This window comes from Loxodonta africana, chromosome 3 (genome assembly GCF_030014295.1).
Source record: "Loxodonta africana isolate mLoxAfr1 chromosome 3, mLoxAfr1.hap2, whole genome shotgun sequence".
Taxonomy (NCBI): domain Eukaryota; kingdom Metazoa; phylum Chordata; class Mammalia; order Proboscidea; family Elephantidae; genus Loxodonta; species Loxodonta africana.
The window spans coordinates 8,478,834-8,614,879 of record NC_087344.1 but is presented as its reverse complement, the minus strand read 5'-3'; the positions used below and the strand labels follow the sequence as shown (position 1 = coordinate 8,614,879).

The 136,046-nt window shown below is 52.3% G+C and overlaps 4 protein-coding genes across 17 annotated transcripts; 2 read left to right on the top strand and 2 right to left on the bottom strand.

Annotated features, from left to right (window-relative positions):
- The first annotated feature begins 14,525 nt into the window (after positions 1-14,525).
- RANBP3 (RAN binding protein 3) lies at positions 14,526-97,189 on the top strand. Of its 13 annotated transcripts, XM_064280361.1 has the most exons (20): positions 14,573-14,644; positions 15,447-15,659; positions 48,849-48,904; positions 50,429-50,470; positions 57,112-57,315; positions 64,825-64,861; positions 64,943-65,029; positions 67,005-67,076; positions 76,502-76,567; positions 77,436-77,528; positions 78,778-78,905; positions 85,125-85,244; positions 86,646-86,749; positions 88,001-88,079; positions 89,152-89,254; positions 89,815-89,939; positions 91,356-91,476; positions 94,548-94,690; positions 95,376-95,559; positions 95,766-97,189. In XM_064280361.1, exons 2-20 carry the CDS (start codon positions 15,611-15,613, stop codon positions 95,807-95,809), a joined length of 1,857 nt encoding a protein of 618 aa, XP_064136431.1. In that variant the 5' UTR covers positions 14,573-14,644; positions 15,447-15,610; the 3' UTR covers positions 95,810-97,189. The 13 variants fall into 13 exon arrangements, with proteins under 13 accessions (XP_064136433.1, XP_064136435.1, XP_064136441.1 ...); XM_064280363.1 differs by lacking the exon at positions 15,447-15,659 and having other exon boundaries at positions 14,526-14,644; XM_064280362.1 differs by lacking the exon at positions 14,573-14,644 and having other exon boundaries at positions 15,320-15,659; positions 89,830-89,939.
- A 72-nt stretch (positions 97,190-97,261) lies between these two features.
- CAPS (calcyphosine) lies at positions 97,262-99,619 on the bottom strand. Of its 2 annotated transcripts, none has more exons than XM_023540695.2 (5): positions 99,520-99,619; positions 98,430-98,513; positions 98,169-98,346; positions 97,818-98,024; positions 97,262-97,742 (listed from the first exon to the last, which is right to left on the bottom strand). In XM_023540695.2, exons 2-5 carry the CDS (start codon positions 98,510-98,512, stop codon positions 97,641-97,643), a joined length of 570 nt encoding a protein of 189 aa, XP_023396463.1. In that variant the 5' UTR covers position 98,513; positions 99,520-99,619; the 3' UTR covers positions 97,262-97,640. The 2 variants fall into 2 exon arrangements, with proteins under 2 accessions (XP_023396463.1, XP_064136444.1); XM_064280374.1 differs by lacking the exon at positions 99,520-99,619 and adding an exon at positions 98,605-98,690.
- Positions 99,620-102,006: 2,387 nt separating this feature from the next.
- Positions 102,007-103,691, bottom strand: VMAC (vimentin type intermediate filament associated coiled-coil protein). Its single transcript, XM_003421651.3, has 2 exons — positions 103,501-103,691; positions 102,007-102,311 (listed from the first exon to the last, which is right to left on the bottom strand). Exons 1-2 carry the CDS (start codon positions 103,689-103,691, stop codon positions 102,008-102,010), a joined length of 495 nt encoding a protein of 164 aa, XP_003421699.1. The 3' UTR covers position 102,007.
- An 886-nt stretch (positions 103,692-104,577) lies between these two features.
- On the top strand, positions 104,578-112,049 carry NDUFA11 (NADH:ubiquinone oxidoreductase subunit A11). The gene is made up of 4 exons (XM_003421652.4): positions 104,578-104,948; positions 109,806-109,898; positions 110,281-110,403; positions 111,883-112,049. Exons 1-4 carry the CDS (start codon positions 104,852-104,854, stop codon positions 111,993-111,995), a joined length of 426 nt encoding a protein of 141 aa, XP_003421700.1. The 5' UTR covers positions 104,578-104,851; the 3' UTR covers positions 111,996-112,049.
- The last annotated feature ends 23,997 nt before the right edge of the window (positions 112,050-136,046 follow it).

The following is a 136,046-nucleotide window of genomic DNA, read 5'->3' as shown; positions in this document are numbered from 1 at the left end:
ATATCTTTGGCTTAAGCTTTAAAGATTATCTCGGGGCAACGGTTTCATTCAGCCACCATGGCTCCAGAAAGCCTGGGTTCCATGATAATTTGGAATTATGTTCTGCATTCCCTCCCCCTTTTGATCAGGATTCTTCTATAGAACTTTTGACCAAAATGGTCCATAATGGTACTGGGCACCATTCTTCTGTCCTCATTCACCCCACCTTTTTGACAATCGAAGGTAGGTGCCGTTCCCATTGTACATATAGGAAAACAGAGGCCAGAGAAGGGGGCCCGGGGTCCCTCAGCTTGTGAGAACCACAGTTCAGGCCCAACCCCAGGCTGTCTGTTTCCAGAGCTTCCACTGCACCCCGCTCTCTGCCTGTGCGACTTGGCTGAGGGCTGAGGGGGAAGAGTCAGAGCGAGGGCCGTGACTAACAGAACTCAAAAGATGGACAGAAGGCAGCAGCCTCAGGAGGAAGAGCGTGTCCCCAGACAGGTGTAGGTGGGGCCCGAGGACAACCAAACATCTTAGTCCGGGGGGGTCACCTTGGGAACAGGCCCTTCCCCAGCCAGTCGTTAATCCAGTTATTACAAGAGCGGCATCTGGACAGAGTTGGAGTCGGGCACATCTGGGTGCAAGTTCAGTATCAGCCTCCGGGTCTACAGAATGGCCATCAGATCTACTCTGGAGGAGCAGGTAAGGGTTCTTTTTACCAGTAAAACTTGTTGAGTGTTTAGCTAAAGCATCTTGGAGGCATTAACTCGTTTATAATATGTTGTGGTTGTTTGCTGCTGTCAAGTAGGCCCCCAATTCATGGCAATGATACCCGGTCCTGCACCATCCCCACGACTGGTTGCAGATCAGACTCCTGGGAACCATAGGGTTTCCATTGGCTAGTTTTCGGAAGTCCTTCTAATCCATCTTAGTCTGGAAGCCCTGCTGAAACCCGCTGAGCATCGTAGCAACACGCAAGTCCCCGCTGACAGACAGGTGGTAGCTGCACATGAGGTGCGTTGGCCTGGAATCGAACCCAGGTCTCCCACATGGAAGGATTGTACCACTGAGCCTCTGCTGCCCTTGCGATACTTTCAGGGGCTCACAAAGGTGTCTTAATTTATTTTAAAATCAGGTAACAAGTGAATATAATAGTGAATATATAATTATGAACCCAGCCTGGACTGTATTTGTCTTTATGCCAATGCATTGTAAAATCTAATTTTTTATATTTTTTATTAAAAGTTTCTGCTAGTGGCATTCCAAGAGTGGGGTGGAGAGAGCTGTCCACTCCATGTACAGGTGCTAAAGAAATAAAGGGGTGCATTAGTAGTAGAGAATTTTTTTTTAGATTTTAGTTTTATTTTTTATTATTGTACTTTAGATGAAGGTTTACAGAACAAACTAGCTTCTCATTAAACAATTAGTACACATATTGTTTTGTGACATTAGTTGCCAACCCCACAACACGTTAACACTCTCCCTTCTTGACCTTGGCTTCCCTCTTACCAGCTTTCCTGTCTCGTGCTGCCTTTTTGTCCTTGCCCCAGGGCTGGTATGGCCCTTTACTCTCGTTTTGTTTTATGGGCCTGTCTAATCTTTGGCTGAAGGGTGAACCTCAGGAGTGACTTCATTACTGAACTGAAAGGGTGTCCGGGGGCCGTACTCTCAGGGTTTCTCCAGTCTCTGTCAGGCCAGTAAGTCTGGTCTTTTTTTGTGAGTTGGAATTTTGTTCTATATTTTTCCCCAGCCCTGTCTGGGACCCTCTATTGTGATCCCTGTCAGAGCAGTCAGCGGTGGTAGTTGGGCACCATCTAGTTGTCTGGACTCAGTCTGGTGGAGGCTGTGGTAAATGTGGTCCATTAGTCCTTTGGGCTAATCTTTCCCTTGTGTCTTTAGTTTTCTTCATTCTCCCTTGCTCCTGACAGGGTGAGACCAGTGGAGTATCTTATCTTAGATAGCTGCTCGCAGGCGTTTAAGACCCCAGACGCTAGTGGTAGAGAATTTTAAAACAATAATAAAAATGACAATTCTGAGCAACGTCAGTGGTAAAATACCCCTACCTCCAAGGGCAAATGGCTACACACGCATACTCCTTTGGTGGTCCACTGTCTCAGACCTGACGTGGCCAACTTATAACTATTGGGTTTTCCCACACATCTGTCCCATCCCAGTGTTCTCCAGTTCCGTGAATGAGCACACCATCTGAGCCGGCGGGGCAGCCAGGGCCGGCCTTGAATTCTGTCTTTTTCTCTACCTCCCAGTCTGTAAACCAAAAAAACCAGTTGCCATGAAGTCAACTGTGACTCGTGGGGACCCCATGCATGTCCGGGTAGAACTGTGCTCCACAGGGTTTTCAATGGCTGACTTTTTGAAAGTAGATCACCAGGCCTTTCTTCCAAGGCATCTCTGGGTGGACTTGAACCTCCAACCTTCTGGTTTGCAGCTGAGAACGTTAGCCACTCGCACCTCCCAGGGACTCCAGTCTGTGAATAGATCCTGTCGAGTTCTGCCTCCTTATACATGCTTACCCTTCTGCTCCCCTCTCCTCTGAGGTCACCGCCTCTGCCAGCTCTCTGCAACCGCTCACCTGGGCGATTATGCCAGCCCCCACCCCGCAGCCAGAGGGGTCTCCTCAAAGCTTAAGCAGGTCAGCCGCTCCTCAGCTCAGAGCCCTCTCGGGTTCCTGTCACACTTGGAGTGAAACCCCAGTTCCTCCTCTAGTCTCACCCTACCTTCCACTTGCTCACTCACTCTTCCGCTAGCCGCGGGCCTCTTCATGTTCCCCAACCCAGTCAAGCTCATTCCCTCTCTGTTCCTTCTGCCAAGAACAGTTACCCTCTCATCTCTGCATGGCCGGCTCCTCTCACCCTTCAGTTCTCCATTCAAATGCCACCTCGTCCAAGAAGCCCTCCCTGACCACTTCGGCTAAAGTAGCTGCCCCCATCCCCAATTCTCTCACCCCATTTTACTGTTTTCACAGCATTAGTGTTGCAAAATGACTGTTGCCATTGTTGCTAATTGTTCCTGCATTGGTTTTCTATCCCGCTACCCTTACCTCCTCCAAAATGGGGGCCGAGGCTGGGGGATTGGCTTACGCTGGCTCCAGTATCCCCAGCCCTAGGACAGAGCCAGGCACACAGAGGCATGCGTTCAGTAACTACTTGATGGCGGAGTCGGTCAATGAACTGACAGAGTCCGGGGAGAGGGCGGAGACGGAGTTAATAATGTGCTCTGCCAAGCCAGTCCCATCCCACACTGTCCCCCTGGCATCTGAATTTTGAGCCAAAGGACTGAACACGTTGATTCTCGGGGAAGTGCCCGGCTGTGTCTGCTAAGTGGTCCCGCTCCCAAGACCCTCTGGAGCTGGCTGGTTTCTTCTTTGGTCCTTTGGTCCTATGAGCATTCCCCTACGTTTCCAGCAAGTTCCCTCTTTGCTTACATTTGCCAGATGTGGTTTTGGACGTTTGCATCCAGTCTCCAAACGGATATCAGTACTCATGAAATTTTCCAATTGGCTGCAGCTGGGATTTTCAAACTTCCTGAAGTCCACTTACAACTGAGAGGCTGTAGCTCAGAGGCAGAAGTTCCTGGGTGGTTAAACGGTTACTGAACTTGGCTGCTAACCAAAAGGTTGGAGGCTTGAGCCTACCCAGAAGTGCCTCAGAGGAAAGGCCTGGCAATCTACTTCCAAAAGCCCAGCCATGGAAAACGCTATGGAGCACAGTTCAACTCTGACAGACACGGGGCCGCCATGACTCGGAGTCAACTCCAGAGGTGGTGCTTGCCAACAGCGGTATCAGGTTGCAGGAGTACTCCTCAGAGCGGGCCAGCATGGTGCGGCCAAGGCACCCTACACCTCATGTTCCCCACTTCTCTCACGTGGCCAACGCCACCTGACCTGAGTCCTGAAAGACGCTTAGTTACCCAGAAGGAACGGTACTGCTTTTTACCTGGAGCCGTTTCCTATGCATCCCGATCCTCGGCTGCCCCCCAGAGGTCACTGTGTGACACAGCCTCTTCCTTTTCACCTGCAGACTCTGCAAGCTCAGATTTTGCCTAGACCTCCAGTTAGTTACTTTGCGACAAGGAGGCCCTTTTGTTTACCAAATTGCAACAATGCAGAGATACCACAAGCAGCAAGCAATGGAGTGGATGACCCAGGCTCCTTCCTTCCCTCCTCCCCCCTTCTCTTCCTCAAACATCCTTATTTATTTACATAGTCTCAAAGTATCCCCCCACAAGAGACCCAGTCATTACCAAGGGAAAAGGAGGAACCAGGCAAAACCAAACCAGTGGCCTTCTCTTCAGGGCAGCCCCACGTGTGTCCGAGTAGAACCATGCTCCACAGATTCTGAATGGCTGGTTTTTTGGAAGGAGCTCGCCAGGCCTCTCTTCTGAGGCACCGCTGGGCACACCTGAACAGCCAGCCTTTCAGTGGGCAGCTGAGCCCGTTAGCCGCTTGCACCTCGCAGGCATCATGTAAACCAAGTGATTCATCAGCAAGGGCACACATCAATGTCATGTGCCTCCTGGTGCTGCGTACTGAGAAGGACGTCACTTCTCGGTTAGTCCTGCCAAAACTGAGCGAATTGAATTATGAGGAAACATCAAACAAACTGCAAATTTAGGGACATTCTAAAAAAATAACTAGCCAGTGCTCTTTAGAAACGTCAAAGTCAAGAAGGAATCATATCATTGAACTGTACATGTAAAAATTGTTGGATTGACAACAGTTTTGCTCTATTTTTACCATAGTAAAAAAATTTTTAAAAAAGGAAGAATAGAAAGGCTGAGGAATGGTTCCAGATTAAAGGAGAGTGCGGTATAGCAGTTAAATGGGCTGTGGGACCCCAGGCTGGGTTCTAGAAGGGAAAAAGAACGTTAATGGTAAAGGAAACTCGAATGAGGTCTGTAGGTTAGTGCATAGTACGGGACCAGTGTTCACGTCCTGGTTTTTGTCACTCTGTTTTGGTTATGTGAAAAGTGAACATTTGGAGGAGTGATCTGCTTCCCCAAATCAGCCACTGAAAACCCGATGGCGCACAGTTCTACTCTGACACACATGGGGTCGCCAGGGGTCAGACCAAAAGCAGCTAGTGCTGCTAACCACACCGCTACGTCCTAGCAAATACAGCGTTGTTGTTGTTGGGGGCCGCCGAGTCGCTTCTGACTCACAGTGGCCCCGGGTGACAGAGCAGAGCTGCCCCACAGGGTTTCCCAGTCTGTGATCTTTAGGGAGCAGGTCGCCACGTCTTTCTTCTGCAGAGCCACCTGTTGTTGTTGTTGTCGGAGACAGTCGAGTCAGTTCTGACCCGTAGCAACCCCATGTACAACAGGACGAAACACCGCCTGGTCCTGCACCATCCTCACAGTCGCTATGCTTGAGCCCGTTGTTGCTGTCACTGTGTCAGTCTGTCTCACCAAGGGTCTTCCTTTTGGTTCCTGACCCTAGGACCCACTAGGTGGGTTCAAACCACCAACCTTTAGGTTAGCTGCTGAGCGCTTAACAACTGTGCCCCCAGGGCTCCTGACAAATGCAGTACAGATAGACCCTGACGTACAACAGATTCTAGTTATGATGAACCTGCTTACGACCGTCCTTTTTTTTTTTTTTGTATATCTTATCATTGGTAATGATGTCCTTCTCCAGGGACTAGTCCCTCCTAATAGCATCATACTTGTTAAAGTGTCAGCAAAAAAGAGGAAGACCCTCAGTGAGATGGATTGACACAGGGGCTGCAACAATGGGCTCAGACATAGCAATGATTACGAGGATGGCACAGGGCCGGGTAGCATTTCATTCTGTTGCACACGGCGTCACTATGAGGCAGAACCCACTCGACAGCACCTGACAACATTGTTAGTAATACGTACTACATACGACGTCGCCTCGTATAATTTGCTGGTGTCATCATATCTGTGAATATACACGTAATGTTTCCAACCCCCAAAGACAAAGACAGGATTTATAAAGATACTGATCACAAAACACAATAATAATGAAAGCTAACAAACAAAATGAGGTATTCAGCTTCCCTCAGAGCTGGCATATGATGGAGTCATTGGAGCGGAACCCCGTTGTAAGTCGCGGACTACCTGTAGACACCGACTCCACTTACGTGAAGTCTAGAACAGGTAAGATCAATCAATACTGGTAAGACTATAAGCAGGTCTGTGGGTGCCTGGGGCTGCAGGGAGTGATTGACTTGGGGGGCACATGCGACTATTCCCCCCAGTCAAGGTTTAGAACATTTCTATTGCCCAGAAGTTCCCTCGTGCCCCTTCCCAGTCAATCACCTCCCTCCAGCCCGAAGCACCCATTCTGCTTCATTCTGTCACTAGACTTGTTTTTACCTGTCCTAGAACTTCGCATAAATGGCATCCCCAGGGTGTCTCCTTCATTCAGCAGTGATTGTGCGGTTCAGCCACACTGCTGCACGCTGCTGAGCGGTATTCAGTGGTCTGGATGGCCCGGCCACAGTGGGTCCAGCCCCTGGGGATGAACACTCGACTGTGCTTGTATCCTTTCATGCCCCTCTAACACTTTGGTACTTTCCCCTTACAGCAGAGAAAAAGCAGCCTTCCAGCTCAGCCCTTTGGCAAGCCACAGAATAAGGTGATAGGAATGTGGAAGTGTCTCTTGGGAACTGGCGCTGGGACGTCCTGGGACTCTCCAGCTCATCCCTGGCTGCAAGGGATGGAGAACGTAGCCTTCCCCCAGGTTAACCAGATCCAGGTCCAGCCTTCCAGAGAGCGGCAACCCCAATCCCAAGCTCCTAGGCAGGTACACTGATATGCCCAGCTTGGGCCAGGGGTCCCCACCATCATGGGCAAGGGGCCGGTATCAGTTACATGGACACCCTTGACCCTGTGGACTGAGGGAGGGCAGTGAAGGGTGATGAGTGGAGAAGGCAACCCCTGGTGACATCCCTCCACCCACACCTGACTGAGTTCTAGACTGTATCTGCTCATCTCTGAGTCCCTGATCTCAGTGTGGGCCAGGCACAGAAGAGGCTCTTTACCTGCCTACAAGGGAAGGGTAATAACTGAATTGTAGCTGGGGAGGCCCTTTTTCCTAGAGCACAACACAGAAGCCATTGTCCTCCTTGACTGCAAAGGAGGAGGACCTTGGTCCTCATCCTGGGCTCAGGGGGTCTTCTGAGACTTGTCCCCTAGCAAGCCCGGAAGGAACCAGGCAGCAGGGAGGTTGGCCAGCAGCTTAGGGCAAATCACTTGGGTCCTTCCAGGTCCCACTTCCAACTCTAACTCCTCTGTGTGGTCTTCAAGGCCCTGCACGGCCTCCCCAGCATCATCTTTACCTCTCCCCGTGAGCACTGCTCTGACCACACAGAGCACAAGCACATGTTGCTGCCTGCCTCAGGGCCTTTGCACTTGCTGTTGTATCCAGAATGTTCCTCCTATGGACCTACTATGATGTCATCTCCTGAGGGCACATCCCTGACCAACCAGTCTGACGTACTCCCTCTTTCCATTGTTCTGTCTCACTATGCTGTTTTCTTTGTAAAACCTGTCACTATCCTAAATTATTCTGCTTGCTTGTCTGTTGTCAATCTCCCCTCCATGAAGGCAAGGTCTGTCTGGTTTACCAGGAACCACAGCATTCAGTACTGCATACATAGCAGGCGGGCTAGATATATATTGTTGTTTTTCTTAAGTGCCATCGAGTCGATGGCGGCTCATAGCAACCCTGTGTGACAGAGTAGAACTCCCTCATAAGGTTTTCAAGGCTGTAATCTTTACAGGAGCAGATCACCAGGTCTTTCTCCGTGAAGCCATGGGCTGGCGGGGGGGGGGGGGGTGGAGTTGGAACCGCCAACCTCTTGGTTAGCAGCCAAGTGCTTAATCAGTGCACCACCAGGGCTCCTTGGATATATATTGCTTTGTAACAAATAGCCCCCCGGACTTAGGGGCTTAAAACAGCAACCATCATTTAAATTATCCTTCATGGATTCTGTGGGTGAGGAGCAGAAAGGGCTAGGTTGGGTGGTTAGTTCTCTTTCGAGGCTCAGGCTCTGTCATGCAATTACAGTCAGTGGCTGGAGCCAGAACAGCGGGCAGCTGGCTGAGCTTCTCTTGCTCAAGGCCTCTCCATGTGGTCACTTGGCTCTCGGGTTTCCTCACAGCATGGCAGCCTCCAGGAAATTGGACAGCTTGCATGATGGCTGAAGGCTTTAAGAGCAAGCGTTCCAGTGAAAGCAGTGGGAGTCGCATCCCCTGGGCTATGTCCTGGTCTCCTAAGTGACATAGTATCCCTTCTACGGTACTCTTTTGGTCTGACCAGTCATAAGACCACCCACATTCAAAGGAAGGGAACAGAGATCCCACCTCTTGATGGGAGGAGTGTCAAAGAATTTAGGGCTATATTTTAACAGTTGTTGTTAGGTGCCTTCAAGTCGGCTCCGACCCATAGTGACCCCACGTATAACAAAACAAAACTCTGCCTGGTCCTGCGCCATCCTCACAAGAGTAGGTATATTTGAGCTCGTGATTGCAGCCAATCCATTTCGTTCAGGGTCTTCCTTTTTCGCTAACCCTCTACTTTACCAAACATAGTATCCTTCTCCAGAGATTGGTCCCTCCTAATAACATGTCCAAAGTAAGCAGGAAGAAGTCTCACCATCCTTGCTTCTAAGGAGCATTCTGACTGTACTTCCTCCGATCGAACGACATTTATTACACTGAGCAAATCTGCTGCAAAAGACCTCTTTAAAATCTTAAAAAGATGACTAAGGTATGCCTGATCCAAGTGTGGTCTTTTCAATTGCCTCAAGCATTTAAAAGCTGGACAATGAAAAAGGAAGACAGAAGAAGAATTGAGATACTCGAATTCTGGTGTTGGTGAAGCATATTGAATATACCACGGACTGCCAGAAGGAACCAATCTGTCTTGGAGGAAGTACCACCATAGTAAAACCTGTTGCCGCTGAGTCAACTCATAGCTACCCTACAGCACAGAGTAGAACTGCCCCGTAGGGCTTCCAAGGAGCAGCTGATGGATTCAAACAGCCGACCTTTCAGTTAGCAGCCAGGCTCTTAACCCTGCACCACCAGGGCTCCACCACCACAGTAGGTAATCAATAAATATTTGTTTTGTGAATGCTAATTCATAAGAGACCAGATAAAAAAGGCAAAGGAAGGTGTCTTAGTCATCTAGTGCTGCTAGAACACAGTACCACAAGTAGATGGCTTAAACAATGAGAAGTTTATTCTCTAACAGCCCAGTAGGCTGCAAGTCCATATTCAGGGCACTGGCTCCAGGCTCTGAAGGAAGGTCCTTGTGATGCATCAGTCTTCCCTCGGTCTGAGAGCATCCCAGTGCAGGAACCTCAGGTCCAAAGGACGAGCTCTGCTCCCGGCGCTGCTTTCTTGGTGGTATGAGTTCCCCCTTCTCTGCTTGCTTCCCTTTCATCTCTTGATAGATAAAAGGTGGTGCAGGCCACACCCCAGGGAAAACTCCTTTACCTTGGATCAGGGAGGTCACCTGGTAAGGGTGGTATTATAATCCCACCCTAATCCTTTTACCATAAAATTACAATCACAAAATGGACGACAACCACAGAATACTGGGAATTATGGCCTAACCAAGTTGACACACACATTTTTGGGGGGACATAATGCAATCCATGATAGAAGGCCTAAGGGGCATGATGTTGGCAGCCATCAGCACTGTGATGAGAATTGGAAATTTTAGTTGGCTGATCAGGTTGCTAGGCCAACATCTCTTGACGTCCCTTTAGAAGTCACAAGAGCATCATATTTAGCGAGTGGTGGCATGTTGCTGGGAGTTTCCCAATGTGTGGGATGAATGTGGTGAGTGAAATGACAGCAGGAGGTACGTAGACATGGCATTAAATGTCACTGAATTGCACAGATTACCCCTATCCCGTTTCGGTTCTTTCACTCCTTCTCATCATGGCAAGGAGAAGGTTTCAGTTGAGTGCTAAAATGCCCTTATACTACTCCTGTAATGCTTTGCTAATCCCCCCCACATCAAAGAAAAAGCAGGTTTCAGGCTCAGCACCTTAGCAGACAACAGTATCTACCTACGATTTAAAAACATTGTTTAGTTTTCATATTTACTTTTACAATTATGTCTTCCTCGTGGCTTAGTGGTCTTCTATTTTAAATGGTGAAATGAAATATCTACTTAATGTAAATTTAAACCCAGAAAGGCCATACACCCAGCAACCCCATCCTAGGTATACACCCAGAGGAAATGAAAACAGGAACAAACAGAAACCTGTACACTAATGTTCATGGCAGCACTGTTCACAATAGCCAAAGGATGGCAACAATCTAGACATCCGTCAACAGATGAACGCATAAACAAAACATGGCACATACGTACAATGGATTATCACTCAGCCGAAAAGAGAAATAAAGTCCTAATACATGCTACAATATGGGTGACTCTTGAAAACATTATGCTGAGTGAAGTTAGTCACAAAAGGACAAATATTGTAGATCCCACTTACATGAAATAGGCCAATGTACAGAGACCAACGTCCCTATACGGTTATTGGTGGTTACCAGGAGTGGTTTTGTTATATATATTTTCACCACAATAAGGCAAGGCTATATGTTTTAAAACGAGTCAAGTCCATTAAAGGTCAGAGAGGGTTCAGAGATACGGCAAAGGCTGAGAAGATCTACACAAGGGAAGTTTGGAGAAACTTGAGTATAACGAAGCCAACAAAACAGGAATGAGATCTGAGTTCTACATACTAACGGTGCCAGATCAGATGACCTTGACGGTCTCCGAGGTCCTTTCCAGCACTGACATTCTAGGAATTCCTGGGGGAATTACTCACTCAGGGTCCGTGGTTTGTGCCTGTGCACGCTTGCAAAATCTTAGGTAGCAGATTTGTTACATTTTTGTTTTCTGAGAACAAAACACTGAATACCTCAAGTTGTGTTGGCCAGACATCTCTGCTGAAAGGACTCAGCTCTACCGTTGTAGCTGGAAAGCCGCCAGAGACAGTATGTAAGTACGGCTGCTTTCAAATAAAACTTTATTTATGGACACTGAAGTTTGAGTTTCATAGTTTTCACGTCATGAGATGTTAATCTTTTTTTTTTCCAACCATTTAAAAATCTAAACACCATTTTTAGCTCACGATGACACAAACATGGACAATAGGCCAAATTTGGCCTGTGGACTATAGGGTTGCCTCTTCTAGAGCATACTAGAGAAGAAGGGGTGGAGCTGGGCCTCAAAACTTAGGTAAGAAAAAAGTTCCAAGCAGAGGGACCAGCAAGTACAAAGATCCTAAGGCTGGAATGAGTCTGGTGTGCTCCTAGGACAGAAAAATCTGTGGCTAGACTGCAATGAACAAGGGGAAACCAGGGGCATCATGGGAGCAAAGCATAATGGGTTTCCTAAGTCTGACTAGAAGGTTTCGAACTTATTCCAGGTTTACTGGGAAGCCCTTTGGAGCTGAGGAGGGACGTGCTCTTGATCAGAGTCCCTGGGTGGCACAAACATTTGGCTTCTGGATCAAAATGGCTCTAGCTGTGTGGACTTAGGCAAGACACACCTCTCTGAGCCTGTTTCCACATTTATAAAATGGACAGGGAGTCCCTGCGTGGTGTAAACGGTTCACGCACTCAGCTACTAATAAAAAAGCTTGGAGGTTTGAGTCCAACGAGAGGCAACTTGGAAGAAAGGCCTGGTGATCTCCTTCCAAAAAATCAGCCATTGAAAACCCTAGAGAGCACAGTTCTACTCTGACACACACAGGGTTGCCATGAGTCGAAAGTGACCCTAAGGCAACTGGTTTGGTTTTTTGGTGTCCTTGATCTGGGTTGCTGTGAGTCGGAATCGACTGGATGGCAACGGCAACGGGTTGATCTGGTTTATATTTTTACAGGATTCCTCTCCTGCTGCTGTGAATGGAGCAGAGCCTGGAGCGCCACAAAATTGGAAGGTGGGCTGCGAGGGAACAGTCGCAGTCTTCCAGCCAGGAGAGAAATGACGATGGTCTGGCCTAGGGTGGTGACACCAAGGTGGCAAATCTGGGTGGACCTGGGCTATGTTTTGGTTGTGGAGACCTCAGGATTTGTTGGGAGATTCGAAGCAAGTGAGGAGTCAAGAACAAGCCCAGGGTGTTAAGTTGATCAAACCATTTTATTTTTTTGTCAAAGTCTACACGGCAAAGATATGCCATTTCAACAGTTTCTACATGTAAGATTCAGCGATACTGGTTACGTTCTTCAGGCTGTGCTACCATTCTCGCTATCCTTTTCCACATTATCATCATTATCTGAAACTCACTGCCCCTTAAGCTTCCAATCCAACCTTTTGAATGGCCAGTACTCAATTTGATGTCACATAGATAATTGTTTAAAAGAGCACAGTGCTCAAAGCAGGTGTACTTTACTAACTGCTGTTGTTAGGTGCTGCTGAGTCGGTTCTGACTCACAGCGACCCTATCTGTGTACAACAGGACAAACACTGCTCAGTCCTGTGCCATCCTCAGAACGGTTGTTATGCTTGAGCCCACTGTTGCAGCCACTGTAACAATCCACCTCCTTAGGGTCTTCCTCTTTTTCACTGACCCTCTACTTCCCAAGCCTGATGTCCTTCTCCAGGGACTGATCCCTCCTGATAACATGACCAAGGTATGTGAGACATAGTCTCACCATCCTTGGTTCTAAAGAGCATTCTGGCTAATTTACCAATAAAATATGCTACTTTTTGGTTCAAAGAAGAATTTAGGGGATAGTTTTCATTCAAGGTTTGAGAAAGTTTTAATTCCCCTGGAATCCAGATTTCTGGGGTCTATGGAATTGGTCTGTGAATAAGGAAGACCGAAGAATTGGTGCCTTTGAATTACCGTGTTCATGAAGAATATTGAATATACACCATAGACTGCCAGAAGAATGAACAAGTCCATCTTGGAAGAAATACAGGCAGGCTGCCCCCTGAAAGCGAGGAAGGCGAGACTTGTCTCACGTATCTTGGACATGTTATCAGGAGGGACCAGTCCCTGGAGAAGGACAACACGCTTAGTAGAAGGTCATCGAAAAAGAGGAAAACCCTCGATGAGATGGATTGACACGGTGGCTGCAACAATGGGCTCGAACATAACAATTATGAAAATGGTGCAGGACTGAGCAGTGTTTGGTTCAGTTGTACAGAGGATCGGTATCAGTCAGAACCGACCTGATGGCACCGGACAACAACATGGAGTTGGGGAGACCCACCCAGGCCATTGCTGTGAAATCTTTTGAATGTTGAGCCTTGAGAAAACGGGTTTGCTGAAGTCAAAACAGTAACTAGCTTAGTGAGGGCTGTTTTGCCTTAGGCATTGGGCTCTTTTGAAGAATTACCTATGTGAAGTTCAGACTACAAACTGTCTTAGGGTAAACTTATCATATAAACACTATTCTGGTCCCTTCTCCGTGGCAATGTCGTTGAGATGGGGTACAAGAATTTTTGGAAGTTCTTTTTATCTTCGGAGCATTTGTGACTCCCTAGTCGAAATGGAAGGAGCCCTGGTGGTGCAGAGGTTAAGCACTCAGCTGCTAACGGAAAGGTCAGTGGCTGAACCCACCAGCTGCTCCCCAGGAGAAAGATGTGGCCGTCTGCCCCCCTAACGATTACAGCCTCGGAAACCCTATGGGGCAGCTCTCCTCTGTCCTAACCGGGGCACTAGGAGTCCACTGACAGCGGGTTTGCTTTTAGTGGACGTGGTACCCCAATTTGCAAATCATATATTAGATAAATTTAATGATTTTTGTTTTAACAGGTTTAAAGATTAGCTCAGACCAACAGTTTCGGGGGCTCATCCAGCCTCAAAGGCTCCAGAAAGATCGTCCCATTCCACAGATGAAAACACTTGAGGCCCCGGCTCGGTGCCAGGTGCTGTTAGGGGCGTTGGGATCTGGCCGCCGTCCTGAAGTGGGGCTCCCATGCTCGGGGCTTGTAGAAGTCACGTCTCTGTCGCCAAGTCCCCCAGACTTGACCCCTGTGGCCGGTACTCTCCACCTCGGAGCTGTGCCCTCCCACTTCAGACACCCCACGCCCTCCCCGCGTGGCCTCAGGAAAACGTCGCTGAACGTCCTATGTCCTACTTGGGCTGTAGGACAGAGGCCTGAGGTAAAAATAGTCGCCCCCTAGGACTCGGGCCTGTGCATCAGAAAGCCCCCGCAGGCCCAAGGGTTTACCTAGAGGAAGACCTCCGTGGTCGCGGCGCCCTCAACCGTGCACTCTTTCACGGCGAGGAAGCTTCCGGGAACACGCGAAAAAAAGCAGACACGTCGGGATTCAACTCCCCCACGATCGCCTCACAGAAACTTTCTCCCGGGTCGCGCCGGGGACGCGCCGGCAACGCGCGCGCGCGACCAGCCGCGCATGCGCTCCTGCCCACACCCCCCTCCGTCGGCGGGAAAAGGAGGCGGAGGCGGAGGCGGTTAGTGCGCAGGCGCCTGCTCGGAGAGCGGTGAGGCGGGCAGTGTGACCCGAAGCGCACCTCCGCGACAGGCTCAGCGCGCAGGCGCCAGCTGCCAGCCTCGCTCAGAGTCGGCTTGGAAAGTGCGCACGCGCGGGAGTTTCTGGCAGAAAGCAGGCGAGCCCGGGCCGGCGCGGGGCCTTGTGGGAGGGCTTAAGGAAGTAAAATGGCGGACCTGGCGAACGAAGGTAGGGGAGGCGCCGTCGGGGTCCAGCTGGCGGACAGGGAATGGGCGGGGGGAGGCCCAGGGGCTACAGGCCTCAGGGATGAGCACCCGGGGTGAAGGGATCCCGTCGGCTCTGGGCTAGCGGCCCAGCGGGCCCCGCAGTCGCCCCCCATTGCGTCCCCTCAGTCTGAGCTCACCGGCCCGGCCCATCACTCACAGCGGCCCCGGCCCCAGTCAGCGTCCGGCCAGAGGAACCGGGAGGCCGCTGGGGTCGCGGCCCCGAGGCCCTGGCGCCTCGCAGACCAGGTCCGGAGCCTAAGGGGCGGGAGGCGCGGCCTCAGTGCCTCGGCCTCGGATGTAAATAGACCGTCGGGCCTGGTCGTGGGCCCGGGCGCGCCACGCTCCCTCCGCCGCCCCCTCGTTCTCGGGGACCACGGCTTCCCACCTTCCCCGGCCTGGGTGCCGGGCCGGCCCGTCCCCAAATTCTGTGAGCGTCTCTTCCCCCACGCCGAGGACAGAGGAAGCTCGGTGTGTTTTCACTCCCCCGCCCCGCTCCCAGCTCGGACCCCCAGTTCCCGCCAGCCCCCCGGATGCTTTGAGGCTACCTGAGAGTCAAGCCACATTTTCCCTCTTTTAGGGCTCCCGGTAGCATCTGGGCCGCTGAACGCCCCGGTCTTTTGGCCTTTTTTTTTTTTTTGCTGTCTTTCCATAGAGACCGTGTGACTCCCTTTTCTGTGGAGCGCTGACATCCTATCTGAGAGTTTTTGAGCGGTTACAGTTCCATATCGCCCACAGAAAGCACTCATAAAGCTATGTCTGCTTAGATTAACAGCGGTGTTGATACTCGTGTAGCTTCAGGACTCCGGAAGCCTGTGTTTAGCACAGCTGCAAGTGGGTCATCTACCCGTCTGGCCCTCATTCATAATACGATGCTCCTGCTTTTGGAGGGTGTCCTGAGGCTTCCACTCTGGACTGCACTAACGCCTGAATGGTAGTAATAAGAGCTCACGTTTGTGGAACACTTGAGATGGCCCCAGGTACTGTTCAAAGTCTTGATATGTGTTTTCTCTGGTAATACTCCTCACAAAAGCTTATGAGGTGGGTACTGTTTGCCCCATCCTCTTGATGAGGAAACTGAGTTAGGGTGGTTGTCACTTGGCCAGGGCTACACAAGTCACACAGCTAGTAAGGAGCAGGGCTCTGAACCGAGGGCGTCTGGCTTCACAGTCTCCACTCTTGAGCACTTGATGCTGCATATCTCAGTTGTGGCATTCCAGCTCACTAAGGTCCAGTTAGGAGCCCTGGTGGCACAATTGGTTAACTGCTCAGCTGCTAACCAAGAGGTTGGCAGTTGGATCCCAGCCAGAGGCTCCGTGGGAGAAAGGCCTGACGATCTGCTTCTGTGAAGATTACAGCCAAGAAAACCCTGTGGGGCAGTTCTCCTGAGCCACATGGGGTCACTGTGAGTCAAAACCTACTCAGTGGCACCTGACAACAAGATCCAGTTAAAAGCAGAAAGAGGGACTGGATAAAGGAGAATCAATATGAGATTTTATTTTCAGCCCAGACGATTCCCTAAACTTAAGACTCATCTTTGCAACAGCTGATTTGACATCTCCACTTGGCTATCTAATAGGCTTGTCAAACACATGCCCAAAACAAAATGCTGGTTTTTCTTCCCTAAAACCTGTCCCCGCTATGATCTTTTCTCCATGGCAGTAAATGCCAAGTCCACTCATTCAGGTGCTAGGCCAAGAGGCTTGCAGTTATCCCTGACTCCTCTCTTTCACACCCCACAACCAGTCCAACAGCAGATCCTGTCAGTGCTACCGTACAGAAACTTTCAGAGGGTGACTGTTTCTCACCACCAACACTGCCACCACTTGGGCCTCCTGTCTTCCCGCTACAGCCCATCCAGCAACTTCTCCGCTCAGAAGCAGGAGTAGCCCGCCCGTACGTCCCTGACTCATACCTCATGCCTCTCCCACACCGCCTCCCTGGCTCTCTGTTTCAACCACCTTGGCTTTATCACATCCATGAATGTTCCAAATGCTCCCTCTAGGCCCTTGGACCTGTTGGTTCCTTTGCCTGAAACAGCCTTCCCCAGTTACCCCGTCGCTGGCTCCTTCACCTCCTACATGTTTTTACTCACATTTTCCTTTACCACTGAGAACTTCTTAGCCCACCTGTTTTAAGTTGCATCCTCATTCTCTATCCCCCTTACCCTGTTCAATTTTACTCCTCAATGCTTGTCATCATCTGCCATGTTTATCTTTTACTTGTTTGTTTGACTGCTCCTTCACTAGAATATAAGCTCCATGAGGGCAGGGATTTTTTTTTGTTTTGTTTTGGTCACTGATAGAGCCCCTTCGTCTAGACTAGTGCCTGGCACAGACTAGGTATCGAAGGATTGTTGAATGAACAAATGAACGAATGAGTGAATGAATCCATCCGTGAGGACCATCATTGTGAAGGATATCTTTGACCACAAAAGGAGAATTACGGATTGCTGTTTTCCAGGGGATGCCATTTTCGAGCATATGCTGGGTATGTGAACTGTCGATTGTAAATTGAGTAGTTGAACGGGTAAGTGTAAATAAAACAGAGAATTTGAAGTTTTGTACTACAGCTTCCTTACCTAATACATGCCATAACCAGTACTCAGTTGCTGGAGAGTCGATTCCTGCTCGCAGCGACCCCATGTGTGTCAGGAGTAGAACCGCGCTTTCTGTAGGGTTTTCAGCGCCTTCTTGTCGTTTGCTGTTGAATGCATTCCAACTCATAGCGACCCTGTGTGACAGTAGAACTGGAACAGATGGCTAAGTCTTGTCTCCTGAGGAGTGGCTGGTGGGTTCAAACCACTGACCTTTCGGTTAGCAGCCAAGCATTTAACCATTGCACCACCAGGGCTCCTTTTCAGTGCCATAACTCACCTGGTACTTGGCCACTAGTTCTGGGATAGTTGTCAGGAAATCAAATCTTCATGGATTTTTGTGCTTCAGATGTCCCTGCCATCCTTTAATTTGTTGCTGTGTGCTTCTAAGACTCCACTTCTGCTTTTGGCTTATACAGCCTCCTAGGATGATGAAGGTCTTACCAGCTGTGTAAAGCAGGACTTCCCTGCCTGAGCATTTTGAAGCATTAGGTCCTGCCACATAGCTGAGCTTTCCCTCTTGCTTTTGAAACCTTTCCAGACTGGGACCCTAAGGTGGTCCGTCCCACTGATGTCCCTACTCCATCTCTCTGTCTCTCTTCTCGCAGCCTTTCCCTCCTCTGTGTCTGTCTGAGGCAGTGGTTGGCCGCTCCTTTTGGGCATTAGAATCACCAGGGGAGTTGCCTTCAAACCAGAGGCTCGTTCCCCACACTCCACAGACTGTGATCCTCTGAGGTGTTGGGTGAGCCCTGGACATCTGCAGGGCTTGAAAGCAGCACAGGTGATTCTGGGATGCAGCCAGCATTGAGAACCACTGGTCTGAACATGCAGGTTAGGTGTGCTGTGCTTCTGTGCAAGAAAGCATTTTCAGTTGCGTGTCCAGTGCAGCATCCTGGTGGCCCTCATCGCCATGGCGATCTCTTCAGAGATGGTGACAGCAGTGCCTCCAGCCCTCCATAGTCTACGACTTACAAAGTCCAGGTGGGATGCTTCTCTCCTAGGAGTGAATGGACATGCGTGGCGGAGACCGTGGAGACAGTATTAAGCAGGATTTCTCTACTTCAGCGCTGTATATCTGGGGCCAGATAATTGTTTGTTGTAAGGGGCTCTCTTGAGCAGCATCCTTGGTCTCTGTTCGCTCCAGTAGCACCCTTTTCCCCCAGTTGTGAAAACAACAAAAATGTCTCCAGACATTTACCAAATGTCCCCTGGGGGAAATAAACGCCCCCGGGTAAGACCTGCTGGCATAAAGCGATGGCAAAGGCAAAAGCGTTGTCGCCTCATAGAGAGTTGCCTTTGAGTTTTGACACTGCTCTGCGTAAATTTGAGCAAATTACTCAGCTCCTTTAAGCTTCAGTTTCCTCATCAGAAAAACGGGGATAAGCATCATCATACCTGTCTCATGGCTGTTGTGAGCCTTTGATGAGTTTGTGCATATAAATTATTCAACATGTTATCTCAGCACAGTGATACGCAGTAAACAGTGGCTATTTTTAGCTACCATGGTAGAGGAGCCCTAGTGGTGCAAATGGTTAAGTGCTGGGCTCCTAACAGAAAGGTTGACAGTTCGAACCCACCCAGCAGCTCCATGGGAGAAGGACCTCGCAATCTGCTCCCATAAGGATTACAGCCAAGAAAACCCTGTGGGGCAGTTCTACTCTGTCCTACAGGGTCACTGTGAGTCAGAACTGAATCAGTGGCACACAGTGATGACATTTTTACTACAGTGGACTCACGTATAGACACATTTAGCTTAAAAGCTCAGCAGAGAAGAGAGATCCAGAAATGAGCATAAGTTGTGGGGGAGAATCTGCCCTGCTCATTGAGATGCCGGGATGAGCCTGTGGTGGAAACCAGAGGGGGCCGGGCCAGCAGTTCTCCTGATTCTTTCTTGCCTTTCATTGAGTGATCATCTGGCATTTTGGGCCAAATGGAGTCACTAGGTGGTGCAAAAGGTTAAGCGTTTGGCTAGTAACCCAAAGGTTGGCGGTTTGAATCCACCCAGAGTTGCCTCAGAAGAAAGGCCTGGCCATCTGCTTCTAAAAGATCACAGCCATTGAAAACCCTTTGGAGCACAGTTGTCTTCTGGTGCACACTGGGTCACCATGAGTCAGAGTCAACCTGAGGGCAAGTGGTTTGGAGAATAGGTAAGCTTAGATGGGCATTTGGAGGAGGGACAATGTTTGGGTGTGGAAAAGGAGACAGTTTAGGTACAGATTGAATTTCAGCCCGAGGAATAGTAAGTAAGTGGGTTAGGCACCAAAGTAGGCCGGGGTAGAGTGGAGATGAGGGCCATGGGGAGAGATGGGATGCGTTCGGGGGACCTGAGAGAAGAGTGCTGTAATGACAGTTGCAGGTGAGGGAGGCCAGGTGCGCAGAGGTGGCACATTCTGAGCAGGTGGGTAGCTCTCCATGGTACCCTGAAGCAGCCGGAAGGCCACTGGGTTTGCGTCATCATTCGTTCAGGATTTGGTGGTGGTGGTGGCGGCAGCAGGAGCAGCACAGTGTTTCGGTTCTGTTTTGTTTTAAGGAGATTTGTTTTTTCTACCTATGCACTGTAACCTTCCTGTGGTCCCCGTGGAGCCATGTTTGGTTTGACTCTGCACCACGCAGTAGAGAACTTTCTAGCGTAGGGCCTCAGAGGAAGGCCCCCTCACAGTCATGCTTCCTCAGCCTTGGTGGCCTTGGTACTCCGTGCTCTCACATAGCAGTATGAATATCAACTGTGCTTACGCGTCACAGTGGTTCAGGGAGGTTGCTGAGGAAAATAAAAACCTGTGCCAGGCCCCACTGTTAGAGACTTTTGCAGGAGGTCCAGGGAGTCAGTAGTTGTAAAAAGCCCCACAGATGTTTTATGACCTGAAGCCAGAACTGAAAACCACAGGCAGAAGTTGCCAGCTTGCTTGAGGGGCAAGCAGACGGCTTTAATTTGCCTTGTTTAGATCTTCGTTTTTAATTAGGAGCCAATACTTAAAAATTCTGAGATTTCGGGGGAAAATCCAGATTTCTGATTTCTCTTGAAAAACAAGGAGGCCTGGCCACTCTTGACTTCCTTCTTGCACAGTAATGAGATGCGGGGGCTGAGGAGCAGCTGCCGCCCTGCAGATGGGCTGTGCGCCCTCCTCTTCACCACTCTCCACTCTGCCCTGCCATCTGAGATGTGGCCTGCTTCGTTTCCGGTGCTCAGCAGATCTCGGTTGGCACTTGAGTTTCAGCTCAAGTTCACAGAAGACTTCAGCCAATTAAGCCTCAGCTTCCCTGTGCCCAGAGTGCTCTTCAGCACAGAGCCTCCGTGTAAAGTCCTGGTGATGGTCTGTAATTAACTCAGCGTTCAGTGTCCTTGGGGTGCTAGGTTCTCAGTAGCATGTAGCAGCAATTCTCAAAGCGTGGTCCAGGGGCTACAAGTTCGGAACCATTTGCTAATAATACTAAGGCATTATTTGCCTTATTTCCTCTCATTCTCTTAGGAACATACAGTGGCTTTCTTTCCCCACCCGCCCAGAGGCCATATAGAGGTCCCTGGGTGATACAAATAGTTTGCACTTGACAACTAACCTATATGTTGATGGTTCAAACCCAGCCTGCAGTGCTGCGGAGGAAAGGCCTGGCGATCTGCTTCTGCAAAAATTACAGCCAAGAAAACACTATGGAGCAGTTGTACTCAGTAACACATGGCGTTTCTATGAGTTAGACCTGACTCGATGGCAGTGGGCTTGGTTTTTTGGCTTATATGAGGTGTGTAGTTATGGGTGGTGCAGATGGTTAACACAACCAGCTACTAACCAAAAGGTTGGAGATCCAGGTCCGCTCAGAGGTACCTCAGAAGAAAAGCCTTCCACTCTTCTTCGGAAAAATCAGCTGCTGAAAACCCTGTGGAGCACAGCTCTACTGTGACACACATGGGGTCGCCATGAGTCAAAATTCATTTGACAGCAGGTGATGACTGTAGGTATGAGGTGTGATATAGCAACAGATTGACCGCAGAAGCAGATAGGAGAATCTAGCTGTCTTCTAGTAAAACAGACGTTGAGATTTGTCAAAATGTAAAACACACTCTTTACTACATTTTTTTGTTTTCAGAAATAGTTATTTTTCATAAAAATACTTTAGGTAAATCTCTGTGGGATTTGTTACTATCTTAAATTAATAAATATCTTGAAATTTTCTTAGTGTTAATTCCTAATATAGTAAATATAAGGAGCCATGGTGGTACAGTGAGTAAGCGCTTGTCTGCTAACCAAAAGGCTGGTGGTTCGAACCCACCCAGTGGCTCCACGGGAGAGAGACCTAGCAATCTGCTCCCGTGAAGATTACAGCCAAGAAAACCCTTTGGGGCAGTTGAGGTTGCTGTGAGTCAGAATTGACTCAGCTGAACCCAACAGCAGCAAATATCAATAGCTATAACCCCCATTTATGAAAGCTCTTCGACTCGACCGCACTGGGTTTGTTTTTTTTGTTTTGGTTTGGGGATCCTCAGGGTGAGGACCTGACAGAATGTCAGAGCTGGAAAGGGCCTTGAGAGATGCTCCATTCCACAGAGACTGGAGCCCAGGACTGTCTAAGGGAGGGTAGGCAGGGCCCAGAGTTCCCGTCCCCACTCATGAAGTCTAAGAGGCAGTGCTCGTCCAGGACTGTCTAAGGGAGGGTAGGCAGGGCCCAGAGTTCCCGTCCCCACTCATGAAGTCTCAGAGGCAGTGCTCGTCCAGGACTGTCTAAGGGAGGGTAGGCAGGGCCCAGAGTTCCCGTCCCCACTCATGAAGTCTCAGAGGCAGTGCTCGTCCAGGACTGTCTAAGGGAGGGTAGGCAGGGCCCAGAGTTCCCGTCCCCACTCATGAAGTCTCAGAGGCAGTGCTCGTCCAGGACTGTCTAAGGGAGGGTAGGCAGGGCCCAGAGTTCCCGTCCCCACTCATGAAGTCTCAGAGGCAGTGCTCGTCCAGGACTGTCTAAGGGAGGGTAGGCAGGGCCCAGAGTTCCCGTCCCCACTCATGAAGTCTCAGAGGCAGTGCTCGTCCAGGACTGTCTAAGGGAGGGTAGGCAGGGCCCAGAGTTCCCATCCTCACTCATGAAGTCTAAGAGGCAGTGCTCGTCCAGGACTGTCTAAGGGAGGGTAGGCAGGGCCCAGAGTTCCCGTCCCCACTCATGAAGTCTAAGAGGCAGTGCTCGTCCAGGACTGTCTAAGGGAGGGTAGGCAGGGCCCAGAGTTCCCGTCCCCACTCATGAAGTCTAAGAGGCAGTGCTCGTCCAGGACTGTCTAAGGGAGGGTAGGCAGGGCCCAGAGTTCCCGTCCCCACTCATGAAGTCTAAGAGGCAGTGCTCGTCCAGGACTGTCTAAGGGAGGGTAGGCAGGGCCCAGAGTTCCCGTCCCCACTCATGAAGTCTAAGAGGCAGTGCTCGTCCAGGACTGTCTAAGGGAGGGTAGGCAGGGCCCAGAGTTCCCGTCCCCACTCATGAAGTCTAAGAGGCAGTGCTCGTCCAGGACTGTCTAAGGGAGGGTAGGCAGGGCCCAGAGTTCCCGTCCCCACTCATGAAGTCTAAGAGGCAGTGCTCGTCCAGGACTGTCTAAGGGAGGGTAGGCAGGGCCCAGAGTTCCCGTCCCCACTCATGAAGTCTCAGAGGCAGTGCTCGTCCAGGACTGTCTAAGGGAGGGTAGGCAGGGCCCAGAGTTCCCGTCCCCACTCATGAAGTCTCAGAGGCAGTGCTCGTCCAGGACTGTCTAAGGGAGGGTAGGCAGGGCCCAGAGTTCCCGTCCCCACTCATGAAGTCTAAGAGGCAGTGCTCGTCCAGGACTGTCTAAGGGAGGGTAGGCAGGGCCCAGAGTTCCCGTCCCCACTCATGAAGTCTCAGAGGCAGTGCTCGTCCAGGACTGTCTAAGGGAGGGTAGGCAGGGCCCAGAGTTCCCGTCCCCACTCATGAAGTCTAAGAGGCAGTGCTCGTCCAGGACTGTCTAAGGGAGGGTAGGCAGGGCCCAGAGTTCCCGTCCCCACTCATGAAGTCTAAGAGGCAGTGCTCGTCCAGGACTGTCTAAGGGAGGGTAGGCAGGGCCCAGAGTTCCCGTCCCCACTCATGAAGTCTAAGAGGCAGTGCTCGTCCAGGACTGTCTGAGGGAGGGTAGGCAGGGCCCAGAGTTCCCGTCCCCACTCATGAAGTCTCAGAGGCAGTGCTCGTCCAGGACTGTCTAAGGGAGGGTAGGCAGGGCCCAGAGTTCCCGTCCCCACTCATGAAGTCTAAGAGGCAGTGCTCGTCCAGGACTGTCTAAGGGAGGGTAGGCAGGGCCCAGAGTTCCCGTCCCCACTCATGAAGTCTAAGAGGCAGTGCTCGTCCAGGACTGTCTAAGGGAGGGTAGCCAGGGCCCAGAGTTCCCGTCCCCACTCATGAAGTCTAAGAGGCAGTGCTCGTTCAGGACTGTCTGAGGGAGGGTAGGCAGGGCCCAGAGTTCCCGTCCCCACTCATGAAGTCTCAGAGGCAGTGCTCGTCCAGGACTGTCTAAGGGAGGGTAGGCAGGGCCCAGAGTTCCCGTCCCCACTCATGAAGTCTAAGAGGCAGTGCTCGTCCAGGACTGTCTGAGGGAGGGTAGGCAGGGCCCAGAGTTCCCGTCCCCACTCATGAAGTCTCAGAGGCAGTGCTCGTCCAGGACTGTCTAAGGGAGGGTAGGCAGGGCCCAGAGTTCCCGTCCCCACTCATGAAGTCTAAGAGGCAGTGCTCGTCCAGGACTGTCTAAGGGAGGGTAGGCAGGGCCCAGAGTTCCCGTCCCCACTCATGAAGTCTCAGAGGCAGTGCTCGTCCAGGACTGTCTAAGGGAGGGTAGGCAGGGCCCAGAGTTCCCGTCCCCACTCATGAAGTCTAAGAGGCAGTGCTCGTCCAGGACTGTCTAAGGGAGGGTAGCCAGGGCCCAGAGTTCCCGTCCCCACTCATGAAGTCTCAGAGGCAGTGCTCGTCCAGGACTGTCTAAGGGAGGGTAGGCAGGGCCCAGAGTTCCCGTCCCCACTCATGAAGTCTCAGAGGCAGTGCTCGTCCAGGACTGTCTAAGGGAGGGTAGGCAGGGCCCAGAGTTCCCGTCCCCACTCATGAAGTCTCAGAGGCAGTGCTCGTCCAGGACTGTCTAAGGGAGGGTAGGCAGGGCCCAGAGTTCCCGTCCCCACTCATGAAGTCTAAGAGGCAGTGCTCGTCCAGGACTGTCTAAGGGAGGGTAGGCAGGGCCCAGAGTTCCCGTCCCCACTCATGAAGTCTAAGAGGCAGTGCTCGTCCAGGACTGTCTGAGGGAGGGTAGGCAGGGCCCAGAGTTCCCGTCCCCACTCATGAAGTCTCAGAGGCAGTGCTCGTCCAGGACTGTCTAAGGGAGGGTAGGCAGGGCCCAGAGTTCCCGTCCCCACTCATGAAGTCTCAGAGGCAGTGCTCGTTCAGGACTGTCTGAGGGAGGGTAGGCAGGGCCCAGAGTTCCCGTCCCCACTCATGAAGTCTAAGAGGCAGTGCTCGTTCAGGACTGTCTAAGGGAGGGTAGCCAGGGCCCAGAGTTCCCGTCCCCACTCATGAAGTCTCAGAGGCAGTGCTCGTCCAGGACTGTCTAAGGGAGGGTAGGCAGGGCCCAGAGTTCCCGTCCCCACTCATGAAGTCTCAGAGGCAGTGCTCGTCCAGGACTGTCTAAGGGAGGGTAGGCAGGGCCCAGAGTTCCCGTCCCCACTCATGAAGTCTCAGAGGCAGTGCTCGTCCAGGACTGTCTAAGGGAGGGTAGCCAGGGCCCAGAGTTCCCGTCCCCACTCATGAAGTCTAAGAGGCAGTGCTCGTCCAGGACTGTCTAAGGGAGGGTAGGCAGGGCCCAGAGTTCCCGTCCCCACTCATGAAGTCTCAGAGGCAGTGCTCGTCCAGGACTGTCTAAGGGAGGGTAGGCAGGGCCCAGAGTTCCCGTCCCCACTCATGAAGTCTCAGAGGCAGTGCTCGTCCAGGACTGTCTAAGGGAGGGTAGGCAGGGCCCAGAGTTCCCGTCCCCACTCATGAAGTCTCAGAGGCAGTGCTCGTCCAGGACTGTCTAAGGGAGGGTAGGCAGGGCCCAGAGTTCCCGTCCCCACTCATGAAGTCTAAGAGGCAGTGCTCGTCCAGGACTGTCTGAGGGAGGGTAGGCAGGGCCCAGAGTTCCCGTCCCCACTCATGAAGTCTCAGAGGCAGTGCTCGTCCAGGACTGTCTAAGGGAGGGTAGGCAGGGCCCAGAGTTCCCGTCCCCACTCATGAAGTCTCAGAGGCAGTGCTCGTTCAGGACTGTCTGAGGGAGGGTAGGCAGGGCCCAGAGTTCCCGTCCCCACTCATGAAGTCTAAGAGGCAGTGCTCGTTCAGGACTGTCTAAGGGAGGGTAGCCAGGGCCCAGAGTTCCCGTCCCCACTCATGAAGTCTAAGAGGCAGTGCTCGTCCAGGACTGTCTAAGGGAGGGTAGGCAGGGCCCAGAGTTCCCGTCCCCACTCATGAAGTCTCAGAGGCAGTGCTCGTCCAGGACTGTCTAAGGGAGGGTAGCCAGGGCCCAGAGTTCCCGTCCCCACTCATGAAGTCTAAGAGGCAGTGCTCGTCCAGGACTGTCTAAGGGAGGGTAGGCAGGGCCCAGAGTTCCCGTCCCCACTCATGAAGTCTAAGAGGCAGTGCTCGTCCAGGACTGTCTAAGGGAGGGTAGGCAGGGCCCAGAGTTCCCGTCCCCACTCATGAAGTCTCAGAGGCAGTGCTCGTCCAGGACTGTCTAAGGGAGGGTAGCCAGGGCCCAGAGTTCCCGTCCCCACTCATGAAGTCTAAGACGCAGTGCTCGTCCAGGACTGTCTAAGGGAGGGTAGGCAGGGCCCAGAGTTCCCGTCCCCACTCATGAAGTCTCAGAGGCAGTGCTCGTCCAGGACTGTCTAAGGGAGGGTAGGCAGGGCCCAGAGTTCCCGTCCCCACTCATGAAGTCTAAGAGGCAGTGCTCGTCCAGGACTGTCTAAGGGAGGGTAGGCAGGGCCCAGAGTTCCCGTCCCCACTCATGAAGTCTAAGAGGCAGTGCTCGTCCAGGACTGTCTAAGGGAGGGTAGGCAGGGCCCAGAGTTCCCGTCCCCACTCATGAAGTCTAAGAGGCAGTGCTCGTCCAGGACTGTCTAAGGGAGGGTAGGCAGGGCCCAGAGTTCCCATCCCCACTCATGAAGTCTAAGAGGCAGTGCTCGTCCAGGACTGTCTAAGGGAGGGTAGGCAGGGCCCAGAGTTCCCGTCCCCACTCATGAAGTCTAAGAGGCAGTGCTCGTTCAGGACTGTCTGAGGGAGGGTAGGCAGGGCCCAGAGTTCCCGTCCCCACTCATGAAGTCTAAGAGGCAGTGCTCGTCCAGGACTGTCTAAGGGAGGGTAGGCAGGGCCCAGAGTTCCCGTCCCCACTCATGAAGTCTAAGAGGCAGTGCTCGTCCAGGACTGTCTAAGGGAGGGTAGGCAGGGCCCAGAGTTCCCGTCCCCACTCATGAAGTCTAAGAGGCAGTGCTCGTCCAGGACTGTCTAAGGGAGGGTAGGCAGGGCCCAGAGTTCCCGTCCCCACTCATGAAGTCTAAGAGGCAGTGCTCGTCCAGGACTGTCTAAGGGAGGGTAGGCAGGGCCCAGAGTTCCCGTCCCCACTCATGAAGTCTAAGAGGCAGTGCTCGTCCAGGACTGTCTAAGGGAGGGTAGGCAGGGCCCAGAGTTCCCGTCCCCACTCATGAAGTCTAAGAGGCAGTGCTCGTTCAGGACTGTCTGAGGGAGGGTAGGCAGGGCCCAGAGTTCCCGTCCCCACTCATGAAGTCTAAGAGGCAGTGCTCGTCCAGGACTGTCTAAGGGAGGGTAGGCAGGGCCCAGAGTTCCCGTCCCCACTCATGAAGTCTCAGAGGCAGTGCTCGTCCAGGACTGTCTAAGGGAGGGTAGGCAGGGCCCAGAGTTCCCGTCCCCACTCATGAAGTCTCAGAGGCAGTGCTCGTCCAGGACTGTCTGAGGGAGGGTAGGCAGGGCCCAGAGTTCCCGTCCCCACTCATGAAGTCTAAGAGGCAGTGCTCGTCCAGGACTGTCTAAGGGAGGGTAGCCAGGGCCCAGAGTTCCCGTCCCCACTCATGAAGTCTAAGAGGCAGTGCTCGTTCAGGACTGTCTAAGGGAGGGTAGGCAGGGCCCAGAGTTCCCGTCCCCACTCATGAAGTCTAAGAGGCAGTGCTCGTTCAGGACTGTCTAAGGGAGGGTAGGCAGGGCCCAGAGTTCCCGTCCCCACTCATGAAGTCTAAGAGGCAGTGCTCGTCCAGGACTGTCTAAGGGAGGGTAGCCAGGGCCCAGAGTTCCCGTCCCCACTCATGAAGTCTAAGAGGCAGTGCTCGTCCAGGACTGTCTAAGGGAGGGTAGGCAGGGCCCAGAGTTCCCGTCCCCACTCATGAAGTCTAAGAGGCAGTGCTCGTCCAGGACTGTCTAAGGGAGGGTAGGCAGGGCCCAGAGTTCCCGTCCCCACTCATGAAGTCTAAGAGGCAGTGCTCGTCCAGGACTGTCTAAGGGAGGGTAGGCAGGGCCCAGAGTTCCCGTCCCCACTCATGAAGTCTCAGAGGCAGTGCTCGTCCAGGACTGTCTAAGGGAGGGTAGGCAGGGCCCAGAGTTCCCGTCCCCACTCATGAAGTCTCAGAGGCAGTGCTCGTCCAGGACTGTCTAAGGGAGGGTAGCCAGGGCCCAGAGTTCCCGTCCCCACTCATGAAGTCTAAGACGCAGTGCTCGTCCAGGACTGTCTAAGGGAGGGTAGGCAGGGCCCAGAGTTCCCGTCCCCACTCATGAAGTCTCAGAGGCAGTGCTCGTCCAGGACTGTCTAAGGGAGGGTAGGCAGGGCCCAGAGTTCCCGTCCCCACTCATGAAGTCTAAGAGGCAGTGCTCGTCCAGGACTGTCTAAGGGAGGGTAGGCAGGGCCCAGAGTTCCCGTCCCCACTCATGAAGTCTAAGAGGCAGTGCTCGTCCAGGACTGTCTAAGGGAGGGTAGGCAGGGCCCAGAGTTCCCGTCCCCACTCATGAAGTCTAAGAGGCAGTGCTCGTCCAGGACTGTCTAAGGGAGGGTAGGCAGGGCCCAGAGTTCCCATCCCCACTCATGAAGTCTAAGAGGCAGTGCTCGTCCAGGACTGTCTAAGGGAGGGTAGGCAGGGCCCAGAGTTCCCGTCCCCACTCATGAAGTCTAAGAGGCAGTGCTCGTTCAGGACTGTCTGAGGGAGGGTAGGCAGGGCCCAGAGTTCCCGTCCCCACTCATGAAGTCTAAGAGGCAGTGCTCGTCCAGGACTGTCTAAGGGAGGGTAGGCAGGGCCCAGAGTTCCCGTCCCCACTCATGAAGTCTAAGAGGCAGTGCTCGTCCAGGACTGTCTAAGGGAGGGTAGGCAGGGCCCAGAGTTCCCGTCCCCACTCATGAAGTCTAAGAGGCAGTGCTCGTCCAGGACTGTCTAAGGGAGGGTAGGCAGGGCCCAGAGTTCCCGTCCCCACTCATGAAGTCTAAGAGGCAGTGCTCGTCCAGGACTGTCTAAGGGAGGGTAGGCAGGGCCCAGAGTTCCCGTCCCCACTCATGAAGTCTAAGAGGCAGTGCTCGTCCAGGACTGTCTAAGGGAGGGTAGGCAGGGCCCAGAGTTCCCGTCCCCACTCATGAAGTCTAAGAGGCAGTGCTCGTTCAGGACTGTCTGAGGGAGGGTAGGCAGGGCCCAGAGTTCCCGTCCCCACTCATGAAGTCTAAGAGGCAGTGCTCGTCCAGGACTGTCTAAGGGAGGGTAGGCAGGGCCCAGAGTTCCCGTCCCCACTCATGAAGTCTCAGAGGCAGTGCTCGTCCAGGACTGTCTAAGGGAGGGTAGGCAGGGCCCAGAGTTCCCGTCCCCACTCATGAAGTCTCAGAGGCAGTGCTCGTCCAGGACTGTCTGAGGGAGGGTAGGCAGGGCCCAGAGTTCCCGTCCCCACTCATGAAGTCTAAGAGGCAGTGCTCGTCCAGGACTGTCTAAGGGAGGGTAGCCAGGGCCCAGAGTTCCCGTCCCCACTCATGAAGTCTAAGAGGCAGTGCTCGTTCAGGACTGTCTAAGGGAGGGTAGGCAGGGCCCAGAGTTCCCGTCCCCACTCATGAAGTCTAAGAGGCAGTGCTCGTTCAGGACTGTCTAAGGGAGGGTAGGCAGGGCCCAGAGTTCCCGTCCCCACTCATGAAGTCTAAGAGGCAGTGCTCGTCCAGGACTGTCTAAGGGAGGGTAGCCAGGGCCCAGAGTTCCCGTCCCCACTCATGAAGTCTAAGAGGCAGTGCTCGTCCAGGACTGTCTAAGGGAGGGTAGGCAGGGCCCAGAGTTCCCGTCCCCACTCATGAAGTCTAAGAGGCAGTGCTCGTCCAGGACTGTCTAAGGGAGGGTAGGCAGGGCCCAGAGTTCCCGTCCCCACTCATGAAGTCTAAGAGGCAGTGCTCGTCCAGGACTGTCTAAGGGAGGGTAGGCAGGGCCCAGAGTTCCCGTCCCCACTCATGAAGTCTCAGAGGCAGTGCTCGTCCAGGACTGTCTAAGGGAGGGTAGGCAGGGCCCAGAGTTCCCGTCCCCACTCATGAAGTCTCAGAGGCAGTGCTCGTCCAGGACTGTCTAAGGGAGGGTAGGCAGGGCCCAGAGTTCCCGTCCCCACTCATGAAGTCTAAGAGGCAGTGCTCGTCCAGGACTGTCTAAGGGAGGGTAGGCAGGGCCCAGAGTTCCCGTCCCCACTCATGAAGTCTCAGAGGCAGTGCTCGTCCAGGACTGTCTAAGGGAGGGTAGGCAGGGCCCAGAGTTCCCGTCCCCACTCATGAAGTCTCAGAGGCAGTGCTCGTTCAGGACTGTCTGAGGGAGGGTAGGCAGGGCCCAGAGTTCCCGTCCCCACTCATGAAGTCTCAGAGGCAGTGCTCGTCCAGGACTGTCTAAGGGAGGGTAGGCAGGGCCCAGAGTTCCCGTCCCCACTCATGAAGTCTAAGAGGCAGTGCTCGTTCAGGACTGTCTAAGGGAGGGTAGGCAGGGCCCAGAGTTCCCGTCCCCACTCATGAAGTCTAAGAGGCAGTGCTCGTCCAGGACTGTCTAAGGGAGGGTAGGCAGGGCCCAGAGTTCCCGTCCCCACTCATGAAGTCTAAGAGGCAGTGCTCGTCCAGGACTGTCTAAGGGAGGGTAGGCAGGGCCCAGAGTTCCCGTCCCCACTCATGAAGTCTAAGAGGCAGTGCTCGTCCAGGACTGTCTAAGGGAGGGTAGGCAGGGCCCAGAGTTCCCGTCCTCACTCATGAAGTCTAAGAGGCAGTGCTCGTCCAGGACTGTCTGAGGGAGGGTAGGCAGGGCCCAGAGTTCCCGTCCCCACTCATGAAGTCTAAGAGGCAGTGCTCGTCCAGGACTGTCTGAGGGAGGGTAGGCAGGGCCCAGAGTTCCCGTCCCCACTCATGAAGTCTAAGAGGCAGTGCTCGTCCAGGACTGTCTAAGGGAGGGTAGGCAGGGCCCAGAGTTCCCGTCCCCACTCATGAAGTCTCAGAGGCAGTGCTCGTCCAGGACTGTCTAAGGGAGGGTAGGCAGGGCCCAGAGTTCCCGTCCCCACTCATGAAGTCTAAGAGGCAGTGCTCGTCCAGGACTGTCTAAGGGAGGGTAGGCAGGGCCCAGAGTTCCCGTCCCCACTCATGAAGTCTAAGAGGCAGTGCTCGTCCAGGACTGTCTGAGGGAGGGTAGGCAGGGCCCAGAGTTCCCGTCCCCACTCATGAAGTCTCAGAGGCAGTGCTCGTCCAGGACTGTCTAAGGGAGGGTAGGCAGGGCCCAGAGTTCCCGTCCCCACTCATGAAGTCTAAGAGGCAGTGCTCGTCCAGGACTGTCTAAGGGAGGGTAGCCAGGGCCCAGAGTTCCCGTCCCCACTCATGAAGTCTCAGAGGCAGTGCTCGTTCAGGACTGTCTAAGGGAGGGTAGGCAGGGCCCAGAGTTCCCGTCCCCACTCATGAAGTCTAAGAGGCAGTGCTCGTCCAGGACTGTCTAAGGGAGGGTAGGCAGGGCCCAGAGTTCCCGTCCCCACTCATGAAGTCTAAGAGGCAGTGCTCGTCCAGGACTGTCTAAGGGAGGGTAGGCAGGGCCCAGAGTTCCCGTCCCCACTCATGAAGTCTAAGAGGCAGTGCTCGTCCAGGACTGTCTAAGGGAGGGTAGGCAGGGCCCAGAGTTCCCGTCCCCACTCATGAAGTCTAAGAGGCAGTGCTCGTTCAGGACTGTCTAAGGGAGGGTAGCCAGGGCCCAGAGTTCCCGTCCCCACTCATGAAGTCTAAGAGGCAGTGCTCGTCCAGGACTGTCTAAGGGAGGGTAGGCAGGGCCCAGAGTTCCCGTCCCCACTCATGAAGTCTAAGAGGCAGTGCTCGTTCAGGACTGTCTAAGGGAGGGTAGGCAGGGCCCAGAGTTCCCGTCCCCACTCATGAAGTCTAAGAGGCAGTGCTCGTCCAGGACTGTCTAAGGGAGGGTAGGCAGGGCCCAGAGTTCCCGTCCCCACTCATGAAGTCTAAGAGGCAGTGCTCGTCCAGGACTGTCTAAGGGAGGGTAGGCAGGGCCCAGAGTTCCCGTCCCCACTCATGAAGTCTAAGAGGCAGTGCTCGTTCAGGACTGTCTAAGGGAGGGTAGGCAGGGCCCAGAGTTCCCGTCCCCACTCATGAAGTCTAAGAGGCAGTGCTCGTCCAGGACTGTCTAAGGGAGGGTAGGCAGGGCCCAGAGTTCCCGTCCCCACTCATGAAGTCTAAGAGGCAGTGCTCGTCCAGGACTGTCTAAGGGAGGGTAGGCAGGGCCCAGAGTTCCCGTCCCCACTCATGAAGTCTCAGAGGCAGTGCTCGTCCAGGACTGTCTAAGGGAGGGTAGGCAGGGCCCAGAGTTCCCGTCCCCACTCATGAAGTCTAAGAGGCAGTGCTCGTCCAGGACTGTCTAAGGGAGGGTAGGCAGGGCCCAGAGTTCCCGTCCCCACTCATGAAGTCTAAGAGGCAGTGCTCGTCCAGGACTGTCTAAGGGAGGGTAGGCAGGGCCCAGAGTTCCCGTCCCCACTCATGAAGTCTCAGAGGCAGTGCTCGTCCAGGACTGTCTAAGGGAGGGTAGGCAGGGCCCAGAGTTCCCGTCCCCACTCATGAAGTCTCAGAGGCAGTGCTCGTCCAGGACTGTCTAAGGGAGGGTAGGCAGGGCCCAGAGTTCCCGTCCCCACTCATGAAGTCTAAGAGGCAGTGCTCGTCCAGGACTGTCTAAGGGAGGGTAGGCAGGGCCCAGAGTTCCCGTCCCCACTCATGAAGTCTAAGAGGCAGTGCTCGTTCAGGACTGTCTGAGGGAGGGTAGGCAGGGCCCAGAGTTCCCGTCCCCACTCATGAAGTCTAAGAGGCAGTGCTCGTTCAGGACTGTCTAAGGGAGGGTAGGCAGGGCCCAGAGTTCCCGTCCCCACTCATGAAGTCTCAGAGGCAGTGCTCGTCCAGGACTGTCTAAGGGAGGGTAGGCAGGGCCCAGAGTTCCCGTCCCCACTCATGAAGTCTCAGAGGCAGTGCTCGTCCAGGACTGTCTAAGGGAGGGTAGGCAGGGCCCAGAGTTCCCGTCCCCACTCATGAAGTCTAAGAGGCAGTGCTCGTTCAGGACTGTCTGAGGGAGGGTAGGCAGGGCCCAGAGTTCCCGTCCCCACTCATGAAGTCTCAGAGGCAGTGCTCGTCCAGGACTGTCTAAGGGAGGGTAGGCAGGGCCCAGAGTTCCCGTCCCCACTCATGAAGTCTAAGAGGCAGTGCTCGTTCAGGACTGTCTGAGGGAGGGTAGGCAGGGCCCAGAGTTCCCGTCCCCACTCATGAAGTCTCAGAGGCAGTGCTCGTCCAGGACTGTCTAAGGGAGGGTAGGCAGGGCCCAGAGTTCCCGTCCCCACTCATGAAGTCTAAGAGGCAGTGCTCGTTCAGGACTGTCTGAGGGAGGGTAGGCAGGGCCCAGAGTTCCCGTCCCCACTCATGAAGTCTCAGAGGCAGTGCTCGTCCAGGACTGTCTAAGGGAGGGTAGGCAGGGCCCAGAGTTCCCGTCCCCACTCATGAAGTCTCAGAGGCAGTGCTCGTCCAGGACTGTCTAAGGGAGGGTAGGCAGGGCCCAGAGTTCCCGTCCCCACTCATGAAGTCTCAGAGGCAGTGCTCGTCCAGGACTGTCTAAGGGAGGGTAGGCAGGGCCCAGAGTTCCCGTCCCCACTCATGAAGTCTAAGAGGCAGTGCTCGTCCAGGACTGTCTGAGGGAGGGTAGGCAGGGCCCAGAGTTCCCGTCCCCACTCATGAAGTCTAAGAGGCAGTGCTCGTCCAGGACTGTCTGAGGGAGGGTAGGCAGGGCCCAGAGTTCCCGTCCCCACTCATGAAGTCTAAGAGGCAGTGCTCGTCCAGGACTGTCTGAGGGAGGGTAGGCAGGGCCCAGAGTTCCCGTCCCCACTCATGAAGTCTAAGAGGCAGTGCTCGTCCAGGACTGTCTAAGGGAGGGTAGGCAGGGCCCAGAGTTCCCGTCCCCACTCATGAAGTCTCAGAGGCAGTGCTCGTCCAGGACTGTCTAAGGGAGGGTAGGCAGGGCCCAGAGTTCCCGTCCCCACTCATGAAGTCTAAGAGGCAGTGCTCGTCCAGGACTGTCTAAGGGAGGGTAGGCAGGGCCCAGAGTTCCCGTCCCCACTCATGAAGTCTAAGAGGCAGTGCTCGTCCAGGACTGTCTAAGGGAGGGTAGGCAGGGCCCAGAGTTCCCGTCCTCACTCATGAAGTCTAAGAGGCAGTGCTCGTCCAGGACTGTCTAAGGGAGGGTAGGCAGGGCCCAGAGTTCCCGTCCCCACTCATGAAGTCTAAGAGGCAGTGCTCGTCCAGGACTGTCTAAGGGAGGGTAGCCAGGGCCCAGAGTTCCCGTCCCCACTCATGAAGTCTAAGAGGCAGTGCTCGTCCAGGACTGTCTAAGGGAGGGTAGGCAGGGCCCAGAGTTCCCGTCCCCACTCATGAAGTCTCAGAGGCAGTGCTCGTCCAGGACTGTCTAAGGGAGGGTAGGCAGGGCCCAGAGTTCCCGTCCCCACTCATGAAGTCTAAGAGGCAGTGCTCGTTCAGGACTGTCTGAGGGAGGGTAGGCAGGGCCCAGAGTTCCCGTCCCCACTCATGAAGTCTCAGAGGCAGTGCTCGTCCAGGACTGTCTAAGGGAGGGTAGGCAGGGCCCAGAGTTCCCGTCCCCACTCATGAAGTCTAAGAGGCAGTGCTCGTTCAGGACTGTCTGAGGGAGGGTAGGCAGGGCCCAGAGTTCCCGTCCCCACTCATGAAGTCTCAGAGGCAGTGCTCGTCCAGGACTGTCTAAGGGAGGGTAGGCAGGGCCCAGAGTTCCCGTCCCCACTCATGAAGTCTAAGAGGCAGTGCTCGTTCAGGACTGTCTGAGGGAGGGTAGGCAGGGCCCAGAGTTCCCGTCCCCACTCATGAAGTCTCAGAGGCAGTGCTCGTCCAGGACTGTCTAAGGGAGGGTAGGCAGGGCCCAGAGTTCCCGTCCCCACTCATGAAGTCTCAGAGGCAGTGCTCGTCCAGGACTGTCTAAGGGAGGGTAGGCAGGGCCCAGAGTTCCCGTCCCCACTCATGAAGTCTCAGAGGCAGTGCTCGTCCAGGACTGTCTAAGGGAGGGTAGGCAGGGCCCAGAGTTCCCGTCCCCACTCATGAAGTCTAAGAGGCAGTGCTCGTCCAGGACTGTCTGAGGGAGGGTAGGCAGGGCCCAGAGTTCCCGTCCCCACTCATGAAGTCTAAGAGGCAGTGCTCGTCCAGGACTGTCTAAGGGAGGGTAGGCAGGGCCCAGAGTTCCCGTCCCCACTCATGAAGTCTCAGAGGCAGTGCTCGTCCAGGACTGTCTAAGGGAGGGTAGGCAGGGCCCAGAGTTCCCGTCCCCACTCATGAAGTCTAAGAGGCAGTGCTCGTCCAGGACTGTCTAAGGGAGGGTAGGCAGGGCCCAGAGTTCCCGTCCCCACTCATGAAGTCTAAGAGGCAGTGCTCGTCCAGGACTGTCTAAGGGAGGGTAGGCAGGGCCCAGAGTTCCCGTCCTCACTCATGAAGTCTAAGAGGCAGTGCTCGTCCAGGACTGTCTAAGGGAGGGTAGGCAGGGCCCAGAGTTCCCGTCCCCACTCATGAAGTCTAAGAGGCAGTGCTCGTCCAGGACTGTCTAAGGGAGGGTAGCCAGGGCCCAGAGTTCCCGTCCCCACTCATGAAGTCTAAGAGGCAGTGCTCGTCCAGGACTGTCTAAGGGAGGGTAGGCAGGGCCCAGAGTTCCCGTCCCCACTCATGAAGTCTAAGAGGCAGTGCTCGTCCAGGACTGTCTAAGGGAGGGTAGGCAGGGCCCAGAGTTCCCGTCCCCACTCATGAAGTCTCAGAGGCAGTGCTCGTCCAGGACTGTCTAAGGGAGGGTAGGCAGGGCCCAGAGTTCCCGTCCCCACTCATGAAGTCTCAGAGGCAGTGCTCGTCCAGGACTGTCTAAGGGAGGGTAGGCAGGGCCCAGAGTTCCCGTCCCCACTCATGAAGTCTAAGAGGCAGTGCTCGTTCTTTCTGCTGGATTATCAGCATCGCGTTAATGAAGACTGAGCCACGTGAGGTGCCGCATTCGCTGTGGTGACTTACAATGCACGAAAAAGGTGGGAAATTGTAGACAGATTGTAGGCACTCTGCAGATATTTAATAGGCAGATCTCGCCTTTTACATTCAACTTGAATGCTTTTGCTTGTTGAACTCCCGCAGATCTGCTATACACAATTTTGGGAATTTGTTTACCCAGAATTAATTCCTGCATTGTACCTGTAAGAACAGAGTGCGAGTGAGCGAAAACATCTTTTGAAAGTTTTGCTTTTTTGGTGTCAAGAGCAAGAAAACAGTTGCCCTTTGCTTGGAGAACAAGTCTTTTACAGCGTTGATGGTAGCTGCCACTGGGGACCCCATTTGGGGGGGTCGAGCCCTGTTTGTGGGGTCTTTTTGTCAGAGTTTGTTGTTGTGTGCTGTTGAGTCGATTCCGACTCATTACAGCCCCACATGACAGAGTGGAACTGCCCTATAGGGTTTTCTTGGTGGTAACCTTTATGGGAGCCGAAAGCCAGGCCTTGTTCCCACAGAGACGCTGGGTGGGCTGAAACCACTAACCTTTTCATTAGCAGGCGAGCAGTTACTTAACCATTGCATCACTGGGGCTCCTTAATTTTGTCAGAGAGTTATTTCAGCCAACAGCGTCTGCCAGTGAGAGCAGGATGGGCCTCCACGCACCAGCCTGGCCATCGTGGTCTCTCCAGCAAGTCCAACAGCTCTGTCTTTGTCTCCAGAGTCTTCTGACTCCATCCAACGAGGCAGCCCAGCCACCTTTGTCACCACCACTTCCTGCCTGGACACCTGCTGAAGGGCCTCCTAGGGCCTCTCACTTCCACCCCTGCCTCCTGAGGTCTGTCCTCCTCATCCTTCCCAGGATGATTTCCCCCCAGCGTTTTGTTATGAAAATATTCTAACACAGAAATGGAAAGAATTGTACAGGGACCATTGCCAGGGTGATCTTTTAAGAATATAAATCAGATCACATCATTCCCCTGCTTAAAATCCTCAGCTGGCCTCCCTATACCCCAGAATAAACCCAGGTTCCTCACATGGCCTACAAGGCAGAATGTCATCTGGCCGCCACACCTTGTCCTACCTCATCTCCCATCCTCCCCTCTGAATGCCCTCCAGCCACATTGGCCTCCAGGCCCTTTCTGTCCTCGTTATTAGTCGCCTCGAGTTGGCCCCAACTCACGGTAACCCCATGTACAACGTTGCTGGGCCTGCGCCATCATCACAGTTGTTGGTCTGTTTGAGTCCATGGTTGCTGCCTGTGTATTTGGAGTGCCTTCCAACCTGGGGGCTCATCTTCCAGCACTGTGTCAGACAGTGCTCTGTGGGGATCCCTAGGATTTCATTGGCTCGTTTTTGGCCGTCGATCACCAAGCCTTTCTATCTAGTCTCTTTTACCCTTGGAGCTCCACAAATCCTGTCCACCATGAGTGACCGTGGTGGTATTGAAAATGCTGGGGGCATAGCTTCCAGCATCACAGCAACACTTGACCCTTTGTAGTTGAGGTTCCCTTGATGCTTCTCACCCTTTATGTCGAAGTTCAGATGACACCTCGGAGAGGCCTTCCCTGACTGCTCACCCTGTGGTTCCCTTTTTCCATCACTCTCCCCCACTTTATTTTAGCACTTGTCTCCAAAATTACCAATTATCTCTGCATCCTTGTGGGGCGGGGGGTACGTGCTTGTCTTCTTTCTTTTCGCACCAGAGAGCTGCGGCCTTGTCTGCCTTTTCATGCCTGTGTCAGTGCTTAGCACCGGGCCTGGCTGCTAGCAAGTGTGCCGTGGCTTGTGCTGGCGAAAGCCTGGCTGGGCTCACGGGCTGCAGTCGGAGATCTTCGCGCCTCAGCATCTCCTTCAGCCGCAGAAGGGCTCGGGGGACTCTGAGCGACTGAGCATTTGTATGGACTGTCCGGACTGCCCTGGCATCCAGGCGGCCCCCGGGTCCAAACATTCCATCCCTTAGAAGGACCCAGGTCATGAGGTGTTTATCATCTGGACGGTGGCAGCTGTTCTTGAATCCAGAACCTGTGTTTTAAGGAGGGATTAGTGCACTGGCAGTCTTCGGAGTATAATAACGACACTAACGGCAACGTGGAGCCCTGGTGGCGCAGTAGTTCAGAGCTCGGCTGCTAACCAAAAGGTCCGCAATTTGAATCCACCAGCCGTTCCTTTGAAACCCAATGGGGGCAGTTCTACTCTGTCTTACAGGGTCGCTACAAGTCGGAATCGACTTGACGGCAGCGGGTTTAATGGTGACATGTAGCTCGTGTCGTGTGCCAGCCACGTTGCCCAGCACTTTCTATGTGTGATTTCATTTCCTCCTCCCGGAAACCGCCTGAGGAGGCTAAGTACACCTTACATACAGAGGGCTGGAGGGCCGTGTGTAGGGAAGGGAAGTTACCCTGCCCAGGAGCCCGACTGTAAGTGGTTGAAGCACCTGTGAACACACACGAAGACCACAGCCTGTGCTCTGGAATGGCATCAGTTTTAGTCCGCAGCCTCAGCGGAAGTCTTGTAGTCCTTGGATTTCCTTCCTTTTGGAGAGGGGATTTCCGTTGTCATTACACTAACTTTCCCCCATATCTTCAGCCACTTTCACCTCAGGCTTGTTGGTGTCTCGCCACCTAGTGGCAGAATCGGAAAGTGCTGCCAACACTGGATAACTGAACTTCTCCATGCAGTTTTAGGTGGCATTGCTGACTTTGTGTAATATGTTTTTGGAGTTGCTATTGGATTTTTCTTTTTTTTTTATTGGATTCAGGGACCAAAGGGGCCCGAAGTAGAGTTTCTGTCCCCAGGGGCTTACAGTCTAGGTGGGACGGGGTGTAGGGGTAGGAGACAGGCTGCAGGACCTACTAGTGTAGGAATAAAGGAGGCAGAATGTGGCTTGGCCCTGGTGGGACGTGAGGAGCTCAGCTTGGCAGTCAGATTAGGGTTCTGGTCTTGGCCCTGCCACTTACCAGCTTTGTGACTTTGGGCAAGGCACCCACCTGCCTGAGGCCTCTCAGTCTTGGTTTCATTGTTTACAAGTAACTCCTACTTCATGGAGTATTAAACCCATAAAAACGCGTTGCCACCAAGTGGATTCCAACTCATAGCGACCCTGTAGGACAGAGTAGAACTGCCCCATAGAGTTCCCAAAGAGCAGCTGGTGGATTTGAACTGCCAGCCTTTTTGGTTAGCAACCGTAGCTCTTAACCATGGCGCCACCAGGACTCCTCAGGGGGTATAGCGAAGTTAAATGAGACCAAGTATGTAAGGTGCCTTCCAAGGTTTCATAACAAAAACCAGTTGCCATTGAGGCAGTTCCGACCCATGGCAGCCCCATGTGTGTCACAGTAGAACTGTGCTCGTAGGGTTTCAGTGGCTGATTTTTCAGAAGCGGATCACCAGGCCTTTCTTCCAAGGCACTTCTGGGTGGATTTGACCCTCCAGCCTTTCAGTTAGCAGCTGAGTGCATTAACTGTTTGTGCCGCCCATCGTGGTCTCACAAAGACCATTTGGCAAATCTGGTTTGCTCCTGCCATTGTAACTAGACGTATAGGGGGGCTGACAGTAAGATTAGAGCACTGAACTTGGATTTCAGTAGATGGAGGTAATAGCAAAATAAAGAGCGTTTGAGAAAGAAGTACATAGAAATGTCAGATCTCCCCAAAACTCTGCCACCTCTCATCTCCATGAGAGCAGCTCTGAGTTGCCTGAGGAGAAACAAGCGAGTACTAAAAAAGAAGCGGCTGTTCAGGGGGCCCCCCAGGCCTGAGGATGCGCTGAACACGCCGGACACTGAGATTCAGGGAGGCATCGCCTAGCGACAGCTCGTTTGAGGATAGAGCTGACACGTCAGTGATGAATTCACCTTTTTGTTGCCACGCAGAACTGTTTATAATAATTTCTGGGAAAATAAATGCCTCACAGGGTTCAGATGGTACGTGTCACAGGACAAAAGCAGTTGCCACGTATTAATCAGACCGTTACTTGTGTTGGGAAGATGCTTCCCATATTTTCTTCAAAGGTAAGAAGATAAGCCACGTGAGCCCAGGGCGAGAACTAATTCGACACACGTACCTCAGTGATACTTTGGCCGAGAATTCTGTGTGGCTTTCTAGATGGGGGCGGTTTCCTGGCAGGTGTTTGAGTCCTCAGTTAGGAGGGGACTGCACAAAAGGCAGAGATGTTCTACGTCTTCCTCTGTCTGTGCTTTCTTCTACTCGGTGTAGCAGACTGTCCTCAGAGGCAGAGGCCGGCGGTTAGCCCGGGAGGGTGCCAGAGCTAGCCGCAGAGAGGACCTGCCTTGCAGGGAAAAAGGAAAGTTTATGTGGAAAGGGAGAGTGCACACTTATCTTCAGGAATCTCTGGGTAGCGCAAACAGTTAAACGCTCAGCTGTTAACTGAAAGGTTGAGGATTAGAATCTACCCAGAGGCACCTTGGAAGAAAGGCCTGGCAGCCTTGAAAACCCTACGGAGCGCAGTTCTACGCTGACAGGCATGAGGGGGTTGCCATGAGTCAGAACAGACTGGACGGCACCTAGTTTGATGCCCATTTTCAACTTATATTCTGAAGACAGTATGCAAAGTGTTATATGGCTGAGCATTCGACAGATGAGGGCGTACAGCTTGTTTCAGCGTTGAGTGTGGACTGTGGAATGTGTCTTTGATTCATTCCTTCATGATTTCTAAGGACTTAATTCCCCGCGGGGTCCTCCTCTTGGCTTACTTGTACGCCTGCGTTCTCTGAGGCCAGGAGCCTGGGTGGTGCAAGCAATTTTGCCATCAACTATTAACCTGAAGGTTGGGAGTTCAAACCTACCTGGCAGTACCATGGCATGAAGGCCTGGAGACGTGCTTCAGTAAAGATTACAGCCAAGAAAACCCTACAGGGCAGTTCTACTCTGTAACACGTGAGGTCATCATGAGTCGGAATTGACTTGGTGGCGACGGCTTTTCTGAGACAGGTGGCCACATGGCTTGCTGGAACACCACAGAGCCAACCTCAAAGTTCATCACTAGTCCTAAGTTTAGTTTGTGCTCATCCGTAAATGTTTATCCAGAAGATTAACTGACTTTACTCCTGATGTTATTTCTCAAGAGTGTCTTTCTTAGCGCTAAGTCCAACCTGAGCCCCGGAAAGTAGGTGGAAGCATTAATGTAAGCCTTCCCCTGGCCCTTATGGTGCCTGGTCGGTAGCACAGTACAGAGCTCAGCAGCGCAGACGTCAGAGTCAGCCATTAAGCCGAGCCCTCGCACCGCCTCAACTTAAGTAACTCAATCTCTCCAAGTCTCTGTCTCCTTTTCTTAAAATACCAGTTGTTCTTGTGTCCCATCGACTCATGGCAGCCCCATGTGTGTCAGAGAACGGTGCTCCTTTGGGCTTTCAGTGGCTGATTTTTCAGAAGTAGATCACCAGGCCTTTCTTCTCAGGCACCTCTGGGTGGGGTCCAGCCTTTCCCTAAGCAGCTGAGCACATCGCTTGTTGTCTGCACCACCCAGGACTCTGGTATGACCTACCTCTGAAGGGGCTTGTGAAGATTCAGTGAGATGATGCATATAAAGCCCTGAGCGTTGGCCTGGCACATAGTTAGCACTCAGTGAACACAGCCGTGTGCCTGGAAACATCCTGGAGTTTGGGGAAACCCCAGTTGGGATTATCTTTGCTGTGGATGACATGGCGGAGGCTAGGAGGAGTTTAAGGAATGGGGTTCAAGTCCTGTGCTACTGTGTGGGGTTAGGAAACGCTCTCCTACTCCTGGGAAGCTCGGGCCCAGGCAGCTCCTGGCAGCGGGCCACCCCCGTCCTCACACCTGGGCAGCTGCCACGTCCCACACTGTCCCAAAGGGCTCTTCTTCCTTCTTACACTGGCTGCAGGGCATGACATTCCCTGCAGTGCCCGTTCCCCGCCTCACTTCCGGGTTGCCTCTGAAATAGATGCAGGGTCATTGAGTTTTCAGGGCTTTGCCACCAGTCAACCTCTTGGCAGAAAAGACACAGATAAAACCTTTCATTTGTGATTCCTGGGGGCCTCCATGTAGAGATGATACTGGGAAACCCACTATTTTAATTTTCTTGAGTGTTAGGCTGTTGAAAACTGTCATTCTTTGGCACTCTTTACCCATTAACTATTAAGGAGCCTTGGTGGCACATTGACTAAGTGCTTTACTGCTAACCGAAAGGTAGGCAGTTCAAACCCACCTCCCAGCTGTGCAGGAGAAAGACCTGACCATCTGCTCCTGTAAAGATTACAGCCTAGAAAACCCTGTGGGGCAGCTCTGCTCTGTCACATAGGGTCACTGTGAGTTGGAATCGACTCAGTAACACCCCACAACACCTATATCTAAGGCGGCAGATCTTGGACCCTTCTGAGAATCTGATCAAAACTGTGGGCCCTCTGCCTAGACGGAGCCCTTATAACACAGACTTCTGTGGCTAGCTTCAGGGTGGGGGGTTTGTGGACCTTCCAGACACCCTTGGATCCAGGTTAGTTTCTGCTTTAGGGGAAGGCACACTTCCCCAGAAACCACCTTTCCCATCCCGAGACTGCCAGCTCCCATTGGGAGAATAATCCCTGGCCTTTTGGGTCAGGAGGGAGCCTGTGTATCAGAGGACCTTCTTCCTCCAGGGTGGGAGACCCCTCCACTGGGACCCCCACCTTCTTTGCAGCAATCTTTGGCTCATTTCCTCAAGAAAGGTATCTTTAGGCACTGCCTGCACTTGACTGGTGCTCGAGTGTATAGGAGCGGTTATGCTGGGCCGCACAGGTGTGAAGGTGCAGACTTAGGACTGCAGAGAGCAGGGGCATGACCCCTGTTAGCTCCTGCCTCCCTGGCCCGGGACGGCCTTTGTTCTGATCTGTCCCTGTGGGCCCAGCAAGTGTCTGGCCCACAGCAGGTATCACCTCAACCTTTGTCGAGGTCCTCCAGTGTCCCTGTTCTCTGATGCCTCAACTCACCCATTCCCAGTCACCTGGCTTAGATGACACTTGCTCCAGGAAGCGGTCCCTGGTCCACTGTCTCCTCTGCAGCCTCACAAGGTCAGGGCCCGGCTCTGTGCCCCAGAGCCGTTGTGTTTGATTGTCCAATGTCAGCACGAGACTCAGGCCTGTCTCCACCTTCACTGCCACCTCCCCAGAGACCAGCGTGGTACCTGGCACACAGTGGGCTCTCGAGGGTATGGAATTGTTGAAAGTCAACTCCAGTTATAGTTGCCGAATGAATATTGTGATTGCGTCTCTGAGCCCTGTGTAACAGCAGGAGCTGCTGCTGGGCACTTTGCCAGGTGGGGCGGAGGCCCCGACGTGTGGCCGTCAGTGTGGACAGAGCCGAGCCCCACCTCTCCGTGTCCGGGCCTGCTGGCTTCTCAGCCCGTCTGTTTGTCGCTGGGACCACAAGGACCAGGATGATCAGCACATGCGGTCTGTCCTTGGGGAAAACAACTAGCCTAAACCCCACAATTGAGCAGAGGGTAGTAGGGGCAGCTAGGCCCTCTGTTGTTTTCCTGGGCGGGGGAGGGGAGAGCAGGGGACTGTTCCTGGCCTGGGTCTGTGATTGTCACATGGGATCACAATTGGGGCCTGGCTGGGGCACAGGAGCTGAGGAGGGGTCCCTGGGAGTGGGGCCAGCCTGGCGGGGGGAGGGTGGTGAATCAAGCAGTGGACACCTTGGATGCAACGTGATGGGAAGCCACAGCAAGACCAGAGAGGAAGCACGTGGGCGGCCGGAGCGCTGCACCCTTCCCAGACAGTAGCGCCCCAGCCACAAGAGGTAGAGTCGGTGTTTGGGGCGTTCAACTGGGGGCGTTCAAGGAGGAGAGGTTCCAAATCCCACACAGTTTTGCACCTCAGTGTCTGCCATGTGGGCCAGAGAACGGTTCTCAGGGCCAGTCACGGCCTTCCTTGAAAAGGAAGTTCCCTGGTCAAGTAAGTTTGGGAAACACTTGGTTAAGCAAGTTTCTTTATTGTGCGTTGTCTTAACCTTTAACGCTTTGTGTTCAGCCAGTGCCCCACGTGGCTGCTTCTCACAGCCTTATCAGGGAGCGTTTCACAGGCCCAAAGAAACCTGGCTGACAGTCTGGGCCAGGTGGTCTGGATTTGATTAATATATTTTAGGTCTTCATGGTGACTGGTCTCTAGAGATCTCTGGTGGTGGTCTTTGCTTCACTTGTGAAAGAAAAACTGCGTGGGGAATTAAAGAAGTTTCTGGAAGCCTCGCTGCTTCCTGCTTTCAGGTCCCCTGCTCATTCCTCAGACTTGGGTTTGTTAGCTGAGCTAATGCTGCTCGCTCAGTGACATAACCAGAAGCAGTTTGGTGACGCAGGTCAGTTAAAACATTCTGTGGCTGCCACGGTACCCGTGAGGCAGACCTACGTGGAATGCGGTTTGCGTGTGCTGTCTGTCTATCATGTCAGTCCTGGCCCTGCTTGAGCTGAGGGAGGTAAAGCGTGTGACCGGGATGCTTTGTGTTTTTGGTGGATGTGACTGAAGCTGAGTTCTGCGTTTTGGTTAGTGCAGTGGTCGGGTTTCACATGAATGCCAAGCTGGCCATCAGTGGGGTCTGGTGGGACCCGAGATGGGCTACCAGGGCCTCACCGGGCGTTCCTAGTCGGTGTGGTGTGTGACACGGCACTGATCCTGCAGCTGCTCGTTGAGCGCCTGTTATGCATGAGGCTCTGTGTTTGGCACTGAGGCTACAGGGGCGAGGGAACAGACCAGATCCCACTCTGTGGAGCTTATGTTCTAGTGGTAGACTGTCAATGAGCAGATGAATAAGCCCTCCTGAGCACCGCGGGGCTCCACGTCCCCGGGCCGCCAGATACCAGCTCATACGCCCCTCTCACTCGGCTTTCTGCTCCATTTTTCCCACGGTGCCTTGCACAGAACAAGAGCTAAATGAATATTGTTGTGATTGTGCAGCAGCTGATGTTAACATCGGGAGCAGGACGGGGTGGGGTGGTGGTAGTTCAGACGTCCCTGGACTGATGTTTCTATGCCACACACCATGGCATGTGCTGGGGGCAGATGCTGTGCCAGTGGTCTCTCCCACTCCCAAACAGGCAGCCTCGGTGTGACCGATGGGTGGGAAGGATGTAAGCTGGAGGCAGGCTTAGGGAGCACGGGGCGATCTGGGAATCCAAGCTGAGCATCCAGAAGGGCACTGTGTCTGCACAGAAATACGTGTTGGCCACAGGAAAGGCAGGGAGCCCTGGTGGTGCTGGCGCAGCGGCTAAGCGCTTCGCTGCTGACCGAACCCTCCAGCGGCTCCACAGGAGAAAGATGTGGCAGTCTGCTTCTGTAAAGATTACAGCCTAGGAAACCCTATAGGACAGTTCTACTCTTACAGGATCGCTGTGACTCAGAATTGACTCAGTGGCAACGGGTACAAGAAAGGCTACAGAAAAGTCAGTCCTGGTGGCACAAATGGTTTGCACTTGACTGTGAACCTAAAGGTTGGCAGTTTGAACCCACCTAGTAGTGCTGAGGAAGAAAGGCCTGGCGATCTGCTTCTGTAAAGATTGTTGTTGTGTGCTGTTGAGTCGACCCTGACTCACAGCGACCTTATATGACAGAGTAGAATTCCCTACAGGGTTTTCCTAGGCTGTAATCTCTACAGGAGCAGATCACCAGGTCTTTTCTTCACCAACCTTTTGATTTGCATTCGAGCGTTTAACCATCATGCCGTAGGGTTCCTTTCTGTAAAAGATTACAGTCAAGAAATCCTGTGGAGCAGCTCTACTGTGTAACACACGGGGTCGCCAGTGAGTTGGAATGACTTGGAGGCAATGGGTTTGTTTCTTTTTTGTGTGTGTGAAAGCAGTTCCTCGAGGGCAGTGGATTTTTTTTTTTTTTTTTTAAGTGAAATCAGGTGGAAAAGCGTTCTAGGCTGATTGATAGAAGCGCGTATCCAGGAGGGGGACGTGAGCACGGGGTGTGTAGGGGACAGCAAACTCTTCAGTGTCCCCGTAGTAAGGTGTGTGGCGGAGGGAGGATGACAGGAGGGAGGCCTCGGCAGGAGCTTGGAGCCTAGGCCGAGGGGAGACACTTGCAGAGTTCTGAGTGTGATCTCTGGCCGCTCTGTGAGGCCGGGCGTAAGGGGTGAGAGCTACAGCAGAGAAAGTAGGAAGGTCTGACTTTGGTAGTGGTAACAGAGTTGGGTACCAGGATGGGGGGACACAGTTTTTTTGGGGGGAATCTGATTGGGTCTCACCCTGCTGGTCCTGTTCTTTGGGTGGCTGCCTTCAGAGCTTGAACCCCAAAGACCCTCCCTCTGTCCTTGGTACCCTGCAGTTACCCCTCCCGTCCGCTGGGTGCTCTCCTGCAGCCCTCCCGGCCCCTTGGCCTGTGGCCAGAACTAACTCCCGTTCGTTTCCTGTGGTGGGGCAGCCAGGACTCCTGTGGTTGCCGTCCACCCCCTGCCTGGCGATCTGGTGGCACAGCTCTCACCCCCAGGGAGCTCCCCTCCATGGCCAAGTTCGCCTCACTCTCTTCATCCCTCAGTTGCCTGGCACCATGTGTCTTTGCCACACTTTTGTTTTCTCTGATGCCACTGCTTATTTCTTCCTTCATCAAATGATTGCTGCACCCCTGCATGTGCCAGGTCCTGTTCTCAGCTCCTGGGATGCCCACATGGAAACCGACACACAAGATACAGAGGGCCACAAAGGGGAGTCTCTGACCTCACAGGGTTTCTGGGGAAAGGGAGGCAGACCAGAAACAGAGCTACGTAAGGCGTCCTGGGCGGAGGAATAGCCCTTTAGCCTCACTATGAGGCTGTCCTCTGCTGCTCAGAGGGCCTGAGGAGAGCATGTTTCATCAGGTCCGCTGTGGCCAAACCACCTCTCCTGGGCCGAGTGTCTTAGTGACAGGTGGGAGAAATCTAGCTCAAACTGGCTTAAGCAGAAACTGGCATTTATTGGTAAGCTGAAAAGCCCAAATCACAGTTAGATTTGGGTGGCGACAGGCTGGCAGGGCTAGGAGTGTGTGCCGCCGGTCCAGCAGCCCTTCCCTGAGAGCTCCAACAAAGTTCTGGACCTGAATCTCAGTCCCCTCATTGCCAGGCCCTTATCCCATGCCACCCCGGGGGCCAGGACAGAGCTTGGCCCTATCTGGGCCTCATGGGGCAGGGGAGGGGCGGTGCCCTGGAGAAAATGGGGCTTGGTGGCTAGTGAGCTGGCCCAAACCCTGGATCCTTACCAGCCATCTCGGCTCCTTGCAGCTGGCTGGGCAGCTGCGGCCGAGCTTGCGGCTGCCAGGGGCCAGTGCCAGGAGGCCTGAGGATTCCCAGTGTGGACATGGCGTGAGTAAGCTGCTGCTCTGCCTCAGCCCCTCCAGCATCCCTTTGACATCACTTGTCTGGCATATTCACTCATTTGTTCATCTGGGTTTTTTAAGCAACTGCTATGCCCTGTGCCAGTGAGATGACTGCGGCGGGGGGGTAGGGGGGAGCGTGGAATCCTCATGGGACACGGAGGATGGCCTCCCCACCTCCCTGTAGCTCTTAGGTCTTTTCCGTGTCGCCCCCTCCGATAGTCCCTACGGGCTGCACTCTGTGAGGGCTGTCGCAGTGGCTCGGACTGGAGCAGGGAACCTGGTTGGGGAGGTGGTCCCCACCTCAGCAGGCTGCGTTGCCCAGGATCGGGATCAGCTCCTGTCCTGTTTCTTCGGGAGTGAGCTTGGAGAGTAAGCATGGTGTCTGTTTGATTGTCTTGGTTCTGGCCCTTTCTCTTCTCACACCTCCTCCCAGCCCCGTCTTCTCTGTCGTGGGTGATGGGTGTCGCCTCCTAACTGGCCTCCGCACATCGCCTTCATGCCCCCTCCCCCAGTATCTTCTCTGTTTAAACCTGAAACTCCCACTCCTTTGACAGTGCCTCCCCAAACCCTTACCACAGACCCACTCCCCCTCCGTTACCCTGTCACCCTTGTCTTCTGCAGTCCCCGCAGACAGTGGTGCCTTCGCTCTCTGCTGGGTCCCTCTCCTGGAGACCTCAGCACAGTCCTTTTCTCAGGGACCCTTCCCCAACACCAGGCCAAGCCAGCCAGTGTGTCCTCGCAAACCTGTTCCCTCCCACATGGCGTTTGTCTCGGGGTGGTGATGCTGTGGTTGTGCACAGCTTCTGGCTTAGTACCTGGCTCCCCACTAGAGTGGGGGCTCCCGGACAGATGCCGACCCAACTCATGATCCCTTTGGGGCTGCATCCACATCCCATTCCCACTGCCTTCCTGCCAAAGGAGGCCTGGAACAGCCACAGGTTCATCAAAGCACAGCCAAAACCCACCACATCCCGGCCACGGCAGTGAGGCAGGCGGAACCTGGGCCTCCCTGTGGGTGTGAGCCACTCCAAAGGCTGCCGGCAGGGCTTCCTGACGGTGGCTTCCTGAGCGGTGCCCACTCCGGGGCCAGGAGAGAGGGCTGTGGGTCTGGCTGACCCTAGATAGGAAACCCAGGGCGGTGCTTGGAACCGCAGGCACTGCCCTTGTCCTGTCATGTGACCAAGCATCCCAAAGCGTCTCCTTCATTCAGCAGCAGCTTTTGAGGATGGGCTCTTGTGGTTACACTCAGATGCAAATCAAATGTTGGGTAGCTCTCCAAAGAGCATGAGCAGTATGCTCTGGGGTTACAAACTGGCTGCCCTTGGGCCTCATCTGGCCTGCCAGTGAAAGAAAAAACTAATGTAGTCTCCAACATTTAAAAATTGGGAGATGCCCCATGAAGATGGGGTGCCTCTGAGCCGCATTCCTGCCAGGCCACAGATGAGGGTGCTGAATGGTGGCTGCCTCAATGCTGTCCAGCCTGACACCCCCCTACCCACGCTCCCACACTCATCCACATCCCCTGTTCCCCATGGGGAACTTGATATAATATACGTACAGAAAAGAGCACACCTCGTTAAGTGTCCCACTGTCACAAACTGGCCAGCCCTGGCATCTCATGCCCAGGTCAAGACGCTGGCCTACGGGATTTGGAGTTGTGTTTTTTGTTAAGCTTATTTTAAAAGTAGCTTTGTTTACTGTATGACTACAGTGTTGGGGGGAAAAAAAAACAATTTTTCTTTTTGCAGAAAAGCCTGCCATTGCTCCGCCCGTCTTTGTGTTTCAGAAGGATAAAGGACAAAAGGTAAGGGGTCGGTATATTCTCTCTCACGTCCTTCCTCTGACTTGTTCTCTGGCAGAGGGAGACTGAGCAGGGCCTGTAAGCCTCCCTGTCAGGCCTCAAAGGGCCTGTGGCTTTGGATTACCACAGAGAGAGGTTCACATTGTCAGGTGGGGCAAGGGCTGGGAGAACATGGCCTTAAAACAGTGTCAGAAACTTCCGTCCAGTTCCTAGTGGTTCATCTCAGAAATGCCCCTGTGCATTAGGGAAACCAGCAGCAGAGGAAGAGAGAGTGGGGAACACAGGTGGAAGGAGGGGAAGGAGGAAGGGAGGAAGGAAAGAAGGTAGGCAGGCAGGCAGGCGAGAGAGCAGTGGCCCTAAAGGAGGTGGGGACAGGATCTTTAAGATTTTAGGGGTTTTTCTGCCTGGACCCACTTGGCACAAACTCATGGTAGAATAATGACGAGTCCGCTTGCATCATCTACCTGTCCCCCGTCTCTGCTGGGTTGTACCTCCCAATCCCTCGACAGGAAGTGTGTGCAGATTGCATGGCAGTTGGAAGTGTCCCGTCTGATTCCAAGTGATGAGCCTGTGGCCTGTGACAGGCCTCATGGGAGCAGCAGGAGGACCCTGTGATAGGACGATCCTAAGGATGACGATGGCAGATGTTGTTTACCTGGGAGTCACTGCTTTCACACCCGTCCCTTAAGAGTCAAAGTGTGGCCGTCATGGTCACGTCAGAAATGAGCTGACACTGCAGCCAGGGGCGTAGCAAGGATAACGAGCACCCAGGGGCAATCTCTAGGTTGTACCCAACCCCCATTTCAAGTTGAATAGATGTTGATAGTGGCGAGGCATCAGCAGAAATGCCCACCCCGCCTCCTGTCTAGCTGCCTCAGTCAGACGCCTTTCACCTTTGGGGCGCCTTGAAGTGATATCCTGTAACTGGTCTGGCACCCCCTTGGACTTGCCCGCACCCCCCACTATGCCTCTGGCTGGGCAGCGACCCCCGCTCTTTGATGAGGACTTTGATCTGTCTAGAAAGCCTGTTGCATTGGTTGTCGTGTAATAGCCATTATAGAATCTCGTTACGACAAAAGGCTGTGCAGAATTCTGTATGCTCTTAAATGTGTTTGCATCTTGTTGATAATAACAGCATTTGCAAACCTCGTCAGCCCAGTGCTGGGGCTCAACAGTGGACCCCAGGCCTCTGGCGGGACCACCGGTTCTGAGGTGGAGAACTGTGGGTCTGCTGGATTGCCATCCCTTGGTCTGAGAGGCCAGAGCTTGCGTGGCCCAGTGTTCCTAGGCAATGTTCAAGTACTCTGCCGGGAAGAGAGAGTGTGGGGCTGTGGGAGGGGGTCTCCTATGAGGGGGAAGCGGCTGCCCTAAACCCCTGCCGCACCCAGGTACCTTCTGCATTGGCCCAGCCATATCCACCAGCCTTACAACTTTAACTCTTTATTTACATTCCCACCGTCAGTTCTTTTGCTGAAGAGTCACTAAACCTGTACAGACTTTTCTTCCGGTTTGGCTTTGGTCATCCAGGTGATGTTTTCAAGATCCACCTCGCTTCCAGAACGAAGATGGGTACATGGACCGCCACTGTCTCCTCTCCCCTGGGCCCTGACCTGTACAGCTCACCTGCATGTGTTTTCACGATGTGGCCTTTGGAGGTTCAAATACGAGGGAGTGATGTGTTCCCTAGAGTTTTTAGAGGCAGAGTATTTAAGTATTAGGCGTCGGAGGTCTTAGATTCTGTTTGAGGTGTTAAGGTTTTATTCAGATTTCCAGTAAAATCTGAATTTTCTAGAATTTTGCATTTTATGGTTATCATCTTTTGAACCACTCTTACGTTCAAGTACGGGTCAGCAAGCTAAGGCCTGCTTCCACTGCCTAGTTTCGTAAACAAAGTTTTGTTGGCACCCAGCCCTGCCCATTCGTCACACATCAGCTATGGTCGCTTTCACACTACCACAGCAGAATTGAGTTGGTTCAGCAGAGACCACGTGACCCGCAAAGTCGGAAATATGTAGTGTCTGGCTCTTTACAGGGAACGTTTGCCCATCCCCAATTTGATGTGAATAATGGGAATTAATAATCCTGTAAAATTGGAAGACTTTAGGAAAACCAGCGGGATGAAACAGGAGAATGTAAGATTTGTTCAGATGAATTTAAAACGCTTTTAAGACCACTGACTCTACCGGCAGTACTGTTTTCCCAGCCGAGGTGGCTCTGTTGCTTTGTGATGGAGGCTAATTTACATGTATCTGCTTCAGAAGGCCTATGCACATCGCTTAAACTGAAGTGGAACTGAACGGGAAGACCAGCTAGGAAAGCTTTCACCATCATTTAGAAAATGGACAAGTGTCGCTGTCGCTCTTATCAAAATATTGACTCAGAGCCAGCTCTAAATGAGATTCTAAAAATAAGCGAGTGGGAGCTCTTTGGAGTTTAGCTCTCCACTTCTGTCGCACTGTATCACAAGATCACCAAAAGGGCATGCAGGAAATCGTCCCTTTATTTAGGTGGAGAAGCAGGAGGAGCCTGTATAACTCGGGGTGGGGGCTTAGGGCCGTTGCCTTCGCTCTCAGGTGGGCTGTTGTTAGCTGCCCTCGAGAATCAATTTTCAATTCATGGCGACCCCATGTGTTACAGAGTAGAACTGCACTGCAGGGTTTTCTAGGCTGCACTCTTTACAACAATGGGCTCGATCATAACAGCGATCAAGAGGACGGTGCAGAACCGGGCAGCGTTTCGTTCTGTTGTACATAGGGCTGCTATGAGTCACAACCAACTCAATGGCGCCTAACAACAACAATCTTTACAGGAAGCCCTGGTGGTGCAGTGGTTAAGTGCTCACTGCTAACCGGAAGGTAGGTGGTTCGAACCCACCAGCTGCTGCTCAGGAGGAAGATGTGGCGGTCCGCTTCTGTCGAGATTTACAGCCTTGGAGATTCTGTGGGGCAGTTCTCCTCTATCCTGTAGTGTTGCTGTGAGTCAGAATCGACTTGATGGCAACAGGCTTGGTTTTAATCTCTATGGAGCAGATCACCAGGTCTTTCTCTCATGGAGCCAGGGCTGCTTAGGAGCTAGCATTTCAGGGAGTGTCACAGCTGATGCAGTCTCTCTCTTTGCTGCTTCTAACCCTCCCAGCAGTAAGGTGGAAAGTCAGCGTAATAGGTCAGACATCTAGTTTTGTTTCTCCAGGGGAGACACAAAGACAGGTCTGCAAGGAGCAGCTGCAATATTTCTGTCAGAAAATAAGACTTGGAGACCCTTCTTGGTTTTTTCTCTCCCACTGAGATTCCAGCCCACCCCCCTCTCACCCCACAGAAGCTGATTGGGAAGGGGCTGCTCTGACTGGTTGTGTTTTCTGAGCAAACTCCCCCTCTTTGTTTTTCAGCTTTTCTTCTTGAAAATTTCCGAATCCTAGAAGCTTTAAAAGATTGGTCCTGTGTGTCTGTCACTTGGACCTGGCCTCAGCGATTTGCTGATGTTTGTCATAAATGCTGAAGCCTTCACCTCCGAGTTGTGGCCTTCTGACATTTCACCCCTAAGTACTCAGCAGGTGCCTCCTAGGCATAGGGTGCTTCTTTCCCCTCCACGGCCCCAATATCATTGTCATGATCATGAATTCAGTGACGTTATCCAGTATAGAGTCCATATTTAAGTTTTCCTGATTGTCCTATAAGTGCCCTTTAGAGCGATTTTTGAAGCACCTTCTTGATCCACAAAGAGTGGTTGTCAGCTGTGGGACCATCTTCGTCATCTAGTGCTAAATTCTGAGTGGAGGCCCTTCGGCCCTGGGCTTCAGCTCCACCTTCCAGGCCCTCTGGGACAGCAACTCTGCTCCCTCGGCTTTAGGGGCACCATTCTCCTAGTCCATCTGAGTGGCGACTCCACCCTTAGAGGCCGTGGCTCCACCCTTTGAAAACCCAGAGGTCATGGCCATGCCTTTCGAGACTGAGGCAGCTCAGCTTCCTGTGGGCCTCACACCCGCATCTGCCCTACTGGGGCAAGTGTTCCAAAGCTCTGTAGCAACTCCAATAAGTGCCTAGAGGCACCCCACTTTGCCTGGAAGCCTTCTGTGCACAGGCGCTCGGCTCTCTGGCTCCATGGGTCGGCTCCAGCGCTGGCTGGTGCTGGTCACCTGGTTCTGCTGCTGCCATTTCTTACCATCTGCGCCTTCCTCGGTGTTAACAGTTCTCTGTACTTCCTTTTGAGTCTGTATCCGTTCACAGTTTCAAAACCGCTTCCACATTTTAGGTATCTGTTAGAACAGCACCCCACTCTGGATACCAAAATTCTGCTTCGGTCATCTAGTGCTGCTGTAACAGAAATACCACAAGTGGATGGCTTTAACAAAGAGGAATATATTTTCTCACAGCCTAGTAGTCTAGAAGTCCAAATTCAGGGCGTCAGCTCCAGGGGAATGTTTTCTCTCTCTGTCGGCTCTGGAGGGAGGTCCTTCTTCTCAGTCTTCCCCTGGACTAGGAGCTTCTCTGTACGGAAACCCTGGGTCCAAAGGACGCACTTTGCTCCCAGTGCTTGTTTCTTGGTGGTATGAGGTCCCCAACTCTCTGCTTGCTTCCCTTTCCTTTTATGTCTTGTAAGATAAAAGGCGGTGCAGGCCACACCCCAGGGAAACTCCGTTTACATTGGATCAAGGATGTGACCTGAGCAAGGGTGCTACATCCCACCCTAATCCTCTTTAACCACAGGCAGAGATTAGGATTTATAACACGTAGGAAAATCACAAAATGGAGGACAACCGCACAATACTGGGAATCATGGCCTAACCAAGTTGACACACATTGGGGGACACGATTCAATCCGTGACAGGGACCAGTTAAGTTACCTTTCAGGAAACGATCTCAAACCACCCCACGCACACGTCAAAGAGTCTGTCTCCCCCTTCCAAAGGCGAGAGCCCTACATCCCGGGTATTTTCACGGGACTGAACAAATCCTGTGCGGCAGCGAGCCTTTCCCTACCGAATTGGGATTGAGAGACACAGTTGAAAATGGAAAAGAAAAAACGAAGCTGCTCACCCAGGAGCTGTTCGGTTTTGTTCAGCAGTGAAACCACACGCCGTTTTCCAGGTCCCGGTGACAGGCCCCAGTTGTGTTTACAACAAACCACAGATTGGGGGCGGCCTCCCTCTGGAGGGCGGGGGCTTTGGTGAGCCTCATAGAAGCTTGCCAAGTCCTGTTCCATGTTAGAAGAACTGGGTGGCAGCCCGGTGGTGCAACGGTGAAGTGTTCTGCTGCCAACAGAAAGGTTGGAGGAGAAGGCCCTGGCGATCTGCTCCCATAGAGACAACAGCCTAGGAGCCCTATGGGGCTGTTGTGGTCTGTTACGTGGGGCCGCTGTGAGTCGGAGGCGACTCGGTAGCATCTAACAACAGTCTGAACTGTCCAAGCGCCTAAAATGAATCCAGGGCTAGATTGACAGCCCAGGGCATTTTATTTTCTTGTCCTTGTTCTCACTGCTTCCTGGGGTCGACCCTTCATCACACGTCTATGTTCATATGCACCTGGGGTTTAGCAGCAAAAATAAACCTTTTTTTTTTTTTTCTCTTAACTGCCTTGAATGAAGACAGTTCTTTCTTTTTTCGGAATGTGAAGAGAATTTAAATATTCTCATGTCGGTTGTTGCATTGTGTATCATGACTAATTGCTAATTGCTTCTTTCAGCTCCTTTAATTTTTGAGCCTTTTTTAAGTGAAGGCGGAACGCCTTGAGGTTTACACGGGCAGAACAATGCCTGTTTGGAAAAAAGACAGAAGGCGGTTGTGGAGATGCTGTTTAGCAGAATGCGCTGTGTGGATGAAAACGCCGTCATCAACATGTTTATAGCTCATTTTGAAGCTTTCACTGTTGGGATAACAGGCTTAGCCTGTGTGCATATTTTAGGGTGAGCTCAAAGGCTGACAAATTCTTTTTTTCTTTTTTTAATTTTTATTCTGCATTAAGTGAAAGTTTACAAGTCAGTCTCTCATACAAAAATTTACATACACCTTGCTGTATACTCCTAATTGCTCTCCCCCTAATGAGAGAGCCCACTCCTTCCCTCCACTCTCTTTTTGTGTCCGTTCCACCAGCTTCTGAACCCCTCTGCCCTCTCATCTCCCCTCCAGGTAGGAGATACCAACATAGTCTCTTGTCTGCTTGATTGAAGAAGCTCATTCTTCACCAGTATCATTTTCCATCCCATAGTCCAGTCCAATCCTTGTCTGAAGAGTTGGCTTTGGGAATGGTTCCTGTCCTGGGCTAACAGAAGGCCTGGGGACCATGACCACTGGGGTCCTTCTAGTCTCAGTCAGACTGTCTTTTTAGGAGAATTTGGGGTCTGCATCCTACTGCCCTCCTGCTCCTTCAGGGGTTCTCTGTTGTGTTCCCTGTCAGGGCAGTCATCGTTGTAGCTGGGCACCATCTAGTTCTTCTGGTTTCAGACTGATGCAGTCTCCAGTTTATGTGGCCCTTTCTGAGGGTGATGAATTCTTGATGTCTGATTTTAACAAAGACGCTCAAAAGCTACAGGCTCCATGTTCGTTCTTTAGAGCATACTTTTCTCACCCAGGAGAAAGACTAGGGCCCAAGTAGAAAATGCTACAACAGCATTGGTTGATTTTCCAGAGGAAAGTGGTGATGTGACATTTTTCAACACTGGCGAGAGTCGATGACTTTTAACCCAAGATGAAGAACTCGAATTTTGTTTTGGTCTCTGGATTTTCCATCTTTATATATTTCTTTTTGGTCCTCCAATTCAGGCTTGCGTTTCAGGTCTGTCACGAGAACATTTGAACATTCACATTAAGGGAGGAAAAAAATTCACGTGGCTGTAATTAGAGATAGGCATTTGTACACTGAGCTCTGGGTTGAATTTTGTCTCGTGAGATGTTAAATCTCCAGCCATGAAGGATCAGCAGGTGTTGGGGTGAGCTGGCAGCACTGCCCTGTGCTGGCTCGGGGGGCGGCCTGCAAAGGAAGACCTTTCTGCCCACGGATCTCCCCAAATAGAGAGGTGACTCTCTAGGTGTACGGATGAGCTAACGTTGGGTTGCTTTTTGCTCTCCTGAGAATTTTTGAAAGTTCTTTAAACCTTCTTTGTGTAGTTTACTCAGTTCCTTTCACCTTACAGGTTCACACATTACAAAGTAACACTCGCCCCGGGTCTAACAGGTCAATCAATCACACTCTGAAGAAGCGCACTCCTGAGGGGAGACAGGGTAGCAGGCACCCCGTAGTCATTTAGGTCACAGAGTAAGAACAAAATGGGTCCATTCCTTTGGAAAATGACAAGCAGTGGGTTTGGGAACCAGAGGACACCATGTTTAGAAGCCATTTCTCAAGAAAAGATTCTTGAAGTTCTTGCCACAGAGCTCTCAGGCCAAAGAAGCCTCTCCGGAATCCAGAGAACCACCTAGAAGGATGCCAGGGGTATCGTGCTTTTGGGGATGAAGATTTCTGGAACCAGCTTCTTCTGGCTGTTTTCTATATAAGCCCTAGCCCCAGGTGTCCAGAGACCGGGTGAATCCTAGAATCCTGGCTGGGCTCCGTGGGCCTGCCGGCTCCCTCCTGCCACCCAGCTCCCACGCCCCCCCGACCCCGAGTCCACGTCCACGTCAGTGGTCGGTGAGGCAAGGAAGTGCTGCCGCTTCTTCCTTTACAAAGGCAAAGATGCTGGGAGAACTCTAGCAAGAGGCAGCAGCCTAGGACCCCCGGTGGCCCGCTCGACCTACTGCGGGGTGTTCCCGGCCTGCCTCCCGGGGCTGAGGGCCAGCTCCTCTTTCCAGCATTTTTGAGAAAACATGTTTTTAGCCCCAGGGGTTTAAATTCTCTAGTGTCTTTGCCCGTTGAGGCAGCAGCTCTGTCCTCATGCTCTCTGGTGAGGGCACGACCACCACTTCAGTCACCACTGTGGTTTTTTCCTCCCTTGTTGCCCACAAGCACATTGACTCCACTCAGGGCCGTCTTGCAGTTTTGAAAACGAGGGCCTAGACTTCCTGCATACTGCAGTGCTTACAAAGTCAGACAGCCCCAAATCCGTGTTTATTTTCCCCGGAAGGCCAGCTGGACTGACGGAAAGCAGTGATGCTCATCCTCCCGCAGTTCCTGCCGCTGTTCCTCAGCAGGCAACTCCAGCCCTGTGACCCCTGCCCCTGCCCTCCCCCACCCCGTGTCACAGCCTTTGCATTGAAGGAAAATTGTCTTTTTTGCTCCCAGTCCTCTGCAGAGCAAAAAGACTTGTCGGATTCGGGAGAGGAGCCTCGGGGGGAGGCTGAGGCCTCCCACCATGGCATGGGTCACCCCGAGTCACCGGGTGAGCATGCCCTAGAACCTCCCGTCCCCGCTAGTGCTCCAGCCAGCGCTCCTCCGCGTCCCGCTCCTGAAGCCCAGCTTCTTCCTTTTCCGCGAGAACTGGCAGGGGTAAGTCCACACCTACCCAGCACTCCTACTGCCCAGGGGCTCCCAGGCCAGAACAGCCCCTTTCCCTTTCCCTTGGCTCCCCCAGCTCCACGCTCTAGACAGTGTACAGCAGATGATAACTTAGAAAAACTCTGACAGGGGTCCCTCTTGCTCCTTTAATTCATGTTGCCGAAAAGTCAGGCAAGACTCTGTCCCCATTTGCATTTAGACTTTTCTCACTGGGGGAGCAAATACCCATAGCAAGAAACCAGTCTTGGTTCCCACAAGAGACTCGAGGGGCCAAAAACAGAATTGGGTTGTGGGGTAGAACCTCCCAGATAAATCCAACCCCTTTTCCCCCCCTTCCATTTTTTCTTTCTCCTTTCCGTGAACTTGGACGTCTGAGTTCCGTGTCTTAGAAACCCAAGAAGCTCAGGCTCCCTTTGGTAGATAGAAGAAGAGGCGCTGTCTAGCGCAGATTGCTTTGCAAGACTGATTGTGTTTGGACTGTGGTTAGGCAGTGAACTGCTTGTCTTCAATCAAAGCAGGAAGAAGAAAAGACACTTCCTTTGAATCCAGAGGGAGGCCCTTGAGCCCTTTATCTTTGTATTAAGAAGGCTTTTGAAGATTATAGGTGGAGAAGATTGTGGACTCTGGAGAACAAGAAATGTCTTGGGGTTTTTGAAGTTTGATAAATTGGGAAAGGTAAACATCATCCTACATTCAGGATTACAATCTCCATCCTCTGGGTCTCTAATGACAGACATCCCTAACTGGCAGGACAGGGGAAGCTGACTCTTAAGAAGGAAACGTGGGACCCTGCCATGGGATACTGAGAAGGCCCCTGGGTGGCGCAGATGCTGAAGCACTCAGCTACTAACAGAAAGGTTGGTGGTTTGAGTTCACCCAGAGGCACTTCGGAAGAAAGGCCTGGCGATCTACTTCCGAAAGATCACAGCCATTGAAAACCCCATGGAGCACAGTTCTTCTTTATTGCACATGGGGCCGCCATGAGTCGGAGTCACCTCGACGGCAACAGGTTATGGGATACTGACCATCAGGAAGCCTTCCAGGGTATTGCCGTCCTGAACCCTGTACCAGACCTTTAGCTCTTCCTTGTCTCCCCTCACCAGTCCCTGGGGTGTTTTTTTTTTTTTTTATCGTACTTTAGATGAAGGTTTACAGAACAAACTAGCTTCTCATCAAACATTTAGTATACACATTGTTGTATGACATTGGTAAACAACCCCGTGACGTGTCAGCACTCTCCCTTCTCAACCCTAGGTTCCCTATTACCAGCTTTCCTGTTCCTTCCTGCTTCCGGTCCCTGCCCCAGGACTGGTGCGCCCCTTTAGTCTTGTTTTGTTCCATGGGCCTGTTCAATCTTTGGCTGAAGGGTGAACCTCAGGAGTGACCTTGTTACCGAACTAAAAGGGTGTCTGGGGGCCAAGTGCCCTGGGTTTTTTAAGGAAATCTTTAAAAGGTCAGCCAAAGCCACCAAATCCTAGGGATACTCAGGAAGAGGGGGTATGCAGCTAGGATTCCACTGAAGTCATACTTAAACATTTCAGAGGAATCAGCGTGTGATGGAAAAAGAAGAAACCGTCTGTACCACGTGCCAGAGTCTGTAGAAAAAAAAGCAGTCCCAAGTCCTTCAAGGCTCAGAATTGGGTAGTGCAGTTAAAGTTACTCAAAAAACCTGGTAAAAATGCCATCCAGGAGGTACTCATGCCAGAGCGTTAGAGGGAGCGCAGCCTTCCCAGGAGAGCACTTGAGGGCCGGCAGGGCAGGAACTAAGAGGTGATCCCTTTTTGGGGGGCAGAACAGCGCCTGGAAGTGTCTCTTGAGGTGGGGGTTAGGAGTTATTTTGTCTTTGGCCTGTGCAAGGACAGGAAACGGTGCCCACAGCTCTCTGTCGCCAGCCCTGTAGGAACACAGGACCTTCTGGATCCCTCCTGGAGGCTGGGCCCTTTAGAGCACTCTGCTTGTGGCCTAGTTCAAAAAAGCAGCTCACAGAGGGATCTCTACCCAAAGAGCTTTAAGGCTTTAAAATGAGAATAGCAGGGCACAGAGATTTTGCGAGGACAGCTAGTCTTGCAGAGGCACACAGGGTGTTTCAGGTCCCACTGGGTTAGACTGTCTGTGTGCCCTGCTAAGGGACCTGTGCAGGAAGTGCCCCAGGAGCCTGGCCTTCAGCCCTGGGCAGCCTGTGCTCTCTGCGGCCCGCTCAGCCCAAGTGTAGCCCGTGTCTGTGGAACTCAGCTTCTTGATCCTCGTGGACTTTGGGCAGAGGCTTTAAGCCCAGGAAATCCAAGCAGGCCACAAACAGCGCATGAAAGATCAAGAGTGGTCATGTTGTTAGGTGCCATCAAGTCGATTCCGACTCAAACAGGACCCCGTGTGACAGAGTAGAACTGCCTCATAGGGTTTCTTGGGCTGTAATATCTGTAGGAACAAACTGCCAGGTCTTTCTCCTGTGGAGCTGCTGATTGGGCTTGCAACACAGACCTTTTGGTTAGCAGCTGAGTGCTTAGCCATGGCACCACCAGGGCTCCTAAGAATTGTTACAGGGAACCTTGAGATGGGTTGTTAGGTCACTGTGGGAGAGCAGCGTTGGGGCACGTACCACTGTGGTGCTGAAGGCCGCATTTTGTTGTTTTTGCTTTGCTTTCTGAGGTATAACATAGGTGCATACAATCTAATTTTAACATCTGTAGCTACAGGTACACCCAGTCTCTCTAGAAGTCTCAGGTAGCTCCACTATGACACCACTTGGTGACAGCCCTGAGCTGCCCAGAGATTTGTTATGGGGACTCAGTCACTCCCTGGCTGGTAGCCAAGCATAGAAAAGCCTGGTTGGTTGCTAAGGAATCTCACTAATTGGCTGTCTCTACTGCTTGGGCTTGGTGAAGGCAAAGTAAACTTTTTTTTAGGTCAATTAGACCATAAATCAAATCAGATGGAACCCGATCCCAGCTGCCTGTTGGGCTAGGGTTTGTGTTTGGTTCCCTCTGACTGCTATGCTTTGCCTCAGAGCTTTGGAGCGTGCTCTGTACCATAGTGGAGTTCAGGAAACCGCCTGCGTGTTACCCAGCAGGTCTCATCCATCACGTTCCTCTGCTCTTTATCCCCTGGTGCCATCGGGAATGTAAAGCCGAGATGTCTTTATAATGAATAGCGGCTCGCTGCATTGTTGCTTATAAAAGGCTTTATCGTCTTTCAGTCTCATCAGAGCTCTGGCCATCGAAGGCTCAGTACCAGGAAAAAGTCTCCATATATCAGACTTCCTGGCTCTTGGAAGACAGCTTGAAGAAGACCAAACCTCATCCAGATTAAGTTCTTAGCTTGAGCTGAGAAAGCAAGCAGCTCTTGGTGCTTCCTCAGAACTGGGCAGCACTGGCCTGGACTGGAGGCCCACTGCCCCCGCATCTTCTGACCCCTGTGCAGGATCTGGCCTTGCTGCCTCTCAGCTGGCAGACCTTTTGAGGCTGCCTCTCTCTCTCTGTTTTTCAGTGTCTGCCTTTTTGGTAAGAATTTCTAAGCTAGTGGCCTCGGCCACCATTAGGTGACAAGGACAAGTAAACAGGTTCCTGCCCCTCATTTGTTTTGAGTCCTGGCCCCCATTATCCTGCGGTAACGCCCAACTCCCACTGGTCTGTTCCAAACATCCACTGCTGAGCCTCAGTCAGGCCAACTGGTGTCCAGCGTTTTCCAGAAGGAAATTATCTGACACCCTCTTGCTCTCTGGTCTTTCCCTTGGATGTCAGGAAGGTAGCAGCATTCCTTCCTGCTCGCCGCTGTCTATCTGTTGTGCTCAGGAACATAGCCTCCAGGTGTGCCCCTCCGCCTGGACCAGATGGAGCATGGGTGTCTGTGGTCACCATGGGCCCTTTCCCAGCATGGCACCTCTGTCTTCGAGGCTGTGCCAGGTAGCCTCACAAGAGCCATGGCTTTTTGGGGGCCCAAGGGGTGGGACAGAGATTCTTAATGGAGGCAACCATCATTATTTTCATCATTCCATTTTTATGCAAAGAACAGAAGCTTCCCACATCCACAGTTCCATCCCAGTTAGATGTGACCCCTGATTTTGTACTTGGCCACAGGGGCTCACATGCTTCATAGAATGGAGCCGCTTCACCCAAGGTTCTGGTGGCTCCTGGGGGAAGAAAACCCACCACCACTGCCTGTCTCCACCCAGCTGGCTGGTGAATGCGCCCAAGATTTGTCACGGACGCTCAGTCACTCCCCGGCTGGTAGCCAAACCATGGGAGCACAGGGGTGCCCCACGCCAGAGGACTGCCATCTTTCGTGCACTGCTTTGTGTCTTCACACTGCCCTCTCCTGGTCGTCTTCTCCTGCCGTCTTACCTAAATATTCACTTAGAACGTTTTCACCGTGGTATCCTGAGTTCTGCCGTACATAGTGTGTTCCCAGCTGTCATGATCCTTGCAGGCATGGGTTCTAGATTGGCAGATGCAGAGAAGGAAATGGGGCTTCCAGACCCTGCTTCTTTCCTCAGGCTCTTGGAGAAGCGCACTCACAACCACCTCCCCCCACCCCCGCATTCCCCATAGCAGCGGGTCCTGAGCTCTGAGCTGCGGGGCCAATTCTGCGTGTGTCCCAGGCATTGCCCTAGACCCGCTCCCTTGGTTGGGGCTGTGGGCAGCCCTCAGGTGGCCCTGCCGTGGAAGAGGCCCCAACCACCAAGCTGCTGTGTCTGTGGAGTTGCTGCATACCACGTGTGGGGCCAGGGGTGGCTTGAAGGGGAGCGCCTGCACCCGAAACTTTGTCCTACTCTGGGGGAAGATGGCACAAGCCCAGACCTCCCGAGAGGAGAGGCTCCATCCCCAGTGGGTGTGGAGGGGAGGGGGGTTGGTGGTGCCAGAAAGGCCAGGCTGCTCCCATGTGGGGAACAGTTGAGGACTTCCGGAAGAGCCAGCCTAGCCCAGCAGGAGTGGCTTCGTCTTACACTCTGCCTTCCTCTGCCTCCTTCCACCTGTTCCTGTCACGGAGAGTGGCCGGCGGTGGCTTCTCAGCGCTTTCGAGCTGGCTGTTTCAGGCCTCACTGAGGTTTCAGCAACACCTAAAGGTGCCCACCACTTGGTTTTTCTTGGGGTATCTTTCCCAGGGCCTGGCCGCCCCAGCCTTCCTAGGACCAAGAGGCCTGCCATGTCTCTGGAGTGGCTGTTAGAAGAGGTTTGGGGTACAGATTTGAGGGTCTTCTGAGGTCAGGGGGTCTGAATCTTGTCTGGCCAAGCACCCCTCTTCTTATGGTCCCCAAAGGAGGCATAACGAGGACACCGACTCCACTCTGCGTGGAGTGGACACCTGTGTGCAGACCGTGCTCTGAGCGTTGAGTGTGTGAGCTGCAAACAGACAAGGCAGGGCTCTCACTGTAGTGCAGGGTGGGGGGGCGGGGCAGAGAGTGAGCAGACAAATCTGACAATTCCGACTGTGATCAAGAGAACAGAGCCAGGGAAGGGGCCCAAGACGGGCTGGAGGGGTGCTGCTTTCAGGGGTGATGGGCTAGCCAGTGACTGTTTAAAGGTGGGGCCCCTCGGGCTAACGGTGAGCAGGGTCTGAAGGCTAATGCCACAGGGGGCCACTGCAGGGCCCAAGGGCAGGAGTTGCCAAGAAAGGCAGCAGCAGGTGGTTGTCTGCAGAGCCAGCCCATCTGTCACAGCAGCTCCCCCAGGCCCACAGGTTCCTGGGGCATGAGGCCGAGGTGGCCTGGAAGAAGGCATCAGGTGGCAGGTGACTTGTGAGTGGTGTTGCTTAGGAGTCCTGGATGGTCAGATGTCATGTGGGGGCCCCGAGATGAAACAGGGCATGAACACAGTCTCTCAGTCTCTCTTCCCCAGTTCCCTCAAAGAATATAGGGTATGTGGAGGGGGGTGTGTCCACCGAGCACGGAACCAGGAGTCCCTAGGGTAACGGAGGGTGGGGTTGTACAGGCAAGAGGAGTGAGGAAAATGTATCATTTCTCAAAGCTGCCGACGGGGCTGGGCCATCTGGGTCCCCAAAGTAGTCAGAGCCCGAGCCTCTGTGGACTTGCCCCTGCAGCAGCCAGGTAGGCCTGGGGTGCTCACCTGTGCCAAGTATGAAGGTGTGCAGCCCCTGAAGTGGGCACTCGCTGCCGTCCCCCAGGAAAGGGGTGATCTAGCGGGGATCTAGCTGACTCTGGTGATGACAGCTCTGTGTTCCCAGATGTGGCCCAGGCTCTGGCCTCTAGAATCAACGTGCCACAAGAATGTGTCTTCTGCCTTGCCACCCACCTGTACCCCGGACACCCGCCACCTCCTTGACCCTTCCTTCCCTATGCTCTCACCTTCAGGACAGGGGTCAGCCAGCTCAGTCATTGCATGGCCTGTTTTTGTACTGCAATCTGAGAATGCTGTTTACGTTCTTAAAGGTTGTAGAGAATCAAAGCAAAGGAAAATATTGGACAGAAACCTAACGTGGCCCACAAAGCCAAAATGATTAACTGTCTTGGTCCTTTCCAGAAAACGGGTGCCGCCCTCTGCTCTAGGAGTTTCTGGCTCCCGGAATCCGTGGTTTTGTTATTTATAGCAGTTACTGCTTTTACCCGCCAGGCTGCAGTTTGCAAAGCACTTTCACACACATCATCTCGTTTAATAATCCTGCCAGCTCCACGAGCCAGGTGGTCCTCGTTTGGCTAAATCAGTTCACCTCCAAAGTGCTTGGTGGATATCAGAAAATTGGCTCTCTTGCTTACTCCTAGATGGAATGTCCTGGAAGGAGGGCAGGTCACACCTCAGAGTCCGCTTTTGCCTCCTGAGTTCTGAAGAATCACAAGTCCCTGATTGTCCTCGGGGAGGGGGCACTCGTTAAGGTCCCCTTAACTGCTGGCTGTTCACATTCTAACATCAAGGTTAACGAGGGAATCCTCCAGCCACCTTCTCTGTGAGCCGTGATTGTTCGGTTGGCTCGTCGATCTGTTGAATTGTTGTCTGATTTCTCTTCTGAAAGCTGTTTGCAGTGGACTTTGGTCCAAAGCATCCAAGTTCTCCCTGGCTCTGGAACGAACAGCCCACCTTGAAACGGGCCAACACGGTCGAGCATGCTGGGCAAGGAGAGGAAGCCACCGTGGTCCCGTGTTGTGTGACCATTTTCAATAAGCCTGCTGCCCTTCAGAATGGAACAGACTGCCGTCCAGCTCTTGGCAAACAGAATTTGGGCCTAATAAGAGTTCACGGTGTTTGGGCTTGGGGGTAGCATGCCAGTGAGTCGTAACCGGTGGAGATACAAAGAAACTGATCCTGCTGTTGTAGTAAAGGCTTTCTCAGCCCTCACAGGGAATTTTTGGCACGTGGTTTCGTAGGCCAGACACAGAAGGTTCGTCAGAGGTCGTTTTTGAGCTGTAGGGTGAAATTCAGCCTATAGTACAGGTGGGTGGGCTCAGGGAGGCAGTCCTCAGTGCCCTATTTTAGAATTCATTCAGGGACTCATGGTTGTTCGCCTCTCATCAGCATGCCCGCTCTCACCACCCTGACTCTGCTCTTGTTTCAGAGATCAGCTGGCGGCTCCAGCCCAGAAGGGGGAGAAGGTAAGGACATCCCGCAAGCGTTTGACCATCTTGGTTATAAAAGTGGGAACAACCTGACTCTTCTCTCGTCGTTTTATGTAGATTCCGACCGAGAGGATGGAAATTACTGCCCTCCTGTCAAGCGAGAAAGAACGTCATCTTTAACCCAGTTCCCACCTTCTCAGTCAGGTAAAAGTTGCAGCTTTTATTGGGTGGTAAATGCATTTATGCTTATGAGCTCCAGCGTCTCCAGTCCACCCGATCCAATGGCACCAGTGAGAATCAGTCTTATGCTCCCTCTCCATCAGGAACAAGGCCAGAGCATGCCCCAAACGTAGCGCCCGTACCCCTGCCCGGAGCCAGTGACACTTCTGGAGTGGTGGGGACTGTGGAAGACGAGTCCCAATTGTCCCTCGGTGATGGAGGGGAAGGGGCCCTGGTGGCACAGTGGTTAAGCATTTCAAAGGTCAGCAGTTCAAATCCACCACTTGCTCCTTGGAAGTCCTTTGGGGCAGTTCTGTTCTGTCCTGTAGGGTTGCAATGGATTGAAATTGACTCAGTGGCATCGGGATTGGTTTTTTTGGTTTTGAATGGAGGGGAGGATGGACGGTACAGAGCCCTGTTGTGACAGGCTGATGCACCATTAACTATACCTCTTCTTCCCCACGGCGGCCTGTCTTCATAGACTGGTGTGGAGGGGGTGCCATGTGCTCCTTATCAGCCAGCTGCATGCCAGCGCGGGGCAGTCCAACTGAGAAGCCCAGATGCTCACAGAGACACACACACACAGACACAGACTCACGCACACTCAGATACTCATATGGGGACACACACTCACAGACACCCACACTTACGCACACAAATACACTCACTCGTGATAAATAGCAAGCCCAGTGGAGCTCCTTGAGGAGTAAGCTTAGTGGGTCCCTGAAGAGTGGGCCAGGCCAGGATGTGAGGCCTTGGATGTTGAGACGTGGTCCAAGCACACGCCCAGGGGACAGCAGCCAGCCTGGGCACTGGTAGTCAGTGTGGAGAGAGGCAGGTCCAGGATAGAGAGAGGCCTACTCCCTAAGGTACCTCTGAGTGGATACACTAGTTCGCTGACTTTGGATGAGGAACCTTCTGGACAGTAAGACAAGGCTGCAACTGACAGGCTTTTTTTTTAGGGACTCCTGCATGCTTGAACGGGTGTTCATGGAAGGAGGGAGCTTTCACTCCCTGGTTATTGTAACTTACTCCTTCCTACTCACTGTCTAAAAGGTACAGCAGAAAAAAAGTAGGGCGAGGATTACAGAGAAAACTTTGTGTTGTAGGCCAGAGGGGCAAAGGACCACCAAGCAGTTTTCTTTCTGGGCCCACTGGAAACCCACCTCCCTGCAGTCCATTGGTACTTGGGAAACACTTGGGGGATGGGAGGAAGTGGCGCCGAGAATCTGAAGGTCTGTTCTCGCCCTGTGCTGACGCCACGCAGCAGCCTTCTGTGCTCACTGCTCTCAGAATGAGTTTCCCTGCTCCATGTTCCACTTCGTTTGTGGGAGCCTGTTGGCAGGCCTGCACCTGGGGAGGAGTTGGTATCGTAAGGGGGGGGGGCGTTTAAACAGGTGAGGGGACAGCACCACCTGGTCTTAAACAGGTGAGGGGTTGGACCACTTGGTCTTAAACAGGTGGGGTGGCTGCCCCACCCAGTCTCAAACAGGTCAGGGGACTACCCCACCCAATCTTAAATAGGTGAGGGGGGCTGGACCACCCGGTCTTAAACAGGTGCGGGAGCTGCACCCACCAGCAACACAGGGCTGGCCAGAGGAACAGAGCAGAGGCTCAGACTCAAGTGAGACTTGGAACACCCAGTGGGTCCCTTCCCTCCCCTCTGGCCCTGCAGAGGCCCAGGGGTTAAGGAGAAGCCAGAGGCACAGGGACAAGACGGGCAGCCACAAGCAGACAGGAGCTACCTGCTAGCCATCAAAACAGGGAAAGGCCATGCTGCTGGGATCCCACCTTTGTGCCTCTATCGGGAGAGTCTAAATGCCTGTCTGTAGACAACCCTCTCCTGTGGTGGGCTGGGCCATGGACCCCATGGTGGGGAAGGTGGTCTGTGTGTCTGCCCTCTTACTCATATTCTTTTTCACTCTTGTTCCCTCCCTTGCCTGCCCCACCTTGCCAACAGTATCAAAAAACAATGTCTTCATGCCATCAACCTTCTGTGAATCATCTGCAGGCAATTCTGACTCGGAGCCAGGTGAGCCCCTAGCCCCTCTGCCCTCACAGCCCCTAACCAGGAGTGTTCCTGCAATTAAAGCCAGGCGTCCTGTAAAATAAGACCCTCACCAGGAACGCACACATGAAATTGGGAGTCTCTCACTTCCTAAGTGTTTGCTTCCAAACCTTCTTCAGCTTGGAGGTTTGGGACCCAGTGGGGGACAAGGCTTTAAAAAGCCCTTCAGTTTCTATTTCTGTGAGTAGTACCTGGTTATAAGGAGTTTCAGGTTCATTTAAAAAACAAACGTACAGCAGTATGTTACACATTTTCTCAAAATCTTACATAGTGTGTTCATATTATTAAAAAGGAAATCAGAAATGCATAGAATAAAAAGAACCCCCTACCCCTTTCCGCTCATTCTGCTACCCTAAAGGTGGTGGTAGTTGTTAGCTGCCATCGAGTCGAGTCCAACTCATGGCGACCCCACATGTGCAGAGTAGAACTGCTCCATAGGGTTTTCAAGGCTGTGACCTTTCGGAAGCAGATTGCCAGGCCTGACTGCTGAGCCACCTCTGGGTGGGCTCCAACCATCGACCTGTTGACTAGTACTCAAGCAGTTAGACCCCAAAATTAACTGCCGCTAAGTTCATGTCATTTTCCAGACCCCTTTTCTGTGTATTAAATTCTCACATTAATTAAAATCGCTTAGATCTGTTCAAAGGAGCCCTGCTGGTGCAGTGGTTAAAGCGTTCAGCTGCCAACTGAAAGGTTGGTGGTTTGAACTCGCCAGCCACTCTGTGGCAGTCTGCTTCCGTAAGATTGCAGCTTTGGAAACCCTACAGGACACTTTTACTCTATTCCTTTAGGGTCACTGGGAGTCAGAATAGACTCCACAGCAGTGGGTTTGGAGATGTGTCCAGAGAAATACACCTAGTCACAGCTTTAAAACTATAAGGAAAACAGCGTGGTCCCTTCTGAAGGATATGGAGTCTGCCTTTTTTGGTCTTTTGCTAGAGAACAGCTCCCAAGATTTCCTGAAAGTCTCCCCTGTGGCTGAAAGTCCTCATAAAAGATTTAATGAGGCGCTTAACAACCAGCATTCTGTAACCCAGCCCACCTTATATAAATTCATTGCTGAGTTCAAATGCCTGGCGAGAGAAGCCGGCCTCTGGCAGGGCAGTGATGTTGAGGGACGAGGCCAGCCTTTATGGCTTTGAGGATTGATCTGATGGCACCGTTTCAAACAATGTAATCCCACTTGGCTCTAAAAGCCAACTGTTTTGAGCTGCCCTCCTCGCCCGTCCTAAAGAGGAGCTTGGTTTTTAAAGATTCTTGTGAGTCATCATGTTGGTTGTGCCCAGGGCGCTCGCCTGGCAAGTAGTGCTCTGAGCATGGAGTAGGGTGGGGAGGGCAGTGTTTGCCATCCCCACCTCCTGACCAGCGCAGCTTGCAGCAAGTTGAGCTTTACCACCTCTGGGTCTGGTCCAGGTTGTTGGCCACTGAAGCCAGGCATCTTCGTCCCTTCGCACCATTGAGCTCTATTACTGGTGTCATGGACACCCCTGAGGTCTGTAACGCCTACTGCCCCTCACAGCACCCTCAAATGTCCGTCCTCCAGCATAGCGAGAGCAGGAGGGTACTGAGGAGAGGGGGCAGCTCGGACCTGTGTCAGGGCCTGACACGGCCTTGTTTGAAGTCTCAGATACCCGGAGTGTGATAGGAGTGGGGTCTGTAAGACGGAGGCGTCAGTCTGCATGTTGGTATTCCGTCAGTTCCTGGAGCCTTGTTTTTGCCAGCGACTTCAGTGCAGCTTGGACCTCTTCCATTGGTTCTTGGTCATACACTGCCTCCTGAAATGGTGCAATGTCGACCAGTTCTTGTTGGTACAGTGACTCTGTATTCCTTCCATCTTCTTTGATGCTTACTGTGTCATTTAATATTTTCCCCATAGAATCATTCAGTGTTGCAACTCGAGTCTTGAATTTTCTCTACGGTTCCTTTCAGCTGGAGAAATGCCGAACACATTCTTCCCTTTTGGTTTTCTAACTCTAGGTGTCTGCATGTTTCATTATAATACTTTTTACTTTGTCTTCTCAAGCTGCCCTTTGAAATCTTCTGTTCAATTTTTCCCCTTCATTATTTTTTCCTTTTTTTCATGGTTTTTAATGACCTCTTGCTTTCTTCGCATATGATGTCCTTCCATAGCTTGTCTGGTCTTTGGTCATAAGTGTTTAACGAGTCAAATCTATTCTTGAGATGGTCTCTAAATTCAAGGTCATATTTTGGCTGTTGTGGACTTGTTCTAATTGTCTTCAGTTTCAGCTTGAACTTGCATATGAGCGATTGATGATGATCTGTCCCACAGTTGGCCCCTGGCCTTGTCGTGCCTGATGGTATTGAGCTTTTTTTCATCATCTTTTTCCACAGATGTAGTCGATTTGATTCCCGTGTATTCCGTCTGGCGAGATCCACGTGTATAGTCGCCATTTATGTTGTTGAAAAAAGGTATTTGCCGTGAAGAAGTCGTTGGTCTTGCAAAATTCTGTCATCAAACCTCCAGCACCATTTCTGTCACCAAAGCCTTTTTTACCAACTGCTGTTCCTTCTTTGTTTCCAACTTTACATTCCAATCACCAGTAATTACCAATGCATCCTGATTGTATGTTTGATCAGTTTCAGACTGCAGAGCTTGGTAAAAGCCTTCAATTTCCTCCTCTTTGGTATTATTGGTTGGTATGTAAATTTGAATAATAGTCGTATTAACTGGTCTTCCTTGTAGGCGTATAGATATTATCCAATCACTGACAGCGTTGTACTTCAGGATAGACCTTGAAACGTTCTTTTTGACAGTGAACCCGATGCCATTCCCCTTCAGGTTGTCATTCCTGGCATTCAGAATGGCCACTACCAGTCCATTTCAGCTCACTAATGCCTAGGATATTGATGTTTATGCATTCCATTTCATTTTTGATGACTTCGTATTTTCCTAGATTCATACACGTTCCAACTATTAATGGATGTTTGCAGTTGTTTCTTCTCATTTGAGTCATGCCACATCAGCAAATGAAGGTCGTGAAAGCTTGACTCCATCTATGTCATTAAGGTTGACTCTACTTTGACGAGGCAGCTCTTCGCCAGTCGTATTTTGAGTACCTTCTAACCTGAGGGGCTCATCTTCCAGCACGATATTAGACAGGGTTCCACTGCTCTTCATGAAGTTTTCACAGGCTAGTTTTTTCAGAAGTAGATCGCCAGGCCCTGATTCTTAGCTTGTCTTAGTCTGGAAGCTCTGCTGAAATCTGTCCACCATGGGCAACCCTGCTGGTATTTGAAATACTGGTGGCATAGCTTCCAGCATCACAGCAACACGCAAGCCACCACAGTACAACCAACTGACAGACGTGTGGGGCCGTAAAGATTACAGCCTAGGAAACCCAGTGGGGCAGTTTTACTGTGTCACACACGGGGTCACCAGGAGTCAGAATCAACTCAGCGACAACAGTTTAGTCAGTGGGCTGTGCTCTGTTGTTATTTGTATTTATCGGAATGCTCAGCTTGCTCCAGACTCGCCCACAGGAGCCCCGTCAGGCTGGTTCCTGTGTCCATAGGCATGTGCCCAGCGTTGTTTTTAGCTCTTCTTTACCTTCTATCCCAACAAGATGTTCCAGGCACGTCATGATCTTTCCCTGCCTCACCCTGCAATCAGCCATTTCCTAAAGGATCCCTGGTCCTTATTAATGGTAAGTGGTATTTTCAAACCAAGATCTGGGTGCTGGGTGCGCTCGTTGCTACTAGGCATCACTACTCCCAGGCCCTCTCAGCCAACAGAACTTTGAACGTACACGCACGCACGCACGCACGCACACACGTACACCCCTACCTACCTCCCAGACCCTCTCAGCACACACACAACCAGGAACATATCCAGATCTGCACACAAGCACACACACACAGTGACATCTCCATGTATTTCTGTATCTATATCTACCTTTCTATCTGTCTGTGTATGTATACACATAAGCATAGGTTCACGTGGATACTTCCAGTCCAGCACCAACAGGGTTCCGATTAGCCTTCCCACTTGCACACTTCCCTCTTTTCTCCCAGTAAGAACCAGGCTCCCTTTATTCTCTGTGTGTCTGCGTATTGCTCCATCCTCCTGCACGTGGCCAAGCTCCCAGCCCACCAAGCAAGCTCCCTTCCCGCCTTCTACCAAAGGCATCTTTGCTTGGGCCCCAGCCACCTTCGGGCCACCTTCTCTTGGACCACTTTCAGCATCTGGTACAGGCCAGGTTCAGTTCGGATCCATTTTCAGCCTGCTTGCTTCCCACCTGATTCCCAGCAGGACAGAGGCTGCCAGAGACAGAGCAGCTTCTCCCTCCAGGGAAGTCATGGGGGGGTGTGAGTGTGCCCCCAACACCTGTGCAGTAGCCAGGCTCTTTCCTGACCCTGATGCCTGCAGTTGGGGTCAGGCCACGAGGCCACAACTCTTCATTGCGCTGTGACTGGGTTTCAGGAAAATTAAGTTTATGGAAGCAGTGAGAAGAGACAGCCCTTGTTCTCGTCGGGGGGCCCACATCATCCTGGGAAAGGGCCTCCCAAGTTCCCAGCCACGTCTGCACACCAGCCTGCCGCCCTGGACCCCGCCTGTCCCGGGTTGCCATTACAAGTGTGGGATGCCTTGTTTGTCCACTCATTTCAGCATTCCGCATGGATTTTCTGCGTATCTGCTGAGCGGGCCAGGCACTGGGCCCAGTGCTGGCAGGTGATGGGTGCTAACATTTTTCTGGCCCACTGCCCCGGCTGGTCAGCCCAAGCTATACCCCAGCGGTCACACCGGTGTTAGCATTGGCTCCACACCAAGCAGAGTGGTGAAGGTAAATCTGTAGCCACACAGTGTAAGCGCTTTGAAGGCAAATCTGAGGGCTTTTTAAAAATTCTCTAAACTGTAAACTTCATCACAATGAAAAATAACTATCGAAATTGCCAACTATCTTCTGAATAATCCCATGCTTTGGAAATGTTAGGTGCAGTCAAGTCGATTCTGACTCCTGGTGACCCCATGTGTGACAGAGTAGAACTGCCCCATAGGTTTTCTTGGCTGTAACCTTTACAGAAGCAGACTGCCAAGTCTCCCACGGAGCTGCTGGGTGGGCTCAAACCTCAAGCTTTTGCTTAGCAGCCAAGCGGCTAACTGTTGTGCCGCCGGGACTCCTTGTGCTTTGGAAATGCAGTTCATTATAGGCAGTCCCCAGATTATGAACGAGTTTCGTTCCCAAGTCTGTCTGTAAGTTGAATTTGTACGTAAGTTGGAACCGTTAGGTACGGTTCATATCTAACGTCAGTCAGGTGTTTGTCTTAGCATGTAGTGTACCTTTCTATGCATAAAAAAACATTAAAGAAACACTTCCATGTACACTAGAACATCTTTAACATAACAATACAGTAATAGTAATGTTTTGATGCTTGTCCTAAAGTAGTGCCTGTTTGTTATTACAAACCTTTGTAAAGACCTCGAATTTTTAATATAATAGGCTTTACGGAGGTTGGTTCATAACTACAGGTTGTATGTTAGTTGGACATTTGTAACGTGGGGACTGCCTGTATTTCCCTTCTAAAAAGACCTTCTCTCCAGGCCTGCTACAGCACCATTTCTTCCCTCCCACCTGTGGTATCAGATTCTCCTAAACTTGGGGGCTGTCACCACTCTATGCTGGGAGGGCCACCAGCTCCACCAGGGCGGCTCCGAGAAGCCCCTCAGGTTCCACTCCTCAGACTAACTACTAATGAGAGTTTTTGTAATCCCATTTTTGCCCGAGGAGAGCAGTTTGGCATGTAGACAACAGAAAGAGTACCTTCCTATTTCATTCTGAACTCTGATATGATTTTTTCATACCTGAAAGCTCAGTCTCACAAGGTGGCTTTTTTGTTTTTTAGTGTACAATTCACTAGTTTTTAGTATAGCCACAGTGTTGTACAGCCATCACATTCAATTTGAGAACAGTTTCATCATGCCAAAAAAAAGAGCCGTCTCCCTTAGCAGGCACTCTCCAGTCCCCTCTTCCCAGCCCCTGGCAACCACTCCCTTCCTTCTGTCTCTGCAGACTTGCCCGCCCGTTTTGGATATTTCACGTAAGTGGAATCATACAGTTTGTGGCCTTTGGGTCTGGTTTTTTTCACGCAGCAGAATGTTTTCAAGGTTGATTCGTGTCATAGCATGTATCAGAACTTCATTCCTTTTTACGGCCAAACCGAGTAGTAGTCCTTCGTGTGGATATATCTCAGTTGGTTTATCCATTCGTCAATTGATAGACATTTCGGTGTTCTTATTTTTTGACTATAATGAATAATTCTACTCTGAACATTCATGTACAAGTTTTTGTGTGGACATGTTTTCAGATCTCTTGGGTGTATACTAGGAGTGGAATTGCTAGGTATTATGGTACCTCTGGAGCCCTGGTGGTGCAGTGGTTAAGAGCTTGGCTGCTAACCAAAAGGTCAGCAGTTCGAATCCACCAACCACTCCTTGGAGACCCTATGGAGCAGTTCTACTCTGTCCTGTGGGGCCACTCTAAGTCAGAATCGACTTGATGGCAGCGGGTTTGGTTTTGGCATGGTAGCTCTCTATATTCAACCTTTTAAGGAATTGCTAGGCTGTTTTCCAAAGCGGCTACACCATTTTGCACTCCCTTCAGTATTCTGAGGGTTCCTGTCTCTCCATATCCTCACCAACACACTCGATATTGTCTTTTTGATTATAGCCATCCTGGTGGGTGTGAAGTGTTGTCTCCTTGTGGTTTTGATTTACGTTTCCCTAATGACTTTGCATTTCTCTAACGACTTGTTGTTAGGTGCCGTGGAGTTGCTTCCAACTCATAGCGACCCTGTGTACAACAGCCTCACAGTTAATTATGTTTGAGCCCATTGTTGCAGCCACTTTGTCAGTCCATCTTGTGGAGGGTCTTCCTCTTTTTCGCTGACTCTGTCCTTTACCAAGCATAATGTCCTTCTCCACGGACTGGTCTCTCCTTAATAACATGTCCAAAGTACGAGAGATGAAGTCTCACCATCCTTGCTTCTAATTAACATTCTGGCCGTACCTCTTCCAAGACAGATTTGTTCATTCTTCTGGCAGTCCATGGTATGTTCAGTATTCTTCTCCAGCATCATAGTTCAAAAGCATCAATTCTTCTTTGGTGTTCCTTAGTCATTGTCCAGCTTTCGCGTGCATAGGAGGTGATTGGAAACACAGTGGCTTGGGTCAGGTGCACCTTAGTCTTTAAAGAGACATTTTTGCTTTTTAACACTTGAAAGAGATTTTTTGCCGTGGATTTGCGCAATGCAATGCGTCATTTGACTTCTTAACTGCTGCTTGCGTGGGCGTTGACCCCTAATGACTAATGATGTCCAACACCTCTCCATTGGCTTGTTGACATTTTGTATGTCTTCTTTGGAGAAATGTCTATTCAAGTCTTTTGCTCATTTTTAAATTGGGTTTTTTGTCTTTTTGTAGTAAATCGTAAGTATTCTTTATATGCTCTAGGTACAAGTCCTTTGTAAAACATGTGATTTGCAAATCTTTTTTTCCTATTCTGTGGCTTTTCCTTCCTGACGGTATCCTGTGAAGCAGAAACATTTTTAATTTTAATGAAGTTCAATTTATCTCTCTTTTCTTTTGGCACTGGCACTTTTAGTGTCATATCTAATCAACCATTGTCTAGTCTAAAGTCCCCAAAATTTACTCCTGTGTTTTCTTCTAAGAGTTTTATAGTTTTAGCACTTGCATTTAGATCTTGGATCCCTTTTAGTTTTGTATATGGTGTGAGGTAGGGGTTCAGCTTTGTTCTTTTGCTTATAGAGGTCCAGTCTCCCCCAACACATTTGTTGAAGAGACTGTCCTTTCCCTATCGAATGGTCTTGGCACTCCTGATGAAAATCAGATGACCACAGGTGTTAGCCCTGGTGGTGCAACAGTTAAGCACTCAGCTGCTAACCAAAAGGTTGGCAGTTCAAACCCACTCAGTGGCTCTGTGGGAGAAAGACCAGGCGATCTGTTTCCCGTAAAGCTTACAGCCTAGAAAACCCTATGGGGTAACTCTACTCTGTCACATGGGGTTGCCGTGACTCGGAATTGACAGCTCCTTAACAGTTCTGCTCCATTGAGATGTATGTTTGTCTTTCTGCCAGAACCACCACCGTCTTGATAACTGTAGCTTTTGTAGTAAGTTTTATGAATTCTCCACCTTTGCTCGTTGGCAAGATTGTTTTGACGACTCTGAGTTCTTAAATCTTTCCATTTATTTAAGTTTTAATTTCAACAGTGTTGTAGTTTTCAGAGTATAAGATCTGTACTTGTTTTGTTAAATTTATTCCCAAGTTTTTTTTTTTTTTTTTGATGCAGTCGTAAACAGAATGTTTTCTTAATTTCATTTTTGGATTGTTTGTTGCTAGCATATAGAAGAAGTACACTCGATTTTTGTATATTGATCTTGTCCCCTGAAATCTGACAAGGCTATTCCTGATGGGCTGGATCTTAGCTCAAAAGCAAGGTTGCCTGTGCCCCCATCCCATGTCCCTGTCCGACATCCAGAACCCACCTTTCTCAGCCTGTGACACCATTGCCCTGTGCCTACTCCCTGGGAATAGCGCTGGCTGAGTCACGAGGCTTTTTGTGATGATCCCTCCTGCCATGGGCAGATCAGACCCTCATCTCCCATCCTGAGATGGCCGGACACACAGATGAAGGGGTCCATGTGGACAGGTAGCTGAGCTGAAAGCAAGTTTCCGAGCCATCCCAGAAGCCCGGGGCCTGTGTTTTCTGCCCTTGAGCTGCACATATTTGTCCAGGAGAGCCTCGGCCTCCTGCAGGCAGACAGCACAGAGGGCCCTGCTTCTGGACAGGAGCCTCTGCCCCGCCTCTCGCAGCTCCTTCTGGATCTCCAGGGCTCTCATTACGGGGTGCAGCAAAGCTCTCAGGCACATCCGGAAAGAGAGTTGTCCTCCTCACCTCATTCCCCAGACGTCTGCTCTTGAGCAGACCCTCTTCCTGCTCACAGACGCGTCCTCTGACTGCTGCGTGCTCCAGGAGAGGGCAACAGGTCAGCAGCCCTCATCCTGCCGCCCCGTGTTTCCTGCTCTGACTCTTTCCCAGCCTCTTAGCCTAGGCAGGCCAACACAGGGCCGCAGGCAGCCTGTGAGCTTGTCAGTGGGCCGGGCTCCTCATTCTACCCCGCATACGCCTCACTCTCCCTTTGCCGTTGACAGGTGTCCCCCAGAGCGCACACTCCCTCCCGCAGCCCTTGCCTCCTCTCCAGGTCACCTGCAGCTGGTGATTGGACAGGGCTGTTGCGAGCGTGTTGGACTTTGCAGACGTTTGCACCAGTTCTTTCCTGCCCTTTCTCACCCCTGGCTGAGCCGCCCCACCCCAGGCAGCCCACTCCTCATGCTTCATCTTGTGCTTTCAGAGGAGAAGAGCAGTGGGTTCCGGTTGAAGCCGCCAACGCTCATCCATGGCCAGGCGCCCAGTGCAGGTAGGTTGTGCCTCAGGGGAGAAGAGGGAGGGGGGATAGCTTCTCATACTTTCCCAGGCCCTCTGCGCAGCGTCTCTGCACAGCTGGCAGCCCCAAAGGCCCGGTGTCCTCCACCTGCCTTCCATGTTGTCACTGTTGCCTAATGCAGGAGCAGAGAGAGAGTCTGTCAGGCTGACTCCCTCGACCAGCAGTCGGGGACGTGCAGGAGAAGGGGAGGAGGACAGGCTCGGCATGGGATGGGCCCGTGTGGGCCTGTGCCCAGTGAGGGCTCGGCTGGCTCATACGGTTTCCCCAGAGCATTCTGTCCCCAACACGCCTCTGTGCTGGCCTCCCTGGCAGAGCAGCTACACCCCAGTGGCATGCTGCTGGTACATGGGGCCTCAGTGCCAGACTCTGAGGGAGGGCTCTGTGTGGTCAGGCCCTGACTGGTGTTTGGTGGAGAGATTTTTTCAATGTTACACTTTGAAAAGCAGGTACAAAGGGTGCCTTTATGGGACCATAGGTCAAGCCCTAAATCTCTAGGGGTGCCTGTGGCTTTGCTGCTCTCTGAGCCCAGCACTAAGAGAACCATCAGCCCCGGCTCTCCCTGACCTGGATTCATTCACAGACATGGTCAGTCACATGTGGGTTCTGTCTGATACAGCAGTCACAGGACCCTGCATCTGTGTGGCTGGCTCTGAAGAAAAGATGTTCGATTTAAAGTAAAAACAAGAAAAAATCACCTCCCTGCAAAGTCCAGCATGGGAGGGGCCTAAAGTAGGCTGCTGGGAGTTGAATTTTCCTCCCCCAGCTGAGAACAGAGGATGTTGTGTTTCTGTGGGTGCCACCCATGGGGCTGAGGCCCTGAAAACCTGCCTTCTGCCCCCAGGTCTGCCAAGCCAGAAGCCCAAGGAGCAGCAGCGCAGTGTGCTCCGCCCAGCAGTACTGCAGGCCCCGCAGCCCAAGGTGTCATCACAGGCTGGTAAGGAGCAGTGCCCGGTGACCCTTCCCAAAGACTCAGCATCCGTGACTTTAGCAGTATCTGCTGAGTGCCCTCAGAAGTAAAGAGAGCTCAGGGAGGTAGTCCTATAAGCCATGGCCCGCTCTCTCCCTGGCGAGCCGTGCCCCAGTGACGCTCAGGCCTCGTGAGTCATGGCTGCAAAACATGCTCTGTTCCTAGACCATCTTCATCGGGGCTGGTACCTTCCTGTGAACACTTGCTGTACCCACAGGTTTGCAGGCACAAGCCACGCTCTGGTGCTTTATCAGTCATCTGAGAGACTTGAAGGGAAAAATACCCTGAAGTGTTGTTTTCCTCTTATTTGCCAAGCTTAGGACGCATCAGCTAAGTACCATTCCCACTGTGTCCACACCAACAGTGGTTTTCAGTTCTTCCGCATTTCCTTAACACTCATGCGCAGCCTCTCTCCCTCCGGGCCCTTCGCTATCATTTGAGAGTTCCCTGTTGGAAGCAGCTCCACAGCCAGTGTTCATGTTTCTGAAGAGTTTTTTTTTAATAATTTTATTTTTTTCTTGTTGTTGAAAAAATACACAGCCAAACATAGATGCCAATTAAACAATTTCTAAAGAGATTTTAACCACATGGGAAAGTGCTTTTAATTTAATGCTAAATAGTCAAAGCCAGGTTTAAAGTTTGGGGTATTGTCTAATCTCAGGTGTTCAGAAGAACAATGTGCGTAGACTCTTATTAGTAAAACTAGTTTTTCTTTTTCTCCCTCTTTTTTCTTAATTAACAGTATTACTTTTAAACAAGCTGCAAGTTCACAGTTCTTTTTGGAATAAGCAATAAGGTATTCTGCGATCCTTTTTTTTTCATTGAAGAATTTGTAACTTTTGATAGTGATGCCAAGGAGCCTTGATGGCACAAGCAGTTAAGCACTCGGCTGCTAACTGAAAGCTTGGCAGTTCGAACCACCCAGCGACCCTGCAGGAGAAAGATGTAGTGACTTCCTCCCATAACGATTACAGCCTAGAAAACCCTGTGCAGCACCTCTGTTCTGTTCCCTGGGGTTGCTGTGAGTTGGAATTAACGGCACCCAACAATAGTGAAGCCAGATCCTTCTCTTAAAAAGGAGAAACGACACACTACTGGCCTGGATGATTTGAGGGAGCGCTGGAAGGGAGCCATCACTTCAGCACATTGCGTGTATTCTGGGGGGGCTGGGTCCTTCCTAAGCCCTCACAGCTCCCCACTGTCTCCTTCCCTGCAGTTCCAAGCAGCGGCACCAATGGGGTCAGCATCCCGACAGACTGCACAGGGCCTGTGACATCCATATTGCCCGACAACCCTGCGCGGAGGAGTCCGTCGGAATCCACTGACGAGGCACAAGCCTTTGAGGTCTGTCTGTCCTGGGGCAGGGAGAGCACCGTCATTTGGACTCAAGGGTGACACCTGTCAGGGTTTTGTGAGCTGAGAGACTGTAACCTGCTCTGGCAGTTTGCGCGTTGGCCTGTGTTAGGGCTTTCCCAGTTGGCTCAGTGGGCTCAGTAACTGTAACCGACGTACAAATTACTGGAATGCCAGGGCCATCTTGGCCTCTCATCGCCCAGGTGTGGCTCTCGTTTCCATCTGTCCCTGGGTACTTTTCCTGCTGGCAAGCACATTGACTGTCGAGCTCTGGGAAGTTACCGGCTTTCCTTGATGAGTGCCTGGTGACATTTTACGTGAAGAAACGTCTCTCCTCTGTTCCCACACTCTTAACAACCCCTTGAGGATGTGTATACACATGCCTGTTTCAGTTGAAAAAGTTGGCCTGGGGAATCAGCTCAGAAATAGTCTATTAAAAAAAAACAAAAAGTCCCTTGGGACCCCGGGTTGTAGAGGCCAGAGGCACGTGTTCCCGGTAGTGCCTTGTGGCAGCTGTAAGACAGAGCGTTTAATGAGGAGCCTGCTTGGGAGGTGGGAGGCTGGACAGAAGGCGGGGTTGCAGTAACACATCGAGACTTCCACGTACAAAGCCCCGCTGGCTCTGTAGCAGTTGTTCCGCTCCACCCACTTCTCCATGGTGGAATTATTTCTGTTCTGCTTCTCCCACTTCAGAGGACAAGCCACTGCATGCACGGGCTTCTACAACTCCCCCTGCCCAGCTGTTCAGGCTTGAAAGATGGCATGGTCGTTTGCAGTTACATTTAAAACACCCCCAACTACCCCCTTCAGAGCACAGCTTGTTGGATTGGAACTAGGAGCCCTTCCACAGCATGCGGCCCCTCAGACACTGGTCACCGGGTCTTGAGGGCAGTCAGTCAACCGTGTATCTTCAATTTGAGGGAGACCCAGCAGTGGCCTCTCTGTGTCCCCGGCTGTGAGCGCACAGGCCATGCACGGTTGGCATCAGCTGCCGGTGGCCCCCACCTCGCTGGGGAGCTCATGCTCTGTCCCACCTGCGTTCTGGCCTGCCCTAGCAGTGTATACAGTCGTGCCCCGCAGACTGTCGAGCTCAGGGGCCATGCATCTCGTCTCCCCTCCTTCAGGCCGTGCTCCACCTGTGCTAGCTCAGACTGATCACCAAGCGGCGTGGTCTCCAGTGCCTTCCTCCTTCTCTCCATCCCCAGCTCTCGGTGCTTGTGCTTAATTAGATCATGCACCTGGCCCCACAGTTGCGCTCCCTGGGTGACCTGGCTGGACCATGCACAGCCACACCCTCTGTCGGCTGTTAGTGCTTCTGTGGGCAGGAGCTGCCTGCTTGGAGTGGGGGCCTCATGACATGCCTCGCCTCTGCCATACCCCCACGCTGCTCTACTTAGGCCCTCCGGAGCTCACCACACGTGCCCTCCTTATCCTGGGGCCAGAGCCCAGGCAGGACCCCTACCCTTCTTGACTGCCTGCCCCGTCTTAGCAAAGTGCACCCTACGAACATGCTCCGTTGCCCACTGGGAACCCAGTGTGAGCCGCCTCCACTTGATGGGCTCAAGGATTGTGTGATATGTGGCCAGGGCTCAGGTCACTCCAGCAGAGCTGGCTCATACCCAGCGTTGCCCTGGGGAAACCACGTGCAGGGCTGTTACCACGGGCCTCAGGATATTCTTAGGAGTTTAACTGGAGCCTTTTAAAAGGCCCCTCACACCCACAGACGTGCTACACGGATGGACACATGTGGCTGTGCACAGCCCTACCCACCCCGGCCTCCTCACCCACCCGGGCCACCCCTCCTGTGGACCCTCAAGTGGCCTTGTAGACTCAGCACTCAGCAGGGTCCACAGGGAGCGGGCAGCACGCAACCCAAAGCGTAGGCCGCGTGGCTCTGAAAACCATGCTCCCCCACCTGTAGGCAGTGAGAGCAGTGTGGATCCGACTGCCCTGGGGACTGGGGACCACTGTGCTCTGAGGACTGCCAGGTCACCAGGCGTAGCATGTTTATTTTTAAAAAGCCACGTTTACTCTTGTTCAGGCACAGGCTACAGTGCAAAGTTGACGATGGCGGAATTTATAGGGCACGCAGTAGAGAAACGTAAGCTCTTTGACAAAAGGATGTGAGAGTAATTTATACCCGAGGCGTTGATCTGGGCTGATATGTTAACCTGTCTCCCTGCCAGCTACAAAAGCTGAGTGGAGGCGGAGCCAACACAGCCTTCTCGTTTTCTCAGATCCCAGATCCCTCTGGAGCATTTCTGTGGGGACACCCTGCCTCACATTTTTTCCACCACACACATCCCCAGAGTGTCAGCGTGAGAGCATTTTTTTGTTTTTATTGTATAAGAAAAACCCAACCCCAGTGCCATCGATTTCTGATACTTTTTTTGGGAGGGGGGGGGAGGTGTTTAAGAAAAGCATACAGGAATTACTAGCAATTCAGCGTCCAGAGCTCAGTGAAGACGTTAGTTACAAAAGTAGCGCCTGCATGTTACAAGCATTGAAATGCCACAGAAATCTATGAAGTAAACCCTGGAAGGCTCCCCCACCTTAGGTTCAGAGAGGGCCCCCAAATAAGCTTAGAGGATAGTTTGATTCTCTCTCTCTGTCATGATTTATCTTTCTGGGCATTTGTAAACACACATACACCCTTGAGTTTGCTTCCGTTTTTATTATCATTATTTATCTGTGTGTATAACTCTGGTGGGTAGTGGTTAAGAGCTACAGCTGCTAACCAAAAGATTGACAGTTCAGATCCACCAGGCACTCCTTGGAAACCCTGTGGGGCAGTTCTAGTCTGTCATATGGGATCACTGTGAGTGAGAATTGACTTGATGGCAGCGGGTTTGGTTTTTTTGGTGTGTGCGTATGAAAATATACCAAACAAAACATATACCACTTCAGCAATTTCACATGCGCGATTCGGTCCCCGAGAGCCAAAGTATGACCTTGAGTATATCCCACCTGGATTTAGAGACCAGCTCAAGGACAGATTTGACACACTGAACACCAGTGGCTGAAGACCAGACAGACTGTGGGATGACATCAGGGACATCATACATGAAGAAAGCAAAAGGTTATTAAAAAGACAGGAAAGAAAGAAAAAAACAGAATGGATGCCAGAAAAGACTCTGACATTTGCTCTTAAACATAGAGTGGCTAAAGCAAATGGTAGAATTCATGGAGTAAAAGAGCTGAAAAGATTTCAAAGGACAGCTCCAGAAGACAAAGTATTTTATAATGAAACATGAGAAAGACCTGAGAGTTAGAAAACCAAAAGGGAAGAATGCTCTTGGCATTTCTCAAACTAAAAGAACTGGAAAAAGAACTCAAGCCTTGAGTTGCAATATTGAAGGATTCTATGGGCAAAATATTGAACAATGCAGGAAGCATCAAAAGAAGATGGAAGGAATACAGAGTCACTATACCAGAAAGAACTGGTCAGCGTTCAGCCATGTCAGGAGGTAGCATATGATCAAGAACCCATAGTACTGAGGGAAGAAGTCCAAGCTGCTCTGAAGGCATTGGCGAAAAACAAGGCTTTAGGAATCGATGGAATATCAATTGGGATGTTTCAGCAAATGGATGCAGGACTGGAGGTACTCATTCGTCTATGCCAAGAAATTGGAAGATAGCTCCCTAGCCAGCTGACTGGAAGAGATCCATGTTTATGCCCATTCCAAAGAAAGGTGATAGAACAAAATGCAGTAATTATCAAACAAAATCATTAATATCACACATGAGTAAAATTTTGCTGAAGATCATTTAAAAGCGGCTGCAGCAGTATATTGACAGGGAACTGCCAGAAATTCAGGCCGGTTTCAGAAGAGGACGTGGAACCAGGGATATCATGGCTGATGATGTCAGATGGATCCTGGCTGAAAGCAGAGAATACCAGAAGGATGTTTACCTGTGTTTTATTGACTCTACAAAGGCACTTGACTGTGTGGATCGTATCAAGTTATGAATACCATTGCAAAGAAAGGGAATTCCAGAACATTTAACTGTGTTCCTACAGAACCAGTACATAGACCAAGACACAGTCATTCGAACACAAGAAGAAGATATTGCGTGGTTTAAAGTCAGAAAAGGTGTGCGTCGGGGTTGTATCCTTTCACCATACTTAAGATTCAGTCTGCATGCTGAGCAGATAATTGGAGAAGCTGGATTGTATGAAGAATAACGGCATCAGGATTGGAGGAAGACTCATTAGCAGCCTGCATTATGCAGATGACACAAACCTGTTTGCTGAAAGAGAAGAGGACTTGAAGCACTTACCGATGAGGATCAAAGACCACAGCCTTCAGTATGGATTACACCTCAAACATAAAGAAAACAAAAATCCTCACAACTGGACCAATGAGCAACATCGTGATAAACGGGGAGAAGATTGAAGTTGTCGAGGATTTCATTTTACTTGGATCCATAGTCAAACTACTTATTCCATTGGGCAAATTTGCTGTTGAAGACCTCTTTAAAGTGTTAAAGTTATAAAAGCAGGTGTCACTTTGAGGACTAAGCCATGCCTGACCCAAGCCGTGGTATTTTCATTTGCATGCAAAAGCTGGACAGTGAATATTAAAGACCAAAGAGGAATTATGCATGTGAATTATGGTGTTGGTGAACAACGTTGACTATACCGTCCGTGGACTGCCAGAAGGATGAACAAATCTGTCTTGGAAGAAGTACAGCCAGAGTGCTCCTTAGGAGCAAGAATGGCAAGACTTCCTCTCACATACTCTGGACAGGTTATCAGGAGGGACCAGTCCCTGAAGAAGGACATCATGCTCGGTAAAGTAGAGGGTCAGTGAAGGAGAGGAAGACCCTCAGCGAGATGGATTGACACAGTAGCTACAACAATGGGCCCAAACGTACTAACAGTTGTGAGGATGGTGTGGACCAGGCAGTATTGCGTTCTGTCGTGCGTGGGGTCACTGTGAGTCAACACTGACTGGACAGTACCTTAAAACAATTCAGTGACTTTGTTTACGTTCTTCAGGTTGTGCCACCTTTCTTTACAGTCTTCTCCAAACTCTTTTTCGCCATCTTTAAGACAAACTCAACTGCCTCCTAAGCTTCTCATCTATCCTTTTGAGTTGCTGTTGTCAGGGAGAACAGTTATATACATGCATATGCTGCTTCGTGCAGACATTCTTTTTTACTTAGGTTCAAAGATGACTTCGGGGAATAGTTCCAGTTCAGAGTTTAATGATTTCCTCAGGGTAGTAATTTCAGGAGGTCATCCAGCCTCAGTGGTTCCAAAAAGTTTTGAGTTCCATGAGAATTTTAAATTTTCTCCACATTTCCCCCTCTTGGTCAGTATTCTGTAGAACCCTTGATCTGAATGTTCAGCATTGGTAGTCAGGCACCTTGAGTTTGCTTTTAGCAGAGATGGAGCCCCATGTGTGTGCTACACAACTTGCTTTACCCCAGCAGGTTGTGGGCGTCACTTCGTGTCAGAGACCCCGCATTTTGTTTCCCAGACTGTTCCGCTGCGCACCTGACACACGCTCCCTGCAGCACCCGCAGCACTGCAGCAGGCCTCTTGTCTGTCCTTGTGCCTCCTGCGATTGTCTCTGAGGATGGGTTCCCAGAAGCACCTGTTAGGCAGGCTGGGTGGTAGCATTCCCTTTTTGAGTCACCTCCGCTGGGACAGAAAGGCACTCGTTGGCTGTTTAAAATCAGAAACGAATCTGAGTCTAAGGAAACTCGGAAGCTTCTCTGGCAAGCTCAGCTCCACAGAAGGCCAGGGTCCAGTTTAGTCCGAGCCTAGGTCAACCGGGCTGTGAGAGCCTGTTGGTCCCCAGGCTTCCCTTGGTGCGTAGAGACCCCCATCATCGTCTCTCCAGGCTGCCCAGTCCCACCCACTGCTTGGAAACTGCCCCCTGCTGAGGTCCAGGCACCACACGTGGTCTCCAGGACTGAGATCAGCTTTGCCGTTAGACTTCCAATGTCCACGTGTCTTCTCCCACAACGACTCCCACTTGTCTAGAGCAAACCTGTTGGAGGCCAGGAGCTCATGGTCGGTGTCCCGGGACCCTCTTTCCACGGCCCTGCCCAAGGAAAGTTCTGCACAGGGTGCCGGTGGGGCTTGTCCCCGACCCGTCTCAGGTTGTCCCTCAGCACTGGGACCCTCCTCACCTGGTGTGGGCTTGTCCTCTTGTTACCTAGGTAAACGTGCCACTTCTTTGTGTATGTCTTAAATAGGAGAAAGAGCCCCAGAAAAATGAGTCTAGCAATACTTCTGAGGAGGAAAACTGTGAGAAAAAAGAACAAGTTGCACAGCAAGCATTTGTCTTTGGACAGAACTTGAGGGACAGAGTCAAGGTACGTGGTCAGGGGACCAGGTGAGCCCTTGCATTAATGAAATGATCTGTGTATGCCTCCCCAGGGTAAACAGTGGGAAGTGCTCTTTTCCTTAAAAAGGGTGGGCAGGGGGCTGGGAAGCGAACGCTGTGTCTTTGGGGTGGTCGCGGGACTCGTGCCCCGGACAGCTGCTTCTCTGTGCACTTTTCCTTACCCCACCACTCAGCCCACCACTTTCCATGCCTGAGTTGGCCAGGCTGAGTGCAGCCTGATGGGGCGCTCCTGGCCACCACCCTCCACTGAGCGTGGGCCTCAGCAGTATCTGCGGACGTTGGACCCCTTCATCGTGGTCACAGGGCCAGAGATGTGCTTTGTTTCAGGGTCTCTCGACCTCAGCACTGTGGACACACGGGGCCGGGTCATTCTCTGAGGTGATGATGTCTGGAGACCTCTGGTTGTCGTGACTGGGGTGCGGGTGCCACTGTCACTGAGTAGGCAGAGGCCAGGATGCTGTGCTACACCCCACAGCACACAGGACAGCCCCGCCACAGAGAATGCCTGGAAGCCAGGCAGCAAACATCTCTCTGGTGTGGAGACGCGTCGGCTGGTGCCTCCTGCCTACTTCTCTGGTGCTCACTGCCCGGGAGAACCACAAACCCCCCACAAAACGTGAAGAACAGTCACTTGTGTTGCTGTGGCTTTAGGCTACGACAGTTAGTCCCTTGGGGGCTGCTCCCGACCAGGTTGATGGCGTGACGTAGGGGGCTTGAAACCCACCTGTTTGGGGATTGGCAGCCTGGCCTGGCAGCTGGCGTTCAGGCCAGGTGGAGGCTGGTCTTGGAGTTTGGAAGGATGGGTACTCGGAATTGGGGTGGGGCAGTATTTTATGAGGTCCCGGGCTTTCCTGGGCTTTGGAGTCTGACAGCCACATCCCAGCTTCTCCGTTGAGGGAAAACCCTGGGCCGCGGTTGAACCTTTCTGACCCTGTTTCCTTGTTGAACCTTTCTGACCCTGTTTCCTTGTTGATAAGCTGGATCGATAATACCCACCTCATGGGGTTCCCAGGAGGATTAAACCATGTGTTTAGCAGACTCAGCATAGCAGTTGACATAAAGGAAGCTCTCAAGAGATGATCATTTATTATGTTTATGACAAACGCCATGAAACGCCAGTCTTACAAACGCTCTGTGTCCCCTCGGCACAGGGACACTGATGAAAACGCCAAGGTGCCAGCTCACGTGTAGAAAAAGCTGCTCAGTGCTTTAGGGACTGTTTTTGTACCTTCACCATTAAAAGCACAGAAGCCTCCCTCGCCTCCGTCCCCATGCACGCACAGGGTCTCGGAGCAGTGCCACCGAGGAGTGGTCATGTGGACACTCTCTTGTCCTCCTCTGGGTCCTGAGTGTTGCCTCTATCTCCCAGTTAATAAATGAGAACACAGACGTGGCGGATGTGGAGAACGCCGGGCACCTCAGCTCAGAAGCGCCGACTGCAACGAACTACTTCCTCCAGTACATCAGCTCCAGGTGCGTGTCGGGCGGGTGGGGTGTCTGGTCAGGATGTACAGTGAGACCGCTGGCACGTAGTGGGCAGAGGTGGGGATGCTGGTCAACACCTTGAATGCCTAGGACAGCACCTACCCAGAGAATCCACACCTCTGCCACAGAACAGCTCAGGGCCTAGTATGCCCAGCAGAGAGGTCGTAGCTCCTGGAGCTGGGTGCTTCCATTGGGTGCAGGTGGGGGAGGCACAAGCAGCCACCAGGATGTGGGTCACTGCCAGCCTCCTTGTCTCCCACTCTGGGTCCAGCTGTGGAGGGGCCAGGGTGGGCTACTCTCTCCTAAGCTTTGACAGAGCTCTGCATGCTTGTCCAGGGGCAGGTCGAGGATACGGCCCAGCTCGCCAGTGGTCCTCATGCCAAGTGGGCCCATAGCGGCTCAGTTGCCTCCCGTTGGCCATGAAGTTCCGACCCCTGGGTGCTCATGAGCAAGGATTTGTCATGTGGTGTGAAGACCTGAGCTCATGTTGGCTTCTGCCGCTGCTGGTTTTATTCAGCAGTGGCATGGATGGCCCCACCAGGTGCTTCAGAAAGAAAGCGTCTCCAGCTGGGAGTGGGGCCTGCAGGGTGATCAGGATGTGAGCTCAGACATCAGAGAGACCAAGCCGGACAGTGACCTCACCACTTAGCCGCACTTATTAGCAGAGTTCGTTGTTTTTACATGTCTTCTTGTACTTCAACATTTCCAAAATTGGGAGGCTCTTAGGATCTGTGATGTCTTAAATCGGGTGCACTGTGAGGGCAAGGCAGCTGGTGAGTGTCAGTCAGCAGGCCACGCACTGACCCAGCGCCATCCACGTCATCTGCCAGCAGCCCTGCGAGGCAGCAAGTGACGGAAGGCTTTCCCAGGGAGGTCAGCCTGCCGCTGAGGGACAGAGCTGGGTTTTGTTCCAGAAGTGGCCTGCACTCAGCCTCTCTGAGCTGCTGTCCTCACCTGCCCGGCAAGGGGGATACCTACCTTCTCAGTGGAGGAAGGAACAGGTATCCAGCAGTCACACTGAGCCTGTGTGCATTGGGTGCCCAGTAGGTAGGCCTCGCTGGTCACATACGTCACCAAGACCAGCCCAGGGTCCGAGTTTCCCATCCCAGCACAGGCAAGGCCACATGCAGGAGACCTGTCCTGACAGTATGTGCACGCGCATGTGTGCGTTTCCACGTATGTGTGCCCTTGGCCTTGTCCCATCTAACATTCTCACAGTCACACACGTCTTCTGTTCAGTTTAGAGAACTCGACCAACAGCGCTGACGCGTCCAGCAACAAATTCGTGTTTGGCCAGAACATGAGTGCGCGCGTTTTGGTGAGTGCCTGAGGCGTGGGTTGTACCTGTGGGGACCCAAGGCTTTTAGGGGCCCTGTGGGGACGTGTGGAACATGGCCACCGCGTTGTCCCCTGCCAAACTCAGATACTTCCAAGTGTGAGTCCGAGAAAGGAGACCCAGCTCAGGCTTAGCTTAAAGAAGGGGCAGGGGGTCCTGGCAACCCAGGAGGTGTGAGCTGGTGAGCACACACCTGTCTTTTCCCGAAATCTCCAGTAGCATTGGCATCACCTTAAGGGGCCACACCAGCAGTCAGGGTCAGTGTTCCCTCCTGGTTAAGGCCAGCTGGAATTACAACCACCAGGAAGGTCCTGGAGGTTCTTAGCTTCCTGCTGCTGCTGGGACTGCTTCGAGCCCAGGAGGGCTGCCTAAGCCAACCCTGAGACTGCAGGCCCGACCGCTCCCCAGCAGGGCTGCCTGGTGGATGGCTCTGTGTGCTGCAGAGGACCCTCCCTTCCCTGGGAGCCCACCCAGCAGGGCCAGATTCTAGAATTGTTCACACACGATCCTTTTATTCTTTTTTCTTCCCGGTCATATGCTCACAGCTCGACTGTTTTTGCTGGTGATTGTGGCTGAGGAGCTGATTTTGGCCCTCCTGACATTTCCTATCCTAGTCTTAGTGTACATTAAATCAGGGAGCCTGCTGCGTCTCCTCTCCCGCACCATCTGTGAGCTGCGCTGGGGCTCCGAGGGCAGGTGCGGGCGTCCTCGGGAAGCACCCAGGAGTGAGTCTGCGAGGACTGCGAGCTCCCTGGGCTGGGGGAGCATCCAGCTGCCGCTGTCTGTGAGGTTTGCAGCCGTAGGGCGCTCAAGGGATGCTGTGTGGAGTTGGGGCACGAGCTGCCCTGGCCCAAGGGAAGGACCGCCCCTAGGCTGCTTCTCCCAGGTCTGCATGGGCCCTCCAAGCGGTAAAGGAGAAGCCACAACAAAAGCACTGCCCAGGCAGAGAAGAGCTGGTGCTGTGGTCCTCCCACAGGAGCCATGCTCTGCCACGCCTCCACCCACCAGGGCCACACAAACACTCCTTGTCCCGTGTGCCTTTGTCTTCCCACAGAGCCCGCCAAAATTAAACGAGGTCAGCTCAGATGCCAACAGGGAAAACACAGCCGCCGAGTCCGGGTCTGAGTCCTCTTCCCAGGAGGCCACCCCCGAGAAAGGTACCTTAGAGTCCTCCTGCCCTGGGGAGCCATGAGTGACCGGGGAGGGCTGTCCATCCCTGCCCCTGCCCGCGATGACCACCTGTGAACAGGGTCTAAAAGCAGCGATGGGGGAGCAGAAGAAAGACTGGAGACGCTCAGCTTCGAGAACAAGGGCCCATGTCACTGTGCAGGCCGGGTGGGAGGCAGGCAGGGCGTTGCTGAGGCGGCCGTCATCTTCCCCCTGCCTGCTTGGAGGCAGCCTTGTCCCCACCCGCGTGTTCGGAAGTGGCAGGCAAGGGAAGTGTCTCTTCAGCGACCTGGGTTTGAAGAGTCTCTGACCGACGGGTCCTCTGCTGGGTGGGAAGGCGGGGGATCAGGAGCTGCACTTGCCGGCACCAGATGGCCTCCCCACAAATTCCCAGGCCAGATCACTTGGCCTATTTCCAGGGTTCACTCCAGGGCCCAGGTGTAGCCCACAGGGGTAGCTGGCACCCATGAGGCCAGGACCAACCCTTTTGGTCTCCTGTGAACTAGAAACTCCTCCCCCAATCCCCCATTAAATAGTCAATGTTGTTTAGCTAATAACCTTTCAGAGTCCCTGGCTGAGTCAGCAGCCGCCTACACCAAGGCAACAGCCCGGAAGTGTTTGTTGGAAAAAGTGGAAGTCATCACCGGGGAGGAGGCGGAGAGCAACGTGTTACAGGTGAGGGGAGGCTGGCCAAGGCCGGGCTGCAGCCAGGCCTCCTGGCTCCCAAGTTACAACACCCCCCTCCCTGCCCCCCACTGCTGCAGTTTCAAAATGAATAGACCCTCATGGCTGTGATGCGTCAGCAGAAACACCTCGCCCCCTCTTGTCCGGCTGCCTTTCATATTTGACACCTCAGAATGTCATTCTGCACCTCGTCTGGCGCCCCTTTGGATTTGTACCCGGGGATAAGTGCCCCCCTCCCCCCGCTATCCCCCACCTTTGCCTCTCTGGTTACCCAGAATTAATAACTATAAACATCTGGGCACACGGGTATCTTGAGTTTATTGGGGGGGTCATCGGTCACAGATGTAGCCAGAATTCCGTTCCACTTTCCCATCGCCATCTCCCCCTCCTCTGGGGGCAAGGCATCCTTTTATGCGTGTGTCTGTGTGTCTGTGTGTGTGAGAGGGAACCATGGGTGAGTACATAGGGTTTTTAATCTGTTCATGTTGAGAGATACTTTACAGGACCTGCAGACTTTTTCTGTAAAGGACCAGATGGTAAATGTTTATTTTAGGCTTTGCGGCCCACATATGGTCTCTGTCACAAACTCTTTGTTGTTGTTGTTTGTTTTTTTCTTTTTAATAACAGCTTTATTGAGATACAGTTCACATACCGTAGAATTTACTCTTTCAAAAGATTGCAGTTTAGTAGTTTTCAGTCTATTCACAGTCGCGCAACCATCACCACGGTCTAATTTGAGGACATTTTTATCTCCTGAAAAGAAGCTCCACACCCATTACCAGTCATTCCCCATCTTCCCCGCCCCTGCCCCCTGACAACGGCTGGTCTGCTTTCTGTCTGCAGGGTTGCTTACTCTGGACATTCCGCCGTGTACGTGGAATCATATGGCTTGTGACCTTTTGTGTCTGGCTTTTCTCACCGATCATGACGTTTTCAAAGCTCATCCCAGTCGTAGTGTGTATTGGTCAGCATTCCTTCCTTTTTATGCCTGAATGATACTCCACTGTGCGGATAGGCCCCATTCTGTCTCTCCATTTCATCCGTTGACGGACATTTGGGTTGTGTCCGCTCTCTGGCTGTTACAGGTGATGCTGCAGGGAACGTGGTGTACAGGTTTTTGTGTGGATGCATGCTCCAGTTCTATCGGGCATACACCTAGGAGCAGAATTACCGGGTCATATGGTGGCTTTCTGTTAGACCATGTGAGGAACATATCTTGGCAGTTTTCCTGAGCCGCTGCAACATTTTATTTCCCCGCCAGCAGTGTATGAGGGTTCCGGGTCCCCCACATTTTCGCCCCAACACCTGTAATGATCCATCTTTCCGGTTGTGGCCGTCCTGCTGGGTCCGCAGTGGCCGCAGCCTGGCCTGGGCCTGCTCACCAGGAGAGCCGTCTGTGTCTTCCAGATTCAGTGCAAGCTGTTTGTGTTTGACAAAGCCTCGCAGTCCTGGGTGGAGAGAGGCCGGGGGCTGCTCAGACTCAACGACATGGCGTCTGCAGACGACGGCACGTTACAGTCCCGGCTAGGTGAGCAGCTGTGGGGCCCTTGTGCTGAGAAGTGTGTTTTCCAAAGGGAGCCAAGGATGAAGTCCCAACTCCTTGTTAGATCCTGGGAGCAGGCCCCCCAGGCAGCCGCAGCCACCCACGCCGGGCCATGCCCACACCCGTTGCCCTATCTCTTGGCTCCAGGGGCCAGGCCTCCCTCAGCCTTTCTGCTTTCTTGGTGCTCAAATGAGGAAAAGTATTTAGCATTTTTTTTTCTAACTTACTTTCTGATGAAAGTGATACTTGTTTTATGGTAGAAAAGGAAAAAGAAGAAAAAATGTCAGCTATAAAAACTAAAAACCAGACCCCTTGCCATCGAGTCAACTCTGACGCATAGCAACCCTACAGGACGCAGGAGGACTGCCCCTAGGGTTGCCAGAGCTGTAAGCTTTATGGACCAGGAGAACTGCCCCTAGGGTTGCCAGAGCTGTAAGCTTTATGGACCAGGAGAACTGCCCCTAGGGTTGCCAGAGCTGTAAGCTTTATGGACGCAGGAGAACTGCCCCTAGGGTTGCCAGAGCTGTAAGCTTTATGGACGCAGGAGAACTGCCCCTAGGGTTGCCAGAGCTCTAAGCTTTATGGACGCAGGAGAACTGCCCCTAGGGTTGCCAGAGCTCTAAGCTTTATGGACGCAGGAGAACTGCCCCTAGGGTTGCCAGAGCTCTAAGCTTTATGGACCAGGAGAACTGCCCCCTCGGGTTGCCAGAGCTGTAAGCTTTATGGACCAGGAGAACTGCCCCCTAGGGTTGCCAGAGCTCTAAGCTTTATGGACGCAGGAGAACTGCCCCCTAGGGTTGCCAGAGCTCTAAGCTTTATGGACGCAGGAGAACTGCCCCTCGGGTTGCCAGAGCTCTAAGCTTTATGGACGCAGGAGAACTGCCCCTCGGGTTGCCAGAGCTCTAAGCTTTATGGACGCAGGAGAACTGCCCCTAGGGTTGCCAGAGCTCTAAGCTTTATGGACGCAGGAGAACTGCCCCTAGGGTTGCCAGAGCTCTAAGCTTTATGGACGCAGACCGCCACATCCTTCCCTGAGGAGCGACTGGCGGGTTGGAACTGACAGCCTCTGAGTTAGCAGCCGAGCGCTTAACCACTGTGCCACCAGAACTTCTTACATCATCTGTAACCTCCTTCACAAAGAGAGAAATCTTGGTTAATCTCTCGGCAGTCCCGGCCTGTTTCATGCTTCTTTTTTCATGAAACGGGGAAGTTTTGTGTCCTGTTCTTTGCACTTGCTGTTTTGTGAGTGCGTTCCTGTGTCATTAAATTTTCTTGAAAAATACAAATGGTTTTTAAAAACTTAATATTCTGTTGACAACTAATGTATGTAACCATCTCTCTATTGAGGGACGTTGGGTTCCTCCTTTTCTCCTGTTGTAAATAACCCTACTGGGGCCGTCTGTGTGCACAGTCTTACTCCCAGAGGTATCTTTGTTATCAAAATGTGTACGTGTGTGTACACAGAGGTATACCCAGCCAGCACTAGTTGCCATGGAGCCAACTCCCACTCATGGCAACCCCCTGTGTGTCGGAGTAGAACTGCGCTCCACAGGGTTTTTTTCAGTGGCTGACTTTTTGGAAGTAGATTGCCAGGCCTTTGTTCCAAGATGCCTCCGGTCGGACTTGTGAACCTCCAACCTTTCTGTTAGCAGAGAGCGCATTAACTGTTTGCACCACCCAGGCACTCCGTGTGTGTGTGTGTGTGTGTGTGTGTGTGTGTGTGTTTTAAGCCAACATGTATGTGTGCACATGTGTGAAATGTGTGTTTTTCTCTCCCGAAATTACAGTCGTCTCCTGGCCTTTACAGAAACATGGATTTCTGGCCCAGTAGTAGCTCATGCTGCATCCTTTAAGCCATGTTCTTGCCCATGTACAGGACTCACAATGAGATGAAGATGGCCCCCCTGTTTGGGCATGGCTCTTGAACCCCATGGGCGTCCTCTTGATTTACTTTGTATTTGTTATTATGGAAATTTCCAACCCTGTGTGAATGCAGAGAGCGAAGTACTGTGAGGCCCTGCAGACTCCTTGCTCTTCCTCATCATTGACCTGTGGCCTGCTTCAGGCACTCCCTCCTGCCCCACTGACTCCCAGGAACCTTTCCCTTTCCCGTGCAGCCTTGATCCTTCTCACAGCCCTCCCCCAAAGCCCACAAGAGCCTCTTCTAGTCTCTGAGGGGGCACACTGGGCAGGTGAGGCTAGGCCTATGGAAGTGGGCACAGGAGAGCCAGTGGGTCGGGGGCCAGGACCCAGCAGGCACCCCAAGTACCCCCAGCTGCTCCCACGTCCCGTGTGGCCATTTGGGGCCGTGGCTGGGGTGATGGGCTTCCTAACCCTCTCCAGGTCTGTCCTAGTGGGAAGAGCTGGGCTGGCCCCAAGGCAAGAGGCCACCTGTCTACAGGCTCATCAGGGCGTCAGGCACAGTGGGGTGAGTGGCTGACAAACCGAGGACAGGACCCTAGACCCTGCAGGCCAATCACGTAGATGTGGTGTCTCACCCACTCCAGGCGAGGAAAGGGCTTCCTGTTTGTCTCCACAGCAGGCTGCCCCCCACTCTATCTGCCAGGCCCTCAGTGGGAGCTGAGGAGCAGTGTGCTTCTGTCACCTGAGAGACCATGGGGAGGGCCAGGGGCTCAGCCTGCCCTGGGGCCTCGGGTGCATGCACTCGTGGCCTGCCCCTCCTGCTGCAGCCTGGTCACCCCTTCCCCAGAGAGAGCTGCCATCTTGGCACGTGACCGTGGGGACCACAAAGAACCCTCCACCTCTGGCCCCTGGCTTGCAACCCCGGTCTGTGCAGCCTGCCTGCCCCACCAGTGGCCTTTGGTGGTTCTGGAGCTGGGGGAGAAGGCCTCCCACCCACAGTAGGTGGGGTGGGCCAGGCCGTAGGGCCGGCTCCCAGTATGGGGGGCCCCCAGTGGCTTAGCAAACAGGCAGGCGGCCTTCAGAGATCTCAGGGCAGCCATGGAATTGGTTGCCTTTGCGATGTTCCATTTCCTTCCAAGTTGTGTCTTCACTCCGCCAGCTGCTTGGGGCTGACAGCAGCCTTGTCGTTGCAGTGATGCGGACCCAGGGGAGCCTGCGGCTGATCCTCAACACCAAACTTTGGGCGCAGATGCAGATTGACAAGGCCAGTGAGAAGAGTGTGCGTGTCACAGCCACAGACACAGAGGACCAGGCCGTAAAGGTCTTCCTCATCTCGGTGAGCAGGCCCTTGGCCAAGAGGTGGGGCTGCAAGGTCTCTGGATCCGAAATATGGGGTGGCAGGCCCTGGGGTGGTCGGAAGGGTGGCAGCAGTGCAGCCAGGGGCACCCCTGAGCTTCCTGCCAGCTCAGAGCTGTGAGGGGCAGAGAAGGGCACTGTGGCGAGGGCTGCGTGGGGCAGGCTTAGAAACTGCAAGGGGGTAGCCTTGGGGCTATAGGAACCTGGGTCCACGGTCCTGGGTGTTCAGGGCTGCAGGCAGGGCGCTACAGAGGAAGGGGAACGGGACGGGCCTTGGTTTTGGGGGCGATACGCTTCTAGCCACTGGGATGGCAGGTGTGCCCTCCTCCTCCTCCATCACCCAGAGAAGCCATAAGGGATGGACCTCGGTCTGGCCGTGTGCTCAGGGGTCACCTCTATCCCATGTCACGTGTGAAAGAACAGTGGTCATATCGTTAGCCCTGACAGGCTGGGCTCTGTGCAGTCTTTGTAGCCACAGAGGGGCCCATGGTCTCATCTATGGGTAAAGGGGTCAGTGTGTTGTGGATGGGGTGCTTCTGAGCCCTATAACCCAGTACTTTTCTACCCTCCTCACAGGTGGGCGAGGGCAGGTGGGGGATGACCTGGGTCCCAGGGCAGGGCCCCCAGCTCAAATGGGAGCTTCACAGCCCTTTCCCTGCCCCCAGGCCAGCTCCAAGGACACAGGCCAGCTGTATGCAGCCCTGCACCACCGCATCCTGGCCCTGCGCAGCCGTGTGGAGCAGGAGCAGGAGGCCAAGATGCCTGCCCCTGAGCCGGGGGTGGCCCCGTCCAATGAGGATGACAGTGACGACGACGATGTCCTGGCTCCCTCAGGGGCCACGGGAGGCGGTGAGCTGGGTGGGCCAGGGTGGTATCTTAGCTTCCCCACCCCCTGCTCGCTGTCGTAGGCCGGGGTGACCTAGGCATGCCCTCAGTGGGGCCAGACTGGCCCAGGGAACTCGGTATCTTCACATGTGGCCTTAAGCCATGACCCCATGACCCATTGCTGCCTCGTCCAGGGCAGGGCCAGGCAGTGAGTCCCCCTCTCCCTGCAGGCGCTGGTGACGAAGGGGACGGGCCCACGGCCGGGAGCACATAGCGGCTGGGCCGCCGCACACAGGCTGCTGCTTTGTCCATCTGTCTGCCCGCCTGCCCCCGCCCCTCCCTGCGGCAGCGTGGCGGCAGCATCGGGGCGCGGACTCGGAACCACACCCGTTGGGTCGCCACAGTTTGGATCCGCACGTCCTGTCCCAAAGCAGACTTGGAACTGCCCGGCGTGGCCTGGGCACGAGACCTCATCATATTGATGAGCAAAACACAAGGACATTTCTCCTCCCCCTTTGAATTGAAATGGCACATTAAGACTTGTCGTGGCTTCTCACTGGGATGGGCGCCTCGTCTCTACCCCTCGGGTCGTGGCCTCCGGGCCGCTGGCCTCGCCACTGCCACCGCCGGCACTCGGGGGCACCGCGGGCCACAGCCCGGCACCGACGTCTCCCCCGTCTCCTGAAGTGTAAACACTGGGCCTGTCAGACGCTCTGTAGCGACCCTCCCCACCCGTGTCCCTCTCGTTTGGAGTTCGTATTTGGCAAATCTTTATTTTTTTTTATTTTCCAAGGATGGGCTTTGGCTTCGTAGATGAAGGAACATGCCCCCGTTTGCCGAGCAGCTGCTCTGACCTGCCCTCCACACCTCGTGTTCCTGGCCTTTGTGCAGGGCCTGGGCCTAACTGGGGGCCGGGGCAGCAGGCCGCTCTAGGGGAGACCCTACTCGCCTCTCCCCCAGCTTCCTTCAGGATGAACCAGGGTGGTGAGGGCTTGGGCCTAGACCTGGAGAAAGCCTATCTAAAGGGTTGCTGGGCCCTGGAGTGACCCCACCTATCCTCCCCATCTGCACGTCATGGCTCACCCACCACCCACCCCCTGGTACAACCCTGCTTCTCACTGGGGCCATTTCTCACCCGGCCCAGGGTGTTGCTGGGGCTGGGGGCCTCCATGAGAGGAGAGGGGGACCCTGGCCTGACGTCATAGAGCAGGTGGGGGCTGGTCCCAGACAGCAGATCGCTCCCACACCGGCCATTCCACAGCCGCCCACCCAGGACCATGCTCCATGCCCACCCTACCCCCACGGCTGTGAGCCCACTGGGTGCCGTCCACCTGGGAGGCCCAGGGAGGGTCCACTGTGCAGGCTCCTCGGGACGGCAGATGGCATCACCCAGCTCCTCCCGTAGGGGGCTGCTTCCTTGGCTCAGCACCCCCACTCTGTGGTGGGCTCAGGAGCACCCCCACAACCAGCCCAGCCCGGCAGAGCACTGAGAAGACTCCAGAGGCCCCTTCCACAAGAGGCAGTCACTTCTCTGCTTTAAGCCTTAGCCAACTAGTGACAAGTAAAACCAGATAATGCCCACGTGTTTTGGAACATTTATGTAAGATTGTCCTATGAAATGTATTTGGGAACGACATTAAAACTTTTAACTAAAGCCCTGGCCTCCTGCATGCCCAGGGGCCTCAGGACTCCTCTGCTCTGGGCAGGGGGAAGGCTTGGCCCCTTCCAGGACTGGACACTTGGGTGCCTCGTCTCCCAGAAGAGCCATCTCCTTCTGCTCAGGCCCGCATGTGCCACCTGCCTTCCCCGGGGGACATGAGGGAGGGGCTGTGGGCACCCTGAGGCCCCAGGGTGGTGCTGGCAGGGCAGGGGGTGTGTGTGGCGGGATATCTACAGCTTGGGGTCCTGTGCGGAGTGGGTGGGGAGGGCCTTTCTGCCCATCACAGAGCCTTTGTCCCATTCCACCTGGTGGGAAGGAAGACCCTGTGACCTGATCCAGCCGGTTCTGGGGCCTTAATCTAGATCCCCCTGGGTCCCTCCCCCACCTCCAGACACCAAGCGGTGGGTCAGCGCAAGTAGGAGGGTCCTGGCGCGGTCTGGGCCGGTCACAGCCGCCAGGCGCTGGTCACCATGGCCACAAACTCCTCGTCCGTGTCCACCGAGGCGCTCACGCCGCTGTAGTAGTCCTGGAACTCTGCCAGCGTGACCTGAGGGCAGACGGGCTGTGAGGGGCCGAGGCCCAGGCACCCCGGGGAGGGGAGGAGGCACGCGGGGGCTCCCACCTGCCCGTCTTTGTCAGAGGAGTCGAAACCGTCCAGGAAGCGGCGAAGCACCTCCTCCTCCGTCCACTCCCCGCTCCGGACCTTCGGGTGGGCGCGGCCGCTATACACCCCGCGGAGGTCGTCGACCGTCACCACGCCATCCCCGCTGCGGTCCAGTTTGGCGAAAGCGGCTGCAATGACCGCCTCCCTGGCCTGGGACATGGGGGGCTGGGGACCCAAGGGGGGGTGGCTGTGGGTGGGGACCCTGGCCGCGCGCGCGTGCAGAGCTCTGGCGGGTCACCGCCCGCGTCCCCAGGTGGTCACCCACCCCCGAGGCTGCGTGTCACCGCCCTCCGTGCCCGAGGCCCTCACCCGCAACGCCCGCAGGAACTCCTCCAGGTCCAGCGTCCCGCTGCCGTCGCGGTCCCAGCGCCGGCACACGGCCTGCGCCTCGGCCTCGCCCAGCGCCAGCCCCAGGTCGCCCAGGCCCCGCCGGAGCTCCGCCGCATCCAGCGATCGGCTCCTGTCCCGGTCGAGGCGGCGGAAGAACCTGGGGCAGGGGCACGTTGGTGCGTGACCACGAGGGCTGGGGTCGGACGGGCCAGGGGTGGGAAGGGTGGCGGGGACGCCCACCTGGCCAGGCCCTGAATCCCCGAGGCCCCGCGGGCCAGACACTGCGCCCGGAGCTTCTCGATGGTGGCGTCCGCTGCGTCCATGCTGGATGTGAGAGGGGAGAAGCAGGGTGGGACTCTCGACGGAGGCTCTGGGTGCCAGGACCCTACCTGCTGGCCGCCCCACGCAGGCTCACCTGGCCTTTGTCTGTCCCCGAGACCTCCCTGCGGCGGTTCTGCCCAGCTTCCGCCTGCTTTGCCCAGCCACAGCAGAGGTGTCCTGTTTGGCAGGCCCGTTGCTAAGGGACTGAGGCTCTGGAGGCTGGGAGGGGCCCAAGCTGTAACCCTTACTGTGCTGGGGGTCTAGGGGCCCTTCACAGAGCCCTCTGGAGCCGGGTGTCGTGGCTGCCCTGACACTACCACCCAGGCTCCATCCACTTGCTGACTCATGCTGTCTCCACAGTGCCCAGCCTGGGATATAGCCAAATAGGCAGGCGAGGCCTCCCTTCCCAGCCACAACTCCGCAGACACCACGGTGTCCTGATGGTCTGTGTGACCCTGGGCAGGTCTCTTCCACTCTTTGGGCTTCCCCGACCCCGTCCCCTCTTCATGGGACAGCTCAGCTAGAGCCAGGGCTGACAGAGCTGCTGGGGGAGCCAAGACCTCCTTCCCAGGCCCATATCCAATGGAATGTTCCAGAACCAGTGAGAGCAGACTCAGGACACAGCCAAGTTGTACACACATCTCAATGTTAACTTCAACAAAGCCCATGTCTTGTATTTAGGAGCCAGTCAGAGTATTTGTCATTACAGCTTTTTGTTGGTTGTTTTCTGGTCCTCAAACATTATTTGCCAGCTCACTGGTGATGAGACAGAGGCCCTGGGGTACACACCAGAGGCAGCCCAACCCTGACACGAACCAGAGAAACTGAAGCCACCACCACCAAGGCCTTCAGCTGAGACTGTGGACATCAACTCCAAGAGAAGTGGCTCCACAGACAGGCAGGGGTGAAAATGTTGCATCTCCCAGGACTTCAGGCGTGCCCCTGTTGGGGGACCCAAAGCTGGCACAGACCAAGGAGTCCTTTCAGGCTTTTCAAAGCTGAGGCTTACCTCACACACAGCACAACTGTGTTGTTGGAAGTTGGCGTTTCAGTCAGAAACCAACCGCAGATGACAAACCACGGGGCACTGTGCTTCAGTGAGCAGTTGTCCTGGTACCCTCAGGTTTGTGGGAAAACTTGTATTTTGCTGCAAAAATTCAGATGGCTTGCTGCAGTCCAAAATTCCTTGGGTAGGCAGGGAAATACTTTGTTGTATTTTCGTACGAGTGTTATAAACAATTTTATGTGTGTGTATATGTGCGTGTGTGTGAAACATAACCACAACTGTTGTAGCTCTGTTTTGGCATTTTGTCATTTTGAGAAGTGTTTCAACAATAACCTCAAAATCCTGGCAGTGGCCCAGGCCCTCCTGACCTGGAAGCCGTGTTTCACTTCACCTCTCTGAGCCTCATTTTCCACAGCTGTAAAATGGGGCAACAGCCAAAGGTGGCCGTTACCTGTGGCTCCCGGGATCAAGGACGAAACAGAGGACTGTCCACACCAGGAAGAAAGGATCAAGGACCCAGGCCATGAAATCATCTGGTTTATTCTTGAGCACAGACAGGCGCTGGCCCGTCTTCCCCTCATAAAAACAGCCCCTCTCCGCACATCCAGAGCAGAAAACGGAGCCGTTGTTACTGCACTGAGGGGCCATTGTTAGATGCCGGGCGGGCTGGCAGCTCTGTCCTGTGGGCTGGGGACAGCTGCTGACTCTGCCCAGCTGACACGAGCCCTGCCCCTTGGCGGTTCCTGGTGTGATGATTCCCTGAGTGAGGAGGCCAGGAAAAGGCTGCCAGTAGGCTGGGCACTTGGGCTGGGCATAGGCATCTCTTCTCTCCCCGGTCAGAGAAAAAGCAGAGAGCCCTGGATGTCTGGGGCCAAGAAGGATCATGTAGAAACAGGGGTGTTAAAAAATAGAGTTTTTTAGGGAATAGAAAAAGGAGACTGCTGCTGGCTACAGAAGCTGAATCGGAATTGATCAGATGTGCTGGGGGCCCTGGCTCCTCAGAGTGCACAGGTCCATCCTGTTCCCACTGGGGCACCCCATGTATGCCAGGCTCTAGTGACAAAGACAGGCTCTGGAGAACAAGACAGACAAAACTCCCAGCCCTCACAGAGCTTATAGTGATGATGGGAAGGAAGATGGTGGCAAGTCGCATAGAGAAAATGGGGTTGTGCTGGGGACCTCAGGGGGTGGGAATTATTTCAAATAAGGTCATCAGGAAGGCCTCTCTGAGGAGGTGACATCTGAGCAGAGACCTAGTGACAACCACCCACAAGGAAATGTGAGGGAAGAGTGTGCCACGCAGAAGGAACAGCCAGTGCAAAGGCCCTGAGGCAGGACACCAACTGGAAAAAGTTAAGGGATGCACGGATGTTTTCTGGGCAGACCAGCTTGGCGGCCAGCGTCTCAGCAGCACCAAGCCTCACCATACCTGCTCTTCCTTCTGAGCCAAAGGGCAAAGGAAGGGCAGAGTTAGCAAAAAAATATTCAGGATTGAAAAATATGTCTTCGTATACAAAACCCAAACCAAACCCATTGCCGTCGAGTCAATTCCAACTCATAGCAACCCTACAGGACAGAGTAGAACTGCCCCATAGGGTTTCCAAGGAGCACCTGGTGGATTCCAACTGCTGACCCTTTAGTTAGCAGCCGAGCTCTTAAGCACTGCACCACCAGGGCTCCACGTCTTCATATAGCCAAAGCAAAATTCCGTGAGTCTAGAGGCTCCCAATTCTGGTCTGGGTAAAAAGTAAGAAAAAGCGTTAGCTCTGGGATAGGGGGTGCTCAACGAGAACAACAATCAGAAAAGAAAGGAAAAGGTAAGAAAAACTCAGATAATGTGGAATTTGATACCATCTGCCTACACTAGACAGAAAACCCATTGCCATCAAATTGATTCTGATTCAGCGATCCTATTGGACAGAGCAGAACTGCGCCATAGAGTTTCCAAAGCTGTAAATTTTTAGAGGCAGCCTGCCGTATCTTTATCCCATGGAGTGGCTGGTGGGTTCCAACCACTGACCTTTTGGTTAGCAGCTGAGCACTCTAACCACTGTGCCACCCACGCTCCTCCCAGAAAGAGAAGGGTCTCAAACTCAGGTGCTTCAGGGGCCAGACAGATAACCTAAAAGAGGCGAGGGGGCCAAGTGAAATTCACACCCCAGCTAAAGAGGGCAGCTTTGACTCAGATCCAGGCAAGCATGGCCAAGCCTGAAGCTAGAAACTGGTATTTCTGTGTAAACGCTGCCGATTTGTTAACAAGGATGATTGATGCGAGTTTTTTAAAACCTCTGTCAGGGTTAAACATCTGCATTTGGCCTGCGGGCTGCCAGTTTGAGACCTAAGGATTTTTAGCTGGTTCCGATGCATGGACAGGATTAAGGCTCTGCTGTGGGCTCCCCTCTGGGACACTGGTGACCCCCGAGGACACCCACAGCTGTAGAAGTTCCCGCAGGGGCCCGGTGTGTACATTCTGGAATCTGTGCTCCGGGGTTCACACTGTGGTCCCAAATATGGCTGGCTGCAGGTGGTCCATGTCACTTTCCTCCCCAGTGCTGTTGGCAAGTAGGGGACCTGGCCCGCCAGGGTTGCTGGCTGGCAGGGGCCCCAGGCGCTCAGCCTCAGCCAGGGTGGCCAGCAGCCTGGCCAGGGGCGGCTGGTGACAGCAGATGTCCCGCAGCAGCTCTGCCCGGGGCTGCAACTGCCCGATGAGGTCATCCCTCTGACGCACGGCAGCCTGTAGGCTGTGGACAGCGGCCTCAGAAGTCAGCAGCTGCTCCTGAAGAGCAGCGATCTCCCTGTCGGGCAGCAAGACAGGGCAGTTATGGCACCAAGGCACCAGAGATTCTGCCCCTCCCTGCTCCCCATCACAGTGGGGATGCAGTCCCTGCTCCTCACCACTGCCTCTGTTGTTGCTGTTGTTAGCTGCCGTTGAGTTGATTTTTGACTCATGGCAACCCCATGTGGCAGAGTAGAACTGGCCCATAGGGTTATCTAGGCTTTTATCTTTACGGGCGCGGATCACCAGGTCTTCCTCCCACTGAGCTGCTGGGTGGGTTCGAACTGCTAACCTTTTGGGTTGCTCTAGGTCCCCCATTGCCTCCTCTCACTCAGGCCTCAAGCATTTACAGGTGCAGTTTTCTCTTTCCCTCCATCTTTCCCTATGTGTTGTTCACTTAGATGGATCTGCCTCCAGGAAGCCTTCCCTCTAGGCCCCCACAGAGCCCTGTACGACCCCCCACAATCACAACCCTGGTTGCCCCACCTTGTAACTGCTTAGTGATGTGTTTGTCTCCCCATTAGACTGTGAGATCTCTGAGGGCAGGGTCCTGTCGGTGCTCAGGAAAGATGAATGACTGAATCCAAGTAGCTCTGAGTTCGCTTCCCACCTGGCCCTCAGCACCTCCCTACGGTCTAGGCACTTGTCTCATCCCCTTCCATCATGAGCTGCCAGTTGTGTTGTTGGGTTGATTTGATTCTGAACCACGGTGATACCAGATGACAGAGTAAAACTGCCCCATAGGGTTTCCCAGGCTGTAATCGTTATGGGAGAAGATTGCCAGGTCTTTTCTCCCGCGGAATCGCTGGGCGGGTTCAAACTGCCAGCCTCTCGGTTAGTAGCCTAGTGCTTAACCGATGTGACACCAGGGCTCCAGAGTGTCCTTCAAAACTGCCAACATCACCAGGTCCTCCCCTGCTCAAGAACCTGCATGGCTTCCAGTGTCTATACTACGGAGTAAAAGGTCCCTGAGCGGATTTTGCCATGTGGAGAAATGGACCCTGTTTTATGAGAAGCCAGAAACCCACATTGACATCTCTGAACTTTATATACTGATCACTAATTCAAGATTTTGGGGGTTTCTGAGCTTTTTTGGCAAATCCACGTGAATGTACGCGATTCCCCCTGCCGTTCCTGCCTCTCCAAGCCCGGCTCGGCCACCCTTCCCCCTCCTCCGGGAAGTCTTCCTGGCCGGCCCCGGGCCTCACCGGTCTTTGGCGCGGCCGAGCTCGTCCAGGGCGGCGCGCAGCTGCTGATCGTGGCGGGCCAGGCGCTCGGCCTGGGCGCGCACCGTGCGCTCCGCCGCGTCCAGCCGCGCCTCCAGCTCCGCCGCGCGCCGGTGCACGGCCGCCAAGTGCGCATTCGCCTCGCGGATCTGCAGGGCGGGAGGCGCAGACATGGCACCCGCCGCGGTTCAGGCCCGGCCACGCCCCTGGGTTGCCCGGAACTGCCAGGCCCCGCCCCCGAACGGGCCACGCCCCCAAAGACCCGTTCCAGGCCTCGGCGCGATTGGCCGCCGTCTCGCTCGGCCACGCCCCCAGGCCGGGCCGCTCTCTCCTCAAACCCGGACAGCCAGACTGGTTCCGGCACCTTGAGATTCCGCCCCCGAGCCCAGCCTAACTCCAGCATTGGCCAAGGTCTTGACAGACCACGCCTACAGGCTGGCCGCATTCCCCCAAATTTAGGCTCTGGCACCGAGATTGGTCACGCCTTCGCAAGAAGCACCGCCTTACTCAGAAGCTAACACCAGGATTGGTCTGGACCTCGTAAAAAACACGCCTGACCACGCCCCGGCAGTGCTCGTCTCCGATCCAGGCGTAGTGATTGGCCATATCTCTGTCGGGGCAGTCCCACGCGCTTAGCCGCGGAATGATCAAGTCCCCATTCCACGGTTCTCGCCACGTCCCCAGCCGAACGAATACTTCATCAGGGCTTGGGCCTAGACAAGCCGTTGGTTGGACACAAGCCATGTCCAGCTAAGATCCTAGCACCGGGATTGGCCATTCTTCCGTTAGGCACCGCCTCTAGACCTGGCCACGCCCCAAAATAGGCGCACGCGGCTAAGACTGGCCGCACGGCGTGACCACGCCTACATACAGATTCTGGCGCTAGGAGTGGCCACATCCCCGCCATGCCCCGCCCCATAGCTATAGCTCTCTCCTATCAAATGGAGCCCCGCCTCATTCCCTGGTCTGTGCCTGAGGATAGGCCTAGATCCTGTCACAGTCCCGCCTCTAGATTAGGCCCCACCTCCGGCAGTCAAACCTTCCCTAACCTAGGACTCGCCTGAGCTGGAGGACAGCGAGCCCTCTCCACCACTGGACTCGGTCGGCCTCAGTTCCCCCTCCGGAAATTTGCCGAAGGTGCACTCGTTCTTCCCTTCCGCCAGCCCGGCCCCTGACGCGTGCACGCGCCTGTGTCTGTGTCCACGGCTCTCAATAAAGTTGCGGATTGTTGCCTGTTCGCGATGTCCCGGAAGTCTCGCGAGGACTAGCGGCAGCTCCCCTTGGGCGCGCGGAGTCGGCCGGGGCTACGCTGCGGATCCCGTGGTTCGGGGCCATGCTGCGGCAGCTGCTTCAGCGGTACTGGGACACCCCTGACGGCACCGACTGCCATCGCAAGACCTATGCCAGCACCAGTATTGGCGGCGCCACTGGTGAGCGCCAGCCCGGCCCAGAGGGCGGAGGGCGCAGCGAGGTCACAGCGTCACCCCGGGGCGGTCCGAGAGGACCGGGGAGGGCTGGGAGTCTCGTGGGTGACACACGGTCGTCATCGGGATGTCCGCTGCGGCCGTGGGATTCTCGGGATCTCTTGTGTGAGGTACACGTTGTGGGGGCGAGTTCGGCGGGGTCGGAGGGCGCTGAGAGGTCGTGGTACTTGTGAGAAGCTGGACACTGGGGTTGTCGTCGGAGGGGCAGTCCTTGGGTGCTGAGACTTTGGAGGAGGCGCGAAGGGGTTAGTGGTGAGGCGATCACCAGGCTAATTTTTCGGGGGTCGGAGAAGTTGAGGGGTCATGTCGTAGTAGTTGAGCATTCGGTTGCTATGTGAAAGATCAGCAGTTCGAATCCACCATCCGCTCCTTGGGATCGCTATGGGGCAGTTTTGCTCTGACTTTAGGGTCGTTATGGGTCGGAATCGATTCGACGACAACAGGTTTGGTTTTGTTTTTTGGAGGCTTACCAACAAGGTGTCTGAGGTTGTTTAAGTGGCCATAGGTCATTATTGGGGTGTCTACAAGGAGAACAGAAATTAGGGGAAGTCTTGGAGTGGGACGAGGTCTTTTTAGGGTCAAGGGGTCCTGGGTGATCAGGGACGTCTGAAGTTGTAAGTGGAGCCACCAGATTGGTCCTAGAGATCCTGCTGGAGGTGGCTCAGAGATTACTATAGAGGCAGCCTGTTGGGGGGGTATGAGGGGACCCAAGAAAAACCCAAACTCCTTACAGTCGACTCATTTCTGACTCCTGGTGGCCCCGTGTGTGCAGGTTAAAACTGCTCCATAGGTGGGAGCTTCATGGAAGCACATTGCCAGGCCTTTCTTCCATGGTGCTGCTGAGTGGATTGGAACCGCAAACCTTCCCATTAGCAGTCAAACACAAACCATTTGGGCCACCCAGGGACTGTATGAGTTCACCCATAGCCCTGGATTTCCCTGAAGGGAGGGGCCCAGAATCTCACCTGTCCTAGTCCCCGAGTGCCTCACTGGAATGCTGTCCTTTAATTCTCACTCTTACTAAGACATACATATGATGGTTTGGGTCACTTTTATAGCTCCAGCTCCTGGCAGAGGTTGCGTCTCCACTGGGAGACATTTGGATTATCTACCTACCTATCTGGCAGCGTAGTGGTTAAGAGCTTGGCTGCAAACCAAAAGGTCGGCTGTTCAGATCCAGCAGGCCCTCCTCAGAAACCCTATGGGACAGTTCAGCTCTGTCCTATAGGGTCGCTGTGAGTCGAAATCCACTCGATGACAACGGATACCTACCTACTTGTTGCCATCTAGTCGATTCTGACTCATAGTGATCCTTTAGGACAGAGTAGAGCTGCCCCTTTAGGTTTCCAAGGATCGCCAGGTGGATTTGAACTGCTGACCTTTTGGTTGGCAGCTGAGCTCCTAACCACTATGCCACCAGAGCTCCTAGGAAACTCTATGGATTAAAAAAAAAAAAAAAAAGGATTAGGTAGACCTAATACTTGATGGGTAGGAGCCTTGGCAGTGCAGTGCTTAAGCACTTGACTGTTAGCCAAAAGGTCAGGGGTTTGAACCCACCGGCCGCTCCGTGAGAGAAAGATGTGGCAGCCTGCTCCTGTAAACATGCAGCATTGAAAACCCCATGGGGCAGTTCTGTTCTGTCCTGTAGGGTGGCTGTTAGTCGGGATTGACTCGAAGGCAGTGGGCACGTGGTTTGAGTTTTGGTAATGATGACCAGAGTCTCTAGGTGGTGCAAGTGGTTAACAGCCCTGTATCTGAAAGTTTGGAGGTTCGAGTCTACCCAGACACGTCAGAAGAAGGGCCTGGAGATCTGCTTCCAAAAACATCAGCCATTGAAATCTCTGTGGAGCACAGTTCTACTCTGACGTGCAGTGGCCATGAATCGGAACTGACCTGACAGCAACTTTTTTTTTCTTTCTTTTTCCAATAATTGCCACCATTTTCTATGTATTTAACTAAAACCCAGTGCCGTCGAGTCTTTTATGTATTTAATAAGATTGACCATTTTTATCCCTTTTTCTCAGAGGTGGAAACTGAGGGTCAGAGACGTGTATTACTTCCCCAGGATCATTTAGAACCAGGGTGCAAATCCAGCTCTGCTGACCTGGAGGTCGCTGGGGCAAGCAGTGTTCCCAGGGGGTCCATCCTGGGGTCTTCAGGAGAAAGAGATGAATGGGGAGGCCCAGGGAGCAGGGTTCTACACACACCATGACTGTGGACTGAAGTCTCAGGAGGCCAGTGAAGACTGAGCAAGCCTCGGGGTCGGGGGAGGGTGGCTGCCAAGTGAGGAGCCTCTTGGGATGTGCTGTCAGGAGGGCCTTGCTAAACCTGGGGCCTCGTGGAGAGGATGGAGGTGCCAGGTCGGGGAGTCGCTGAGGGGGTCAGAATGGGCTGACAGTCACTGGCGTCTGGAGCACTCTCGGGTGCCCAGGGCTCCTGGAGGGCGTCACCTGCATGTGTTGGTCACTGGCCAGCCCAGCTCAGCATTCAGGTCTCGCTTCAACTGCTCCTGGAGCCTCCTCTGTCCTCTGCCCTTCATCCCCTCCCTCCTCACACCCCTCACCCGAGAGACAGCTTACTTTGCTTCTGGCTTCCCTGTGGGACCTGAGCAGAGCCCAGCACCTTGTGGGCACCCTCTGAATGGATGAATGGATGCGCGACCCTGAGTCTGGATGGCCTCCCAAGGAGGCTGAGGGGGAGCCAGCAGGATGGGAAGGGGCCTTTTGAAGGGATGGGGGCTGTGGAAAGGTCCAGATCACCACAGATGCTCAGTGCTGGGGGTGAGGTCGCAGCACCTCCAGGAGGGGCAGGATGCAGCGTCACTGTGTGGGGTGATTGCTGGAGAGCTGGCAATCAGGGCAGTCAGGGTCTCCCGGGCCATCACTCCCAGTTCAGGGACTTTTGGGGGACCAGGACAGTGGGGCGCTGGCTGTGTGGGGCATGGTCCGTGAGCTGGGAGTCTTGGGCAGGACCACTGGCGTGGGGGGAGGGCATCAAGGTTACCCTCGGGGGTCACTCTGTGCCCGTGTTCGGAGGCTGGAATCATCAGGGGACTTCTTATAAGACCCTCGTGCTGGGCCCAGCCCCGAGTTGGTGCCTCCTGGGGTTAAGCCCCTGTGAGTAAGAATCTTTCCAAGCCTGGGTGTGGGTGTGGGTGTGTGTGTGTCGTGGTGTGATCGAAGAGGGGGCTTGCTGGGCCGGGGGCAGGCAGTGCGGGCTGGAGGAGCCCTCGCTGACTCCTTCATCCCAAGTTACCCTGGAGGGCCAGCCCCAGCCCTCCCCTCCCATCAGCCGGGGACCTGGGCAGGTCTCAACACCTCGCTAAGGCTGAGCAGGGACCCCAGGGTTTGTTGTAAGGTTGGGAAAAATAAGATCCAAAATGTCTGTAATCTATATGTGGCTGTTTTCACTCACTCATCTCTAAGCCTCGGTTTCTTCATCTGTCCAGTGGGGGCGTCACAGGCTTGCCCTGAAGATGAACAGCACTGCCAGGTGGGAACAGGACCCACAGCGGCTTGCACAGGGCAGACTCTGAATCCAGGATGGGAGGGAGGGGTCACTTGGGGGCCTTCAAGCGGGAGGTTTGAGGACTGGGGTGGAGCCCCGGGTTATAGATAGCAAGGATTGGAGTGAGGGCTGGGGTCAGACTCTCTTGGTCCAGTCTGGCCCTGCTGGGTGACCCCAGACAAGTCCCTGTGGTCCCCTCCCTTCCTGTGAAGTGGGGGGGTGGGTATTAATGGCCTGAGGCCATCAGGCTTTTAGGGGGTTGAGTGGGCGGCGGTGCCTGCCTTTGGTGCCTGGTGGCAGGTGGCAGATCTGAATTTTGTGTGACTGGCTGGCCTAGGGGGGTCCCTGCTGGCTAGTGGGCCTTGGAGGGTGGTAGGGAGAGGAAGGGGCGTTGTCCTTCCTGAGCTGGGTCAGCTGGGAGGTGGGGGCCATGGTTGGCCCATCCACGGTGTTTGGGGCCCACAGCCAGGTCGCACTGGGTGGGCCTGAGCACCTGCCTTCCCATACCCAGCCCAGGCCTGAAGACAGCAGAGATGGAAAGCCTGGCCCGGGGCCGGGGGCCGGGGGCCAGGGGCGTGGGTGGCCACGCCATTCAGGTGTGAGGATAGGCCTGGGCCGAGCCGGGCGTGCGGGCCAGGAGGTGCTGGCAGCCCCGAGCAGAGCCGGGGAGGGCGCAGGTCTCTGCCAAGGAGGATTAGCCTCAGAGCCCTAGGCCCCAGAGGAGAATGGGGCCATTGATGGATGCTGGGAGCTGGGCTAGGCCACCAGGGCCTGTGGGGGGTGCTGCTGCTTCCTCTGTGCAGGTGCCAGGGCAGGTGGACTCCATGTCCCCGTTCTCTGGTGTCCAGCTCATGGACAGTGGACAATTGTGGGCTACCATGGCCCCTCCTGCTCAGTCAGTGCCCTGCTGAGGGCTAGCGAGGGTGGGGCTCTCGCGGGGAAGGGACACAGGGGGCCAGGAACTGGAATTGGTCAAGTCCCAAGACTGGCAGTGGTGTGAGGTGGAGGGACGCAGGGGTCTGGAGGGGGCTCAGCCTTTGGCGTCAGCAGACCCAGGTTCAAATCCCAGCCCTGCTGCTCAGCATCTGTGGGGCCCTGGGGCATCACTGAACATCTGAGGTTCCCTGCCCCTTCCTGGGCAGGGGCTGGTGCCTGAGGGGTTCTGGGGTTGACATGAAAGTGCTGGCCACTCACCTGCCTGGCACAGAAATGGAGGGAATCAATGGGTTCCCCAGGCAGGTGCCCCCAGCCTGGTCCCCTCCTTGGTGCAGAGCAGTCTCTTCCTCTGATTTCTAGGCCTGGGTGTCTCCGCCTATAGCCTCGCGCTCAACACCCCAGGCTCCTTCTTGGAAGGGGTGGCAAGGGCAGGACGATACACGTTTACTGCAGGTGAGTGAACCACCACCCTGTGGCCTTTGGAGCTGGGAGGCTGAGAGGGACATTGTGCCTTCTTTTTGGGGGCCCCTTGGCACTGGCCTGACCACCCCACTCTGGCCCCAGGTCCCTTCCTCTGACTCTCAGGGCACATCCACAACCCCCGCTGACTCCCCAGTTCTTGGCAGCGATCCACAGTCCACGCCACTGGTGGGGGTGCAGGCAGATGCAGGGGTCCCAGGAGGTCAGCTCTGGGATGGGCAGGGGGCATCTGCAAGGGCCAGACCGGAAGCTTCTCCTCTCTGTGTGCTTGCATGGTCCCCGGGAGGGCCCCCCCATCCCCAGGTCCCTGTCAGGGGCCCTGACCCAGTGCCCTCCTGTCGCTCTGCCTCCACAGCCGCCATTGGCGCCATGTTTGGCATTGCCTCCTGTGTCAGCGCCCAGGTCCGGGAGAAGCCCGACGACCCCCTGAACTACTTCATCGGAGGCTGTGCCGGAGGCCTGACCCTGGGGGCACGCAGTGAGTTGGCCCCCCTCCACCAACCCACTTATCTTCCACCCCCATTCCACCCAAAACCCCAGGGCCACAAGAGAAGGTGGGCTGGGGGGTTCAGAACGCTCCCCCAGCAGAAGGGCCATTGCCACACAAGCCCCTGTGTTTCTTAACCTTGGTTGCCACCCATCAGCAATGGTACAGCTGCTGCTGCTGTGGCACCTGCCTCCGCCCGCCACACTGCACCCTCACACGCTCACACTCGGGACGGCTCATCACTGCGCACAGAGGGCCCTGCCCTCCCCTCCTCTCTCCTCCTCACTCACTCCGCTCCAGCCTGGTCTTCCAACTCCCCAGGCTTGGCCCTGCCTCAGGGCATTTGCACAGGCTCTGCCCTCTCTGCCTGGAACACCCTGCCCCCAGATGTGTGCATGGCCCCCTCCCTGTCCCTGATCGCCCTGTGTACAACCTCGCACTCCCTGCCACCCTCACCCCATACCCCTCGTCCTGTCTTCCATGCCCTTGTCAGAGAATGGGGCCTTTACTGCCCATCCCTTTGCCAGCCCCTAGAGTCTACAGGGACCCTCATTTGACAGATGTGAGGACTGAGGTTCAGAGAGGTCACCCAGCACAGGGGTGTCCTGCCTGCCTTCCCCAGGCAGTGGCCCCAGGCCCAGGCCACCCCTGGTCAGTGCCTACCTGCACACCCGCCCTCTGGCCTGCCAAGACTTGTGCCTCTGACCCCATTTCCCCCTCGGACAAACGGAGCCGGCAGGTCGGGGCCAGCGGGCAGAGGGACTGAGGCATGCGTAATGATGCCCATGAGAGGTTCCCGCTGGGCAGAGGCCCTCGCCCTCACTGCCTTTGCTGTGACATGGGGCGCAGCCCTGTCCTTGCCAGTGTCTGCTGTCTCGGTTTGCCCTGGCCCACGGGGGACTGCCCCTGCCCCAAGTCTGCCTCAGGTCCTCATCTGAGTCCCCGCCCAGAGCCGCAGACCCTCCTACCCCAGTGCAATGGACACACTTCATCCTATGTCCTCACCTGGCCCCTGGGGCCCTGGGACAAGAAACTCTGGGGACACTCTGTTTTCCTCAGCTCACAGACCATGGGGCAGGGACGAGGCCCAGACACCCACAGAGGTGTCTGCCCAGGCCACCTGGCACTGCTTCATGGCACCCAGCGCAGCCTCCACCTTTCCCAGCCTGGACCTGGGGGCAGCACGGTCATCCGGGTGTCCCTTTGAGGGGCGGGGGGGGGGAGCACCCACCAGCTGGATTCCTGTTGTGGTGGGTGGGACCCAGGCAGCTGCCTCCTGCTGGGCCTCAGTTTCCCCACCTAGCACCCCCTTGTGAGTCTGCTGGAGAGTTGAATGATTTCATCCCCGAAGAGGCCAGAGCCTGGCTAAGCAGTCCACTTCCCTGGGTCCACCCTGTTCAGAAGCCACAGCCCCAGGAGCAGCACCCCTCAGGTCCCACACCTGCCTGACCACACCTCCTCCTCCCGCAGTGCACAGCTACAGCGTTGGTTTCACCTCCTGCGCGTGCCTGGGCACGGTTGCCGCCCTGGTCAAGATGGGCCAGCTGGAGGGCTGGGAAGTGTTCGCGGACCCCAAGGTGTGAGGCCCCTCGGATGAGCAGAAATGTGGCTAAAAATAAACCATCTTTGTATGTGTGTGCAGTCTCCTTCCCCGTGTGATACTTGGGAGCCTGTCCCTGCCCCTGATCTTGGGAGAGCTGCTGCCACGCGGCCGGCACAGAGGGAGGCTCAGGGCAGATGGAGAGGGAGCGGGCGATAACGCGCCCCATATTCGGCATCCGTTAGCCTGGCTCTGGGGCCGTCCCCACCTGGCCAAGGGCACAAGCTTGGCATTGGAGGAGGAAGTGGGTGCCATGCTGGGGCCAGTGGGAGCCCCTGTCTCTACGCCTCAGCCCCTTCCTGAGACGCAAGAGGCGCCGCAGGGGTGTGTGCAGGCGCCTGGAAGTGGCCCTGTCCCTCCCCCCCAGGTCCGGGACCATCCCCTCTCCAGGCCTCCCCCGAAAGCCCGCAGAGCGAGTGGAAACAGGCCCGGGCCCAGCGCCACCTCCACATTCCTGGGCGTTGGTGTGTGTGGAGAGTCCTGAGCGGCCTGGCAGGTGGGTGGCCGGCCATCGGGAGCCCGCTGCCTGCTCGGAGAGCCAGGGGCCGCGTGGCCCGGGCCTGGCCCGCGCCTCCTGTCAGCCGGGTGATTTAGGCGGCCCTGGAATGCCGGCGGCCGCCCGGGGCGCTTTGCAGAGCTGGCGCGGGGCTTCCTGGCAGCCGGAAAGGAAGGCCCGGCGCGCCCCGACACGCCGCCCCGCCGCCCGCCGCAGAGGGCCATAAATTAGGGCTCGGGACCCCGCTCGGGAGCGGGGCGGAGCTGGTGCTGCGGTGGGGGGCTGGGGGCGGCCGCGTGCTCCTCACCTGCGTCCGCCGCCCCCTTCCCTCCAGTCCGAGAGGCCAGGACATACTGAAAAGCTACCCCCGACGGTGGCTGAGCGGCGAAGATGAAGCGGGTGCCCAGCGCCGAGGGCCCCGCGGGCGCCGCCCGGCCTCCGCAGCCCCGTTTACCGGCCGGGGACGGCCGTTCCTGGTCCCGCCACGCCGAGCCGCCTGCCCTCCCGGCCGCGAATATCCCCTCACCCACTCCCCGGCCCCGCCTAGTGCCCCGCTGCCTCCGCGCCCCGACCCCCGACTCCGGTGGGGTTACACCCAGGTCCAGGCGCCCAAGCCTGGGGCCCTTGGGGAAGGATGGCGACACCCTCCTGGGCTGGGAGGGGCGGGGCCCAGAGGCCTCAGACCAAACCAAGCAGCGGTTAAAACGAGGGCCCTGGCCTTCCAGACAGGGGTTCGAATCCCAGCCCTCGCGTGAAGCCCGTGCCCGAGCCTCGGCCTTCCCACCTGGGAAATGGAAATAACAGGGACCCTGTCTCGGGGACTTTCCACGAAAGAGCAGGACGGTTCCCACACGAGAAGCGCATGGCGGCGGTTCGTCCCACGCCCTCGGCGGGCCTGGGTCAGGCCTGTTCCTGCCGTGGCCAGCAGGGGGCAGAGCCCGCCACAGCTCGGCCGGACCGCCGCGCTGCTCCTTCCCTCGAAACCCAAAGCCCTGCCTCGGATCACACAGCCCCTAACACAGATGCGCAAAACGAGGCCCAGGGAAGGGAGGCAAGAAGTTCAAAGCCAGCTCCCAGACCTGGGAAAGCCCCGCCTGCCTCCCAGCCTCAGTTTCCCCCTGAGTGCCAGGGAGCCCGAGGCTGCGTTCACTGCCCACCCAGCCCTTTCCCCCCCTCAGCCGGGGCTAGCTGCCAGTGTGGGAGCCGTCCTCCTGGGCCCCGCCTGCGGCCCTGCGGCCCGGCCCTCCAGAACAAGGCAGGAGGAACGGCTGCCTACTGGGCTCCAGAGAGCCCCAAAACCTGGGCCCCCGGCCATAAACATTTACTAAGTTGTGAAAGGCTGAGGAGCAGGCGTGGAACTGACGTCATCCTTCCACACACACAGCCCCAGGTACGGGGCAGTGGAGGGCCCGTCTACAGCTTTCCCTGAGCTTGATGTAGGCCTTCCCAGCCCTAAACAGTCAGGACCTGACAAGGAGGAACGGAGGGCGCACGGGGCCTTGCTGGGCAGGGGAGAGGTCAGGAGGGCTTCCTGAAGGAGGAGGCCACTTTTCCGGATGAGCACTGAGAGAAGGGAATCCCAGGGAGAGGGTACAGCAAGTGCAGTTGCCTACGCCCTAGTCCCCAGCTTCCGCCCTTGCCCCCCACAGTCTCTTTGCCCTATAGCAGTCAGAAGGTGCCCATGAGCACCTGAGTCAGGGCCTGTCCCTCTGCTCACAGCCCTCCAGGGCTTCCACCTCCCTCAGTTAAAAGCCCAAGTCCTCCCCCTGGCCCACAGGGTCCTGCACCACCTGCCCTCTTCCCTCCCTGTCCTCCCCTCCTCCTCTCTCCCCCTCACTCACTCTACTCCTGCCACATGGGCCTCTCTGTTCCTCCAACTCCCCAGGTCTCATCCTGCCCCAGGGCCTTGGGTAGGCTGGTCCCTCTGCCTGGAAAGCTGTCCCCCGCAGATGCCCTCATAGGCCCCCTCACCTCCTTTGGTTCTTAGCTTGTGTGTCAACTCCCCAGTAAGGCCTCCCTGACAGCCCATTTAAATGACATCCCACTCTGCCAGGAGCACTCCACATCCCCCTTACTTTCGTTTAGTTTTCCCATAGCACCTACAAGCTCCTCAGTCCTAAACGTGCACCCTTTGAGGGCTAAGAGGCTGTTAAACCCTCTGGCCATGCCCCAGCACCCAGTCTAGGAGCACCCAGGGGCTCTATAAATATGTGTTGAATGAATGAAAAAGGAGGGGTGGGGGTCTTAGAAAAGGAGGACCGGAGGTTCTTCTTGCCTGGGAGAGGCCCCAGCCAGGGATCTAGGGGGTGCTCCTACCACCCTTGCCACCTCATCCTCAGAGCCTGACTCTGGGTTAGTGGTCACTTCAGGGGTCCAGGTGTGGGGTCTTGAGATTCAGGGCCTGGAACCCAGCAGAGCCCCCAGTTACCTGGTCACAGGTCCTCTTGAGCATCCTCTGCCCCTATGAGGGTCACCCATTCAGAGACCAGCTTCGCCTGCGGGGAAACTGAGGCACAGAGCAGGCCCCAGGCTCTCCACAGGTCTGCTCCCTCCACTCCCAAAATGCTACCCAGGGTTCAGGCACTGGGAGGCCTGGCTTGGCCCCCAGCCCCATCATCAAGGCTCCTGGTTTCCTCAGAGCCAGCCGAGCCTCCAGGGTCCTTCCAGAATCTGGGTGGTCGGCCTGGACCAGTCCCTAGCCCCGGCCCAGCCTGCATCTCATCTCCAGGCCCCCCACTGTACCCTGAACATTCATTGAACCAAAGGTGGAAGCCAGGCTCCAGGGACCACCTTCAGGGGCTGTGGGCAGCAGCCTGGCCTAGGCCAACATTCCACCCTCCCTTCTTTAAAGCCAACCAAAGCCTTTTATTTTGGCCTTCTTTTTTTTTTTAATGGCAACCTTTCTAAAATATATTTTAGAGTGTACTGTTTTTAATAGGTAAAGCAGATACAGACCACAGGATTATACCCAAGTGTAGTCCAGAAAAATGCCAACCAGTGCCTCCACCCCATCGCCATCCCCAGAGAGCACCAGCCCCATTTCTCAGTTCTTCTTCCAGCAAAGTTCCCTGCCAAGACAAACATATCTGTGTATTTTCTTTCCTCCCACAGAAACAATATCCCACCCTCTCTGCCATTCCACAGCCCTGAGCTTTTATTTCTTGTCCTCTTAACAATGCAAAGAATTTGCTCCTGCTTTTTAACAGGTGCATAATATTCCATCTGGTGGCTGGTTGGTGATCCCCCAGTAAAGCACATTTAGTTGTTCCTAGCCCATGGAAGCAGCATTCAAGAAATCAAAGAGCGGGGCGGGGCCAAGATGGCGGAGTAGGCAGACACTTCCTGTGGTCCCTCTTACAACAAAGACCCAAAAAAAATATGACAATCTAGGAGCCCTGAACTTCAAAGGCAAAGTTGACAGATCAGATTGAGTAGCAGGGGGAGGGAGAGACAGTTCAGAAACAGCAAGGAGTTGCCAGACCTGACCTGGCAGGAATCGGCACCCCACAGGCTGAATCCGCTGGTGCAAGCGCCATGAGCCAAGCAGTGACATTCGGGATGCGTTTTCCACACTGGGAGAGACGGAGCGGCAGAGAGTCCACTTAGGCTTTCAGAATCAGTGCAAAGCAGCGCTCAATCAGCAAAAGATAAGTACATGCGTCTAACCTACCGCACAGATCAAAAAACACTCTTTTGGGAAAAACCTCTCTCCTGTTTACCTGCCCCTTTCCTGCTCTGCTCTGGGTCTGAGCCGGCTGCAGAGATTGTCGTGTCCCCTAGGCCAGAAGTAGGACCCGTCATGTGCCTTGAGCCATCCTCCTGGCCTTGGAGAGGGAGCAAATTAACAAACAGGAAAAAATAATCTGCCAGCTCCCCTAAGCCAGGAACTCAGGGCAGAAACACCTCCTTTGCCTAGGCACAGGCATAAGGGGGCCACAGACTTTGAATGCCTTTCACGCCTGCATAGACCTGTGTGGGCCCATTACAATAGCATAGGCCCTCAATTAGCACAGAACAACAGGGTACATACCTAAAGTCTAGCTGTTTCAGCTATATGGAGAGGCAGGTTTGTGACATTTGACACCACTCTGCCTGTTAAGCAGGGTCATCACCTACCCATATCAGGGGCCTGAGGACTGGGGGCTTCACCCATGCCACCTAGCAACCTGCAACAGGGGTCCAAGAATAAGTGGTGCCTCCCAGTCCATACAGCCAATAGCACTAGGTGCCCATAGTCCAGCTGCAAAACCCACCCACCTATGTGCTCTAGGGAACAGGGATGAGCTTTCCTCACAGACACTCGGGTGGCTGTCAGCCCCTGCCTTGCTCAACACATGACCCCCTACTACAGCCAAATACCTATGCCTACACCAACCACCCTTGCCTGTTTAGGACTGTAGGTGAAAGCCCGCACCACACACTTGATCAACTACCTGGACACTTGAGCTGAATCCATATAAGAAAAGTAAATGGGCTCCAGGGCTCACATACCCAGTAACAGCTCTAACCACCTGGTGACAGGATGTTGGAGCTTCAAAGACACCAATAATCAAACTAGCTCACACGAGCAGCCTATTTGTGCATATCAAAACAAAACAAGAAGCTAGGACACAGTAAGCAAACATAAATAAACACAATAATTTATTGATGGCTTGGGGACAACAGTCAATATCAAATCACATAAAGAGGCAGACCATGATGGCTTCAGCAATCTCCCAAAACAAATACTCAAGAAATCTTCCAGATGTAGAGAACTTTCTGGAATTACTGGAGGTAGAATACAAAAGATTAATATACAGAACTCTTCAAGAGATCAGGAAGGAGATTAGGCAAAACGCAGAACAAGCCAAGGAGCACGTACACAAAGTAACAGAGGAACTTAAGATTATAGAAGAGCATAATGACAAATTTAACAGGTTGCAAGAATCCACAGAGAGATAGCAAACAGAAATCCAGAAGATTATAAAATTTCAGAATTAGATAACTCAATAGAAAGTCGTAGGAGCAGAATTGAGGCAATGGAAGTCAGAATTAGTGAGACTGAAGATAAAGTGCTTGACATGAAAGTATTTGAGGAAAAATCAGATAAAAGAATTTTAAAAAATGAAGAAACCCTAGGAATTATGTGGGACTCTATCAAGAAGAATAACCTAAGAGTAATTGGAGTACCAGAATGGGGGAGTGGGGAATAACAGAAAATACAGAGAGAATTATTGAAGATTTGTTGGCAGAAAACTTCCCTGATATCGTGAAAGATGAGAAGATGCTCATCAGACACAACGCAAGGTAGATCCCAAAAGACAGTCACCAAGACGTTATAATCAAACTTGCCAAAACCAAAGACAGAATTTTAAGAGCGGTTAGGGATAAATGAAAAGTCACCTACAAAGGAGAGTCAGTAAGAATAAGCTCGGACTACTCACCAGAAACCATGCAGGCAAGAAGGCAATGGGATGACATATATAAAGCCTAGAAGGAAAAAACTGCCAGCCAAGAATTATGTAGCCAGCAAAACTGTCTCTCAAATATGATGATGAAATTAGTACATTTTCGAACAAACAGAAGTTTAGGGAATTTGCAAAAACCAAACCAAAATTACAAGAAATACTGAAGGGTGTTCTCCAGTTAGGAAGGCAATAACATCAGATAACAACCCAAAACTAGAACGCAGGACAAAGCAACCAGGTATCAACCCAGATAGGGAAATCACAAAAATAAATCAAAGTCAAGTTAAAACTTATCTCCTTACCCAGCTCTGACATGCTTCACGCTTGGCAGCCTTCACTAGGTAAGTGGGATGAGGTTGGCTTTCTTTTTCTTCCTTCCTCACCCTCTCTCTTGCTAGGGAAGATGGGGTTGGCAGAAAAGGCACAGTTCTTACACGATGCTACAGGCATGATCTTGTATCATTGTCCTCTGGTCTCCAAGGCTGCTTCTTTCTTTAGTGGGCTTTTGGGGCAGGTCCTCAGAGGTTCTCCCACCAGATACATCAACTGCCTCTCCCCCAGCTTGCCACTTACTACTCTTCCGTCCCTGGCCCCAGGGCTTCCCACTCCTGTCCTCATCTCTTCACCACTCGTAGCAAAACTTTAAAGTAGGATTGCAGGCTAGCTATCCTTCCTGCATTCACAAAGCTTTCATGAGAAACACTCACCTTTGTTCTACCATTCCTGCAAGTGCCTTGTTCCCAGTGTGGTCCTCTGTACTGTCCCATCAGGCAGAGGCACCTCCACTCACAGACGTGCATCCTGAGGCACGAGCCAGATAGGTGTCCCTGCGACTCTCAAACTCCCAAAAGACATGGCACCCCTTGACACCTTTCTCTTTTTCCTCATCCAAACAAGGGAGATGGGAGAAACAGCACACCAACAACACTCATCAAGCGATTCCTTACTCAACTTCTTCAACTTCCGTCTCTTTTGAAACTTAACCAGGTGATTGTCTAGCCCTGACTTGCATCACGATCTTTCAAGTACCACGTGGACAGTTTAGCAGCTTTTTTTTTTTTTTTTTAATGTAGAAATACTTGAGACCCAGAACCTAGTTATTGGCCTTGAGGACCTTTGTTAAAACTCAAGGAAAAGAGGGAAAGTTGTATATTATGTCCTGTGTGACTATGAGAAACTTGTTTTACCTTTTTCAAACTTGTTTTCCAAACGGGTAAAATAGGGCCCATAGTAGCACCCATTCACAGGGCTGTTATAAGAATTAAATGTGATAATACAGATTTGGGCAGAACGAAGAGGCAGGATTAAGAACCAAATCTGCTTTATATGATAGAAAACCTTCAGGAGCTACTTATCAGTGTATTCAATAAAAGGATAAACTTAAAGCGAAGATCTCACAGAGAATGCCACCCCATGTTCCTGATACTTAACACATAGCCTGTTTTGTTTGTTTTACTTTCACATGTGATAGTTAAGATTATGTGTCAACCCAGCTGGGCCATGATTCTCAGCGTTTTGGCAGTCGTATGATGTGATGATCACTTCCATGTTGAGGTTTGATATGTGAACACGCCCCATGATGGAATCTGCTGTGAGTAGTCAATCAACTGAAAGGGAGTTTCCTCGGGTGTGTGGCCTGCATCAAATATAAGTGGACATTCTGGCAAGGCTTGTGGCCTTTTGCTTACTCTGGATCCTGCAGCTGACTCATGTTCATCTGACCTCCGTTTCTTGAAACTTGAGCTTTCAGCTTACTTGCAGTCTTCCCTGCCGATCTTGGGATTCATCAATCTTCGAAGCCTGTGAGCAAAAGCCCTGCTCTCTGACCTGCCTATCTTGGGTTCACCAGCCCCTGTGGCTATATGAATCAGGAGAAGCCTCTGTCCTGACCCACAGACTTGGAACATTTCAGTCTCTACAACCATGTGAGCCATTTTCTTCATATAATCTCTCTCTCTATATATATATTTATACACTTTACTGGTTCTGTTTCTCTAGAGAACCCATGCAAATAGCCATAATACTAGCAGCAACACATTGGCACTGAGAGATTTAGGACAATTACTTATTTGAAGTACTTCATCAATATCAATGCTAACAATCTTCTCCTCGGAGCTGACACTATTAATACACTCGAAACTAGATTTATCAACCCATCTTGTGTGTTTCCCCAGATTCTCTCACCTTCATCTGTCTAGTGGAATACTGACTGCTTGCTCTGTTGCAGCCGTCCAGGGTCTCTGGCTCCTCCCGCCACACCTGATGAATAGGACAGTGGAGTGAACTTTAATCAACAGGAAAGAAGAGACATGAGTGATCCAGAGGGTAAATTTCCTCTCTAATCCTCCATCCTATGGATTATTCTGAGGCACTGCTTTTCTTTAGAGCAACGTGACAGTGGCCTGCTTAGTATGTCATCTTGAATTTGCTCCTTACCCTTCCCTGTCTCACTTCTCCTTGCCTTCATTCTAGCTGCCTTGGAATGTGCCTCCTAATTAGGAATTATCACTTTAAAAAAAAAAGGAAGGCAATGGGACAACATATATAAAGCCTTGAAGGGAAAAAAACTGCCAGCCAAGAATTATATATCCAGCAAAACTGTCTCTCAAATATGATGATGAAATTAGGACATTTCCAGACAAATGGAAGTTTAGGGAATTTGCAAAAACCTAACCAAAATTACAAGAAATACTAAATGGAGTTCTCCAGTTAGAAAATCAATAACATCAGAACACAACCCAAGACTAGAACACAGGATGGAGCAACCAGATATCAACCCAGACAGGGAAATCACAAAAATAAATCAAAGCTAAAACACTGAAAATAGGGAAACAGAGGCATCATTATGTGAAATATGACACCATTAAAACAAAAAAAAAGGGGGACTAAAAAATGTAGCCATAGATCTGTTATATGGAGAGGAAGTCAAAGCGATATAAAGAAATAAAAGATTGGCTCAAACTTAGAAAAATAGGGGTAAAATAATAAGGTAACCACAAAGGAAACTAATAATCCTACACACCAAAATAAAAAGCAAGAAAAACATAAAGACTCAGCAAATACAAAATTAACAACAACAAAAAAGATGAAAGGAAAATACATAAAGAAAAATGACTCAGCACAGAAAATTAAGTGGAACAAAGAAATTGTCAACAACACACAAAAAGACTTCAAAACGAGAACACCAAGGTCACACAACAACTGTGAGCCCAAGAGACAGAAAGGACCACATGAACCAGAGACCTACATCATCCTGAGACCAGAAGAACTAGATGGTGCCCGGCCACAACCGATGACTGCCCTGACAGGGAGCACAACAGAGAACCCCTGAGGGAGCAGGACATCAGTGGGATGCAGACCCCAAATTCTCATAAAAAGACCAGACTTAATGGTCTGACTGAGACTAGAGGAATCCCGGCGGTCATGGTCCCCAAACCTTCAGTTGACCCAGGACAGGAACCATTCCCGAAGACAACTCATCAGACATGGAAGGGACTGGACAATGAGTTGGAGAGGGATGCTGGTGAGGAGTGAGCTACTTGTATCAGGTGGACACTTGAGACTGTGTTGGCATCTCCTGTCTGGAGGGGAGATAGGAGGGTAGAGAGGGTTAGAAACTGCCAAAATTGTCACAAAAGGAGAGACTGGAAGGGTTGACTCATGAAGGGGAGAGTAAGTGGGAGTATGGAGTAAGGTGTATGTAAGCTTATATGTGACAGACTGACTTGATTTGTAAATGTTCACTTAAAGCTCAATAGAAATTATTAAAAAAAAAAAAGACTTCAAAATGACAGCACTGAATTCAAACCTATCCATAATTACGCTGAGTGTAAATGGACTAAATGCACCAGTAAAGAGAAAGAGAGTGGCAGAATGGATAAAAAAACACTATCCGTCTATATGTTGCCTACAAGAGACACACTTTAGACTTAGAGACACAAACAAACTAAAACTCAAAGGATGGAAAAAAATGTATCAAGCAAACAACAATAAAAAAAAGAGCAGGAGTGGCAATATTAATTTCTGACAAAATAAACTTTAAAGTAAAATTCACCACAAAGGATAAGGAAGGGCACTATACAATGATTAAAGGGTCAATGAACCAGGAGGATATAACCATATTAAGCATTTATGCACCCAACGACAGGGCTCCAGAATACATAAAACAAACTCCACAGCATTGAAAAGAGAGATAGACAGCTCCACAATAATAGTAGGAGACTTCAACACATTACCTTCAGTGAAGGACCGAACATCCAGAAAGCAGCTCAGTAAAGACAAGGAAGATCTAAATGCCACAGTCAACCAGCTTGACCTCATAGACATATACAGAACACTCTACCCAACAGTAGCCAAGTATGCTTTCTTATCCAACACACATGGAATATTCTCCAGAATAGATCACATATTAGGCCACAAAGCAAGCCTTAACAGAACCCAAAACATAGAAATATTACAAAGCATCTTTTCTGACCATAAAGCCATGAAAGTAGAAATCAATAACAAAAAAGCAAGGAAAAAAAATCAAACACATGGAAACCGAACAACGCCTTGCTCAAAAACTACTGGATTATAGAAGAAATTAAGGACGGAATAAAGAATTTCACAAAATCAAATGAGACTGAAAACACATCCTACCAGAACCTTTGGGACACAGCAAAAGCAGTGCTCAGAGGTCAATTTATGTCAATAAATGCACACATACAAAAAGAAGAAAGGGCCAAAATCAAAGCATTAACTCTATAACTCGAACAAATAGAAATAGAGCAGCAAAAGAAGCCCTCAGGCACCAGATGAAAGCAAATAATAAAAATTAGAGCAGAATTAAATGAAATAGAGAATAGAAAATCAATTGAAATAGTTAACAAGACCAAAAGCTGATTCTTTGAAAAGATCAACAAAAGCGATAAACCATTGGCCAAACTGACCAAAGAAAAACAGGAGAGGAAGCAAATAACCCGAATAAAAAATGAGGTGGGTAATATCACAACAGACCCAACTGAGATTAAAGAATCATAACAGAATACTATGAAAAATTGTGCTCTAATAAATTTGAAAACCTAGAGGAAATGGACAAATTTCTAGAAACACACTACCTACCTAAACTAACACAAACAGAGGTAGAACTAAATAACCCTATAACTAAAGAAGAGATGGAAAAAGTAATTTAAAAACTCCCAACGAAGAAAAGCCCTGGCGCTAACAGTTTCACTGCAGAGTTCTACTAAACTTTCAGAGAAGAGTTAACACCACTACTACTAAAGGTATTTCAGAGCACAGAAAAGGACGGAATACTCCCAAACTCATTCTATGAAGCCAGCATATCCCTGATACCAAAACCAGGTAAAGACACCACACAAAAAAATTACAGACCAATATCCCTCATGAACTTAGACACAAAAATCCTCAACAAAATTCTAGCCAGTAGAATTCAACAACATATCAAAAAAAAATTCTTTACCATGACCAAGTGGGATTCATACCAGGTATGCAGGGATGGTTCAACATTAGAAAAACAATCAATGTAATCCATCACATAAATACAACAAAAGACAAGAACCACATGATCTTATTAATTGATGCAGAAAAGGCATTTGACAAAGTCCAACACCCACTCATGATCAAAACTCTCAGCAAAATAGGAATAGAAGGGAAATTTCAACACAATAAAGGGCATTTATACAAAGCTGACAGCCAACAGCATCCTAAATGGAGAGTCTGAAAGCATACCCCTCGAGAACAGGAACCAGACAAGGATGCCCTTTATTGCCACTGTTATTCAACATTGTGCTGGAGGTCCTAGCCAGAGCAATTAGGCTAGAAAAAGAAATAAAGGACATCCAAATTGATAACGAAGAAGTTTAAGTATCTCTATTTGCAGATGATATGATCTTATACACAGAAAACGATCCACACAAAAACTACTGGAACTAATAGAAGAGTTCAGCAAAGTATCAGGATACAAGATAAACACACGAAAACCGGTTGGATTCCTCTACATCAATAAAGAGAATGTCAAAGAGGAAATCACCAAATCAATACCATTTACAACAGCCCCCAAGAAGATAAAATACTTAGGAATAAATCTAACCAGAGATGTAAAAGACCTATACAAAGAAAATTATGAGACACTACTGCAAGAAACCAAGAGACCTACATAAGTGGCAAAAATACCTTACTCAACGATAGGAAGATTCAACATTGTGAAAATGCCTATTCTGCCCAAAGCAATGCAACCCTGATTCAGATTCCAATGGCATTTTTTAATGAGATGGAGAAACAAATCACTAACTTCATGCGGAAAGGAAAGAGGCCCCAGATGAGTAAAGCATTACTGAAGAAGAAGAACAAAGTGGGAGGCCTCACACTACCTGATTTTAGAACCTGTCATTACTGACGCAGTAGTCAACACAGTATAACAACAGATACACAGACCAATGGAACAGAATTGAGAACCCAGACATAAAATCATCCACCTACGAGCAGCTGATATTTGACAAAGGCCCAAAGTCCATTAATTGGGGAAAAGACAGTCTGTTTAACAAATGGCGCTGGCGTGACTGGATATTCATCTGTAAAAAAACGAAACAAGACCCATACCTCACACCATGCACAAAAACTAACTCAAAATGGATCAAAGACTTAAACAGAAAATCTAAAACGATAAAGATCATGGAAGAAAAAATAGGGACAATTCTTTAATACATGGCATAAACAGTGTACAAAACATTACTAACAATGCACGAATACCAAAAGAGAAACTAGATAACTGGAAGCTCCTAAAAATCAAACACTTATGCCCATCCAAAGACTTCACCAAAGGAGTAAAACGACAACCTACGGACTGGGAAAAAATTTTGGCTACGACAAATCCAATCAGGGTCTAATATCTAAAATCTGCAAGATACTACAAAACCTCAACAACAAAAAGGCAAATAACCCAATTAAAAAATGGGCAAAGGATATGAACAGGTACTTCACCAAAGAAGACATTCAAGTGGCTAACAGATACATGAGAAATGCAAATCAAAACTACAGTAAGATACCATCTCACCCCAACAAGGCTAGCATAATCAAAAAACACAAAATAATAAATGTTGGAGAGGTTGTGGAGAGACTGCAACACTTATACGCTGGTAGGAATGTCAAATGGTACAACCACTTTGGAAATCGACTTCGTCCTTCCTTAAAAAGCTAGACATGGAACTATCATACGATCCAGCAGTCCCACTCCTTGGAATATATCCTAGAGAAATAAGAAACCTCACACGAATAGACATATGTACACCCATGTTCACTGCAGCATTGTTCACAATAGCAAAAAGCTGGCAACAACCTAGGTGCCCAACAACACATGAATGGAAAACAAATTATGGTATATTCACACAATGGAATACTACGCATCGATAGAGAACAGTGAGGAATCTGTGAAACGTCTCGTAACATGGAGGAATCTGGAAGACATTATGCTGAGTGAAATTAGTCAGTTGCAAAAGGACAAATACTGTATGAGACCACTATTATAAGAACTCAAGAAAAGGTTTAAACACAGAAGAAAACATTCTTTGACTGTTACAAGGGCAGGGAGGGAGGGAAAGGGGTATTCACTAACTAGAGAGTAGACAAGAATTATTTTAGGTGAAGGGAACGACAACATACAATACAGGGCAAGTCAGCATAACTGGACTAAACCAAAAGCTAGGAAGTTTCCTGAATACAACCAAACACTTCAAGGGACAGAGTAGCAGGGGCGGGGGTCTGGGGACCATGGTTACAGGAGACATCTAGGTCAATTGGCAGAATAAAGTTTATTAAGAAAATGTTCTGCATCCCACTTTGGTGAGTGGCGTCTGAGGTCTTAAAAGTTAGCAAGTGGTCATCTAAGATGTAGGCCACCTGGAGCAAAGGAGAATGAAGAACACCAAAGACATAAGGAAATTATGGGCCCAAGAGACAGAAAGAGCCACATAAACCAGACACTCCACCTGCTTGAGACTGGAAGAACCAGATGGTGCCCAGCTACCCCCAGTGACTGCCCTGACAGGGAACACAACAGAGAGTCCCTGGTGGAGCGGGAGAAAAGTGGGGTGCGGAACTCAAATTCTAGTAAAAAGACCAGACATGATGGTCTGAGACTGGAGGGACCCCAGAAGACATGGTCCCCGGACTCTCTGTTAGCCCAGAACTAAAACTATTCCCAAAGCCAACTCTTCAGACAAAGATTAGACTGGACTATAAAACATAAAATGATACTGGTGTGGAGTGTGCTTCTTGGCTCAAGTAGATACATGAGACTACGTGGGCAGCTCCTGTCTGGAGGTGAGATGAGAAGGCAGAAGGGGACAGGAGTTGAATGGACACGGGAAATACAGGGTGGAGAGAAGGAGTGTGCTGTCACATTGTAGGGAGAGCAACTAGGGTCACATAACAATGTGTGTGTAAGTTTTTGTTTGAGAAACTGACTTGAATTGTAAACTTTCACTTACAGCACAATTTAAAAAAATAAAAAAGAAATCAAACAACGATTGCAAAGACCTCTTTAAAGTATTAAAAAGCGAACGTGTCCCTTTGAGAACTAAGGTGAACCTGACCGAAGCCATAGTATTTTCAATTGCCTCATATGCATGCGCAAGCCGGACGATGAAGAAGAATTGATGCCTTGGAATTATGGTGTTGGCAAAGAATATTGAATACACCATGAACTGCCGGAAGAACAAACAAGTCTGTCTCGGAAGAAGTACAGCCAGAGGGCTCCTTAAAAGCAAGGATGGCAAGACTTCATCTCACATACTTTGGACGTGTTATCAGGAGGGACCAGTCCCTGGAGAAGGACACGATGCTCAGTAAGGTAGAAGGTTAGCAAAAAACCGGAGGACCCTCACTGAGATGGATTGACACAGTGGCTGCAACAATGGCTCTGGCAAAAGAAGGATTACGAGGATGGTGCAGGACCAGGCAGTGCTTCCTTCGATTGTACATAGAGTTGCTATGAGTCAGAACCAACCCGACAGCATGTAACCACGACAGTTGTCCCTAGTCTTTCCAGTCCCTGGGTGGAGCAAATGGTTAACACACTTGGCTGCTAACCAAAAGGTTGACAGTTTGAGTCTACCCAGAGGTGCCTCGGAACAAAGACCTGGCAATGTTCTACAGAAAAATCAGCCACTGAGAAGCCTGCGGAGCACAGCTCTACTCTGACACACGCGGGGTCACCGTGAGTCAGAGTCCACCCCGCGGCAGCTGGCTTTTCATCTTTTGCTAATGTAAGTAGTGTAGCGATGAAGAACCTGTTTACAAATGTCAGTTTGCACATGGGTAAAAATGCCCATGCCCTTCATAATTTTTTTTAATGAATAAACTTTGTGTTTAGAGCAGTTTTAGGTTTACAGAAAAATTGTGCAGAAAATACAGAGTTCCCCTATACAAGCGTATTGCACTTTGTTACGCTTCACAGGTACTGTGTTTTATACAAATTGAAGGTTTTTTGGCAACCCTGAATCGGGCAAGTCTATGGGCACCATTTTTCCAACGGCGTGTGCTCATTTCATGTCTCTGTGTCACATTTTGGTAACTCTTGCAATATTTCAATTTTTTTCAATATTGTTGATGGTTATGAGGGAGGGGAGGAGTGGGGAGGGAAAAACACTAACTAGACAATAGATAAGTGGTAACTTTGGTGAAAGGTAAGACAGTACACAATACTGGGGAAGTCAGCCCAGCTTGACCAAGGCAAGGTCACGGAAGCTTTGTAGACAAATCCAAACACTGTGAGAGACCAAACTACTGGGCTGAGGGCTGGGGACCATGGTCTCCGGTGTTAGCTAACTCACTTGGCCTAACATAGTTTATAAACAAAATGTTCTCCATCCTACTTTGGTGAGTAGCATCTGAGGTCTTAAAAGCCTGTGAGCGGCCATCTAAGATACCCCACTAGTCCCACCCCATCTGGAGCAAGGGAGAATGAAGAAAAACAAAGACACAAGGAAAAGATTAGTCCAAAGGACTAATGGGCCACAACTACCACAGCCTCCACCAGACTGAGTCCAGCACAGCTAGATGGTGCCCGGCTACCACCACCAACTGCCCTGACAGGGATCGCAGTAGTGGGTCCCAGTTACAGAGCTGGAGGAAAATGTAGAACAAAATTCTAACTCACAAGAAAAGGCCAGAATTACTGGTCTGACAGAGGCTGGAGAAACCCCAGAGTATGGCCCCCAACACCCTTTTAACTCAGTACTGAAGTCACTCCTGAGGTTTACCCTTCAGCCAAAGATTAGCCCTCCCCATTGCCATCCAGTCGATTCCAACTCATAGCAACCCTATAGGACAAGAGTAGAGCTGTCCCATAGGGTTTCCAAGGAGTGCCTGGTGGATTTGAACAGCAAACATTTTGGTTAGCAGCCGTAGTACTTAACCACTACGCCATCAGGGTTTCCAGCCAAAGATTAGACAGGCCCATAAAACAAACAATAATACACGTAGCTCAACCACGTATATGAAACCAAATGGGCAAGGATAAGAAGCCAGGAAAGCTGGATGAATGGAAATGGGGAACCCAAGGTCGAGAGTGTTGACACATCGTGGGGTTGGAAACCAATGTCACAAAGTGATATATGTATTGTTTAATGAGAAACTAATTGTAAACCTTCATCTAAAGTACAATTAAAAAAAACTTTATTATTGTATCTGTTATGGTGACCTGTGATCAGTGATCTTAAATGTTACTGTTGTAATTGTTTTGGGGGTGTCATGAATCGTGCCCACATAAGACAGCCAACTTAATAAATGTGTGTTCTGACTGCTCCACCGACCAGCCATTCCCGTCTCTCTCCCTCTCCTCAGGTCTCCCTGTTCCCTGAGACACGACAATATTGAAATTAGGCCAGTTACTAACCCTACAATGGCCTCTAAGTGCTCAAGGGAAAGGAAGATTTGAACATGTCTCACTTTAAATCAAAAGCTAGAAATGATTAAATTTTGTGAGGAAGGCATGTCGAAAGCTGAGACAGGCCAAAAGCTAGGCCTCTTGCGCCAAACAGCTAGCCAAGTTGTGAATGCAAAGAAAGGTTCCTGAAGGAAATTAAAAGTGCTACTCCAGTGAACACATGAATGATAAGAAAGCAAAACAGCCTTATTGCTGATACGGAGAAAGTTTTAGCGGTCTGGATAGAAGATCAAACCAGCCACAACATTCCTTTAAGCCAAAGCCTAGTCCAGAGCAAGGCCCTAACTTTCTTCAAATCTATGAAGGCTGAGAGAGGTGAGGAAGCTGCAGAAGAAAGTCTGAAGCCAGCAGAGGTTGGTTCATGAGGTTTAAGGAAAGAAGCCTTCTCCATAACATAAAAGCGCAAGGTGAGGCAGCAAGGGCTGATGTAGAAGCCGCAGCAAGTTACCCAGAGGACCTAGCTGAGGTAATTCACGGAGGGGGCTACACTTCACAGCAGATTGTCAGTGTACACGAAACAGCCTCGTATTGGAAGAAGCTGCCACCTAGGACTTTGACAGGTAGAGAGGAGAAGGCAATGCCCGGCTTCAAAGCTTCAAAGGACAGGCTGACTGTCTTGTTAGGGGCTAATGCAGCTGGTGACTTTAAGTTGAAGCCAATGCTCATTTACCATCCCCAAAATCCTAGGGCCCTTAAGAATAATGCTAACTCTACTCTGCCTGTGCTCTGTAAATGGAACAACAAAGCCTGGATGGCAGCACATCTGTTTACGATACGGTTTACTGAATGTTTTAAGCCCGCTGTTGAGACCTACTGCTCAGAAAAACAGATTCCTTTCAAAATATTACTGCTCATCGCCAATGCAGCTGGTCTCCCAAGAGCTCTGATGGAGATGTACGAGGAGATTAATGTTGTTTTCATGCCTGCTAACATGACATCCAGTCTGCAGCCCATGGGTCAAGGAGTAATTTCAACTTTCAAATCTTATGATTTAAGAAATACATTTTGTAAAGCTATAGCTGCCATAGACAGTGATTCCTCTGATGGATCTGGGCAAAGTAAATTGAAAACCTTCTAGAAAGGATTCACAATTCTAGATGCCATTAAGAACATCAGTGATTCATGGGCGGAGGTCAAAATGTCAACATTAACAGGAGTTTGATTCCAGCTCTCATGGGTGACTCTGAGAGACTCAAGACTTCGGTGGAGGAAGTCACTGCAGACGTGGTGGAAACAGCAAGAGAACTGGAATTAGCAGGGGAGCCTGAAGACGTGACTGACTGGCTGCATCTCATGGTAAAGTTTTAATGGACGAGGAGCTCCTTCTTAGGGATAAGGAAAGAAAGTGGTTTCTCGAGATGGAACCTACTTCAGGTGAAGATGCTGTGAACATTGTGGAAATGACCACAACACCAGCAGGGTCTGAGAGGATTGACTCCAATTTTGAGAGAAGTTCTACTGTCCGTAAAATGGAAGCAAACTGAGGCTACGGAGAAATCTTTCGTGAAAGGAAGAGTCAATCGATGCAGCAAACTTCATTGTCGTCTTGTTTAGGAAATTGCCACAGCCACCTCAGCCTTCAGCAGCCACCCCCACCACCCTGATCAGCAGCCTTCACCTGGGAGCCGTCAGCATCGAGTCAAGGCCCTCCACCAGCAAAAAGGTTACAACCGGCTGAAGGCTCAGATGATGGTTACCATTTTTAGCAATGAAGTGTTTTTTAATCAAGGTATATACATTGTTTTTTTAGGCATAATGCTATTGCACACTTAATAGACTACGGCATAGTGTAAGCATAACTTGTGTGTGCACTGGGAAACAAAAAATTCACGTGACTCACTTTATTGTGATATTTGCTTTATTGCAGTGGTCTAGAACCAAATCCCCAATAACTCCAAGGTACGCCTGTACCCCGATCCCTCTGCACACAATTCCTCCTGTTATCAACACCTTTCATTGGTGTGGTACATTCGTTACAATTGATGACTCAATATTGCTATATCATTTTTAACTAAAGTCCATAGTTTACACCAGGGTTCACTCTTGGTGTTGTGGAGTCCTACGGGTTTTGACAAATTCACCATGTCATGTGTCCACCATTACAGTATCATAAGGAATCATTTCACTGCCCTAAAAATGCCCTGGATGCGGCTCTGGAAGCACTCACTCGGCTCTGCCAAGAAACTTGGAGGACAGCTACCTGGCCCACCGACTGGAGGAGATCCATATTTATGCCTATCCAACAGAGTCCAAAATTATCAACAATGTCATTAATATCACATGCAAGTAAAATTCTCCTGAAGATCATTCAAAAATGGCTGCAGCAGTATATCGACAGGGAACTGCCAGAAATTCAGGCCAGTTTCAGAAGAGGACGTGGAACTAGGGATATCATCACTGATGTCCGATGGATCGTGGCTGAAAGCAGAGAATACCAGAAGGATGTTTACCCGTGTTTTATTGACTATGCAAAGGCATTCGACTGTGTGGATCATAACAAATTATGGATAACATTACAAAGAATGGGAATTCTGGAATACTTAATCGTACTCATGAGGAACCTGTATATAGATCAAGAGGCAGTCGTTCGAACAGAACAAGAGCTTAAAACCAAAACAAAGCAAGCCCACTGCCATCCAGTCAATTCCGACTCATAAAACAGACTCATGGGAGAACTGCCCCATAGAGTTTCCAAGGAGTGCCCAGTGGATTCAAACCGCCGACCTTTTGGTTACTGCATGGTTTAAAGTCAGGAAAGATGTGCATCAGGGTTGTATCCTTTCACCATACTTATTCAATCTGTATGCTGAGCAAATAATCTGAGAAACTGGACTATATGAAGAATGGGGCATCAGGATTGGAGGAAAGACTCATTAACAACCTGCGTTATGCAGATGACACAACCTTGCTTGCTGAAAGTGAAGAGAACTTGAAGCACTTACTGATGAAGATCAAAGACCACAGCCTTCAGTATGGATTGCACCTCAACATAAATAAAAAAAATAAAAATCCTCACAACTGGACCAATGAGCAATGTGATTAACAGAGAAAAGACTGAAGTTGTCAAGGATTTCATTTTACTTGGATCCACAATCAACACCCATGGAAGCAGCAGTCAGGAAATCAAACAACATATTGAATTGAGCAAATCTGATCTGGTGATATGAGGTCCCCCAGTCTCTCTGCTCGATTCTCTCTTTTATATATCAAGACACAACCTAATCTTTAGATTGAGTTTTGCCTCATTAACATAACTGCCTTTAATCCTGCCTCATTAACATCATAGAGGTAGGATTTATAACACATAGGAAAATCACATCAGATGACAAGATGGTGGACAATCACGCAATACTGGGAATCATGGTCTAGCCAAGCTGACACACATTTTGGGGGCACACAATTCAATCCATGACATTAAATTATGACGTATTTGAGTTACAACGAACCACATTTATGGCCATCGGTTTTGTTTTGTTTTGTACATCTTATTGTTAGTAATATGTACTACATACGTCTCAGCGTACAATTTGCTGATGTCATCATATCTCTAAGGTTATATGTAATGTTTCCAACCCCCCAAGACAACTAAAGATCAGATTTGTAACGATACTGATAACAAAAGGCAATACTAATGAAAACTTAAAAAAAGAAAAAAGGGGTATTCGACTTACATAAGAACTGACTTACAGCGGAGTCATGGGAATGGAGCCCCTCGTAAGTTGGGGACCACCTGTACATTGCTTTTTAAGACTGGCTTCTTTCACTTCGCAGTATGCATTTAAGATCCGTCATGCCTTATTGTGACTGGATAGCTCATTTCTTTTCCTCACTGAATAATATTCATTGTACAGATGTACCACGGTGTGTTTACCCATCCGCCTATGGAAGGCCGTACAGATGTACCACGGTGTGTTTACCCATCCACCTATGGAAGGATATCTTGGTTGCTTCCAATTTCTGTCAATTATGAATAAAGCTGCTATAAACCTTCGCGAGCAAGTTTTTGTGTGGACATAGGTTTTCAGTTCATCTGGGTAAATACCTAGGAGCGTGACTGCTGGATTGTATGGTGAGCTTTTGTTTAGCTTTGTTAGAAGCAGCCAGACTGTCTTCCAAAGTGGCTGTGCCATTTTTCATTCCCACCAGCAATGACAGTTCCTGTTGCTCCATATCCTTGTCAGCACTTGATGTTGTCGGTGTTTTGAATTTTAGCCATTCTCACAGGTGTGTAGTGGTAGCTTATTTTTTTTTAATTTGCCTACATGTGTAAATAAACATCAGTTGAGCCCTTCCTGAGTGCCGTTACACACTCATTGAATTGCTGGCACCTCATTTTACAGATGGAGAATCCGAGGCTCAGAAAGGGATAGCCACTTGCTCAGGCTCACACAGCAAATGGGGGTAGAACCAGGGCCCTGTGACTGATTCCAGAGCAAAACCACCTACTGTGTGCCCAGACCCGTGCTGGGCAGTGTGGGGGGCACACAGTGTGTTAGTCACCTGGTGCTGTTGTAACAGACATACCACAAGTGGATGCTTTAACAAAGAGAAATTTATTCTCTCACAGCCTAGGAGGCTACAAGTCCAAATTCAGGACATCAGCTCCAGGGGAAGGCTTTCCCTCTCTGTCGGCTCTGGAGGGAGATCTTTGTCATCATTCTTCCCTGGTTGAGGAGCTCCTCAGGTGCAGGGACCCTGGGTCCAAAGGACCCACTCTGCTCCCAGTGCTGCTTTCTTGGTGGTATGAGGTACCCTCCTCTCTGCTCCCTTCCCTTTCCTTTATCTCTTGTAAGATAAAAGGTGGTACAGGCCACACCCCAGGGAAACTCCCTTTACCTTGGATCAGGGATGTGACCTGGATAAGGGTGTTACAATCCCACCCTAATCCTCTTTAACACAAAATTACAACCGCAAAATGGAGGACAACCACACAATACCGGGAATCATGGCCTAACCATGTTGACATATATTTTGGGGGACACAATTCAATCCATGACATACAGTAACCAAGACAGACCAGACCTACCCTCCCAAAGCTCACAATCCAGTGGGAGAGATGAACACACAACCAGGCAGTTACAACTCAGGCTGACCAGTGCTGTCATGGGAGACATAAAGGCAGAGACGGCCCAGAGGAGGTACCTGACCCAGCCTGGGGGCCCAGGAAGGCTTCCTGGTGAAAGGGGTGCTGAAGCATGAATAGGAGTTTGCCAGAAGAAAGAGAGATAAGTGACCCAGGCATGAGGAACAGCATGGGAAATGGCTCAGAGGTGAGGAAGAAAGAGGAGTGGCCAAGATCCTGGGGAGCAAGTCGGTCCCTTCTCTGGGCCTCAATTTCCTCATCTGGGAACTGAGTTTGCAAGAGCAGCCAGTCCTCAGCATGCAGTGAGGATCCAATAAAGTCCCATGTGAAACACACTTGGCTGAGCAGGGTGAGCTGAGCTCAGCTGGTGGGGAGCTGGAAAGTGAGGCTGGGATTCCTGTCCCGCCTGGGGCGGGGGACGAGGAGTCCAGAGCAGCCCCATCCTCGTGGGGAGTTCTGGAGCCCAAGGAGGGGTGTTGTTGTTGTTTGGTGCTATCTTAGGCTAGGGTCTCTAGAGAAGCAAAACCATTAAAAACCAATAAAAACCAAAACCAAACCCACTGCCATCGAGTCGATTCTGACTCACAGCGACCCTATAGGACAGAGTAGAACTGCCCTACAGAGTTTCCAAGGAGCGCCTGGCGGATTCGAACTGCCAATCTTTTGGTTAGTAACCGTAGCACTTAACCACTACACCACCAGGGTTTCCAAACCATTAAAGCATATAAATGTATATATAGAGAGAGAGATTTCTATCACGGAAATGGCTCACATGGTTGTCATGGCTAGAACGTCCCAAGTCCATGGGTCAGGCTGGAGGCTTCTCCTGATTCACTTAGGCACAGGGACTGGCGAACCCAGGATTGGCAGGTCAGACAGCAGGGATCTGGCTCACAGGCTACAAAGACTGACGAATCCCAAGATTAGCAGGCAAGATGGCAGGTAAGTTGCTACCTCAAGTCCCAAGACCTGGAGGTCAGATGAACAGGAGCCGGCTGCAGGATCCAGCGTGAGCAAAAGCCCACAAACCTTGCCAGAAAGCCCACCCATATTGGATGGAGGCCACACCCCAAAGGAAGCTCCTTTTCAACTGATTGGCTACTCATAGCAAATCCCATCACGGAGGTGATCACATTATATCAAATCTCTTCATGGTGGCAATCACGTCTTTATATGACTGCCAAACGACATCATAACTGCCAAACCACTGAGGGTCATGGCCCAACCAAGCTGAAACACAACCTTAACAATCACAGGTGCCATCAAGGGAAACTGAGGTCCAGGAAGAGGGGGACTTGCCTGAGGCTACAACAGGCTTGTTGTTGGGTGCCACTGGGTTGATTGTGACTCGTATCTACCCCATGTGACAGAGTAGAACCACCCCATAGGATTTTCTTGGCTATGATCTTCACAGGAGCAGATTGCTAGATCTTTCTCCTGCAGAGCTGCTGGGTGGGTTCAAACCACCAACCTTTGGGTTAGCAGCCAAGCACTTAACAGTTTCTTGCTTCAAGTGGGGGTGGGGATGGGTTAGGGCAGCCAGAGATGAAGTCCCATTAAAGGAATCTGTGGGGGCAGGTGGGGGTGGGGGCCTGGCTCCCGCCTCTGCCCCAGTTTGGACACCTCCTGGGGCAGAACTAGCCCCTTGGTCGGCGGGACCCCTCCCCGCCGCTCACTCACTCTCTGACCCGCATTAATGAGGTCACCAGCTGTGGAGGCAGGTGTTCCCAGCCCCGACTCTGCCCTAGTGACCACCATTAAAAATGAAAAATGAGCCAGAGCCAGCAGGACCTGCCTGGGAGGTGGCTGATGGGAGGAGAGGGGGGCCAGAGAGGTTCCCCGCCCCCACTCTCCTCTCTGACCCCACGGCTGGCCCCTGGGCACCTGGAAAGCTCATCAAGAGATGCCTGGCTGGAAGTTGCCCCGCGACCTCATCGCCTACCTCCAATTCCAGCACCTCCCGGTGACCCCTACCTAAGGTGGCTAGCTTGAGCAGATAAAAATATAGGATGCTCAGTTACGTTTGAACTTCAGATAAACAGAGAATCATTTTTTAGTGTAAG

Excerpts from the sequence above, each read along its gene's own strand:
- RANBP3 (XM_064280361.1), top strand. The coding sequence starts at position 15,611 with ATGGTAGTAATAAGAGCTCACGTTTGTGGAACACTTGAGATGGCCCCA. Across the intron at positions 57,316-64,824 it reads TTCCGCGAGAACTGGCAGGG|AGATCAGCTGGCGGCTCCAG; the intron begins GTAAGTCCACAC and ends CTCTTGTTTCAG. Across the intron at positions 77,529-78,777 it reads CAAGGTGTCATCACAGGCTG|TTCCAAGCAGCGGCACCAAT; the intron begins GTAAGGAGCAGT and ends CCTTCCCTGCAG.
- CAPS (XM_023540695.2), bottom strand. The coding sequence starts at position 98,512 with ATGGACGCAGCGGACGCCACCATCGAGAAGCTCCGGGCGCAGTGTCTG. Across the intron at positions 98,347-98,429 it reads GGGATTCAGGGCCTGGCCAG|GTTCTTCCGCCGCCTCGACC; the intron begins GTGGGCGTCCCC and ends CCCCTGCCCCAG. Across the intron at positions 98,025-98,168 it reads AGTTCCTGCGGGCGTTGCGG|CCCCCCATGTCCCAGGCCAG; the intron begins GTGAGGGCCTCG and ends TTGGGTCCCCAG.
- VMAC (XM_003421651.3), bottom strand. The coding sequence starts at position 103,691 with ATGTCTGCGCCTCCCGCCCTGCAGATCCGCGAGGCGAATGCGCACTTG. Across the intron at positions 102,312-103,500 it reads CTCGGCCGCGCCAAAGACCG|GGAGATCGCTGCTCTTCAGG; the intron begins GTGAGGCCCGGG and ends GCTGCCCGACAG.
- NDUFA11 (XM_003421652.4), top strand. The coding sequence starts at position 104,852 with ATGCTGCGGCAGCTGCTTCAGCGGTACTGGGACACCCCTGACGGCACC. Across the intron at positions 109,899-110,280 it reads ACGATACACGTTTACTGCAG|CCGCCATTGGCGCCATGTTT; the intron begins GTGAGTGAACCA and ends CTGCCTCCACAG. Across the intron at positions 110,404-111,882 it reads CCTGACCCTGGGGGCACGCA|TGCACAGCTACAGCGTTGGT; the intron begins GTGAGTTGGCCC and ends CTCCTCCCGCAG.